General features: G+C 39.7%; 1 protein-coding gene across 2 annotated transcripts; it reads right to left on the bottom strand.

Moving 5' to 3' along the window:
* Positions 1-28,290: 28,290 nt before the first annotated feature.
* pcdh17 (protocadherin 17) lies at positions 28,291-97,394 on the bottom strand. 2 transcript variants are annotated; one of them, XM_028402521.1, is made up of 5 exons: positions 96,685-97,394; positions 93,122-95,919; positions 75,948-76,006; positions 75,381-75,553; positions 28,291-28,334 (listed from the first exon to the last, which is right to left on the bottom strand). In XM_028402521.1, the coding sequence occupies exons 2-5, from the start codon at positions 95,615-95,617 to the stop codon at positions 28,306-28,308; spliced, it is 2,757 nt and encodes a 918-aa protein (XP_028258322.1). In that variant the 5' UTR covers positions 95,618-95,919; positions 96,685-97,394; the 3' UTR covers positions 28,291-28,305. The 2 variants fall into 2 exon arrangements, with proteins under 2 accessions (XP_028258322.1, XP_028258321.1); XM_028402520.1 differs by lacking the exon at positions 28,291-28,334 and adding an exon at positions 45,131-47,126.
* Between the last annotated feature and the right edge of the window lie 46,785 nt (positions 97,395-144,179).

Below are 144,179 nucleotides of genomic sequence, written 5' to 3' on the forward strand. Positions count from 1 at the left end.
GGGGAAAAAAGTGTCAGCTTTTTGCAGGAATGGCTGATAATATGAATGTTACTGTCATGGATTTAAGCAAGAGCAATGGACTCCTTTACTGCTGGTGCTACTGGGGAGTCTAGACAGTTGTCACACAGAAACACACACACACACACACACACACACAAGCCTGTATCTGCAAAATCTGTCACACCTTTAGTGAGAAACACAATGTTTTCACAATTCCAGCTCCTCACCTTATTATTTGGAAAAAACAAACACATGTGTTTTTGCATGATTGGTAAATTAGCACCACAGAGATTTGTACCAAAATAAACATACAAAACACAAGTGCTATTTAATGACACATATATAGTTATACCACAAGAAAAGGTGTGAACAGTCTTCCCATCAGTCTCCAGACACTTGAGTTTACTTCCTCATTCTTTTTTGTTTACATGAAAAATCCACTAAGGATAACTCAGCATAGTCTCCACCCGAGTCATTAAACATTTAGGCTATTGTTATTGTGACTCCTTTTTTTCTTATATTGCTATACTAACTATATAAAATGTATATTTTAGCAAAAAAAGAGTATCATTTCTAAAATGAGATCAAACAATAAAATGTTTTTAAATTTCTAGTATAAACTAAAATCTCTGCTAAGTAACAACACTGGATTACAAAGTGTTCTCATAATGAGGACCTGAGCACCCCCGAAGGGACAATTAGGTGCAATGAGAGAGTTGTGCTGACATTGCTGATCTGTAGAATAATTAACACCTCTGCCCTTTGTGGTATCCCTACGGAGAGACCTTCTCAACCACAGTGGTGCGTAAGTCTGATGGAAACTTTTACACACATGTGCAGGCACATGCACATGATTAGTCTTCGGTAACATTGAACAACACTAAAGATAGGCAAGTTGTAAAAGTTAGTACTGTAGAGTGATGCTGGTGCTGGTGTTGTTTGGTCAATTTGAAACCTTTGTTCACAGAAACTCTTCTCCATTTGCCCAATTAGTGTGGTCAATTTAGACAAGTGTGAAATCTCCAAGTATAGCCCTAGCAACAGTAAACACCCAGACTGAACCAACACATTGTCACACATAAAAACACAACAGGCTGACTACTAATGACTCCTGAAACAACATGAATAATAATTATGCAGGTGAGGCGTTTTAGTTTTATTTCCATCCAAGATTTCATTTTTTTATATGAAAAATTAAACTGATTTAAAATAGAGTTTTTGGTAGTCTGGAGTGAAATGAAACAAACACGTAATGTATCATTAATTCAGCTATAATTTCACTATAGCTTTATCCTGCAGGAAACTGTATCTGTAGAAAGTAGCATAAATCAATTCTAATGGTAACATGCATGTAAGTCATGTGACTGCAGGGATTTTATCCTGATGAGTTCAAATCTGATCATCAGTTTAAATGCAGTCTGTTGTGTTTGTATCTTCTGTTTGGATAGAGCATCCTTCAGATAGACACAGAGATCCTCATCCCTGATTTTTTTTGCTTTTTTTAATTGATTTCATTTATTTGAATTTATTCATAACACATAACTGAGTTACAGTGTACAAGTTTTTGTGAATATATACACACACACACACACACACACAGGAAGTATTAAAGCTTTGACTAAATAATTGCATCATTAAAACTGTCCAAGGTTCTACATTACAGTGCTTCTTATGCTGGTTGATATTGATTGTTTTATATATTTCAGTTACTTTACCAGTGACTCTCTCCTGTCTGCTGTTGTCTGTCGCCGCAGCAGACATAAGCAAACCATATTTTTTTATTATTGATCCACATGTAGTCAAAATTAGGTGTTTCTTTTGTGATCAATAAGACAAATGTTTGAGAGAGGTCCAAGTTCAGACTCCATCTCTGCCTGGAGACTCTCTGCCTCCAGTCAATGCTGACTCCATTCCCCAGGCACTGTTAGTCACCTCTCAGTAGACAAGCAGTTTTCAAAGACTCTGCAATGAAAAATACATCCATGACCATTAAATTAAACCTGACTGTTTGAAGGCATAAAAGCTATTTGGACACGTTATTGGATAATTTAAAAGTCACAAGCATGGTTTGCCTTTAGCAAAGTTAGTCACTTAAATAAGTCACTGCACAACTGGAACCCCCTAAAATCTTTAAAAATTAACTCTCAGTGCATTTATAGACCTACTGTATATCATTCAGTCTTATCCGATTAGACAACATGTTAGATTCAATATTAAAGTGCTGTTGACTCATTATTATTCCAAATGAAATTGAGATTTAAATTACATTTCCACATTATGAAGGCAATTGCGACCCCTCACTGTTGTGCTGTTTCTCACAGCTATTGAAAGATGCATGTGGGCAAAACACAAAGTACCCCTGATGTAGCAAACAAACATTACTGTCAGAAATATTCATAAAATGTGTCACAAGGCTCAGTGCGTCCATTTATTTATTGTTAAAATAATGTAATTTTAAAAAAAGCATATTTTTTTGAGGTTACTTATAAAAAGTGTGATGAATAGAAGAACTTTAAAATATAGGAAATGTGCTGTTTGAGTATTACGTTGAAGAATAGGCCAAAATGGAATAATAATATGCATAACAGAAAAGAACAGCCTCTGTTCCCCAGGTACCCAATGACTCCTTGTCAATTTAGCAAATTATATTTTCATTATTTTCTTTTCATTCCACTTATTAGAATGGTTGGAAAATTAATAAGTGATGTATACCCCCCTCTCTCTCTGTACTAATCACATTCCTCTTGAAGGGTATACAGGGGGGAATAGAGTGAAAAAAGGGTGTGTGTGTGTGTGTGTTTGGCAGGGGGCTGCAAAGGGAAAAGTTGTGGGATGAGTTAAGAGGACCCTTGGCAGCAGCTTTAAGAGTCATAGATAAAAGTGAGGAGGTAATGTGACGAGGCTGAGCAGGTGAGGAGCACTGAGATCAGCCTAGAGGGGAGATAATTACACAGAAGCGCAGGGATTACCATGATTCTAGATGGAGTGGAAAAGCCATGCAAAGCATATTATTATGATGAGAGGAAGTAGAACTAGATCTGTATATAATTTATCCTCTGTGGCAGCATGAGAGGGGGGGATTGAGGAACTTATTTATCCCTTAAGGAGTTCAAGGTATTTAGGACTAAATAACATCAAAGGATGTCAGCCCACAGAAAGAGCTCCAACCTTGCCAAATGCTATGATTGCCAGAAGAAAATAGATCAACTAGAAAAGGTGAGATCAATAATTCTATATGTTTTTTGTATTATAAAAACATACATAGCTTTTATTTTTCTGTTTGTGTATGTACTAATCATCACAGACTACATTGCATGCAGAGAGATCAAACGTGTGTACGACATAAAATATGCACACAGGACTACACAAGCCTACAGTACGTAATGTGTGATAAAATATTAAAAGGATTCGATCAATGATTCCCACACTTGTGGTTTCTCGCATTGAAAAAAATAAATAAAAAAATAAAACCCACAAAGTTTTGGTGGTATAAAATACTCCAAGAAAGTGTGCAGTCATAATTCTTGTGTCGCAGTACTAACGTGCGGATTAATTTACACGTCATGTCATGCCATTTTTATCTACAGATGCCTGGCTCTACAGTTGAGCGTTAATGTCCCTTAACGCCTTTCTGCCAGCTGTGTTTTTGTGAACGTGTAATTACTCATAGTAGGTTATCAAATTAGTCTCAGTGGAGTGTGAGGCATTCATGCCCTGGCATGATGTAACACAGACCTGAAGCACAGAGTGTACAGATTTCCACATATCTACATTTTTTTTGTTTGGATTATATACCCTTAATTATGATAATTGTGCAGTTATTTGATATTGTCTCATCTCTTGGGGCCCTTGCTTAAATCTTAATTTGTATCTCTAATAAGATCTTTATGATACTTTTAGTACTGTACTGCTTGACAGAAGGGTGAGTCAATCCCCATAGACTTTCATGTGAAAAATGGCTCATGCAGAAGTAAACAAAACAGTTTAGTTTGTAGTATGTTTCCATTTTATGACAACAGTACAGGGTTGTGAAATTCTGTAATTTAATGTGATAAAAAAAAATATATTAAATTATAGACTTGAATGACAGGTAGGCGCCACATCTTAGAGCAAGCTGCTCAAAATGGGCCTGCAGAAACTTAAATGGGTGACGTCATCCATAGTTACATGTAGTTGTTGTCACTTCATTTCAGTCTTAAGCATTTTGTTGCTGTGAACCTTAGATAAGCTCAGTTCACGTTTGTCTTACGCTGTGGTGCCGATACCAGTTCAAACAAACAGCTAAATGTAAGATTTGGTTTGGGTTGTTGTGCAGCAGATTGTGGATGAGTCACTGTCACTCTTGAAGGCCAGCAGGCAGGAGGGACACCTCGGCGGTGTCAGGGTACCGGGGTAGCACTTTGAAGTTAAAACTAATTGGACTCACCATGAGGCCTGTGAAGTCTGCCGGATGAAACTGCTGATTCACTACGAAGCCAACTCACGACATAGGTGACTTTGCGGAGCTACATAAAGTAAAGTGAATGATTGATGGATGTTTAAAGGGGGTAATTCTCCTTTAACTGTGATACTCTCAGTGGCAGCCTGAGGAGTACAGTAGTGTAGTGCCAGCTTTAATAATATTTCACACAAGCAAAAACATCAAAGCTTGGTGACCAGGGCGCACATGACGCGGTCAAATGTGGGTCAGCTTTTTCTCTTTGGCCTCACAGAAGGAATGTACTATAAAACCAATTATCCACAGCTGGGCCTGTCAGACTACAGACTACTTCCAGTTCTAGCAGTTGCTCATTCTCCCTCCTCCGATCACATTAGGAGATCCTCAGCTTCCACCCATAATCCGCTGAGTGAGTCTCCATCACTTCGCACATTCAGCTGTTGTTAGAGAAACATGAGAATGAGACGCAGGCAGGTGTAGACATTTATTCTTCTTATTGATGCAACCAACCACCCTGACCACAGTCCCTGCATCAAATCTGTTATGTTCCTATAGTTCGATCATCCCTCTTTAAAGTTCAAGCAATCAACAGGTTTTTGCCAGACTGTGACTGCCAGTGTATTTTGATGGGGTGGATGTCTTTATCTCCTGTGTTGCTCTAACACTTTTTCTGTTATGTTCTCTGAGTTTCACGCGGAAACATCACCCTGTCCTGCCAACAGAAGTGTGGAGAGAATGTTTTCGCAGTAAGCACAGCTGATTTCATTCACAGCAGTAGATCTGACACCAGGAGAATCTTTTTTTTTCTTCTGATCACTGTGTTAGAGTTTAATGCAATGTTAAAGCCAGCAATAGTAATATGTTTTAAAGGCTGAGCAAGGAATTGAAAATACAAAAATAGCACAAAGTACAGCTTATGTATGACTAGGAAAGTGTTGTTTAAATTAGAATATAGCAGTCAAGTACTCACAACAAGCACACACAGACTTGTCCAAATAGAGTTCAAGCAACTCTTGTGTTTAGTTAAAAATGTGTTTTCCAAAAGCAGACATGCACACAGTGTGTAAAATGTTACACAATCAGTAACAATTCATACTGCAGCTCTGTGTAATATTCAGAAATATTCAGCACTCAGAGCCAGCACTTTTGGCATGTAGCCTGCAGTGTTCTACCTCCTCATACTGCTGCATTGTGCTGGATATTATTTCTATTAATACATAAGTAATGTATGAATATAGAACTACAGTGCTCTTCAGCATGAGGACATGGTGAGATACTTAGGATGGCTATCAGATGGGCTTAACAGACCATTGTTATGATCACAGTAAAATGCACAGCGGAAACTGACAAATTTATAAATAAATACAATGAATAATACCAACATTTTTGGTATAAGATCACCCCCCGAGGCAACTGGAGCAAAAGGTACTCACAAAAAGTTCTACTTCAGATAGAGAGTTTCTGTCTTAATAAAAGCTCCATGACACTAAAGTTTGTGAAATATTCTGATTTGCTGTATATGTCACCAAAGTCCTGTGCTCTCCATCCTGATCGGAGGTTGTAAGGTGGATAAATATGCTTTCATTTTTCATCCTGTCTTGCTAAGGCGAGCAAACTATCTTCCATTTGCTAAGGTCTTTGCCAATAAAGACAGAAATTTGATATCTTAAGATAACAGAAATGATATTACCCAGAAGCCATAACTGAGTCCTGTCAGAGAGGAGACGGAGTGAGTGATTGCCCCCCAGTTATGCAAGAGCTGATTTATCCCATTAGGCTTTGGTGTAGGCGCAAGCCCAGAGCTTGTGCCACTGAGTCTCACTAGCAGTTATTGCATGACATGAAAATTCTTCTTCAAGCGTAAAGTGTCAGAAAGTAGGATTGATGCTTCTGCTCATTATTGCCTCTGCATTTTGGGATGAGAAAGGTGATATTAAATTGGAAAAAAAAATATGAATCTCAAAGCCGTGTGATTGATATTCCTGAGGACTTAGTGGCAGTTGAGGCAGTTCAACTGATAGAAATGAAAGGATATAATAACTGAACCTTATTGAAGAGCATGGCATGTAATGTAATATGAAAAGTGTGTATGGACACACACAACAACAACACAACACAGAGACCTATGTATAGTGGCACAGTAATATACTGTAAGTGGCAGCAAGCTTTTGGGAGCTCACAGGAGTGTTATGGCCGATTTATCCACTTGATTTGGTCCACTCTCTGTTGCCACAAATGGGGTCGTATTTTACAGGATCTAATATCAACACCACGTGAAGTGTGTTGTGTTTTGGAGACTAGTTTCTGTTGCAGAATGTGTTACAGAAAGGTGACAGACAGGACTTTCAGGAGAGTACTTATTTACACTAACCAAAGCAATAATACTAAAAACAACAACATCAGTCATGTTTTATGGTTATATATAGTAGCTTGACTCAGAGTTATTGTTACTGTTTCTTGAGGAACATCATGATATAGAGCATATACTGGCCTTAGAGCCCTTCTTGGACAAAGTAATCAAGCTGGACCTCTGCAATATCTAAGGTAACAACAGACTGTCGTGTCATGAAATCTGGATTGCAGCGAAGGTTTTTTTTTCATATGAGTCATTGTATTATAGTGACAGCAGACATCTACTGCAGACATTTGCTAATTCAGAGTGGCTGAGAGAGATCACATTTCCAGTACAAGAACAAGTTCAGAAAAAATGTCTAAGAGCTCTAAGTGTTCCCAGAACAAAATCCACCAACATCTCTTTATTTTGTCTGTTAATGACCCAAAGAGCTGCATCCTGTATGTGTAATTGGTGGCTGTGTTTTTTTTAAACCATAACACTTCTTAGCAGTCTTGACATTGTTCTGACACCGTTGGAGCCACATGCCGACTACCAATCAAAGACAACAAAGACAGATGGGAGGTGGAAAGGAAGCCCCAGGGGAAAGGCCTTATGTCTCAGTTTCACTGCCACAATGGAGCACGTGCCCTTTGCATTGTCGCTATTGTTCACTCACTCAGTGTGCATCAGCTGACCGGAGAACTACATCACATCCTGTCTCAAGGCTATTGATTCTGAGTTTACAGGGCCCCACTGTGTTTTAACGGATGACGAACTTTCTTTGGCAGTGTGTGAGGGGCCCCAGCAAGTCTGGCATCTGGCAGTTGCATCATTCAAACAGGAACAAGGAAAGTGATGTCTACCAATCAGATCGTGCCATTTCACAATGTTTTGCTGTTCCTGGCCAATCATATTGCAGTGCATAAATTCATTTTGTTCCAATGACATAGGCTTAAAGAGGAAAAAACAGAAGGTATGGGTATCATTTGATTAAATAACAAGAAATATGCATTTATGTCTGTACATTAGATCCTTATGATCTTAAAATCTCTGCAACAAAGACACACATTAAAAATGTAATTTGACCGAGGCTACCCTTTTACATTTGAAAATTTTCATTTTAAATACACCCTCACTTCTCTTTGTCAAGCTCAACGATGGTCAAAGTTGATATTTTTGAATTCCTCAATACAAATTGTATCAGCAGTTTCAAAAGCCTGGCAGCTGGGCTAAAGAGCAATAAAGTAGCTTGGGTATTGAGGAAGCTAATGAAAGCAATCTCTGAAAGGGAGGGTTTGGACTGCTGGAGTGTGCTTCATACAAACAGGCACGAGCCAGAGGGTGGTGTCAATAGGCTTATTGGGGAGGGGGTTGGGTAGTTTCTGCCGTTACATCTTCAACTGCAAATATTTTCTAAAGAGATTTCACATGGTTCTTTTTCTTTTCTTTGTTTAAAAGGAGGGGGTTGGGTGTTAAAAAGGTAATTTAAGGAAATTGATTTCCAATGGTCAAAGGGAAGTTTAGCTGTTGTGGGCGGACAACAAGAAGAATAATAATGGAATCTATATGTGAATTTATACACTACATGTGGGAGAAATATTCAATATGCATTAATTATAATAAAAATTCAAATGAAGAAAGCTGCTATTTAGTAGGTAAATCACCCAAAGCTTGGTGTGTGTATTTTATTTTATTTTATTTTATTACCTGTATGAACTGCCATACAAATGCTTGTATTTATACTGCAAAATTAGGACAAAGAATTACTTTAATAATCCCTGTAGGGAAATTAGGTAATGGATAAGAGGTGTATAGCATTTCTCTATAACGGTCATTTTGGCGTTCAAACAAACACACATGCATTATTCAATAAACAGATTGGGAACACAAGCAACAGACTGCCATAGCACGTCACTTTAATTTAAATAATGCTAAATTCTGATTGGATCACAGATTGACTGAGGACCACCCACTTCAAATGACCGTTTTGCCTGAAGTGCATTTGGAACAACCCACTGGAACCTCAATGGCCTCAGACAATACAGTAATTCAGTGAGTGTATATTTGTCTAGGACCCTGCAAGCTGCTTGAGTCCATTCTTCATCCTTTTGTTTAGAAGCTACACATCCAAGTAAAATAGCTTCCAAGTGTGCAACAGTGAGCCAGTCACCTGCTTGCAGTTGGTCCAGCAGTTCTTTAAGAATGAAACATGTTAACGTATTCAGAAGCTAGAAATAGAGCCTTTTTCTTCTTGCATCCGTTAGAAACTGCTAAATGCGCCTGTTACAATGGATTGTTTTAAATATAACAGCACAGGATGTAGCTATGTTTCCAGTGTAATACCGGGCTGACCTTAGATGACGCAGAGGAATCCACAGCTGGCTTTCCTGTTGGTATTTGCAGTATGAAAGGAAAGTGACCGTCTGGAGATCAGGGGACCGCTCTCATTTAATCTCGCCCAAAAGTGTTGGTGTTCGGAAGGCCTTTGTGAGATTGTGTCCTTGTCTCTGAAGTATTTGCCTATATTGAACGCAGAAATGGATGAATGTCTTAAGTGTGTTAATGCCCTCCAAGTGAAGGTTTTCACAGTTGGCAAGCGCAGTGCATAATAAGGCACATCAGTGCAGTACAGGAGAAAGGAACATTTCAACAGTAGAAAGAAAACTGGGGAAAATCAACAGACTATGTATTAATATTTTAAACAGAACATTTTCCACTGCTTTTATGTGGTTATTTGTCTCTAAATTGGAAGAGATATCTCAAACTGTGGAGTAAGTCACCTTTAAGATTTCATTTCTGAATTAAACAATTGTTCCTTAGGGAAGTTGCCAGCAAGTTTGAGAATATCTGAATAACTGAGAGCTGGTTTTTAAATGGTAACTAAACCCTCACATTCAGCTGGAAATGTAATTCTCATCATATTTAAAGAACTCCTTTAGTGAATGAGCAGTGTTGCCCGAGGGTCGTGAGACATGATGGGAAAACTGAGAGGTGTTTTCTCTTTTTAGCACATTTTTTTGGGATTTTTTTTTTTTAGACTTTTCCTTTTGAACTGTGTTCAGAGTGTGGGGGTGGGGGGGCATCCTGTTCAGTCGGTTGGCAGGCAGAAGCATGAGTAAGCAGGGTCTAACTGCAAACAATCCAGACAATATCATTTCAAGATGATACAAACAAAAATACATGTGATTGTGTGAACAGTGCAAAAACTAAACAGTGATATTTAATTTTAGTTTCTTTTCAAAGCCAGTTTTCTAACAAAGCCATCAAGAGGAGAACAATTTGAACTGAATTGTGTATTATCTGCCTAAACACATCCTTTTTCCTGTAAACACACACACACAGGAAATGACAGCAGACATGCACACAGTATCTGGGTACCATCTGATGTGTTTAAAAAATGCAATCCAGCTAACCGTCTGTACTTAACTTTAGACAAAGACAGGCCCATTAAAACGGGTCAGGCCTGGCTTTAACTGCAGCTATGATAATGGAGTTTATCAGTTATCACTCACAGTGATGAGCTGTGGCTCATCAAAGACAGAACACTGCAGCTGCACTGCTCTCTGTAAGCATGTTCCACTTCAGGCCACACCCAAACCCATGATGTCAAAGCCATTAAAAGCTGATTGAAAACACCTGCATGCATTATCCACCATTATGTTAGCATGCTTGCAAACTAAATGGGATGCATCTGAGGCTATTTCAGTACCTGTTATTATACACTTTTTTCTGCAAAATTTCGGATGGCCAAGTAAACCAGGAGCAACCCAGTAGATTGCAATGCCATTAGCCACCCTGCTCAATAATCAGCTTCATTTGCTAAGAAAACAAACTGGGGCCAGATGGCGCGGCTGATGAGCGCTCATCGATCTGGGGTCCCTCTTGCATACTTGCTTAATTTTGGAAATGGACGGGATGGACCTCTGCAGGGTGAGGAGGGAAACTCTGGGGCAGATGTGACTTCCCTCTTCAATGCTGAGCACAGCACTCAAAATGTGAGTGCTGTAAGAGCTTTGGAGCAGCCCTTGAAGTTTGAAAAGCCCCACTGGTGAGCCTATGTTCACTTTAAACTATCTTTTTTTTCCTACCTGCTGCCACTTGGATGGCTAAGCCTGTGTGAAATAGAACTTCTCATCCAGATATGAACATTTTCTGAATAACCTTCCATTTATTGCACTTTGGTCTATTAAAACATGCAAATAACCTTTTTTTTTGAAAGATACATTTGATAAGTCACATCTACTAATTAAAGTCATATTTGATGAGTGCAGGTAGAAGAGACTGATCCTTCATCTAATCTGATTCAAGATTTAAGTAACATGGAGACTATGCGACTTCTGGGGCTCTCTGGTTTGCATTGGTCCTCTATTCATCTTCATTGTTTTTTTTTAAATAAAATAAACATTTGCACAACCTATTACATATAGGGTTAAATGCAATTATTTAAACCTAATGTAAGTTTTGATTTAAACAAAAAGTGCTTCTCATATATATAATCATTACCTTTGCACCATGATACCACAGAGTAAGTCTTAATATTTAAATCATTTTTTTTCTCTTCATGTCTCAATAGATACTGAAGATTTTAGAATTAAAAGTGAGCAGCAATTTCATCTGGATTTGACCTGAGTGACCCTTCTACTTAGGCTGAGATATTAGTCCCACATCCCTATGAGAGAGGCAGCTTATTAAAAACAACCCTTCATTACCATAAGACATAGCAAAGCAGTTGGCTCCCTAATCTTTGGAAGCTCCAGATGAATATCATTTCATGACCCAAAAGCTGTTATGTATGGTGCAGCAGAATGCAGCATTTGCCTCACAGGAAAAGGAAAAAAAAATGATGGTTGCTGTTGATTCCTAGCTGGTGTTGTGGCCAAATAACTATTGTCTCTGTGAAATCTTGTTTAGTCATGCTATGATTGTTCTTTATTGGCAGGGACATGGTTGTTACATATTTGTGGCTGTGAGTGAGAAAAGGCAAAGCAGCGAGAGGAGACAAACAGATGGTGTCAGGATCAGGGCAGCACACATTAGGTTAAAGTTAACCAAAACAACAGCTTTAGAGCATGTAGGGCATTTTAACTTGTGCATTGCGCTAATTTTCAAGAATGAAGCAGATATTAAATATGTGATTATGATGACCAGATGACCAGGAGCATAAAATGGGAGAATCCATGCCAGGGTGTGACAAACACAATGAGAGGCAATGAGAGTTGCTGGGTGAATACCAATTGATCAAGGATAGAATGTGAAGGCGAATGCCATCTAGAAAAGCTGGCAAGCATGGCTTCAACTCTACTGGTAGCAAAGCACCATGAAACAGATTGAGCTGATTATGCAGCTGATTATGTGAGCAAAAAGGGAGACAGGCAGCATTGGTAACAACAGAGGAAGACATAGGAAGACTTATTTTTTGGACTAGTGTTTGTTTGTTTCTTTTGCCTTTATCACAAATGGTGGAATTTTGTCATATTTGGAGGGGCACATACTGAATTACTCAAAATATATGTTGAATAAAATTGAATCTCAAATTTTATTGGATTACATCTTGGATTAGTTTTTAAACAAACATTCAATTGCACAAAATTAACAAAAAGCCGAGTAGGTTGGGGTACATGCAATGTGACAGATTCAGGAGTCTGGTGTTCGAGCCCACTTCATACCTTGAACTGTTTTGTTTCTTTTATTTAATGCAAATAGACAAAACAACCTAAGGCATTAAAAACAGGTTAGATTCATTCATAACATTAAACACATTTGACAAGGAAAACCACTCCTCTTGCACGGTCGCCATTTTCGCCACTTCACGAGTCCCTGCCAACATCGACCTCATGTTATGTTTTGCACGGGGAGGAAGAGCTAGACTGAAATCCATCGTGAAACACTTTGTTAACATGAAGCAGCTAACTCCAGAGCTGAAAACAATGGCAATGTGAAAGCGTACGTTTCAAGAATGTCCACTAGGGGCTGACTCAAGAATCAATCCCCATAGACCTCCATGTTACAAATGTACAGCTTTACAGCAGACACAACCACTGTTTGGTTGTTATTTTGAGTAGGTCTGATTACTTTTGTAACACCATTTAATGCTACACAAAGATTTCCAGACATAAAAAATTTGACAAGGTCAGCATATGTTTACATCATTTATATCAACTAGTCTATTGTGTAAGTGTTTTCAGTGCTGCAGGCAGGAAGCACTCTTTTGTTTTTTTTTCCTGTGGAGAATACAGACTACCAGCCTTATCTCCTCATCACTTACATTACCATTTGACAGTAGATTAAGCTAACTAGCAAATCTGCTAAATATATTTTTCATCATAAAATGCACACACACCTGCTTCAGCCCACCAGTGAGTGTGGTTCTGAGATTTAAAAAAAAAAGAAAAAAAAAGAAACCCGTGCAAATTGCTTAGTTTCCCTTACAGAGCTGTTACAGAGAACAGAAAAGGGGTTATTTTGCCAAGGCTTCCTGAATGTAAATGATCTGGAAATTTAGCTTTATGAAATTGTTTGGTGGTAATGCCTTTGAGGAAAATACTTTTGAAAAAGCTCACACTGTAATGAGATTCTGTGTTGCTTTAAAACTCCTCAACAATGTCAACGTGAATGTATTTCCTTCATTATCATAGATAATGCAAAATATGCCTCTTTATTTGTAGTTCCAGCTTAATCTATTAGCATTCAAAACAATTGATATGCAGAACACTGGGTAAACAGAGTACCATGTCTGCAATTGTAATTGAAAAGTGGGGGGAAAAAAAGCGCTTCCCATTTTCAGTCTTATTTTCTTGTGTTCATTCCCTTTCCCACCGAGCACTGTATGAATACCCTACAAGTTGTGAACTTCTTTTAATTCATTTCTTTTTTTGGTGTGCTGTGTGTGGATAGCTGCAGAGTTTGAGGTGGGCAATAGAAAGGCTAAGGCTTCAACAGAGAACACAGGGTTTTCCTGTTCTTCTTCTCCCAGCATTAATGGCTGGAGCATTCCTATTACCTGTTCTGAGCCCTGAAGATGGGATTCCTGTGGTGCAGGCCGGGAGCTGCTCTGCTGTGCTGCATTGTGATGAGTTCTCCACTGATGTTTTCTCGCTCTTGCTCCTCTCAACTCTGCCAGTTCTACTTTTCTCCCCCGCCTGTCTTCAACCATGGTGTAGTTTCTCAATACCCCTGGTACTTTTCTGCTCCTTTTTTTCTATCCTATTGCAGAATCCATGTGTACTCCTTTCCTTATTATGCTGCTATCTGTTCTCACAGTTTAGATTATTGGTGTAAGTGCAGTCAAAATTTAGGTTATGAAAACAAAATAGATTTATAAGTAGAAAATATAGATAGAATGTATTGTGAATGATTAAGAAACCCATCTGTTTTTATAAAAGGCTTCTTTATCTGGATCTTGGATAATTGGATTCATTTGCGTGTAAGCTACAAAAACATGCAGTTCTCATTTTAAGATGCACACAGCTTTCTGGTTATCTATGATCCTAGATTTAAACTAGCAGGTTAATCTCACATGATGTATTGAGAGTCAATGCAACCAATAATGTACTGGTAAGACCCTGCAGCAGGTTCTGTCTGACAAAGGTCATTCTTAAACATGAAAAATGGGTCTTTTTTTCAAGGATTTAATGGTTGAAAGATAAGTAAGATTGTTTTTTTAATGAAAGAGGTATTTATAATGATGGATTATATCTTAAATTAGCAGAATACCATTAAAAGGCTAAAAGCAGCACAATAGACAAATGCCATACATTATACAGCATTTCCTACGTGCATTGACAGAGCTGTTTTTTTTTCTTTTACTCTCAGAGACAGAGACAGGAATGGCAGTCTCTTTATTGTCAGTTTCTCGCCTTATTTTCAACTTCTGTCCTCTTTCCCATTCTCTCTTTCTACTAATGCTTCTCTGTGTTGTCACTCCACGTCCTGCTATCAGACACCATCGTTGTCTCATCTGTTCATACTCTCTTGGGAACCCTGTTTGTCTCTTTATTCCCTCTACATCTTCCTCTCCTACCATCCCCTCCTACTTTTTCTTTCTTTCCCAGGAGTCTCTTGTCACTTCTTGTGCTCCCAGTGGTACATCTTGGAACAAACAATCCAGAGACAGAAATATAATATGGACAGAGTTAAAACGAATATAAGACACAGGAGGATCAAGAATGTTGCACTGACAACAAAATGCTTCACTAGCATGTGCAGGGATGCATCTTCAGTCCTCTACTACTCTAATTAAAAGCTAGTGAAGTAGCCAATGAGGAATGTGCCTGAATGCATTTAAAGTATGTGTTCCACAGATGGACTTGATAAATCTAAGCTGAAGTCCACAATCCCCAGGCAGCCCCTCCTACCTTCACACCCATCTTCAGGGGGAGTTCTAACATGGGACCCTCTTTTGCTGTGGGGTTGACAGGAACCAATATCTTCCCCATCTGAGCCTGCACGAAGTCTGGGTCTCTCATCACAGAACTGGCTCCCTGACAGCTCATCCATTCAGCCTGGCCCCACTAGGCTTTGCCCCAGTGCTCACTGCACTGCTTTAACTGGGCCTCCATAACAAACCTCTCTGCTGTGTTGACTGTAAAAAGCTAAAGGGCTTGCAGCTGAAACCAGCCAGCCTGTATGGGGCTCAGGTCTCGGGGGTTGTGAGTTGGTAGGAATGGAAGGGGCGGAGGAGAAGGGGCTCAAGGAGCGAGACAAGGAAAATGAAGTAAGGCAGAATGAAGAGAGATGTTATAGTCAATAAGTAACCTAATACAGCAGTGGTGGGCAGACCAGGCATTTCTCTTCTTGGTCCCATGTGGTTAGCGTAGCAAGCAATTTTTCAAGTTAAAAGAAGGATTTGGGTTAGATGTGGAGGCCCATGAGAGTCAATGTGGCATTTGCATCATGCATGAGTACCATACCTGCTGGAAAAAGCATAAAAAAACAATGTGTAGGAAATAATAATTTGTCGGTGTAACAGACAGAGCAGGGGGAAAAAAGAACACCATAAATGAGTGAAAGCAGTTTTCGTAGTTCTGACAAAGATAGTAAGAGAGCATGTCAAGGAAATTAAAAACACCTTTATTGAAAGGCAAGCCACTGTTTTAATCACTTAGACCTAGATATTGAGGAGCTCAACCAAAATAGCTCTGTGTTCCGCCCCGCTTATTCCCTCACGTCTGAGTGGGTGCACCACTGCTGAATAACCTCCTCCACACTCTGATGGTGGCCAGCCCCTACTACAGATGGAGGCAAATTGGATGGATAGAAAAAGAAATAGAAATAGGACAAGCTGGGCCTGAAGCAAATAAAACAGAAGTGAGAATCAATTTTATCATCCAATTATCATTTTGACCTGACCCCTGTGCACTCAATAATACAAGTTTCAGTAATAGATTTAAAGTGCTTACTCTACATCCTAATTCAGAGTTAGTTTGGAGAGACAGCGATGGACAATTATAAGTCACAAAACATTCGGCTAGATTTCCATGTGTTTAGCATGTAGGTTACTGTTTAGTGATATGCAATATTAACTACAGTGCACCTCTGAATCAGCAGAAGTAATCATGCTGAGAAATTGTTCAACCGCCCTTGGCCAGGTTTGAGAAACGATTAATTTTTGTCTGAATGTGCAGACAGTATTGTACCAAAAGAATCGATCTCCATGCAGCAATTTACATAAAGTGTTGGTTTAAATGCTACCTAACATTATTTAGCATCACCAGCAAAAAATATTTCCATTTGACTTATTTTAATCTCTAGATGCAAGAAATGATGAAGGGGAGAAATGTGAGCTAGTATTCATCAAACTGTCAGAGCATCACACTTCTGCAAACAAACAACAACAACAACAAAAAAATCGTTCGGAGAAGTGCTGGCACAGCTTACGAGTCCTGCAGGGATTAATTGTACAGATATAACTAATGTGCTGTGTCATTGGTGGTAAATTATGTGGAATGATAACACATTTTAGTGTTGAGTATACTGTAACTGATGTGGATGATATAGATGAAGCTGTGTAGTTTGGGCAATTAACTCAACACCTACCCCTGAATGACAAAGAAAACGAAGTAAGACAAAATGAACAGATATACAGTCATCCAATCAAAATGTTTTCTAATTTGATATGCAATATGTTTTTTTTACATGGTTAGTACAGTGTTTTATGGCTTTTATTGTTGGGTGTATGCAAAAGCCCCCCAAAGAGGGGGCTGTGGGGTTAAAAGGGTTAAGACATTAATGTTATGTGTTCCTGATATAACTGCAGTCCTGTCCTGATGATGGGTCAGCCCCTTCTGCTTGTTTTATGTGAGGGCAGGTAGACTACACTGCTAGAGCTGTAGTCCTTGCATTTTGCTTTAAATCACTTACTTTAATTTATTATATTTACCTACTGTTTTTTCTATTCTAAATATAATGCTGCAGGCAATGTTTCTAATGGTGACAGCATGGGTTTTACCAATTGAAATGTTTGTATTTTTGCAACAGGTTAGCAATTGCATTGAAAAATGCATGTTTAATATATATTAACTGTCAGTTGAATCTCTTTACAACATCATCATTGTAAATAATGCAAAACAATGTACCTATGTAATCAAATTATTGTTTGACATTACATTTACTATGCAGGTGTAATAGACCTAACATCAAGGTATGTAAAAGTGACGCTGGTGTAAAGATACAGATCGATTTGGAAGTAATATTTCACTTCAGTGCTACAGATGCTAGGCATATTTGTTGAATATCAGGGGTCATTGACCCGTGAACTATGTGAACCACGATGCCTGTATATGTGCCCTCACTTACTCCTGGACACTCTGGTGGCAGCCAACAATAACCTCCATCAGCATGTCACAGACCTACATGGGGGTTAATGGACAAATAATGCAAGCAAAAAACAACCAGAAGGTGCCCGCTCCTTTTTAGCTTTCTCCTGTCTCTTGTAATGCATGTATGATTATAGTATGTATGTATGATTTATATCTCTATTTTTTTATACAAAGTCTAAACCGGAAAGCTGCCCTTCAATTCAATAGATATGAGGACCTTTCTTGCTAAATTTAAGCAGTGCAATAACAGCAATGAGAACAAATAAATGACTCTTATCATTCCAATAGTGTGACCCACTCTATCAGAAGAAGTAGAAGAACACTTTTCCTTTGGAAGATATGAATCAAAAATCTAACCACAAGTGAATCAGCCTTAACATGCTGATAAGTTAAAGTAACAACTTGGTTCTGCTTTACTTTCCACATTTGAATTGTTTATATTGGAGGCCATGCTGCTTGCTTACATGTGAATTGCATAAACTTAAAGGATCGTCTGCCATTGCCTTTGCTCTTAAGGGGTAGGATAGGTTATGTCTGCTGTGTTAGATGGTGACACTTCCACTACTAAAATTGATGTAATTATTTTACGAGTGCCAGGGGACACACTGTGCACAGATGCAAGCCAACATAATGTGGCTGGGGTTAGTAATAAAACTCAAAGTAATTGTAAGTTTCCATAGAGACTGATAGTGACCCAGAGATAAAGATATTAAAGTTTTTGACCTGAAGGCCAGCAAAGTTTCATTTGGCAGGATAAATAACACTGAAAAGAAACTAATTCAACTAAAAGTTATGAATTTTTCTTTCTGCTCCCATTTAAATGTAAATAGGTTTTATTGCATATTTTAAGACTGCGCTCTTCTTTCTTTGCAATACAATTTATTTCAGAAATCCTATAAACATTCTATATAATAGTTTAAATAAGTCATGTGATGCACAACAAGTGTCATACTGTATCATGGAGCAGAAGGTGACTAACAGAAAAAAATGAATTCAAGTCAAATAGTAGAAAACTATTGCTTTTGACTGGGTTTTCTGCCTCTGGCCCTGCCTTCAGCCATGTTCTTATTGCAGCTTTCTGCCCTGTGGATACACTCTAGATGGGTGCAAGGCATCTTTCAGGGCATTTTTAAAAAGTAAAATGCACCAGCAGGACAATCATTATTGAGTTACCAGAAGAAATAGACTTGGTCTTTCTGAATAGAATCCATTAAGGTGATTTTTGTTTTTTTTGGTGGTAGCTTTTTATAGTCAACATTAAAGTATGTGGCTTAATAGTTGACATCATCCGCTTGTTGTTTAAGAGGCTAAAACAGAAAAATTTAACAATTATAAAACAGTACTGTGCTTACACATGTGATGTTAAGTCTCATGACACAATACATTTTAAGTAAGAACATTAGCATCTGTATGTAAAGAGTAATTATTCTTTTCCAGAGGCTGGTAACAAGACATTTTTACCAGTGTTTTCTAACATTTACCTTTCTTATCCTGCTGTCAAATATTTTATTTTTGCTAATTTTTGGTATTCTTTGGGAATACTTTTAGTATTTGTATGTGCCTAAATGTTTTAGTGCAGTAATAGGAAATTAAAACAGTGCCTGAGAACATGAGGAAATCCTGTTTGAAGATGTGTACTCATGTATTACACAGTGATCTTAACACATATTTAGAAAGTGATCCACTGGAAATCCATATTCATAATTTAAATTAAATGACTGCTTTTTGTGCGTCACAGGCTGACCCGAGGCTACTCAAATCCATGTGAGTCGTAACTAAATATAACTTTATTCCAATTGATTAAAATAGAACTTAACATCTTCTTGATGATCCAAATTCGGCTGGGAAAGGGTTAACCAGAGATGGCCTTCATCTTGTCTATTGGTGAATAAAAACAAAACAAAACAACAGATTAAACTGATTAATTTACAAGTGTCTGTGGGTGAAGACGGGCTTTGAAATGTTAGTGCAACTGTGGCTCAACATGGCACAGCCAGAGCACTGACAGAACCAGAATAAATAAAGCCTTAGGGTTGGAATACATTAACAGCTCCCAGAGTTGAAAAAGTTCAGTAATGGCCCATCACATCGGCTCCTTTTATTCGCTTTAAAAGCAGTAGACAATTATCTAATGGGCAGGAATAAGAGTCTAGGCCAGCTTCTTGTGAAAGAAAAGTAAGCAAATAAGGCACAGAGACACACACAGACTCCTCAGAGCTGCCAGAGGCAGATGAGGCCACCTTTTATGGTAAAATGATTCTTAAAACCCACTAACTTATTTTTACTCTGAGCTTTTTGTTTTATAAATGGAAATATTAAGGTGTGGCTGTGTTGTAGTGGTTAAATATGTAACACTGGTTAGGGGTTTTTTTGAAGCAAGCAAAGCTGAATATTTTCTCTGGGTTAGACAAACATATGTTCGGTAACACTTTCTACTCCCCCCCCCCCCCCCCTTTTTTCTACACTTAATACCAAAGAGTGAGCATTATATCACTTTCCTCTTGGTCAATTCCGGGCATTGACGGAAGATCAATAAGACATGCTGTTCTCCTCTCATGGTGTTTGGAGATCATGTCAGGGTGGAGTGATGAATGGCAGAAGAACAGGCTCAGCAGTGGAGAAAAATGAGCTGGACGGGGAACAGGGGGTCAACCAGGTTAATGATGTTGGCCGTGATTATTTGCAGGTGTGAATGATCTGAGATTAATCATTTAGGAGCAAAGCTTGAATGACAGGAGAAGAGAAATGGAGGTGATCAAACTGGAAACGCTCATGAGCTCTACAGAACCTTTACTCAGGTAGAACAACAAGAAGGGCAAATAATGCAGCTGTCCACTTTCGGCTGTGTTTTGTCATGACAAATGCTGAATTTTTTGGGATGTACTCTAGGGAGAAACCTTCCCTATTGCAGACATTTTGACTTTTCACAGTAGTGAAAGCAGAGATGAATTGATGACGGCTGTATACCACTTAGGATAGGTCCTGCTATTGTGCATGGTGGTTCACTGTCATGACATACTGGAGGCTGAGCCATCATTACCTGTGTTTCTTTACTGTAGCACGTCAAAATGTCTGCTGAGGAAAAGGACCGTTGTCTGTCATTGCCTAAATTAGTACCGCCAAATCGTACTGCAATATGTCAGAAATAATGTCATAATATAAATGATTTGTAGAGTGTGTTCGGAAAGTGTTAGAAGAGAAAGAAAAGGTTAGATAAGGGTCAAGTTGAGTGATTTTATTGTGGAAATACTTGAACCATTTTAAACCGTCTTGCAAAAATTACACTTTAACACAAATGTTTGATTTTCCCCTTAGCCAGTTTCATCCAGAAAGCATGTAAACATCCAGTTCACTTTGTATTTTTACCTTACAACAAGTGTGATTAGAGAATCCAGACACATCAACGTACTTTCTTTTTCTCCCCTATTTAAGCACACACATATACATGGCTCCCTCTCTGTAATACGTGCTCACTTGCACAACTGGACCAAAGCAGATTACCCAGGGCTCTGACAAGAGGAGATACATATATGTTTTAAAGACACACTTGAGAGCCTCAGAAAGCAGTTGATATGGATTTATTGGTTCTGTTTAAAATGCATCTGCACGTACATCCAGACCTAGCTGTCTGGGTGGTGAAATCAGTGGTGTAGTTCTGGGAATACTGTTGCAATAAGGAGAATGTGTGGGTACAGTTCCAGAAGGAAAGACTCTGATATTACAAACTATATCATATGTAAATGTATCTATACGACGGGAGTTCTCTTTTTGTATTTCTATGTTTGACAGGACAAAAGTTGAATTTAGGGCATGGAGACAAAAGGAAAGTAAGAGGCTTACATGGAATAAATATAAACACAGGTTAAATGTTAGTATGGAAATGGGAATATCATGGTTTATCACAAGCTTTTGCATTTCAGCATTACATTCTTATAATTTAATAAATATAACATGGTCTGCTTTAATAAGCTATGTGTTTAATCACCAATAGAGAAGCATGTTTTTTTTCTACCAGCAGTAGTAGTCTGTCACTGCAGTAAAAGCACACAGCACGAGTCTTAAGCCAATCAATAAAATGACCTCCCACCAAGCTGTTTACGTCTTACGCATCTGACACATAATCGATTGATAAAAGTCGGATTATGAAGTTGAACCAATCAAATGTTTCATTCAGAGTCTCTAGCAATGCGTGCACGAGCTGCATGAGTGAGCAGCAAAGTGATGGATCTGAAACTGAATCAGAGGAATGACATGACGGCCGAGTCCCAGCCAGCAGCTATGGTAACAATGCATGCGGATGTGTGTCGCCGATAATGATCCGGTCAATATAACAGAATCTATAGACCCATTGTTTTATTCTCAATGGCCAATTGATTGACTGGTTGTTGATCTTGTATATATTTTTTCAGTTTAACAGTACAAATGAATGTAGGTATAATAGAGTGGACATGGAACTTCAGTGAGAAACTGCGAGAATTGATTGAGGAGCTGTGGTTTAATACTGTGTATGGTTGCATTCTCAGCTGGGCTGAGACAACCTCTGACAGTGCTCACTACCAGAACATGATTCAGCAGTCGACCATAAGGACAGTTTCTGTACTAAAATGTTGTTTGATGAATCACTCTTGTTTCAAAACAATACAGTTTTTTTTCTGGTTGATATGTGTGGCTAAACCAAGATTGAAATGAGAGGCATTTTATTACATTAAATATATGTATTTAGGTATGTGTGGCATGCTACAATGTGTTTTTGTTGATTTATAAAGCTTAGAATAAATGATCTGGGCACCATATTTTCCTTTTGTCTCTTACAAAAACTGTTGCAATTATGCACTGCATGTGTCACTAAATCACCAAAAATCTCTTGTCATGACAAAGTGAGCACAAGAGAGCAAAGAGAGAGCTCTCCTAGTTTTAAAATAGATCCAGGTCTGAAAGCTTCAACTCCCAAAACAAAAAGACATCATCACCCACACATCCAGGTAGTCTCATTAATTTCACTGCAGGTTGCAAGTGCTTTGAAACAGTAGCTACATCCTTCAAAGGACCTGAGATATTTCAGAACTGTACTCACACAAGGTCAAAGAGTGATCTTGTAAAATGAGGGATGGCTTGTTTGAATGTGAACCTGTCCTGAGAATCCAACATCTCAGTGCTCCGTTGCTCGGAATAGCTACGTACGAGCCAACAGACAGGCAGGCACACAAAGAATGTGTTAGTACCAGAGGCACAGTTTGACACTGGGTGAGATTAGGAGGAATACATAATCACTGGGCGTGGTAGGGATTGACATCTGCCTTGACCTATTAATTCACCTGTTTTCATTCCCAATAAAAGCTGTGCACTCACTAGAGTGATTCCATTACAGACGTTTCTCTCAATACATGCAGACAAGCCCTGACTGAATATACTGCATCTTAATTAATGAGCTTGAAAGGGTGATAACGCATTTGCTTCATCTGTTTATATAGTCCAAGGTAAAGCCTTTTGTGGGAAACAAAGTGGTCTGATGTAAAGTGGCACTACAGTTACTGCTGACACTATTCCACTACACATGTGCCTCATCATAGAACACAGCAAGAAGGGAATAGGGAAGAAGGGAATAGGGGGCTGATATGCACACATTTTGAAGTAACAACACCACAGGGTACATTTTTCAAGAAATACTGTTCTATGAAGGATCATATATTGGCCTACATAGAACACATAGGTGACACCTTATGTTGGTAAATGAGATCAGCCGGCCTTCAGACTTCTTCCTATTTGCATCATGACGCACTGCCCCTGTCGCTTAGCAACACTGACAACGGTACTTCTAGAGTCAGCTTTATTGTCTCAAAAAGAATTCCAACCATCAATAGCATGCAATAAATCTTGGGATAGGTCAGGTGGCGAATAATCAGTTGCATCCTTCACTACTGTGAAAAAGGCTGCATTCCTCAGCTGTGGGGTTTTTTAAAAATGGGACAGCCTTGTATGTGATGCTAACACAATTGGTCTTTGCAGCCTTGTGTGGCATTCAGGTGAGACATATGGTATTTGTCCCCAGGGAGAAAAAAAAATGTGATTCACTCAGTCGGTGAGGTCAAGGCCACGACCTCTGCATCAATATTTCAAAAAGCAAGGAATATACTGCAGGAGCATATAATGTATGTGGCAGACAACAATCTATGCCGTCTCTGCATAATCTAATGTAAAACTGGTGGGTGCAAAACCCAACAGCTTGCAAATTTTACTACTCTTGTCAACCATATATCATTGACAAAAAGCTCCTGACTAAAAGACTTTGTAAATCTTAAGCAAAGACCATAAAATCTTTTGCAGCATAAATATTCTCAAGATGTCTTTCCTCTTGAGTGGTTTTGAATGTTTAAACATCTGACTGATGTTCTGTTTTCAACACAGATATTTAACAAATCATGACAAAGCTAAAATTACCTGTACATTATTTATGGTGAGTGCTCATATCTAACGTATAGAGATAAACAATTTCCTAAAGTGTTCTTTTGAAGGTTGTCCGATGTATAAAAGGGAAAGTGGACAGCAACAGAATAGAAGTTTGCCCAGCTGGCCTTAAAAGATGCAGATTTAAAAAGAGACGAGTCACAAGGACATTTGTCAAAGGACACGCAATTGAATGTTCTTCAATAATGAATAACAATGAAGTTGATTGATGGACATCTTAAAAAAAATCAGTCTGAATAACACTGCATCTGTCCATGAAAATCTGGAGGTCAACGGAGTCCTCCATAATAAAATATTACCTTAAACACAACACAATATAAAACACACTAATTCACTCCAGTGGGAGTGCCAGGGTTACGGGCAGGCTCGCACTCCTTCCCCTCCTCCTCCCCACTCTAACTAATGAGAAGCTGTAAATGAGGAGGTTTGGATAGTGTTTATCTATGTGGCTCTGAGGGGGCCAAGGTGCCCTCACACGCAGCAGCATGTAGAGAGGGCGACTGCTGGGCATAATACTTCACACATCAGCTGCCTCTCACATATGGCTGTCCTCGACTGGCCCTGGCTGCTGCCCCATCTGCCTTCCCACCTCAGTCCCCAAAGTTTGTTTTTTCCAACCAGTGATTGGCTGCCTCCAAGTCCTTATTGTGTTGCCACATCGCCCCAAACGCCAGACGTTTTCATGCCCTCCTCTTGACTATCATGTGCACATAACAACTCTGCCCTTCTACACTCAACACAAGCCCACTCACCCTCCTACCTCCATAACCTTCTTCTCAGTCCCTCCCCTCTGAATCAGAGCCCCCATCCTGCCAAGCTTGGCGCAGGGTCACATCTGGAATGGAGAATTATTGCTGCCCCATTCTGGCCCTCCCTTCGATCTATTCACAGATGGCTTGTTGATTTTAAGTTCTCTACTGTACAGTGAATGCAGCCTGTTGGCATATAGAGGACAGTTAAATGTGGGAGGAAAACCTGTCGAGGGTTAAAATAGCCTTTTTGGAAAACAGATGCAAAGCTTAGTACTAAAATTTTCACTTTTACAATTTAAACCAAACTAATGATCTCCTCAGATGGCCATGGGAACTGAAGTGCTGCTTTGCAGGGCCAGTAGCTAATAACTCAAATGGGTTTGCACTAATGAAACATTAGCTGTTACATATTACAATGCCTTTTTTAAACCAGTTTGTAAGTGCAGTTTTGATTACTTAACAAAAGCTCTGTTACCTGGCACTGTATACTGCATAATGTGCACTTAATATTGATTGCATGTTATTAAAGAAGTCTGTAAATAAATACAGCAAGTGTAGGCTACTGTATTTATAGAAACCCTCTGCACTAAAAAGTGTTAATAATAATTACTTTAGCCACATATTTTTGTGATCCTGTAAATATTATATTGTTTTATATGTAATATCTGTGTTTAATAAATGTAAACAAAGCACTCTATCATTTTAACTACTACTGTTTTTTATGTTTAAACAGCCTAGGGCCAATATTTTTCAGCCAATTATTTACACAGGAATCAATGAACAGCTGTGGGATGCTCTCAGTTCAGCAAGGTGTTGGTTTCAACATTGGTGTGATATTTAATTAAAAACACGGGGTCACAAGATATTAGGAGCATGTTATTTTTGTCTCATGTGTCTTTACAGTGGAATGCTGTAAGGATTTTGGGGAATTTAAAATGTTTGTGTCTCAGCTGCAGTTAATTTAAATGTTGGTTTAATGTTATGTGCAATAAAATCTAGTTGTTTAATATACAGTATGGAGCACTAGGTTCAGGCATAGCAACATTTGTCATATGTTTACTTAAAAATTTAAGTTCTTAAATTATTTTTTTAGGAAACATGAAGATTGGCCTAGATGGAGTCAATTGTGAGTTGTCTTGAAGAGAGGAAACCACACAACCATCATTACATATAACACACATAACATATCAAGTTCCAGATATAAATAACTTAACTTTTAAGGGCAATAAAAATACAGTGGTACCCCAGGAAAACCATGTGCAACAGATGAAAGACCAAGATTAACTTCCCCTAAAAGATGGAGAGTGTCCTGCAGTGCCATCCGCTCACAACTTGTGGAAAGCAGCAGGACTTTACACATTTCTGAATCAGAAATCTTTTTGCGTTTCTGCAAAAGAAGACAGGACTGTGATCATAATTAATGGTGTCCGCAATGCTGAGAATAGATTCACATCCATATGGCAGTACTATCAAGGAGGCATTTGATTGGTCATAAATCCATTCTGTTGTTGGACAGCGACCCAAACCATGCAGCCAGAATAATACAGAAGTATCTTCAGTGACAATAAGAACAAGGAGCCGTGCAGCAGATGGTCTGGACTCCCACAAAGCCCCTATTTCAACACCGTGAAGTCGGTCTGGGATTACATGATGAGACAGCAGTGGCATTTTGTCCAAAATTCTTTGAACATCCTACCTGCCACCTATCTTTAATTGAGCCTTCAGACATGTGTTCACACCAAATTTATTATTTATTTACTGAACGTATTCAAGTAGACTACTATGTCTTTGAGCTATATTGGTCCAAGTAGTCAGTGTGGAGTATCATTACTGTGGAGTATAAAAATGAGGACTTCAGGTTATTGCTCTGTTCTGTTTTATTATCAGCTCTTGGAGTTACTTGTATTATCAATCTGCTTTTGGTACATTGACAGTCATGATTTGGCATTGTTGTGCTGCTGAGTATTTCATTTGAAAATGTACCTGCACCATATGCTCCTTTACACATCTGTAGCCAAAAACCTTTTTACTTTGAAAGTGCTTACAGCTGTTTTCACTCAGGAGCTTGGCAGATGCACCATATCAACATCAACACACCATCTAAAGCCAGAGGGGTGATAGTGAAGCCAAGGGTTGACTTCACAAATGTGGGCAGTCTTTTTAGCAGCCGCTTATCTGCTTGGCCAACAGAATAAATGGAGATTTCTTGATCTGAAAGATGAACGAAACCAAATTAAAATTATTAGAAGTTAGTGCTTTGACATAAATTATCTGGCAGTTGAATCCAATGAACACAATTATGTTTAATTATGTTTATGTTTAATTATGTTTATTTGCATAATTAAAGTACAGTTTAAGTGCATTCCACAACACATCTCCCTAATAATGCTATGTATACAGTGTGTGTCATTATGATTGTATAGTATTCTGTTGTTTCCTGTCAGTGTAACAAGCCCTGTTTGGTTTTGCTTAACATACAGTATCTATGTCACTTGTAGTGTTCTCTCTTGCAATAAAAACACAGTATTGCATTCCAAGACGACTGTACATTCATATTTAAAGTAGAGCAAGAACACAGGGAATATGCAAAAGAAAACAGTCTTACAGGGCAGAAAGAAAAAAGAACACATTCACCATAACTGAAACAGAAGCCATGTTAGGTAAGATGGTCTTAAAGGTTTTTCATTGCTTTAACAGAATGTAACCTCTTTGAGCTGTGTTTTCCATTGTGTTTTGGTAACTCAACATGTTTTCTTCTGTCACCAGATGATTGCATCTGTATGCATCCTTTTCAGTAATTCTGTCCATGGTGACATGGCCAGTTTGTTTTGCTTTCCCTTATTTCATGCATGGCAGCAGGGAGACAATCAATTCCCTTACTTCTCCTTCTAACAGAGCCAATATGGCTCACAGGAGGTGCAGTACATTAATAACAGATTTAAAAACACAAGATGTCAAGACAAGGAAAATATCGCAAATTTGAGGGCAGCTCAGTGTTTCCATTAAACCACTGCGACTTGATTCATCGGCTGCAGCCTTTAGTGCACTTTAAATCCTAACAGTTGGCCTGGTCTGAAATCACATTTGGCAAGCTTCCCTTAAACACCTCTTTCCCCTGATAGCTCTCTGCTGGTGGAAACTGGCAGCACAGGTCTATCTATATATAGCAAAAGTGATTATCTTTGTATCACTGGCAGATGTTTTATGATGCAACATGTGTAATATATTCAGTAGACACAAAAATAGAGGATAATCTTTTAACACTGACTTTGCCCTCCAAACAGACATAGTTAACAGATGGTGAAAAGTGATGAAAATGGTGTTCGTGTGTGTTCATCCTGACTACCACACTCGCAGACAGTAATGTTACTGACTAAACTCTGACTCAAGACAGGAATGTTTATTCAATCTTCATCTATTATCATATCATTTTTTGCAATATTTTACTGATATCTTAGACAGATGTAAGTTTACCTGCATCATGGGAACAGCTCCTCCTTAGCCGGTGTGGTTTTTACTGCATGAACCTGAAAGACATTGAAACAAGTTGGCTTTGTGTGGCTTCACAGTCACAGAGTCTCAGAGGCCTGAAAGTATAGACCCTCCAGTTGAAGGGTGGTGTCCCTGCTTACGCCAGCCTGCTGCATTTTTAATGCGATCTACTGACAAGAAAGGCAGCGGCGTGCTGACATGTTTGTGGGCCCGTTCCTGACCAGCCACAGCCTTGTGGAATGTGACATTATCATGCTATAAAAATGAGAGATGGATTCATTACTGCAGTTAAGGAATGCACCAGCATGGCAGTGATTGCAGTATAACCCTGCATACTCATGCAGACACTTTGGTGAGTCATGGCCCATCATTGGCTGGGAAACAATAGTCTAATTTTAGGATGTCCACCTTTTTTTTTCTCCACTAAACAAATGAGCAAATACAGAAAATCAACTAATACAAGGCAGTGATTAATTGTATCCACTAAAATAAATAGGATGATGCAAGTAAAAAATATAATTATTATTGCAAGATAATTTAATTGTAAAGTACAATCCACCATTGTCACCGTCTGTTACAGGATGTAATTGCCATCCTTGCCTCATTTGACCCCACTTCCTCTAAACAGCCAGGGTAATTGTTTTCTTGTAGCAGGAAATTGAAAAATGTTTGGAGTGATAACATGCAATTGTGGTAGAAATCAAATAAGAAAATATGATATTTTAATAATTTTATAACATGAGATTGAAAGAAAATACATTGAAGGTACCGTGGACGTTTCATTTTCTGTTGGCTAATAGTTGTCTTATTATGCATTATATGTGAATCCAAATAGCAGTTGTAATGGCAAGTGCTGCTCAAATATTAGATCCCACAATGGGCCTGTTGTGGCTCAACATTAAAAGGAGCGCGTGGGCTGTTGGTAGTCACCACTGATAAAATAATCTAATGTTAGACCCTGGGCAGGATCTGTCTAGCATATGCTCATATGCTGTTTTTAGAATGATAAGGAATCCATTAGAAAAACTAACTTCAATGATTTAAACTGCCCTTCATGGCAAACTGGAGTCTGAAAGGATGTTGCAGTTGTAAAAATGAGACAGAGTTCAACTACAAGAGAGAGAAAAATCTAATTAGATCAAATGAAACAACAGTGCAGTGCCAGCGAACAGATCCGTATTCCAGGACTATACTTTACAGCAGCAGTGGCTGACCTAATCGGGCACTACTCGGCCTGCCTCTAAACAAAGTGAAACATTTTCAAAACAAGCTTTGATGGTTCTCTAGGATTGCATGCACTTGACTCCAACAGTAGCCTGGAGGTTAGACAAACAGCATTCTGATAGAAGATTTGCCAGATCTGGACTAACTACAAAAACCTGACTGAATACCACCCTTACCCTTAACAGCTACCATCAAAGTGCAGTTGAGCAAGGCACTGAACCATCGGTTGTTTTTAGGGTACTGCATGGTTGCCAACAGAGAAAAAGTCATAATGGTACTGGGCAAGTGCAAATGTAAAACCCTGAGTGGGTGTCAGACTCTCCAGCTTTTAGCTGCCTGCTGTTACATCCACTTGTATTAAGTCAACATTTAAAAAAAAAGCAGTTAAAAAAACATTGAGCTCTCCTTGGATAATATACTGTAACCAGGAAAGTACATTTTATTATTCATAACACCACCTTGCCTGTTTTTTGTATCATTGTGAGAATGGCAGAAGATGTGAGTGGACTACTGATTTGCCTTCATTTTGCATTCGAAAGTCACAGCGATTTGTGTTATTACAGCTCTGTCAGGCTGATGGAGGCGGGATTGATGGGGCCGCTGAGCTGCCGGCGAATGTTCATATGAGAATAGAGGTTACAGTCTTTTTCTCATCAGCACCTGTGACACTGTGATGAGTGGAGGCTTGTAGTTTTGACTGACAACTAAATGCGGAGCCCTGCCACATACTTATATTTGGATAAGAGCCACCATGTGACTCTAATTTCAGGAAAACACTGCATTTCAAGAAGCATAGCAAGTCGTGGCTGTAGAGTTGAAGAGGAGAGATATAGAGGATGAGGGAGGGTGGTGGTGAGAGTTTAGTATAGGAGTCAAGAGAAAGAAATAGGGGGTCTAGCAAAACTAGGAAGTGTGGTGCATCAGCCTTATTTTGCACAACAGCAGCCTGAGGTCCAGACAGTATAGCAAACAAAAACATGTCCAGTAAAAGCAGGGTCAGAAAATCCTCAATTGACCCCTATGAAAAGATGGGGTGAACAAACCCAGGTGCAGGAAAAGGTTTTGTCTGTAAGAACAGAGAAGTGATGACTGGCACAGCGGTGAGTACCGGGGTGGGGAAAATTGGACTTTACCAGCACAAAGGGGAGCTTGATTTGGTCTAAGTACAGACCCAAAGATTTTTTTTTCATCCTGTTCTTCCTACAGACAAGAAAGAGAACAATTCAGTCTACCCATGTACAGTATAATAACTAGAATGGTAGCTGTCATTTGCTCAAAAGTGATCACCACTTGAGCAATGGGACCAACATATTTTGACCCTTTCAATGTCATGTTGTTCTAGCATCTGTTCATAAACAAAACACCAAAGAGAATAACAAGAATCAGTGCTTGTGAAGCAGACTGGTTGACTATTTGCCCTCGCTCTCCCTTCATTTTGTTTACATGGTGGATTTTATGATGACCTCTATGATTTTGGCACAATGAAAGAATGTAGCCAGCTCATCAAAAGAGAGAGGCAGAGGTTACTTCAAAAGGTGAGAGGACATATGGTCAACATGATCCTGCCATACATCACTTCCCTTTAATCCCTCTGCTTATCTCTCAGTCTTTTTTGCATGAGTGCCTCTATCACTGATCCCTGTGCCTTCTAACACAGACATCAGTGGGTAGTTTATCTAACTCCACAGCCTTCCTTCATCACAACAGACTTCCAGCTGTCATAGTAGTCATCCTTCCAGCCACCACACTGAGGGGAGAAGAGGTTCAGTCCAACAGAGCTAGTCGGGTACCTCTCTATCACATCAAGGTCTCCTAGGAAGCAGGAAGCAACAGCAAAGGGAGCTTTTCCTCTCTCCTGTGGTTCACAGTGTGCAAAGATAGTTACTATCAGTAGGAGGAGGTGAGGGAGCACCTTATGAGGCAATGAGGTGCCGAATGAATGCATCTCTTTCTTCCCTTCTTTCTTTTTGCTTGTACTTACGCTGCAGTGTTTCTCTCTCGCTGTGTATCTCTTTCACCTTTCCACTCCCCATGACTCCTGTGCTGTGTCTGTTCCACACAGATGACACCAACACAGGTAATTCTGACTAATGTGACAAATAAACTCTTCTAATCTCAACAAAGCGGCTGCCGCTTTCTCCTGTGCATTCATCTGTGTTAAATCAAAGGTTTTATGCAAATAAAGGTTTTTATGGGGTACTTTTCATCCAAATAAGCAGCTATATCACGTTGTAAGCTGGACAGGTTTGAATTTACTATGTAAACAAGTGTCAAGCGTCGCGCTGAAACGAAAACCTCCCCGACATTCGCTTGTCAAAAGTAGATTTTTTTTTCCCCTAAATTACACCTTTTCTAACGAAGAAACATCTCCTGTAGAGACGTTTGAGTTTTTAATCAGGTTTGTCTGGTGTATGATTCACCTTCACTGCTATTTGAAACTGCTTTGACCTTAAAGAGCTTAGCACAACATCACCACATACACCACAGAGCCTTCCTGCATGCAAAGCTTTATGCTGTCAGCTGTGCAAACCAGATAAATAATGTCTGTAACTTCTGTTGCAATTCTGCAAGTGAAGATGTCGGGTTTGTAGGTTTGTGCAGTCTGATCACTCATATTTCAACTCCAAAAGCTTCATACATGCTATTTTTCTTTATCTACATCTCATGCTTGCAGGAAAGTACATTACTGTGTTTTTTTATTGGCATGGCAGTAAAAGCATTTAAACATTAACAACAATACATCAGAATATATGGGGAGCTGTCAAACTGTATGCTGTGTATGACTGGGAAGCACATTGCCAAGGCACAGCTGTCTTGTAAGCGAGGGTAAGTTCAGTGCAGCAGAAAGACAAAGCGTCACCCTGCAGTATTTATGAACAGGTTTTAGGGGGAGGTGCTGAGTGCTCTCCTTTGTACTCGCCAGTCTACATATCCTGGCCTACATAACCTATGTGTGACAACAAGCAGTCGTCTGTTGAGTGCTGTCTGCTCTCCACGGGAAAGTCTTGTGTTCCTCGCACATTGGCAGCACCCTGTATTCTGTTTAATGTGCCAAGCAGCCAATTCATTGGAATACAGGTGCCCAGTGAAAACTGCAACTAATGTCAGCTCACCCGCATCACAAATAAACAGGCTACCTTGTCCAAGTCCTATCTAGCCATGCAGATAGTTTGGGTTGTACTTGCCAAGGTTTTGAGATCTCTGCCAGTAATAATTATGCTGCCACCCCAATACAGTGGAGGTCGGTGGAATTTTGTTGTAATTTAGAGAACTGAGAATTCATATTTATTAAAAATAAACAACATGGCTTTTGTGATAACTTTCTGATATGTAGGAAGTTATTACCACACTGTGATATATTATGTTGGTTATTACACACATGCAATCGTCCAATATTTTACATTAATTAAACAATATCCTCACTGTTTTACTTTCATCACTTTGCCCCGTCTGTCGTCACATGGCGCATGGGTCTGTGGCCCCTGTGGTCCTGAATGATGCCATCAGGAATCGATGTGGTCTAGATACCACACAGGCCTTTCAGTGCCATGCCAGATGCAGCTTTGCCACCCGTGGCACCATCTCAACCTTTCGAAATTTAACGGTTCATGTACGTCAGGGCTGAACCATCTGGCCCTCTAAAGAGTTTTTGCATGTCAAAGTGACTGTGGAAGTGATATATGGGCAACTCATGAGTGAGACACATTTTTGTCACTTATGTTATGATTAAATAGTTTCAATTTCTGTTATAATATAGACTTAGATTTAATTGTGCTGTATTGTTGATTTTTTTTATTTATTTATTTATATATTTTGCAAAGACCATATAGTATTCTAAATTGTTCCTACTAGAAAAGATGTCACCTGTTGTCACTTTCTCTTTCATCTCACTGAGAATAAAAATGATACTTAGGCTAGGGCTGTTTTACTTGTCTTGCACAACAACGACATCCCAGATTTGCTGCCAATAAAACACTTCCTGTGACCCCAGCAGCAGTACTGATTAATATTGGTGAGCAGCACCTGCTCAGGCCATTGGAGGATGACCAATCCCTATAGCTCCCTGTTTTTACCAAAAACACATAATTAGCACTTTGCTTGCTGTTTCTGTAAAACTGGCTACTTTCATAGACAAAATATAGACATTAGTATCTATGTAAATAGATTTTTCTACATTAATGTGCTTTAAAGTGCTACACACACACAGGAAAACCTAATAGTATAAAGAACAGCAAAGTGGTGCATTCCTTTTTAACGCTACTGTTCTCTCCCTTTTAACAAATGAACATGCCTGTTTTTAGCAATATCTACATGTATTGACATGAAGCATTGATGCAATTCATTAGCAAATGTGGGATAAAATAAATTGATGCATTACGGTGGTGTGAAAGTAATCAATAATACTATCATTTGAGTAATCTGTGAAGGAGGGAATTGATCAATATATTGATCAATTTATCAGTTAAGATCTACATATGACATCTAGAAACAAAGTGCATCACATGACCTGACTTGTGTGTTTATGTGTAGCTCATTTCCTTTTGATCCAAACCTGACACCGTATTGTAAACTGGTGTCAGGCACATTGTGTCACACAGACAGTGGATCTGAGACAGCACTGTCACTGTACCAATGCCACTCGGCTGACACTTGAAAACAGGGTGTTCAGATGCGCACTGGGCTGTGATCTGAGTTGTAATACTAGCCCGGTTGCGCAACACATGCACAGTTACACACTCACGTCACTTGCAGTGATGGTCTGGGTGGTCCGGACAAAGAGAGAGAGCGAGAGAAATGGAGAGAGAGAGAGCAGTATATCTGAAGGGTGAAACATTAGAAGGGCATCTCTAATGTTTTCCATTAAGGTAACAGAGATGTGATGGCAGGGATGTTTGATCTGATAAGAACAGAAAGAGACATAAATGGAAATGGAACGCTGGATAACCCAAGGCTAGCATGATTTAACTGTTACTCCAGATGCTTGTGTTTCAGTGTTAGGTTTGCTTTCAATATACAGCTGCATTATTGCCCCCAATACTGACCGTGTATAATGCATTATGTGCAGTACATTCTGGCTTAATATGCAGTACAAATTTGTACTGAAATAGACAGGCAGATGGAGGTTATACCGCAAATGTAGAGCCTAATTGAGAATCTTTAAAGATAATTTCCCCACAGTTGGTTAAGTAAATGTCAGATAGCATTCATACAAATCAAACCAGGGACTCTTTGTGTTATGTGGCACACATCTCTGGGGAGGGCCTGTTATTTACACCCTCTCATCCTGTCTAGGTTGGTGCTGTGTGGATGCATCACATTCTCACTTTGTTGTAGATCAGCTTTAGACTGCTTTAACTGTCAGCCGCAGCCCTTTAAATCCCCAAAGGCCCATTCTGTTTGCACTAGCCATTAGCTGAGGAAAAGGCCTCTGTCTGTCGCCCCGCTTATTTAGCAACTCTTTGTTTGTTTTTCCCTTGCTGATTCGTATTTGATCGTTCCATTTCTCGCTCCTCATTGGTGTGGACTGCGTAATCATATTTTGTTTCAGTGCGTATGAGTTCGGAGGATAGTTATGGGTGGAGGTCGGGGAGAGGGGGGGTTCAAAGCACCAAAGGATGGTCTAATCATATGCAGGCATGCTGTCAGAGACTTTAATCGCCATTGTCAGCCATGTCTCTGAGTTCAGAGAGGGGCCGACTTCCCTGCATGATGCCCATATTGGAGATACATAAACTTTGAAAACAAAGGGAGGAAGGCAGAGGCACAGGGCTTTGATCCGACTAAAATTTACCAGCTGCCATTGTTTTACATGCTACATCATACTAAAGCCTGTAGTCTGACCAAAATGAAGCCTTTGAAAATGTGCCAAACAGACAAATGTCTCAGATTTTCACTACTCAATTGACTCTCAATGCCAAAGTCTTCAGCCATCAAAGTGAAGTATTATCCTAGTAGAATCCATTGGTCATACAAGAAGGCTTTCACTGAACTGTCATTACTCTTCCTGCTGTTTTTGGAAGTAGCAAACACATTTTTAGTTTGAAAATTACTTGCATGATATAAAGAAAATCTACAAATTTATATCCCTGAAAGAATCTTTAACTTGTTTGAGAACAGTGGCATTGCTGATAGGAAATATTAACAGACAGTATTCCTAGCAGTGCCTCACATAATTGCTTAGAAATATGGAAGCAAACCTGTCTCATCAGATTCTGAATTTTAAAAGAATTTAGAGCACTGAGTTAGTTTAACACTAAAATTAATTATTTCAATTTTTGCCACTAAATTTAAGGCCATTAAAATTTCAGTATCTCATTTTCACTTTTTTATTTTTCAATGTTAAAAATTTCAGAATAAAAAAATGTTAAAAAGTTAAAAGGTATTGGCTGCTTATATTTTAATGTTCTCATTTTCAGTGTCCAAAATTTGCAGTCAAAAATTCAGACGAAGCATCCGAGTAACCAAAGGTCAGAATGAACTCGAACCAACCTCCAGGCAATCGGGTTACTTTCATTGGTCACGTGAAAAGACTGGCAAAATTATCGGAAACAGTGGTGCTATGGCGGCCAACACACATGCTAGGACTTCGGTAAGTGACTTTACCCCTCTGTTATTTTGGTCTTTCTTAGATTAGTGTGATACCTGACACACAAAGAATTATTTGGAGAACTTTTGATGAGATGGCAGCAGTCATTACAAGATTGTGAGTGTAACGAAAGTTATTTGTGTGGTTTACGGTCACAGATGGCAACTAACGACAACAATGTAAAGATAATAAAACTGTCACTGAACAAACTGTTTTGTTGTTTTTATGTGTAGTTTACAGTTAATCACCATATCACCCTACCTTAAACCGTGTGTAGCCAAACTATTGGGGACCGGTGTGTGAGGCAGATCATATCCAGTCAGCCTCACTCTGGATACAGAATGGTGAAGGCATTGCTGCAAGCCAGAGGACTGAGAGTGCAATACACCCGCATCAAAGCCCGTGTTGACACCAGTGGCATCATACCTCAGTTTTAGACCTACTCAGTTTTAGATGCATAACTCAACAGACCTACTCAGTTCCAGGTCCTCACTCCCTGATGCACATTGATAAAAACCATAAACTGATCAGATAAATTCATCTTTGAATCCTTGTTTTTATTTGTGCTTTAACCTTACTGTATATGTACCATTGCTGCTAAGACACACCATTATTCAACAACTATCACCACCTCTTTTAGATTTCTTAGTCCGGAGCTAAGGACACACTACATGATTTTTTTTTTTTTTTGCCTGATGTTATCCACTATTCCCTGTCGGGCAAAATCTGCACTAGTTGGGAACAGTTGTCATGTGTAGTCGGCAGCAAAATCCTCCATCGCAGTCATTTAAACATGTTTGAATTTCTCAGGCTGAGTCTGGACACAGTTGGGTCATGTGAACTGATCACACGCGCAGACAATGGCAGCAGTGAGCCAAAAAAACTTCTTCTTCCTCATTCACTTCCTTCGTCTTCTTCTTTGAATTTGTTTGCAGTTAGCAAACAACAAATTGCTGTATCACTGCCACCAGCTGGTATGTTTGTAAACTGTTGCCGTCGCAAGAGTTTGCTGTGTTAAGTTGCCTTTAGTTGGTTTGACAAATCCTGTAGTCTGTGATCCCTCATCAGGAGCAGTTGTTAAATTTTAATACATTCGGCTCACTGAGACCATTACGGAAATATCTCACTTGAGGCTCTATGTCTCACGACGTCCGAGATGCTAACCCTAGATATGCATTAGGGTAAGGGTTACAGCTAGGGTTAGGGTTCAGGGTTGGGGTTAGCGTTAGGTTTACAGCTAGGGTTAGGGTTAGAGTTAGGAAGGTCACGTAGTTGTGGTTCAATGTGTAATACATTCAGGTCACTAAGACCATTATGCAAATGTCTCACTGGAGGCTGTACTCCCCACAACAGCTGAGATGCTAACCCTACTGCTTTGAATTTAGTTGCAAACCCAAAATCACATATCTTACATAATTTCAATTTTAAAAAAAGGAAAAAAATTCTTAATTTTGGTATTAAAAAATTCAGTGCTTGAACTTCACAGACTTTTAACATTCTGAATCTGATGGGAGATGTGTTTCCATATAGAATTGTCATTTATGTTTATATATTTGCAAAGTGAACCAATATGACAGATAAAGGGCCAAGCTATTAAGATAAATGTAAGTATCCTTGTAGCAAAAGTGTGAGTGTGTTTGAATGTTTCCTTGCTTTTGTATGATTTACAGCACAAAGTTCCCCTATCAAAGAATGTTTAAATATAAAGTAGATAAAATGGGTAGCTCCAGATATATCCAAAGGAGCATTGTCGAAATAACATTGTGGTAAAGCTCAGTTAAGGATGGCATGGCTAAATAATATTAGAGCTAAGGATCAATGGTACAGCTCTGCCAAAAGAGAACAGCTTCAGTTGTAAGACGTTTGTCCCTAAGGGCATATTCAATTACTGTAATATTGACCATCCTGTTCCCTCCTGACATTCTGTCCAAATCACATCCTGTTGTTATCGTCCAGCCATTTAGGTACCTGTCTTTTCTACCACCAAATACATTCTTCCAGTGATGGTAGTAACAAACCTAGTTGAGTTGATTAAGTAAAACCTATTGTACCTGGCAAACACGAACTCTGATCAGTAGTTTTAACTCTTCTGGCTGCCTACGTGGAAAAATGTATAAAAATGCAGCCTGTTGTCAAGAAAAACATGACATGAGGGCGGCATATCAGACCACAAAAGTCTGTGTTTTTTCTCCAGCCGCATCGCTACATGTTCATTGGGTTGGGGCTATATGGTGATCGCAGAAGGGAATGATTTTCCCTGTAAAATTTGTTTAATAAAATGAAATTGTGTGTTTTAAGACAAACTATAATCTTTACTTTACTTTAGTGTCAGATTGACTCAAACCCTGGACTCTTGAATCAAGGTTGTCCCTAACCCTAAACTACCTCCCAACGTGGATTTCCTTGGTCCCATGATTGTATGACATTGAGCAATACAATCATATGCTCTGTTAACATTAGCATAACCATGTGATGTACCTGGCTGTATCATCAACCATATGTGGTGTTTCTTTGTGTGAGAATGTGTTGTAAAATAGACACAGGTCTAAGGAAACTTTTGCTGGTGAAAATGTAAGACATGGTGTGACTCATGATATAGCAAGTATAAAGCCTGGAAACACTGAGAGTTTTTTTTAGTAGAAACTTCAAAAGAAATATAAAAAATGTGAAACAAAATAGATGAATAGAAATGCTTTAAAAGTCCAGGTGGCATTTAGTGAAAGGTCCTCTTAGCACTCGAGTGTCTTACACACCAGACGTTGGATATTTATGAATTGATTCAGTAGTGTCAGTCAGTCCTGCACTTTGCCAGGGGCGCTAATCCATGTGATGGAATTCATATGTCTACTTCATATTAAGTTTCCCGTGTTGCTTATTGACCTTTTCATCTAGCATTTTCACTCACTGATGTGAGCTGGCCCCTTCACAAAAGCTGTCTAGAGCCATTATTTTGCTGCTTTCGATTCTGCTTCGGGTGAGAAACACTTGAACACTTACCACATGGGGGGGGGGGGTGAGGGTGAGGGTGGGGGGAGTTTGAATGTGAGCGAACAGGCAGTCTGAGGTGTTGGGTGCAGTCACAAGTTTTTGAAATACAAGTCAAAAAAAATATGCGTTAATTGCTGTTTTTGTGGCTTTGTTCTGTTTTTTCTTCTTGATCTATATAAAGTCATTTCCTATAAGCTCCTCTGTCAGTGTTTGACCTGGGGGCCAGAATATTATTACAACTTTTAAATTAAACAGCATCAGCATGAAGTTATAGGATGCCCAGCAGGTGTTCTCATTCTCATCAGTACAGTACCCGTAAACAATGTTAGCACCTCATGTTTCTGTTTATATCACCTGCCTAAAGATTGTCCTGCATATAAAGCAATTGGTTCAAGGAAATATCAGTTGATCAGTAAATGCGTGATCCTCAATAGGTCTCTTAAAAATTGACACATGATGCTCCAGACCAAAACCAGCTTCTCTTATGATATTAATGATATTCTTTATAGATCGATTTCTTATATTGTGTGACATTTGTTGAGTTAATACAGTTAATTCTATCTAATGAAAGGTGATTTGTTTACACACCCACTGAGGTTCTATTACAATTGAGTTATACTGTTTTTATGTTATCAAATAAAAATAAACAGAAATCATTCTTTCTGTGGTCCAACCCTGCCTCTCAGGGATTCAAAGTTAATTGGGGACTATAAATTGGCCATAGGTGTGAGGAGCACTGGTTGCTATATTGTACCCTGACTCACACATTAACAGCTGGGATAGACCCCATGACCCTGTAATACAGGACAAAGCTAGTTCAGCAAATGGCTAGCTGGATGAATGCACTGATATCAAATACAGAAATTGCAGAAAGACCAAAAACCTGCAGTTCCTTGAATAACCACTTGAGACTGGCTCCAAAAGTGAGTCAGTTCCTCTTGAGTGACATTTTAAATTGCCATTTACAGCACAAATTTTTGACTCTTTTTGAGGAAATATATACAAATGTGTCTATCCACAGACAACGTCTGGATGTGAACATGTCTGCCATCCGCCCCCACCACCTCTGGGGAATTTAGGGAAGCAGTATTGTATTGAACCATAATTTAGTCAGAGACAGGGTTGTGTTGTGAGACATTTGCAGTGTCTCTTCCTGACATAACCAGACACACACATATACACTACCTCTCTCACAGTCACACACACACACATTTCAATTTGCTGTACCTTCCTGAACACTACTACAAATGAAAGAAGGACCCTTGTCCTTTAACAATGGAATGTGATGAATACCTTTTCTTCTTCATGTTGAAAAGATCTTCTCTCCATTTGCCCTTTTAGCCAGCTCAATACAGAACAGTACTTGATTAAATCCCTTCACCACTGCTATCTGGATCAAAGACCTTGATTAAAATGCAGAAGTATGATTTACCCATCTCGTGTTAGACTTAAATCTTGAACTCAAATTGCTTTGGACTAAATAACTAAAGTTGTTTATTCACCAAAAACTTATGCAAATGTCCCTGTCTTTATGAATTAAGACAACGTACTGTACAGATGTTGTCATCATAATTATTGCATCTGTTCCAGTTGTGTGCATCTGTTTTTGACAAGAGGCACACTGTGAAATGTAACTCGCTGTCAGACATGTAAGAATCTACCTCAGGTTGTGTTTTAGATCGGACGGTCACCGAGCATGCTGTTAGCGGGCGCAGTTCACCACATTATTGATATTTATTGAAGTTGTGTAATCTGTAGAGTTCAGAGAAATTATGCATGGATGTGACTGACATGTATAAAGAAGACAGCTTAAAGAAAACTTCTACCACTGGGCCAAAGAAGACAGCCCTGCGTGTAGCCGCTGCAGTCCTTTTTTTTTTTGAGTGCCTCAACTTTCTTTTTAATTAATATCTGCCTTGAGGCAACTAGTTGGATGCAAACAGAAAAAGCCCTCGGTGCATACCAATGGTCTGTAAATCCAGGATGGGATGAAGCGTGTCTCACCGTGGTCAAAATTAAAATTAACTTGATCGAGTTGTCTCGAAATAATAAATAATTCATTGATTCATTTATCATTTGGCACTGAATTTTTTGAACACATAAAGATACAGCTCATTTTTTTTGACCCTCAAAAGATCAGTGAAATATTTAAATAACACAAAACAAGAGTTATCCATCAAAAAGAATCTACATCGACAAAAAGTTTCTCAATATTTAATCTAAAAAAAAAACATTTAGTTGCAGGTTGTAAGAAGTCTTTGAAATTATTACAGACTGATTATGCGTGGAGTCACAAAAGGAAGCAACCATATGTACTCCTGTAATTAAACAGTAATGATGGAATCTTCAAATATCATTAACTTCTACGGTCTGTCAGCTTGTATTGGAAACTACTACAAAGACATTAAAAGCCCATTTCAAAGCACTAATAATACTTGAAGCACTAGTCAGAGCTAAAATGTTTTGTCTACTGTTCTTCTTGGGAAACTAAACACTACGAGGAAGGTCACATTGCCAGTTTGTTCCACTCTGAGCATCTGCCACCCAACAGCCAAGAATTTAAGAAAAAAAAAACCCAGCAAACCAGATTTGAGTGAGCAAATGGGAAGTATATCTCTCTCACCACAGGCCGGTGTTGAAGAGACTTCAAATTGGCCTCTGAATGCAAATGTAGCTGAAGGGTGGGAAAGGCAATATCTTATCTGAAAAGCATTAGTACACATAATTTCAAGCGCCAATTTATTTGCCTGTGAGCAATTAGATGAAAAAAGAAAAACAGTGTGAGCAGTAATCTTTTGTGTGGTGAAAGTGTGAACTAATGTGATGAATGTGGAGATTAATTTGCTCAAAGCGAGTCAGCGTGTGTGTGCATTTTAGTCCGAGATGCCTCCACATCGTGTGCCTTAAACTATAGAAAGAGAATATATGTTTGGAATTATTTTACCTTTTTTTTTTTTAAAAGCAATCTGGCACACGGCAAAGTAAACAATGCAATCCTATTTCACAAAGAAAAATTGGCCGTGTAGATGCTTGAGAGAACAAAACTATTGGGTGTGTGAGGAGGTTATCTCTGGGGAGAGGAGAAATTAAATCAAAGGCATGACTAACCATTCCTCTACCAACTCATACAAGGACAAGGGCAAACATTATTAGTAATTGCTTTTTTATTTGATCTTTTCATCATTTTTTTTTCAGATAGATCACAATGAACACAGCCTTTAGACAATAGCAGTTGAAATAATCCATACAAATGAATGTCTGGTGTTTCCACCAGCTGCCCGTTGTTGTTGTTGCGCGTGGAGCCCTATGCTATCAGTGTGGGCCTGGGGGTGAAGGGACAACACTGACAAACATCGGGTGCCTGTTTTAACCAACCAAAAACACATGTTGTCTCTATATGTGTGTGTGTGTGTGTGTGAGAAGCAGTGGCTGTCTTGAGTCTGTGTGCACCTGCATCAAGTGTGAGTCAGAGACCAGAGGCGGTTAGCCACATTCAACGAGGCCCTGTCCTAATCACTTAACAAAACCAACAGTCTCAAGTGGGCAAAAATAACCCACTCTAGATTTGAGTAATGCACTGCCAACAGTATATGATGCCAACAGTGTGTAATTAGACAATAATGAGAGGCCTTACATTAAGAATTAATGCTCAATCTCTGACTATGTGTTAACCTCAACAGCAGTCTATGCTCTATTAAACAGCAAATAGCCTGAGAGAGGGGGCAATGGCTTTAAAGAATACCTTCTATCCACTGGACCGAGCTCATTCTCTTACCCTCAGTTTGTGAGGGTACCAAACAGCGGCCAGGCCTGGGGAACACCATTAGAGGGGACAGCACTTTAAACGTGCCTCAATTGTGACAGTGACTGTTTGCGGCAGCTGGCTCTGAGTAAAAGGAAAAAAAGGGGGGGGGGGTCCCAGGATGACCTCTGCACTCTGTTTTAATTAATGCCAAAATAAAGGGGGAGCACAGCAAGAGAGGTTGAACAAAAATCTATAGAACAGAGGTAACACAAATGGGAGAAGAAAAGAACTGTTTTTGTCAAACAATGAGAGCATGAAAGCGAATCCGGCACATGCACTTACACATACAGAGTGTAGAGACTGCTTGTTGTAGCATGAAGACTGAGCAAAATGAGATAAACAGAAAATAAACCATGAAGACAAGTGTGGAAGTGTCACATTTGTCTGGGTGGTGTTTTGCCCTCTCTTTCAGCCTTTACCTTTACCTTTAAGGGGCTATTTAAATAAAAAAAGTACTCTCCTTTTGAAGTGCTTTGCTGTTTTGTTGTGTTTGCGCGTGTATGTATGCGGCACAGCATTTTTTTGCTAGGATCACAGTTGTAGTGCGCACTTGGAACAGCACAGTTTAGCTGTTTGTATGATGTGAATGTCAAGCCTGCTTGATTTATCCAGATATTTGAAAGTAATAACTTGAAGAAAAAAAAAATCTCATTTAAAAAAGAACCATAAATATTTTTCCACCTCCGACAAATCCTCTCCGAGCCCTCTCTAAAAACAGCCTCTGCCATCTCCCAGAAAAAGAGCAAGGGTAAACTGAAACCAAATACTTTACAGACGAAAGAGAGGAGAAAAGGCAACAGTTACTTTGCTCCTTAGAGGCGAGAAAGCAAATGGCTGAGGAGAGAAGAAAAGTAAGCAAATAAATAGTAAAAAAAAAAAAAAAAAAAAAAAAAAAATGGCAACTGATAGAGCAGGATGGCAGACTGACGGGAAAATGTCTAAACATGCAACTCAATTAAGAAAAAAAAAAGCAAGAACAGAAGTAACCAAAAAACACTCAGATGTGATATGCCTACAGGACAGAATGTGTTATATCTGCTGTTGATTTTCCAGTTCAGCTCAGATTACACTTTCTACTACCAGGAGCCATATGGATGTAAGTCACTGTTCCCTCTCATGGCTGCATCTTACGAACATTTGGTGATTGTGGTCACGTTTTCCAAAACACATCTAGTCTAGTAGCCTACTGTTCTGCGTATTTTTACTGTCAGAGGATATTAGAAAAAGCCCCTCCTACTACTATTTCAGAGAGTGGCCGAAATGTGCCAAAATTTTCAAAAATAAATGTCTGTATCATTTTTTTTTCTTCTTCTTCTTTAAGAAAGCCTGAATGTGAAGACACCTGGTTTATATAAACCATGTACCTAAACAGCTAAGACATCAAATCCAAAAAAGTAACTTCAGATAGAATTTCAGATGTCAAGTTTCTCTGCAAAGTATGAGAATTCTAACATGTATTGATAAGGAGTACATACATAAACAACACAGACCGCTGAAAAAGAACCTCTTTTTGGTCCTTTTATAGAAAATGCACATTCTGGTGGACCAGGGCTTTTATATAAGCAGTCACAAGCTCCACAGATACAACAAGCTCTCTGCAGAGACAGTAAGGCAGTTTTATGATCACCAAGGAAACCACTCCACTTTCCATATGGCAGGTTTCTTTTTTGGAAAGAAAGTAAATACAGAATGAACACAAAAAAAAGAATCCGCATACTAGTTATTGTTAAAGAAAATAGCTGCCCTGTAAAAATCTGCTCAGTAAAAATAGTCAAAACTGTTATCTTGTGGTTGTTGCTTTTTGTTGTTGGTTTGAATTGTATTCTATGATCAGCTGGCTCATTAAGCTTTTAACAGTTATTGTATTTGATCCAGCTGGATCTCAGGGTAAAAAGAGGCGACATCTCAAAAGCACTGAAGCCAGCCTGCAAAGATGCAGAATAGAGATGAAAAAAAAACACCAAAAAAAAAGAAAACCCCAAACTAAAGCAAACTCACAGAGTTCGACAGCTACTAAGGCAACTTTTGCCAAATACAATATAAGCCCATGTATATTGCAACACAACTATATATTAATTTAATAAAATACACAATATAGCTTTTGTACACATAACAATTTGGCTCAAATGCACAGAAATTGCAGTAAAATCAATAAAAAATATGTCAATTTTTTGATGTAAACACATCTAAATCGGATACATTTACACATATAATGATATTATGTAGAGTGATAATGTGAAGGGACATTTTCTTGTTTATTCATATTTTTGGATATTCGTCTTCGAAACGATGGCAGTGTCCTCTGCAGTTCTTTGAGTTAATACTCCGTCTTGACCTTTACTCCCGGACACTTTTGTTGAGATTTCTCATTTCACTTTTTTTCTTTTTTTTTCTTAAAAAATGTATAAATATTTGTGTTAATATTTGGACACTATACATGGATTCATACATACAGTCATCTATATAATCATATAGATATAATCTTTTCACAGTTGAGGAAAAATGTCCCTTTTTATACAACTTGTGATTGCCTTAAGGCATCGTCACACACATGATAATTCACTTTACACAAGGGACAGAAAGCTGATGATGTACATGTATAAGACAATTCCACAGATGGACAATTGTGTTTAAGCTTTCTTGTAATTAGTGTATTTGTGTGTGTGTGTGTGTGTATGTGTGTGTATGCGCAAAGGTGTAGTGCACATGTGTAAAATTGGTGCGTGCAGCCACACCGGTCAGCAACATGAACATTTAAATAGAGGTGTGAGACAGACACAGCTTACACATGTAGCTACAAATGACAGGTGAAACATGGTTACACTGTTAATAAATTCTCCTTCAGTGGAGCGCCAAAGCCAAAGTCCATGACAAACTCCTGCGAACACACCCCCCTGATTAACCAATCTCTTCTTATACCAGGACCATCACATGTTACACACCTATATTAAATTCAAAAAAAGGATAAGGTTGTTTTGTGTATTTCGGTCTTTTCACTGTCCCAGAAAGATTAGAATTTGTTTCTGTTTCCTCATCGATTGTCATGTCTGACCATAAAGAGTCCTTTTTTTCATTCAGTTTCTATGTCCATCACAGATAACAGAAATCCACCTACACACGATTTGATATGTAGGATTTCACGAGAGACCATGAACAACACACTTATGAGCTGGTGGGCACTTAGATAATAGCTTTCGAGGTGCCAGAGGCACAAACCTCTGCAGTTTGTTTAAGAATCCAAAAGAAACAGTTTAGAAATTCAGCAGACATTTGTTACGCAGGTTCCTTTTTGTTGGTTGTTGATCTCAGCGCCAAAACTGGTGCCAGATAACTGACATAATAAATGTTTGTCTGTCCAGTGTTGGTACTTTCTACAACAAATACAGTGAAAAGAGCTCCAATCATAAGAGCCATTAAATGTTTTGAATTTGTTTTGGTGACAGTTTTGGCATGAGAGTTTTTTGGAATAGAATCCTACTCCTCGCTCTCTCTACCTTTCTGCTTATTTTCAGTGCAGTCCGTTGTGTCACTTCCTGAGCGTGCCAGTGGCCTCACTTCCTCTGCAGTCCTGCAATAGTTTGTCGATGTCTCTCACCACCTGGTCAGCATCCATTCCGTCACGGTTCACGTCCGGCTCCACCTGCTCCAGGACACACTCCATTTCACCTGTTGCCTCTTGGCTGATCCTGGAGCGGGCCTCTGCGAGCACTTTGGCCACTGGGTCTGAAGGAGGCAAGGATGGGTAGACCCCCTGGTCTCTGGTTTGTTTGGTAGGTGACAGGTACTGACCATCAGGAGGCCCGTAGTGACCGGAGCAGGTGGCAGGAGGAGGTTTGCCTTCAGCCCCATCAGCTGGGCTTTTGACTGAGGAGCAGGGAGACATGGTGGAACATCCCTTGGTGGGACTGCCAGAGGCTGAGGGGACCTCTTGGAGAAGCGGGCTGAGTGCACGTTTCGCTTTTAAGTAGGGCTTGACATTGGCTACCAGGATGGTGTGGTCACGTCTTTCTTTCCCAAAAGTACAGAACGTTTTCTTGCCATTGGGGTTTACAGTCTCATAGGTCTCTGTCTCAGACACAGTCTCCATCCCTGCTGGCACAAACATATTGTTGCGGTAGTCTACGCCCTCTGCCTGGTTTCCTCCAACTGGGAACTGGGGCATCCAGCAGCGGTCAGAATGACCCAGTACTCGGCACTCCTCTGTACAATTCACACAATCCTCATCTGCAGACAGAAATGAAGGGAAGGGGATGGATGGAGAAGAGAGTGAAATTCACATCAGTACAGTGCATAAGAAGAGTAAAACCACACAGAGAGAGGGTAATAGAATCACAGTGCTATTATGAAACAAGTAGTTGAAGCCTTAAGTTAGAGAAGTTGAGCCAAGTCTAATGAAATGATGTAAAAAAAAGTAAGAGCCTGCTAAGGATGTCCCAGTCTAAGTACACATATAAATACATGCATATGTGCACACATGCACACAGCTTTCCAAGGGGACCAGGGGACACCTGCTAGCATTTTCCAAAGCTCTGATCAAGGGGATGGCAGAGCATACAGAGCGGATGGGGAGGGAGTGAGAGAAAAACAACAACAGTTGAGGTTTGGCAAAGGCATAGTGCCGTTATCATAAATTCATGTCAGTGGGCTTTGAAGCCCTCCCTAGACAGAGAGGCTGTGCCAAATGGCTTGTGCTTCTTCCCTGTGTGTTTGTGCCTGTTTATTTGTGTGCTCCTTGTTGCTGCTGTGTGTGTACGCATGTGTGTATTAGTGTGAGTGTGTGTTCCCCTCTTTCATCTCTATTCAGAAAGATGCACACTCTGGCTGATTATGGGAGTGTTCATGCCTGTGTCAAACAGATCCAAAACTTGGTTTAAAAAAAAAAAAAAAAAAAAAAAAAATTCCCCCCGCTCCTCTTGGGCGTGAAGTGAAAAATAGTGGGGGGAAAAAAATGGAGCATCTGTTGTCCCACAAATGGAATTTTTCCATTGGCTGGGTGGGATGAAATCAAGAGAAAACACACAGAATGAGAAGATCTACCACTTGTGACAATGCAAAGTAAATTAGTACATCCAGTACCTTGTTTGTCTCAACATGCTTACATTTGACTGTGAAATGTACAGCAAATGGTCCAAAAAAAAAACAATACAGCACCAATTCTACGTTCAATCATTGTTAGTTAAAGACGTGTAAACTTGACATTCTGTGGGTTAGGCAAACAGCGCAATGCTTTAACCTCTGGCCACATTTAACAATGCTCCCCAGTATAATCCAAAGGTTGCTTTCGCAGACGTCTAAACAGTGGCTCAGGCTGATTTGCATACTGCATGAGATTCGTGATGCATCTCTGTGTGTTTGTGGAACCAAATGGTTCAAAATTTTCTTCACAGACGCTTTCTTTGTTGAGAGGAATAAGGCTGTTGTTTGATTTTGGTTTGTAAAACCCAGTAAAAGTGACAGGCAGCATCATTTGAACATTTGAGTCACATTTGCACATCTTGCTCATTATGGCTTTTTGTCACCTCCGTCACCCCTCCTGCTGAATAACAATAACAATCTTACTTTGTTGTGATGCATTTTTATTCTTTTTGTTACTCAGTGTTTGACCAAATCACATTTTAAATGAATATATTTTATTTTCTTAACAATCTTAGCTGTAGTTTGAACCCAGAAACTAAAATTAATAGGTGAAATTTTGAGGAATTTAAGGCAGAGATTAAAACTGTCTTGTCAGGCTTCTTTTTTTAGGCAGCTTTTAAAGGCATTCAGGGCTACACTTTCCATTATTATTCAGAGCTAAATGTGAGAAGACAACAACATTACTGTTAGTAGCTCTAAAGCTACCCCATCAATTCCATTACGCAATGCATGAACCTCTACAGCATGGTGAGAGTGCCGCTTTAAAGACCACAAACTTGGGACTAATACAATCTTTCTTTGATGCGAATGAGCAAGCAGAGTGGATGTGCTTGAGTGCTCTTGGCTAGGCTGTCTTTGCTGTGTTGCGGGTCAGCAGCCTAGATTCCTGAGAGACTGCCCTCCTAAGCTGTAGAGATGAACTTAACACTTCACAAATGTTTGAAGAAGCCAAACAGCGCTGGCGTGAAGAACCTGACATTTCCCATGTCAAGGCAGTCATCTGAAGAGGAAATAAGGTGAGCTGGAAAGCAGAGGGCAGACCAGTATAAGATGGACTACATTTAAATGGCGAGGGAGCGAGTGGATGCAAGTGGACACACAGACGTATCTGTATGAGTGTGTGTTCGCCTGTCAAAGCACAAAGATCGATGATTGGATGGAAAGCTTGTACATATAAAAATACAAACCTGAGTACACTCTTCAACCACAACATACAGGTACTGTAATCCATCACTATAATATGTAAAACCTACACTTACTAGTTGACAACCACCACTGCCTTTCACACACCAAGCTTGCATGGATTCCAGACACAAACAATTAACAATGTCTTTATGCTCTCAGAGGTGATTGTCCATTCACCATGTGCATATTAAAGCATAAATAATCCATGCAGACACATTTCCCTTATTTAGTTGGAGGAAACCTCTGATAGATTATTCATGTCTCAGCTGCACGTTCAACCTTGAGGCATTCTCCTCATATCTATGGCTAACAATATGACATATGAGAGCAGGGGTGACATTCATCTCCCCCGCCCCTCCTCTCTGTCTCTCTCTCTCTCTCTCTCTCATCCCCTCTCCACCATGGCTACACCAGCTCTCTGGGATGGGCAAGAGATGCCTCCACCAAGGACACATTTGCCTGTGATGATTTGGCTATGAGGGGCGAGCTTAGTCTTTCCAGTTTCTCTCTCAGCACGCTGTATGGGCCAAGATAAACGACACTGATAGATACACTGAAACATGCAATCATTTGTCTCAGTTTGATTCACTCCTCTGCTCATGAACTGATATAGTACAGTGATAAAACTGATTATAATCAGCATAATTTACTACCTTTTATGTAGCAAAAACAATCACATACTTTGATCACTTCACTACTCTCTGTGTTTGTAGAAATTTTAAGACAAACATGCTAATATGTTTTTATGTTTTTTGAAAAAGCTCAAGATATCAATCTATGTTGGCGCAGAGATTTTTTTCTTATCTTCGTGGTGTTAATGCATTTATTCAAGTGTTTAATCCTGGGCACTGATGTGTCCTAAGAAAAATGTGGTCTTAAACTTGCTTTCAAGCACTTATAAACACTGAGGTAACACATAAAATAGAAAGGGGATAATGCAATGCAAAAAAAAAAATAAAAAATAAAACCTAACTCAGTGTGATCCGAAACAAAAACAGAGAGAAAGACAGCATTCGAAGGAAAGTGTCACTGAAGCTCAGATGAAATTGTCTGGTCAGGAGTCAAGCCCAGTCAATGTTTGTATCTTTCCAGCCCTATTGTAGACACTTGACCTGAATCCCAGATTTAAATCAGATATTTATTACACCTCAAAAAAAGGCTTCAAAAAAAGGTTTAATTAACTCCACACACTCTTTTGTACTTGTGGATGCTTTCTTAACTGCAAGCAGCCAGAGCTCCCGTACTACCTCTGGCAGGGTTAATTGACTTGCTTTAGGGCAGAATTATAAGACTGCGTGTGACTTAGATAGGACAGCTCTGTAGCTGCCAGTTATCTTTAATACATGAAACAGATATAAAAAGTAGCAAAGCTTCTCTGAGAAAATCTTTGAGCGATAACAAAAGACACACAGTGTCAAAGAACCCTTTACCAATTCAGTTACACCCATAAATCTGCAACGCTGCAATAAAAAGAAGAAGAAAAATAAGTAAATGATCTTGGTTCGCGATGCTATTTGTCAGCAGCAGATATTGATGTTCCTTGTATTGCTGGGCCACTGAAAAGATAGATGGGTGAAGGATTTGTTAATTACTTTCTGAACCAATGAAGTGCAAATGCAAATAGGTCCCTGCATGCATCTCTTCAAATTGACATTTTAGAGGAAGATCTTGCAGAATACATTTCCAATAATCTAAATGAATAATTTTACTTCCACTTAAAAGCAGAGTACTACTGTGCATTGAAATTTCACATAGTGAACACATATGCACAAGTAAAGCTGTAACGATGGTATGACCTTTTTTCTTATGGCGATGGAATGAAGCAATTGAATAAATGACTTCATTTGTCACTATCAAAGGTAACCGAACAATTCATTTCCAGATGCAACAAGTATACTCTCGAGTATTTTAATTATCTGACTATCTGAACAAAAACTTTGATTTACATTATTGCCCACTCAGCTTTCAGTAAGTTGAGTGCAATCAATCTCAAGGATCTCGAGCACAGTCTTGATGGGTAGTTACAGCATGGTGGGTTCAAAGAAATAGAGAGCTATTATTGGTATCACATTTTTCAATGTATACTATTTTCTAATACTCCAATGACAGGCGCAGTTCCAGACGCTATTGAATATACAATGAATGCACGGGGAAGTGTATACACCCCCGCTATCACAACTCCACTTCATGTGATTCACAAACAAAGTGTCCAATGTAAAATGTCAGCATGGAATGAGGCTATCTATATATATATATATATATATATATATATATATATATATATATATATATATATATATATATATATATATATATATATATATATATATACAGTGGGGAAAAAAAGTATTTAGTCAGCCACCAATTGTGCAAGTTCTCCCACTTAAAAAGATGAGAGAGGCCTGTAATTTTCATCATATGTATACCTGAACTATGAGAGACAAAATAAGAAAAGAAAATGTAGAAAATCACATTGTAGGATTTTTAATGAATTAATTGGTAAATTCCTCAGTAAAAGAAGTATTTGGTCACCTACAAACAAGCAAGATTTCTGGCTCTCACAGACCTGTAACTTTTTCTTTAAGAGGCTCCTCTGTCCTCCACTCGTTACCTGTATTAATGGCATCTGTTTGGAGTCGTTATCAGTATAAAAGACACCTGTCCACAACCTCAAACAGTCACACTCCAAACTCCACTATGGCCAAGACCAAAGAGCTGTCAAAGGACACTAGAAACAAAATTGTAGACCTGCACCAGGCTGGGAAGACTGAATCTGCAATTGGTAAGCAGCTTGGTGTGAAGAAATCAACTGTGGGAGCAATTATTAGAAAATGGAAGACATACAAGACCACTGATAATCTCCCTCGATCTGGGGCTCCACGCAAGATCTCACCCCGTGGGGTCAAAATGATCACCAGAACTGTGAGCAAAAATCCCAGAACCACACGGGGGGACCTAGTGAATGACCTCCGGAGAGCTGGGACCAAAGTAACAAAAGCTACCATCAGTAACACACGGCGCCGCCAGGGACTCAAATCCTGCAGTGCCAGACGTGTCCCCCTGCTTAAACCAGTACATATCCAGGCCCGTTTGAAGTTTGCTAGAGAGCATTTGGATGATCCAGAAGAGGATTGGGAGAATGTCATATGGTCAGATGAAACCAAAATAGAACTTTTTGGTAAAAACTCAACTTGTCGTGTTTGGAGGAGAAAGAATGCTGAGTTGCATCCGAAGAACACCATACCTACTGTGAAGCATGGGGGTGGAAACATCATGCTTTGGGTCTGTTTTTCTGCAAAGGGACCTGGACGACTGATCCGTGTAAATGAAAGAATGAATGGGGCCATGTATCGTGAGATTTTGAGTGAAAACCTCCTTCCATCAGCAAGGGCATTGAAGATGAAACGTGGCTGGGTCTTTCAACATGACAATGATCCCAAACACACCGCCCGGGCAACAAAGGAGTGGCTTCGTAAGAAGCATTTCAAGGTCCTGGAGTGGCCTAGCCAGTCTCCAGATCTCAACCCCATAGAAAATCTTTGGAGGGAGTTGAAAGTCCGTGTTACCCAGCGTCAGCCCCAAAACATTACTGCTCTAGAAGAGATCTGCATGGAGGAATGGGCCAAAATACCAGCAAAAGTGTGTGAAAACCTTGTGAAGACTTACAGAAAACGTTTGACCTCTGTCATTGCCAACAAAGGGTATATAACAAAGTATTGAGATGACATTTTGTTATTGACCAAATACTTATTTTCCACCATAATTTGCAAATAAATTCTTTAAAAATCCTACAATGTGATTTTCTGGATTTTTGTTTCTCATTTTGTCTCTCATAGTTGAGGTATACCTGTGATGAAAATTACAGGGCTCTCTCATCTTTTTAAATAGGAGAACTTGCACAATTGGTGGCTGACTAAATACTTTTTTTCCCCACTGTATATATATATGTATATACACATCAGCCCAAAGAGGTCAGAAAGCTTGAAAAGTTAGTGGAGTACTAAATTGTGTGCCAAGCTGTCATTTAGCAACTAACTATATACAACCAGCCACATTTTATCACTACCTCACATACTGAGTATCATGAAAACCTCCTGCAGCCATCTCAGCATCACAGCAACAGTGAAGGTTCTTTCACTACTGAGCCATAAAAAGCTTTTCATCTCTCTCCAAATTACATTAAAAAGCCACTTTTTCTCTCTCTCTCTCTCTCTCTTCCAGAAAAAGTCTTTCTAAATTAACACTTCATTAACAAGGGCCAGGCCACATGACATCGCACATAAACGGGCACAGCAACCAGTCACCAGCAATACTTGGAATCGTGAGTTGTTTTTCCGCCCCTCTCCTTGATGTAATTTTTCAAACTTTCAGGGTGGAAGCTTTCAGCATGAAGGGTGTGCACCTAAACCTGTGAGTGTAAAAGTGTGTTTGTGTATCAGTGTGTGTCATAAAGCATGGTGTGATTTCCCTAAACAGCCTTTTCTCCCTCCAGACACCTGCCCTCCTGGCCCTACATGCCCATCCCTCCTCGCTTTATTACCCAGCCCTGTGATTAATGTCCCTCTGTCGCACACTGTGGTTCCACGGGAGGAAGAAGGAAGGGAGGGAGGAAGGGATTCAGAGAGAGCAGTACTCACAAGCTACAACTAGCAAAGCAGTGGCTAACTAAACATGTGACAGAGCCGTACTGGGTTCCCAAAGTTCAAAAACAAGATAAAAAGCTACAAACACGAGACAGTGGTGGTCTTTTTCATGCACACCTGGGTAGTAAATGAAGAGTTCTATGAGCTTCTCAAATGGGCTGTGAGACTGGAGAATGATCTGAGATAATGTGTTTATTTGTGCGTTGTTGAGGTTGTGTTGCGATGAATATACCCCAACCCACCCAAGGTGGACAGGAGGAATGGCAGCTGACGAATTTGCGGCGAGCATCTGTGACAGACCATGACTGCACCTGTTCACCTGAGGGAGCTCGCAGTGTGTGTTTGTGTGTGCATGTGTGTGTGTGTGTTATTTTGTTTTTAATCTCTTCGCCTACTGCTATCTAGCCCAGCTGATCCATCCAACACCCTCCACACCCCCCCCCCCCCTCCCCTCATCCTCAGCCAATCAGGGTAACTAAATATTTGAACTGCACAGATGAGAGAGTCTCCACTCTGACTGAGCCTAATGTTTGGTAAATATCTCTTGACTTCTCAGGTCGCCAGTCTACTAAAAGGCTGCAGTTAAAAAGAGAGGTTTTAAAGCTCCGGTCTCAGTGAACAGTCATATTTTATTTTATTTTTGTATTTTTTTTGTTTGTTTTTGTTTTGTCCTACCAATCTGTTTTGCCAACATTATTTCAAGAGGTTTCAGTGCAGTTGTAGTTCCACGAAGCTGCCGTTTCGGTGTATTCATCACAGTTTGCTGTGGGACCTGCATTTTATGCTGGTCTACCGCTCTGCTTGAAACCTATAAACAGGAGCAAATTAGGCCTGTGATGTGATTTAAAATGCTAATTCAGAGCAAACTGGTGTTTTAAATTCACTTTATTCCTTTTTTTTTCCTCGGTGAAGCTCTTATCCACAATCAATGTAATGTAAAACATTCATGACAAATTGTTGGTTGTTGCACAATTATAAAATTCAAAGTTCAGGTGTGAGTAAAGCTGCGTGTTGGTCTGGATTCTGTTGCGCAGTCAGTAGCTTTAGCACAATGAGAAGGATACTTCTTTCCATTGTAATAGATTTTATCTCAGTGGGAGGCAAGAGAATACCGATGCGTAGCAGGAAATGCTAGGCGGCAGCAGCAGTGGGGAGCACCGGTGGCTGGCAATGCAGAGTCTGAATCAAGGACACATATCCTAGGATCAAACACGTCCTCTCTTCAGGCGTTCCCTCACAAACTGGAGGCCCCTCCGTCAGCTAATGCCTGGCTAAGTTGTTCAAAGAACACCCTGAGGAGAGAGTATTTATGCATAGGAGAGAGAGGGATAAAAAACCCAAGAGAAGGAGAAGGAGGAGGAGGAGGAGGAGGAGGAAGAGGAGCATAAGCTCATATTCAAACAAAAACAAACACACAAAGCCTAATCAATGATGAGCAAGCAGAGCTGTGTGCTGTGGGTGGCTAGAGGGGTTCTGTGGGTTGTAGAGATGAGGGGCATCTGGCCAGCCAGGTTGATGTTCTCAAACAGCACTTTCTCTTTGACACAAAGCAGCTGTGAGAGCCCTAAAATGCAGAATGCGGTCCTTATAAATACAAATTTGTTTGCAAATAACCCACCTGGTTATATAACGGCTGCTGCATGTGAGCGCACATTTGTGTGTCAGCCTGTTAATGTCTGGGTGGAATATGCTCTCAGACTTTTTCCAGAGTCAGTGTGTGTCTACAAGTAGAAGCCAGGCTGATTGTTTCTATAATCAACATCATAAAAACATACTCTATTCGAATATATATGTGTTTTCTATCTGTACTATAATTGTTGGTATTGCTGTTGGCCTTGGAATACCTGTGTGAAAAAAGGGGAAAAAATATGACTGCATTTTTCTGCTATCTGTTGACAAATCCTCAACAAACCGGTTCAACGGCTATGAACGGCCATGGGAATCTAAGGCCAAAAAGTGCTGAAAACAGGCAAACTGATGTTTATCTGTGACCACATCTGTGACATGTGACAGCATTCTTTACCAAGTTCCCACTGCTTTGAGCAGCCTATTCATTCAGGTATCATCAGTGCATGAGATAGAAGAAGAAAAGAGAGTAAGAAAAGTAACCACAGAATAAACACAGGATGTTTTATTTTCTTGGTGTATGCAGCAGCGTTGAGGCTTCACTGTTCACAGCAGCAATAAATATTGCAAGGTCAGTCAAGGAAGATTCTTGTTTCAGCCAATCAAAAAACCTGAGTCTCTATTCCAACCTGTGACTTAAGACCTTGTATAATTCACATTTCCTCTGGCTATAAAACCCTCTTCTTTTTTTCAACCTTCAACTGTTTTAATAGTGGAGCAATTGCAGGGGAGCAGCCACAGGCGAGCTATTAGACAAAGATGTCTGAGGGGAACGGCCCTTACATCATCCCCATCCCCACTGCCATCAAGCTATTTATACCCAGCAAACAATTAACACGGACCACCTATGTAACATGCATGCAGGGGTAATGTAATCTAATGCATGTACCACAACTGAGTGTTTGTTACTATCAGTGATTTTCATGTTTCATTTGAAATGTCTAGCATGATCAAGAACTTTGAGTTTATATGATTGTGTTTTTTGGCAAATATTTCTCAAAAAGGAAGTCACCACCAATCAGGATCAAGCCATTGTCCAGCGTTTCAGCCCTTCTTGGCCTCTCAATCAACACATTTTTACAAATAAAGGGCACTGTAGGTTGAGTGAACAGACTCCTATACATCCATTAGATGGACAGGAGACTGGGGTCTATATGTGAAAATTCAACTGTAGTGGTTGTGAACAAAGCAGAACATGAACAGTTCTGACATGCAGCTCAAACACTGTTCAGGTAATTCCAATTTAATAATTTTCCATCCAAATAGTAATGTTCAAATACAGAAACTCATTCAAATAGAACAAATTATCTCACAATTAGAGGATTAGAAACGACCCCTCCAAAAGAGTCATAGAAATAAACCTTAATCGCTACTCTGTGCTAGTAAAAACATACATACATCTTTAAAGGGACGGTTTTTTATTATTATAAATTATAAAACCGTCCCAGAAGTAATTGTTTATTTAATTTCCATGTACAGCAAATCAACTCTTTGCATGCAAGATCTATTGAGATTTCATTTCCCTCAAGCGTCTTGGAGAACTTGTTCTGTAGATTTAATCTATTCATGACTGATGATAGAGATCAGGGTTCTGTGGAGGCTGTATCATCTGTATCACATGTTCTTCCCATTGGTTCTTGAGCATGACTCAAAATATATGCAAGGGCTCATTGTCATGCTGCAGATTAAATCTGAGATACCAAAAGACATCCCAGCTGAATGTATTCCTCAATGAGTTACCTTAGAAATATGAATATTTGGGTAAATATGTTGCACAAAAATAAAGAATATAGACAGTGAAAAAAATTGTGCTCGTATGCCTGATGAAAACTGTCCAAATGCTGAACATGAGCAAGGCTGCTGCACACCCTGCTTGTAAAATGGGATTAGGTAGTGTTGTCAGAGGCACACACGTTACCAAGAAGGAACAAAGGGAGGCAGGAAGTCACAGGTCAATAGTATCTTGCTACGTTTACCTGGAGAGAGACATGGAGGGTGGCACAAAGGGTGCCAAGGAGACAAGAAGGGGACTTATTAGAAGATGAGGCGAGAAGCGTGGTGAATCAGTGGCTAATCCTCCGTTTCCTCTAAGCCTGTGTAATTAGGACATGGGGGATTGCACCGTGACAGGGGATGCTTCTGGACCGCCTTGCTTTTTTCCCCTTCTCCTTTGTTTATTTCAAACCCCCTTTAGCCTGGCTTTATGGCAGTTTGTCATCTAAATATAGTGTGCGCTGTGTGGGCCTTGTCTTTTTTTGTGTGTGTGGTATCACAGTATGTTCACTCATAAGCAACACAAACAGACACAGCATGGCTGCTCTGCGTTTCATTTCTACTCGCCTTTACTTAGTGTTTCCAGATGTAAAGTGAGTGCGTTGCCACTTTGGTCACTGCCTGAGACTTAGATTGTATTTGAGTATATTTATGTGGATCAAATGGGCTTTTTCACAGGAGCACTTCCTTCAACACAAAATACACAAATAAACAAGCATACTGTGTCTGAAGGGTGTCTAAAGCTACAGAATCTTAGGAGAAACGGAGCGCAGTATGGACGAGACATTACACCAAAGACAAGAAAAGATCAGCATCCTTCTGACTGTTAATAGCCTTAATCTACTTCCTTCCCCCAGTAGACAGCAAAGAAAGTTGCCTTGGCCCATTTAGAGAGACAGCAAGCAGAAGAAATAAAGTGAGAAAGCGAGAGAGAGAGAGAGGAGGAAGGGGGCAGGGAATTAAAAAAAAATTAAGCTGAAAGAATCTATGACTCACCAGCTCATTACAGAAATCCTGTTTCTATCCAAGGAGAAAACAGGTTTAAAACACCCTATTAAAGAAAGAATGAAGGGAAACCTTTTGTTGCTAATTCACTGAGGGTCGTCTTTTGAAGTGCTTCAATCCAGCACATTTTTAAATTTTTACTGTGCTACTTTAATGATGCTATTTCCAACCTTATTTTTAGCTTCTGAAATCAGTTAATCTGACTACAGAGTGTAAAAATAAGGTGCTGTAGCCCTGCGTCAAGAGCTGGCCTCAAAACAAGAAGGATATAGAAGAACAAGGAGCTCCCAAATCAGACAGCCCATACAATAACAAGATCCACCAGTCGTACAGCACAATACTGTCACATTTGCAGAATTAAATCACTTTCTTTTATTGTGTAGCTTTCTCTGTCTGCCTCTCTGTTTGTCACTCTCTTTTGAACAAAGGGATTTGAGCAACTCAGGGTTTCATTGCTTTGTGCAAGTATTCCCATGTGCACTGCTTTAGCAGGATTAGGGAAAGTGCTTCTGATTCTCTGTCTCCACAGAACCATCACTGTAATACAACATATGCTGTATACAGTATAAAAACAAATACAGGAATCTTTGACGAAAATGACCTTGATCATTTTTCACATTGAGGTTTTGTATGCTAACTAAAGCTCAGCCCATGGCAATGGCAAAATCCATCATACCAATATCTTCACTGTAGTGGATGAAACCGAATAAAACTCGATAAAAACGTACTGGTTAGCCGATAAATGTTGAAAATAGGACATCCCCACCATGAAAAACTGCAGTACCAGATTATTGAAACTGGTGTTCACAAAGCTACAGTCGAACATGTAAAATCTGCTGGCGTGGGGTGGGACATATCACCATGGTAACTGAGAAAATGGCAGGGACAAATATTGGAAACGCACAGTTCCGTATAATAGAACAAAATAAATACATCAAACAATTTGAACGCATAATGCAAACAAACAACAATAAAAAAGATAAACGTCCTAATCCTATTTCATGCTATAAACCTTGCTTAAATATTGTTGGATAATAAGCTGGAAACCAGTGATGTTTATTGAGATTTATAATACCAACAGCAGAAAGTTTGGTATTTCTCAGTGACACTTGTAAAGATAAGCTGCATCAATTCAGCCAAACTAACAGCATGTATAGCTGTGAAAAAAAAATATTGTGAATTTAAGCACACGCCTGACATGACACCAGTCAGATGTTTTCAAACAGTTTAATCTGACAGATGAAGCCTGCTTACTAGTGTGTGTCTAATATTTTCATTTTTCAGTCAGTCAGGCATTTTCACTGTATACATTATGTTTGTGTCACAGCTGCTGCCAATCCTAAAACATCTTCAACACATAACAGGAAAGTTGAAATGAGCTGTTTCTCACAGTCATGTATGGAAATACAAAATAAAAGTGTTGTGACCTATTAATAAAAGGTCTCTTCATCAGCTTGGCTGCCTGTTAAACAGCGTGATGTGGCTGCCAAAAGAGGGACCAAAAGTGTGAAAGCACACCACCTGTACAGCTATACTGCCATGCTGCATACCAGCACACTACTCTAAATTTATCCACCAGCACATGTACTCATGAGACTAATATGTGCAATAAGAACACTGTACACTTTAGCATGTAGGCATTTGATCAATTGTGCCAATGAACAGCAGTGTAACTCCCCTAAGGATATTGGCGGGTGTTGAACAGAGGCTAAGTGGAAAGGTGGAGAGAGGCAGGTTGAGTCGATGGTGTTGGCTTTCTCAGCCCCCGGGCCTAACACATTTAGAGAGCTAACTGACACACTTTGGACGTATTAGCCACAGTGAGCTCTGCCAACCTCTCCTCTATTTCTGCTGCACCGCCTCCTCCTCCTATCGCCGTCTGTCTGTCATTGCAATCTCCTCTCCACGCAAGACTGAGGAGCATGCCTAGTGTTTCAGCAGCATTGCTTTAGCATTGATGTTCCTCTGCGCTCCAGCCAAATTGGTGTTTGCAGTCTAGACACTGGTTGCTTGCGTCTCTGTGTGGATGAATACGCGTGCACACAAACACTCTCACTCATCTGTTTATAAGTATGATTAGATTAAAAGAAACTGACGGAAATGCAATAACAGTCTATTAGTATACCCGTCAGGGGGGATAATCATTTCAAATAGAAATGCGCTTTCCATCTCACTATCTAATTTATACTTTCTTTGCCTCTCCATCTGTTTCACTCCTGAGACTGGTGGGTTATGAGCATGAGTCTTTAAAATAGTATGGGTTCAAATCCAGGCCACTGCAATAAAACACAAATAAAAAAGGAATATAAAGAAATAAATACCTTTCAGACTCAGCCCATGAAAAAGAAAACCCAAAGGCTAGAGGACGACAGATTTTTCTGACAAATATATGCATTGAATTTGGAGGTGAGAAAAACAACTCTCCTCAACCTGCACTGCCCCATTCTATGTGGCGGTTTAAGATTAGGGTCAAAGATTAGAAGGCTTACACAAGATAAGAATGGGATTAAAAGAGCTCAGAGATGTAAAATTACAGATCAGAGAACTGTTGAAAACACACCTGACTTGTAAACAAACTCATAACGCGGTAGCAACCTGTGCTGGACAATAATGACAGCATGGGAGGAAAAAACAAAACCGTGTATTCCTGACGAGAAAAAAGAAAAGTGAATGTTATGGAAGCAGCATCCAATATTCCAGAGAGGGATTCAGCACACATCAAAGGCTGCCTCTGCAGTAAGTCTGTTAGATTTGGGATTAATGGACTCCAGAGGGGCCTGGACACACACACGCAGGCACACACACAAACACACACACACAAACACGCACACACACAAAATCCACTACCACAACTCCTGCCTGATAAGATTCACAACCCAGGATAGCAAAGCACTGCAGTGCAGAGTGAGTATCTACCCCAGTAGCTCTCCACAGAAGGCTCTCCACTGCAGTATGATACAGTGTTACCACACGTTATAAGTCAGTGAAGGCAGTTTGTGTAATTTCTTATCATTCCAGTAAATCTTGAACTACAAATGCTTCAACAGTCCAGGTGATTCGAGTGCAAGATTTCCATGAATGCTGTGTCGATTATGCCAGCCATGTTTGTTTCATTGTTTGTACATGTTCTTTATTTTGCTTGTCAAATTACACAGCACATGCCCAGACACACACACACACACACACACATGCATGCATGCTTGTGTACATGCACGCACAACCGTAAGTTGCCTCCAAGCTCCAATGAGTTCATGCAAATTACAAAAATGCAAATACGGGTGGTAAGGCTCAGCTGTCCTCTGAAGCATTTTGAGGAAAACACAACAAAATGGGGGGGAAACTCACAATGAATCTATTTCGTTTAATCTCGACAGACAGAAAGACAGCCTAATCCCAACTCTGACTGCCTTTCCACCCCAGTGCCTAGCCTCTCCACATTCTGCTGAACCCCCTCCTCTCTCCTGCATCCCGTGCCCTCTGGGCTAAAACCACAGGTGCAGGCAAATGCAAACCACTGGGTGGAAAATGCTCGTTGACAGCATTCTGGTGTGTTCGCGATTGGTCAGTGAACAATGAGGGAGTTTCCTGAACCACTTGTCGTGCTGATGGAACAGCTGGACACCAACACCAGACACGGATCAGGGTGGGAAGAGACCATGCAGAACAACAGGAAACTTAAGACTAAAATGAGATTCAGTGGAGCTTAAGCTCAGTGTCATTTCATAAACTGTTTGTGAGTCCCAGAAAAAAAACATCAACAACAAAGATCACAAACAAGGCACAGTCACACAGTTATTTACAAGAATTTCTAGGTTTTGATCTTGTTTCACACTGCAAATGTTTTGTACTAAATTAAGTTAAGGTTGAAAAGGTGAAAAAAAATAATTATAGAACCTGATTTTAAACCTCTGGCATCTAGGGTGTGCAGTTTTCTCTCTACTTTGCTGTTAAAGGCATTTGGTGTCTTCGTGCTGAGGCTGTGGATGCCTGTACTTCTCAAATGGCTGCTATCATGTCCAGGACTAGCTGCCCCAAAATAGATCATCAGGTGCAAAAGAACTCTAAAATCTTATCGAAGGTCATTCTTTGGATTCCAAATGCTCACATCTACAGACATAAAAAGATAGAAATACATAGGATGCGCCAGGGGAAAATGCATACGCTGTCCTAAAGGAGCATTAGAGTAACATTTAACAATTTGGACGAATGTGATCCAGAGAGATGAATCAAATATAGAGTTGTTTAGCCAGACATTTTTTGGATAATAACTTGATACAAGCTGTGAAGTATGATTGTGGAAATGTCTGGGGTTATTCTGCTGCCTCAGGGACTAAGCAGCTTGCAGTCATTGATTCAACTATGAATTCAGTGCCGTATCAAACAGTCCTTGAAGATAATGCAAGGCCATCTGTCTGAAAGTTGAAGTCAAACTGCAAGTGGACCTTTCAACAGGATGATGGTCCAAAGCACAGAGTAAATCCACCAAGGGAAGACTCAAAAATAAGATGTGGAGGGTGATGGAGAATGGCCTCATGGTCAAATCCCACATATGAATCCTATTAAAAAGCTGTAGGAAGAATTTGAAATGGACAGTGTATGCAAGAAAACCTTCAATCATCTTGCAGCTGAGGGGATTTTTTTTTGCAAGGGAGAGTGGTCAAAATAGTCAGCAAGCCAGGAGTCAGAAACTGGTGAAAAGAAACAATCAGTTCAATGAAGTTATTTCTGATAAATCAGGGGAATGCAAACTTTCATTTATTTCTGCCAATAAATAATTGAAAAAAGTACATTTGTGCCTCAAATAATCCAGGGTCAGGTGTTTTTTCACACGTCTGGAAACAATTTTCTATGCTTTGTGTACTGTAAACTTGAAAAAAAAAGAACATGGTGGCAATCACCTGTTGTTTGATATGTCTTGAATTCACAAGTGGTTGCCTGGATACAGCAACAGCAAGAGTGTGTATTTTCCATCAGCCTATATGTCTACTAATTCACTGGCTCGCTCTGCTATTGTCTGCCGCTTCTCTTTTGAGCACTGACACACAGGCACACAAGTGCATGCAAGCACACACCCACAGCTACGAGAACACCCAAACCCGCACTCATCCTCATGATCATCCTGAGCAGCATTATCACAATCTAGGGAACTAGATTATCCCTAGGCTCAAAACTTCATCCTCTTTGAGCCCCACTTGGGAGGGGATGAAATGCAGCACAGGGGACCATTACCCAGATTTACCACTTGTTAATCAAGGCAGATTTTGATCACCTTCAAGGACAGATGGACAACTGTTTTCAAAACACCAGCACAGAATGGACATTATGCTATCAAGGAAACATCCTCTAGCAATAACAACCCCATGCTACTTCTAAGATCCTGCAATAATCTCAGTAGTGTTTTTTTTTTTTTTTATACAATATAATATCAGATACAAGTTCAGAAATTTCAATTATAAAAATGCTCTTGGGTATTTAAGTGAGTATTTTTAACTTGCTACAATTAATTCCAATAAAAGATACAGACAACATCAGCAAATCTGGTGCGTACCACAGGGCGTCACATGTGCAGGATTTCTTTAAATGAATGCTATTATCCTTAAAACCTGCTAAAGAAAAGCCTCCATTTCTGCAACACATCCACCTGTACCTCACCATGATTGGAATTTAAATGAAGTGTGTGCGTGTGTCTGTTAACTAAAAGACGAGGTGCAAACACCCATAAGCACTGTAGGAGGATCCATCACACTTAGTTGTTTACACTGCAAGCCTTCTAAATCTCCATAATAGATCTTTGTTGTGGTTTGAGGTGGGATGGTGAGGTCAGCTGTTAATTGGCTGGTGGTAATTACAGATGCATCTTAAGCTTGCTGACATTGTCCATTGGGCTTTGGGGACCCTTGCAAGTAATGCACCGCAGAGACAACTGTAATTTACGGAAAAAATTACACAACTCTCATTCATGCATACTGAAGCAGCAATTAAAATCCCTCATGTTAAGTCTAATCTTGTGTTTACCCTGTGATGGAGCAGCTGTATGTATTACATATTTAATACATTTAGTGGCTTAAATGAAATGCAGGCTTATAGGGGTACAGGTTTTTTTTTGCACACTTGAGATCAGACCACCCCATCTTTGCCCCACCCTTCTACATTAAAATGCTCATGCGTGTCATTCTTCAGCTCTTCCATCGTTTGCCAGTAGCCATGAGGGTGTTCCTCCTCTCCTCCTCCCTCCTTCCGTGGGGCTGCTTCCCGCAGAAGAGAGGCAATGCAGGGACAATAGCAGCCACCCAATTAAAGCTGTGTTGGCCTCGCAATTCCTCAAGGTATTGCCATGTGACAGTTTAATTAACCAAGCCCCTTATCTTAATTTAGCAGGATCAAAAAGTAACAAACTGAGGTTATCGGAGAAAAACACTCTCAGTCGCCATACTCACATATAAGCATGCTCTCAATCTCTGCCAGTATAGAAGGTCTGCAGTGTCACACGTGTAACAGAGATATGTGATGAAATTCATACAGCTAGCTTGTATTGCCATCCACACAGACACTGAACCACAAAGCACTATTTATGGTAGCTATGCTTCAGCACATATTTATTACATCTGTAGGGGTTGGCCCAATGACAGTCTTTTTATGCCACTCCTGTCCCTGAGTGTGTGTGTACATGTGACCGGGCGGGGAGTGTGTGTTTACTTTGACAGGTTTTTCTTCTGAATTTGAACTGGTGGCTCCGTCACAGCGGGGAGTCCGGCACCATACTACTTAAGCCAATATCCCGTAGAGCCTGCCTGCTGTCCCGCCCCTCTTCATCCATCCATCCATCCACCCGCCCGTGAGCTCTTCCTTCACATCATCTGGTCACTCATCAGCTCTTTACTACATTTTCCTTCCTTTTTTACTGCAGTTGTTTTTTTCTGAAAATGTAACATTTCTAAGCCACCTTTGAGGTTGTATGTATTTCACTACATTCGGCTACTGTATACACGATCAAATATCCCTTTTTTTATTTTTTACTTCCTTTGACATTTCTGATCATCCTATGCAATGTCATCGCATAAACCACATCCTCTCCTCTTTGTTTCGACATTTCCTCTTCTTCAAATACTCCATTATCTATAGCACTGCAGGCAGTGGATGAAAGGACATTACTAGTTATGGTTGAACAGAGAAGAAGTCCTGATGCCTTGGACAGGCCAGGCCCATTTATCTCTCTGGTTCCTGATGCAGTGTAACATGGGGAAACAATGCCCCAGGGTACCGCAAATATTCATTCACATCAGCCAAGAAAACAGCCTAGACAGAGAGGCCTCTCTGCTTGTATCTCAGCAATTCAGGGGAAGTTATGCTGAATTTACTGTCTACAGGAATTTCTTCTTCCCGGGCATTTTATTTTCACATAATCAAACCTGAACAATTGCCCCACTTTGTAACTCACTGCTCGGAATTGATCAAACAATTTGTCATCCATGTTTTCGTAATTAATAACGTCCCGCTGAATATAGCACAATGGAACACAATACAAGTCAAACAAGAGCAAAGCGTGATTCAAATCTCAAAAATTAGTCAGATGTGCATAAATCCATAAAATCACCATGTAAACATGTTTACAGATGTTTTCCTGTTACAAGCAAAGAGTTTGTGTCTGGATGATACTTAACAGCTGTGGGTTACACAATATATGAAACATTTGCCAACCAGTGGAGCTATCCAAGTACTGGAAATGAGTAATTCACTATTCAGCCCCACTGTTCTCAGTAAAAGGCGTAATTGGTAACACATAGAAACTGCAGCAATGCCTGAAGTCCCTGCATTCTTACACTCTTACTGATAAACATCAGAATAAACCAATTGGAATGACTCCCACAACATAAAATATGAAAATGTGATAGTTTCCCATAACCTCTCCAAAAACAAAGAAAAGTACCCATTCTGTACATTTTGTATTGTAGCACTCATTTGCATTCACAGTATCTAATCACCAGACGACTTAATCATGAACTACATGTCAGTATCTGTAACCTTCATTAATTATTTGCCTTGCACTCTTGGGAGATTAGTTACTAGTGGTTTCAAAGTCAAGTGGTGAAGTGGCTCAGTACCATTTTTATCAAACCCTTTTTAGGCAGTTTGATTGTTGTGAAATTAAGATAAAAACATGTGCAGTTTGTACTTCACAGAGATTCTACTAGGCTGAAGTGGAGTTTCACTTCAGCACAGATTATATCACTGCTCTGTGACATTATCATGAACTCTGTCCGGACTAATTTCTTCTTTCTTTCTTGTTGTTTGTTTGTAGGGCTGTGCTGCAGCTGCAGTTGTACTCTGAGCCAAAAGAAATATTATGTTTTGTTATTCAGTGCAGGTACAATGGATTTAATATTACCTGCAGGTGCTAGCACGGGTCACAGAGTCAGAGGGGTCACAGTGTGTGGTCTAACTGAGCTGGAGTATTCATCCTTCTGAAGTTACAGGAAGGTCTTTCATGTTGGGTAAGAATGCCACCATTCTCTTATTTGTTGAATTTCGGTGAAGTGTGTCCACATTTTGGATTTTAAATTAAGGTAGTCTCCTGTCTTCAATCAATCCGTGTCGTTATGAGAGGCAACACATGTCTGTGTACAGATACCACCTTTTACTTCTTTCTTTTGCAGACCAACATGAAAGCAAATTCAAAATGGATGCAGTCATCAAAACCCACACTCAACCTCAACCTTCAAAACCCAGCTGATCACAGCAATGCTTTTAGTGTGGCTACAACACTGGCAGAAATCTACAAGGACAGTGATGCGGCAACTTTATCAGATTTTTTTTTATCTATAAAACATTGCAAATAATGTCAAACACAAGCGTATAATGATTAGAAGAGGAGAGAAACAAGCAACATTTGCTCAAAAGCAGCAACCTTTTGCTCTTTTTACCGAATTAATTGGTAACTTACATCAAATTTGAAACCAAGACTGACAAGTGAGTGCTGAAAGAGATGAGATGGGTCATGTATATGACTGAAAATGATAGGGAGGAAGTAGGAGAGGGTATCAAAGCATATGTAAAAGAGTGTGGTTAATGTCTAGAATTACATCCGAAACACGCACATATATACACACATATACAAATGCACAAAACGCCCGGCTGTCCATGAACAGTGGACAGATGGCCACGGAGTGGCTCTGGTCCAGGGAGTGACGATGTTCTGTATCATTATAATCTGCTCCGTAGTATCCTCCCTACTGCTGTGCTGGACAACATGTTTCACCCACTGAGAGCAGATACTGGAACAATTCGGCTGCTGCTCTGCAACACACACTCCTAGAGAGGTGCTGTGACAACAATCTAACTTGTATTGTGGCTGCTGAATTCCACAGCGCACCACTCAAAGTTTCACAATGATCCAGTGTTTGCTGAACACGGCAACACAATCACATTGTGATCATCATTAAAAAAAAGACACACACACACATGCAAGTAGAGGGCTGCAAAGTACTGTTTGTGGTTGACCATTCAGCCTTTTGTTTGTAAAGGTTCAGAAAAACTGCAGCTACAGCATCGGAGATAATATCTAAATAAAAATCTTAGCATCAAAAAGTTGTGATAACATGCTAATTGTGTACTGTAATCACAAATTTTAACTAAGCTTTGCAATAAGAGGTTAATGCCTGGGAAAAAAAAAAGAAAAAGAAACGTAGGCTGCTTTGCCGTGGGGCTCAGGCACACAATGTTAATTAATTTCATTTATACCACAGACACCACATCTACAAGGTTGTTGTTCATGTGATTACAAAGAGAACAACTGGGAGCAGAAACATGTCTATCATGATGATGATGGAGCAGATAAATACAGTGGATTGTCTCTCCTGCTGCAGCGTTGAAGGAATGTGTGTGTTTGTGTGTGTGTGTGTGTGTGTGTGTGTGCGTGTGTGTGTCTTTTAGAAACAAGTTTTGCAGAGGCTTGTTTTTGTCAGTTAACTCTCAGCAGGGTGAAAGCATATATTCTGGATACCACTGTAGGTTTCTACTACTGTGTTTACAGCAAGCAAGCCATGTGTGCATGTATAAACCGTACACATGAAATATGCAAACTAATCAAACCACCTGGCCTCACTGAGTTTTATTACACACAAATGAGCTATTAGAAACAAACACAGTCAAATCTATCCAAAGGGTGAGGCCTCTGACAGCAGGAATAACAAAAAGGAATTCAGTAGCATTCAATAGAGCATGTAATACCATGAAAAAACATGTTGCACTTACATGAACCGGGATAGATGTATGCTTGTCGAATTCAACTGTTTTTTTAAGTTACAGTGACCTGACAACTAAATTCCTTTGACTCAAGTGAACATTTTAACCAGATTAAGATTAATTTAAGATGTTCTTACTATATTGTGTTGACCTAAACATGATGGTACAGATGTACATGTTTGGATTGATGGATGGAATGGCCCCAGCTATGGTTATCGCCACGCAACAAAAACACAATAATAATATCACTGAGGTTTTACAGGAGCTGACAGTGGATGAAGCTTTAACAATATGGTGGAAGAGTGATTACCTTTAAATCTCTATGAATCTCTGGACTAATCCTAATACTCAGTGCACCTAGATTTTTAATGGGCTTTGAATAACATTTCCCACAGTGTTTAATGGCTTTGTGCGTGTGTGTGTGTTTTTTCAGTGTAATATGAGTGAGCACACATTTGGATTAGTACTCTGTCATGTTCTTATTACAAAGTGGTTTGAGGAGACAGGGCTTGGCATCTGTAAGCACGGAGGGGTCACCAGCCCTTGGCCCATACTGCACGTGCATAAGACAAGCATTCTCAATAGGAACAGGGTTTTTATGATGAGAGGTCCAATCGAGATACGCTGAGAGGTTATAATGGTGCTTAGAATGAAATAAGACATATTTTTTGCTCACTGCTTCCATAAACATGCCATAATAATTATTCATTGTGGCTACCAGGGTGAGGGGATAATGTCAGAGATTTACGGCCCAAGTGCTAAGAGTCTGTGATATTCATCAATCCTACCCAACACTGTGGTGCCACAGTGCTTGAGAGTGAATGAGGATCAGGGGGTGAGCTGCCATGTAGGCGGGCTGAGATTTAGAGGTAGAAATCGCACCCCACAGCCAGCCCAGCACCCAAATCACACACTCAGCACTGGGGGAAGGACACGAGAATGGACATTCCCTTTCATGAACTGCCTTCATAACAATAGAATTTAATAAAACTTTGTGTATTAAAGAAAATAGACTAATCCCTTTAAATCTTCCATAATGAGAGAGAAGAAATCCTAAGACTGTGATATTTCCCCTCCCTTCACCCCACAAGATTTTAGGCTTTCCGCAGGATTCCACTAGCTTAGCCGCAAATCGCCTCACTGCTGTGCGATACTGCCACATCCTCTAAGAATGGGGTGAACACACGCTCTGGCACATGTGTATGGGTGCACAAACACTCACAAATCTTATTTGACTTTGAGTGATGCATCCTGGAGAAGTCCAGATTGCTGATGGTTCTTATTTTCCCCACCAGGAAAGTAGCTGGTGATGTTGCTATGAATCAGGCTATCAGGCGAGCCAGGGACAGGCCATAGAAAGCTGAGGAGATGAGGAGCGTGAAAAGATGAAAGTCTCAGAGACAAATCCTCTCTGCCCAATGGCTCGCACAAACAGTAAGAAGAAACATGAGCATCTGGCTGCCGTTTTCAGATGATGCTTGTTTTTCTAATCTACTTCCCTGGGCCACACTGCATACTTTTAGATTATTCAGTGGTTTGATATTAAAACAACAGATACTTCATAAGGGAGGGAACAAACCTATTTTTGCTGATGAAAAGCGCTAACAGGTAAAGAAGAGCTCGATAACGTCCTGCTCGTGCTGCTACAAGAGTTCTCACACATCTCCATTTGAACAACGGGTGTAAACATACCCTGATGGCCTCAATTAATCATGTTTAAACAGACAGCTGTGATAGCATCACATGAAACCATGACTCCTCCATATGCTACCTGTGTAGAGGAATGCTAGTAAACTGACTAATTATACTGTCAGATGAAGCTTCTCCCTCAGCAGATGCTTATCCATTAACCTGCAGAACAATTACTTCAACATTATGTGAAGAATCACACATCCAGACTACAACTTAATGGAGGACTCAAATGACTTTTTATTATGCTACCTTGCTAATAAAAAAAATCATTAACGTTGTACTTTTAGCTTTGAAAATCTTGCTGACCAATTAACACTGTTTAGTGTTAATCACAGGAGGGCAATAACCCCAACCTTCATCATCCTGCAGGTTTCACCTCAGCAGAGAGAGTTTGCACCCTGTGTTGTTAAAGCTAAGTCATAACAGAACTGTCGGTTAACACTGAATTTAAACATACAATAAACAATGTTAAAGATGAATTTGACTGGGAAAAAAGGGAACCGTCTTTATGAATGTAATTGAGCCATTAATTTTCAGACCCTCCTCACAGCACCAATGACTGGTTCTAATTTTCATCTGATGAATAAATGTATAAAAGTCAGCTTCCCTGTCCTCGTGATTGAGTCACATTCTGACTGTGTCGTGTTGGATTCAATGCCCGCTGGAAATGTTTCAGGAGAAGTGCCTCTTCAGGCAGCCTGTCCTTCAGCAGCCAGATTTTGTGCTGCTTTGTTCATTTTTTACATTTTTTATTTATTTATTTATTTATTTGGGAGGAGGATTCATGTGCACTGTCTCAGACTCTTTGTCTTTTCTTTCAATTGAAAACTATGATTTAATCCTAAAAAGGAAAACACATTATATAATATTACATAAAATATTACATTAAACACTCACACCCCCCTCAAACACACACATACACTCTTAAAAACATGTTTAAGTGTGTGTGTTTCTTATGTGTCAAACCATTATTGGCATATTCCCGATGATTTGCACTGACATCGGACTATTGTTTATGCAAATGGTGAGCACTTGTGATAATTGATACTAAACGAGTGTGTGCCTATACTGGTGCCATTCATCAGCTTTAATGAATGTACTTTGTATTATGTACATAAATAAAATTTATATACATTGATTAGTGATTGCAAACAGTATTGAGAATTATACTAGCCTAAGTGCTTAATTTGTATATCAAAAATGAAGTATGCTCATTACATTGATGCTCAGTGTGACAACTAATCATTCAAATTATGCCTACCACCCCATGAAAAACATGTCTACATTTATCTCTCCATGAAATATGAATGATGCTGAATAGAATGCCCTTTTCCAAGAGTCAGATAAAGGTTTATTGAAGGCCACAGTGAGCAGGATAGAGGTTGCCATGGCTACAAGTGTGAAAAGGGCATCTGATCTGACTTCTGACCAGTCAATTAATCTAGAAATTGCATTTTTTTCTCTAATCAAAGGTTCACTCGTGATTCAAAATTAATTGCCCTGAATAAAAAGAAAATAAATAAATAAAACATTGTGGGGGCTCAAGATGCTTTGGAAAAGTGCAGTAATGCTGGAGACTTAAGATTAAGTCTGAAGAAGGGAAAGATGGGTGAATATTTAAGATGGATTAAAGTCTGAATATTTAGTTTGTTTGGTCTCTGTGTGGACCACAAGCAAAAACCCATTATCTCACAACTTGTAAAAATGTAATTGTCTTACTGTTTTACAGCTAAATCAATGTAAAGTTTGACCCTTTTTTGCAGGGATTTGTCCAAATGACATAATGAGGATACACAAAATCAAGCCCAGTGTGCTTTATTTAACTGAACATGCTAATGATAAAAATACTAAGTGATGTGTGAATGGAATTTTATCTACAGCACCAGTAAACAGGAAGCTTTTAGTGTGAATACTTTTAAGTTAGTGCCAAAACACCATCTATGGTAGGAATATAGGGTTTGGTGACTAAGAACTCAATGTAACCCCACACCATTATTCATTGATGTACTATACCTGTCTGTGTATGCATTTACGTCATTGTTTAAAGGTGTTAGTGTCATGACTGTGTGTGTGTGTGCGAGAACAAGTGACAAAATATGACATTTCCATTATTTAAGCTGTTTAGAAGCAGAGGGGTGGCGCGGGGGTGGGGATTTCTAGCATCCTGCCACATAATAACAGAGGAAAGTCGATTTCATCACCATCTACCTTGCTGTCATAGGAACACATCTTGCTGTCTCTCATCCACATTGTCCTTGTAGTGTCACATCAACTACCCCCTCTTCTGTCCCACTCATGCCTTTTCTTTTTTTTTAAGACATGGCAGGATGCTTTTTTATTCTGATAATCCAGTCGCAGCTAATTAGGCTGGGTCAGCTGGTACAGTCAAACAGTATCCGTCCCTCTCTGTGGCTCTCTTCCTCCATCCGCTCTCTCTCTCTCTCTCTCTCTCTCCCTCTCCATTTGCTCGGACGGCCCTATCAGTGGGTAACATCTCCCTACACCACTGCCGCCTGTCTGTTCGTGATAGCGACTGTGGCAGTCATCTCCACAGAGGCGAGCGATGTGCTGCCAGCGACTCCGCCGGAGCCAGACAAGCCTGTATTAATGTCTGCTGCAGGCGCGTTGGAGCATCAATTAATCGCTGTTTAAAACTGGCAAAAATGCATTTGATATACTTAAGCTTAATTAATACATTGCTAGTAATTTTGCAGGGCTAATTAATCAATTTGAGACTGATATGTGGTGTGAAGATGTCCAGATTATGTTGAGTGGAAGGAGACCATACTGAAAGTCAGTGAAGAAGATAATTTACGAGCGCAGTGTAAGGGAGTTGTGTGTTTGTTCAACTCAAATATCTTTAACTGGAAGAGAGTGCATAAAGAGAAATGAGAGGAAAAGTCGTGTTATGAGAGAAAGAAAATGGAAAAAAGAAACTGTGTATACAGTGTAGGATACAACCTAGTGGCTATAGAGGCTAAGAACTGAAACAGGGTTGGGGATTGATTGGGACTTGAACTACATGCTTTGTGCACTTGTAGTGCTGTTTATACTGAGCCAGTGAATGAGGCCGCAGTGTTCTGGCAGGAAAGCAGAGAGAGCTACAGAGAGTAATTGGGAGGGCTATGCTTAGAGGGAAACAGAGGACTTAAGATGGGATGAAGGAGGAAAGGAGGGGGGGTAGTGAGAGAGACCTATGAAGTAGACACTAAGTGCTGAGATGTGAGGAAAATAAGCCTGCAGGAAGTCGACCCCAGGGACAGTGACCAATGACAAGCTCCCTTTTCTTTTTTTTTAACCATCTGATAATAGATACACCTATGTGCTTCGGTATGTACACTGCATGTGTGTGCTTACAGGCAGCTTTATTTAAAGCACGGATAGTGAAATAGAGCAGCACATTTGAATAGCTAGTGTCTCTGTTTCTTCAAATTTGCTTTAATATGTTTAGTAAGCCTCATTAATTAGCAATAAAATCACAACATCCTGTACATGAGTGGGTCAGCTGCAGACAGCACAGCACATGGAGCAACTGTAGAGTTTACAGCTTCATCTTATCCAAATGAAGATATGAACATACTTTTCCAAACAGAGTTGTTTGTGATCTCATGTTATCCTATCTCAGGCCTGGTGAGCATTCAACTGGTATATTAGCAAATTAATAAAGATGTATTGGAACACTGCCAGAAGGATGTTCTCCACCCCTTCACTCCTCATCACAGCTCTTGCACTGTGCCTTGGCCTCCTGCCCCTGCCCTCCCCCACAGCTTAGCTAAACCCACATGTTATTGGCTAAACACAGCCAGCTGCAGCCAGTTAACTGTCTAATCTCACATCAATCGATTCCCCCAAACAAGGAGAGGTAGAGAAGGGGAACAGAAGTCATGGAGTATAGCTGAAAACACAGCAGAGATGAGTAAGACACAGGTAAAGGCAGGTGACAGTCTTTCAGGACTTTGTGTGTGTGGGTGAAGGTGTGTACGTGAGTGTCTTTTGTTAAAAAGAAAAACCAATAGAGATCGAGGACAACACACAGGAAGCTGGGTGGACAGGTTGTAGTGGGCAGTCCACACATCCGCCAATACCCAGCACACTCTTAGCTCCCTTTGCCATGTGTCTTCTGTGAATAAATGTGATCCTTTCTATTCCTCATGGACAATTAAATGAGAACATTTTCAAAATGAGAAACATATGGAGCTTTTTAATTGGCCAATTTTTCTTGCCAACGTGTGTGGCGTTTTTTTCATCCTAAAAACCAATGAAAAGGAAAAAAAATGCTATCTAGTCAGACATGCATATTGCAGCACAGAGTGTTGCACAAATTGTCATTGTCCTTCCGCAAGGAGTAAAACAGCCCTTCTGTTCCCTGGATTAATAGCACCATTAAGGAAAATCCATGTTCAGTATACAGAACTGTACTTCTGGATCCTGTCAGTGAGATACATACTTCTTGGTGTAGTGGATTTGTATTTCTGTGGGAATATCTGTTTTACCGAGCAGGTAATGGCGCGCATCGAGGTACATGACTAGTTGAAACTGCAATGAGAAATGTATCATACATCTGATACCATTACTTCTTCTTATACCTTATACCTTGTCTTTTTTGCCTCTTGTGACCCTGCACTAATCATGTGAGGTGGCAGGGGTGAGGAGGGGACTGAAACAACTCATATCTGGGGAGTTATTGTTCAACACATGTCATGTGTAATCTGCCCGACCCACAGCGCTTAGAATAATTATTCATATTTAATCACCACACTATGAAGCTACATCGCCTGCCGCTCACTAAGTCATTTTCCATGTTCCATTATCAAAGTTTCAGAGACGGGTGCTCAGGGAAGGGGGACTAAATGGAGAGGCTGAAGTAGTTGGGCTTATAAAAACATAATGGGCTTGTCTGCTTTGATAAACTGAGGACGTGTACAGAATACACACTCGCTCACACCCTCCAATACACACACACACACACGCACACACTTAAAATGAGAAAAGTGCAAAGAACAAAATAGGGGGGAAAATAAAGTAGGCAAGTATAAGTTCAGATTGTGAGTGTTCAGGCAAGTCAAAAAGCTCGATTAAATAACTGCAGCACAGAAAAACTTTTTCATAGTCAGCCAGTTCGGCTTGCATCTTTTTGATTCTTGTGAAGTCAAAAATGTTGCCCGCAATGGCTCACCTTGCTCCAGAGGTGGTGGTTTCACACCCGAAGCCTTCAGCTTAAGCGCTTCTTTTGCAGACATATCACAGCAAGAGCCTTTGTTGGTGTCCTGGTCACTGTCAGCCTGGTCACTGTCACCATGACCACTGTCTCTGAGGCTTGCTCGCTCTGGGTCTTTGAATGTTGAACTACTACACAGTAGTAGGAAAAAAAGGCAGAAAAGGAAGTGAGAATTAGTGAGAATTTGGTCATTTCTTAAGGTGCAGAATGAATGATAAGCAGTGCTGAACGTTATAAAACAATGATTATATAATAATAGGATTTAGAATGTACTAAAATAATAATGTGCTAGCTTACCAGTACAGCTTAACAGTTAAAACCAGAGAATCTTATGTGATCTTGTTATATCATAGAATACTGTTAGTGATTTTCAAACTTAATTAAATGTGCATGCTCTTCCTCTCCCTGTTATTACAAAGTAACATTAATTGTCAGCACATTTACTTTTGAAGTGCAGGAACCATCGGAGGAGGAAAAAAAACAAAGGTGTGAAATGTAACAACAGTTATGGATCCCAACTCTTACCTTTGAACAAACTGTTGTCTGCTACCCATGTAATTAGGCTCAGTGGGGAAATTGTCCGTCTGTGGAGAGGAAAGAGAGAAGAAAGTATGTAGTGAGCTCTACAGAAATTATTCCTGCTGTGAAACAAGAATTCCCTGCGACATATGATTAATTATGCAGAAAAAAATGAGGCAGAAGACAGAGTGGGAGTAACAGAGAATAGTGGAAATGTGAACTTTATAGTGCCAAGGTTTGAGCTTTTCATTAACCACACGAAGCCGGCTAATTAGCCTTTCAAGACTAAACCACAAAGCTGAACATCAAATGTGGCAGACACAATCAATAAATTCTAGTGAAAACTTTTCATTCAGTTGCTGTGATGAAGTGTTTGACTTGATATCTAGTAACCAGATTACGGCACTATTTGTACAGAAAATTAAAATGCAATTTGCTTCTTGTTCCATTAAACCGCCAACTCTCTGAGACACTTTTCTCTGATTTTCACTCAGAGAGATAATTGTGTATGAGGGACCTTATGTTGAACCAAGCTTTTTACTCAATGTGGGCTATCTGATCATACACAGGGGGCTTCATGCTATGGAGATCAATAAGGAAAAGCAAAGCATGCTTGTGCACACATGCACACATAAAGATGCAGTACCACAGTATAGTCGTTCAGATACAGTTACACAAAGGCGCAGCAATGGCATGCATGACAAAGTACAGCAGCAAAATGGAATATGTGACAAATCCTACCAGTACTGATGATAACTGTGATAATAAATTTGACTAAAATACAGTTCAAAATACACACAATGATGCTGTTTATATACATATACAGTATCTTTCGTATATAGTATTTTTCTTTTCTGTTCTCACTTTGTCAGAGCAGGTGGCAGTAATGGATCTTAACGCTGCCACCAGCCAGAAAATGAACATGAAAAAGTAATTATCTAGCTTCTAACACAATGTGTGCCTACGACTACCAAATCATGTTGGACATATTTTTTTTTTTTTTGGGCCTGACATTTAGGTTGTTGTTGTGTTGTTGTGTCATTAGACAGTATTCTTTCCATCCTTGTTATGTTAGGTAGAGTAAAAAAAACAGAGGAAGAAGGACAAATAATATGTTCATAGAATTTTTTTATAAAAAAATCCTGATTCAGAAATGTAACATCACGACAGTCCTAGTACAACTCCACACTGCGTAATCACTGCATAGTCCTTCGCACGGAAAAAAGCACCGCCTTACCGGACTGGATCAATCACGTTGGCACTTGAAAGCACTCTGTCTCCCTACAAGTCTGCCTCACTCTCTTAGTAATTGTATTAATGCGGAGTATATTAGTGTGTTTAATCATGTCACATAAGGTAAAACATCACAGAAACCTCCACATGTTTTCAGTAAAACTCATGTTAGGACTTCACTGATGGTAAAAAAACAATCGATGCATTTGTAAGAACACAGGCTTATATCCGGTTAAAACATTTACAGGAATATAAACCATGTTCAATGACCCAGTGATGTGGAGGTAGAGAAGAGAAATAGCTTTCACACTGTATTCATCACAGTAACACAAATAATTACCCTATGTTGTGTTGTCTCGGACTTGAATTCATAGCGGTAAAATGTCATGTTTAGTGAGTAATGTCTCCTTGTGCCAGGGTTTTTCACATGCACAGCTTGACTCGCAGTCGATAGAGTATTTCACTGTCATCTGTGCTCTGCGGTGGCTCGGTATGAAAAAAGGGTGTGTGAAGGTCAGACAGGCCACCTCAGTACTTTGACCTTCCATGCTATTGCCAGCACCTTTATCCCTACCTAAACATTTTATTCCATCTCAGCCTTCACCAGTACTAAAAGAAACACCCACTGAATACATCAAAGGCTGAAATCTGACCACAAAATAAGGAAAGAATGAACGTTTAAAATCGTTTGGCATTGAAATGATAACAGCCTGAGGTTTTTCAAAAGCAGGAGATGGAAGTCTTTATATTGATGTGCCCCTTCTGTACTTTTATGACCAGAGAAATCAACCTTGGACATACTTTTCAATCAACTCGGCTCTATTAGCACTGTCTCGGTCTGATCACGAGGAAAGGACATTAACAGAAAAGGGTTTTCCTGATTGTTATATGGTTTAATATACCTTCCACACCTGTGCTCACAGAACAAATGACATCCTTGTACACATTTGTTACAATAGCAAAAGTTCATTTTTCATCATCCACTGTGTTTACCATTGATGAAGTAACCTGAAAGTAGCAATGGTCTATGGCAAAAACTGCTTTGATCGTGTGTTAAAAGGGAATACACAATCCAAAAGCACAGTATTAATGACTGGAGCTTTTTTTTCTTATCAAAGAGAAGGAAAGATGCATGTCACACTTAAAGCAGTGCATGCTCCACCCCTCATAAGCCAATAAAAAGCACATTACGCCACTTCATAGAAACCTCTTTCCTGCCAATTAGAGTCCAGGCTGATCTTAAGCCTTTATCTCTTCCTGTCTGTCTATACTGGCCGGCCCTTTTACTACAATGGGCCACTTTCCAATTAATGGGTCGATAACGGTCTGTATGTGCAGCTTTGTAGTGAGCCATGCAGACCCCACAATGAATGCAGGATAATCAGAGGAAGAGTTATAAATAGTGCATAGGTGTCAGGCATAATGTTAATATTATTATTATCATTATTATTATTATTATATATGCTGCATTGCGTGGTACATAAAGTTGTCTAGCATTGCATGGATTCTGTGCTTTTTTCAGTCTGAACTGACCAAAACTGCAGCATTTGTACATTCGACCGTTTAAGAGTTTAAAGATCCGACTCACTTATTGACCTAAACTATGAGCCCTTACCCATTAAGGTTTAAAGAGGCCACTGATCATACTCAGTGCAGCATACATCTAGTGGCTCTGAGGTCAATCTACTTTGTGTCCATATCAAGCGGAGGTTAGTTTGTTGGTAGCACAGATGTGAATTGCAAAAGCATGTTGTTGAAGTGCAGTGTTGTATCTCGTCCATGTAGCAAGGCCGCAAAGGTCAGAGGGATACTGACTACAGTGAGGCTGAATAAGTGTAAAAAGCTGCACTCTATTCTGTATTCCCATTGAGGCCCTAAGACTGACCGCTCAGACAGCAGGCCGATTGAGACAAATGGGACAAGCATATTGGAGTGCTATTCTACTCTCAGGGCATGTTGGTGCATTTTTGGGGCGCTGTTCTTCTGTATGTCTTAGGTAGCAATGGTGAACGAGGACAAATTGCAGCTTCTCTTTCACACATCATTGGACAGCACTCTTTTATTCACAGGAACAGGAGAACACCCCCCCCCCCCACCTCTCCTGCTAGGTATGATACATGCATTTGTCCTTTACTGTCTTCCAGAAAACACACATAATTCCCCTTCTGCGAGTATGTGCATGAATACATGCATCAGATCAGGCTGTGTGACCAGAAAGAAAAAAAATAGATCTAGATGGCAGTTTTTAATTGGATTTGACAATATCTCTAAGTACGTTGTGTGTTTGTATGAGGGTGACCTCCTCTGGAGCTGTGCTTTATTCCTCTTGGTAAACTTTCAAAGTAGATCAGCAAAATCCAAAAAAATAAGAGACTGGAGAGAAAAAGCAAAACAACAAAGAGAGGATGAAAAAGTAAGTAAGGGAAAAAAGTGGGTGGAGAAACAAGACAATAATTAGACTGCATTGATTATCTAGTGGCTGAGGAGCAATTGTAAGTGATCAGATCTAATTAGCATCGAAACATGTTCCTTGAGATTACAGACCAATCAATCAAGTGAACTTCACAGTCTACTTCCTGCTAAGTATCTTCTACTATCTTCAGAAGCTTAGGAGAGGTCCGGTCCAAAGGAATTTCAGACAAGTAAGACAGTGCTGCTGCCAGTAAACAGAGAGTAGACAGACTTCAACTGCACTTAAAGTCTTACTAATCCATATGGACCCCTATAGGATTTCTGGACAGTGCTTAGTCATAACATGTCCCTATTTTTTAAATGTTGATCTTCAGTTAAATTGTAATTTACTTAGAGGATAAACATATGTGGATAATTTCTATTTGGGTTACATCAGGTTCAATACTGCAGAACATCCACCTAAAAATAAAGTTCTGTTGTAATATTTTACTTCATATTGCAAGTCAACCACATGTCAGTGTGACACAATGAAAAAAAAACACTATAATTCCAAGGTGCCAGGGTGGGTAGTGTTGTTGATAAAGCTTCAAAATAGTAGTTAAAGTGGTATCTCCCGAGTGTAAGCAAGTGCAGCTGGAGAAATGACATGAGGGACTGCTGTTGATTTCAACAGCTTGCACGCTCAGCAGTAAACCTTTGGAGAAAAGACTAAATAAAGCATTCTTTTAGTAGCAACGGAAACTAGTAAGGTTGCAAATTATGTATTATAAGTTTGGTTATTCTTAACCACAGTATCTTCTACCTCGAAATTGTTTTTATAATTCCACAGCACAATTTCTGACCCACATGTGAATGTGTAGTATTCTACAATGTCTAGAAAATTCACAGGAATAATTAGAAGTGTTGCGATGCCAGTAAACATCTATACAACTGTGAATACAGCCCCAGGTATTTGTGTATATGAGGTGTGACATCCAGTCTTGACTGATTTCTGCTCTGACTGTTTGTTGGTCGGGCCACAGCATACAGTAAACGTGCCCTTGCAGCGGGGTTCTGTGCAGAATTGATTTGTGAGTCACCTGCATAAAGCAGGCTGATTTTCCTGTATACCACCATGTTTGTCATTGGATGGCAGGTTACCATATGAACAAGTGAGCTGTCACATCACGCCATGTGTGCGTTTAAAGTCACTTTTTCTGTATGAACGTGTTTCGGTTTTTATGGACAGCTGACACAGGCCATTATGTGCCAAGTAATATTTCAGAAATGTCCGCAGGGAAGGAAGGCAGGAAATACCTCAGTAAAGCATGAGAGCATCAGTGCCAGTGTAATAATAACATATCACTAGAGACTGTATCAGAATATATTGATTATTTGTCCCACCCCTAGCGATTAGTCATTTAAAGTATCTCTCTTACTGACAATCTCTCCTCTCCTTCCCGTCTCTAATTGTAGTGAACTCGGCTTCAGTACCACAAATCTAATACTCAAGCTAAATAAAGTCGCCCACATCTGCATGTCTTAGAGTTGCCACTGCCTTGAAATATTGTGACTGTGTTTTTTTATAGAACTACTATAGGGCTTTTTGGAAAATTGCTGGTTTATAATGGAGCTGGTGACTCAGTCTGCTCTAATCCAACTCAATAGTCTCATCTTGTTAATCATGGTTTGCTATAATTCATAACAGAACTGCATTTCTTTTTGTGTGTGTGTGTGTGTTCAAGTACATTTAGTGGGGAATGGTGCTTTTTCCTTCATTAAATAGAGCTAAATAGCACTTTGGAGGCTTTTATATATGGTCACATAAACAGCATGACCTCCCCCATTGCATATTCTTTGCTCACCAGCAAAAATGCAATATTCATAATTAATATGCAACCACTCACAATGATTGTCTATTATTTTGGTTGACCATACGCTGTCATTAGAGATGCCCATTAGGAGACCGGTGGAAAGCATCAAGTCATCGTAGTGGCACTTTTTATTCATCCACAGTCTCAAATAGGCTCTCTCTTGTTATTCCAACCACACACTCAGCAGAGGACTCACATCTATGATAGGTGAAAAGCAAAAAGGAAAGACAGCCTGTGCAGTTACTGATCATCTATTATTCCCTTTGAAGAACAGCCTGAGCAAGCATGGTATAATTTTATTTTCTGTCTACAAATGACTACTAAGGTAGCTTCCTTATGTTGAACTGCGATAGCTACATTTGCCTTTAATAGCAACAACTAGTGTATAAAAGAGTCCATCAGGTAGAAGTGCTTCTTTTGCAAAGCGCATTCATCCATTTGTAATAATGTCTGTCATTTAATTTTAGAGGCCTAATTACTTTTAAAGTGCATGACAAGAACACTTGTGAGGATAAACAGACCCTGAGTCTGAGAAATGGTCAACAAAGCATTGTTAAATTTATTCTTAAGCCTGTCATTATCATGTTGAGAATCAACTCACGTAGAAAAAAAAATGAAAACCTTGTGAGAGAGTGCATGTGTGCAGGAGATCTTACAGCCTAGCCTATTTTATAATGCATGAAGAATCAAATGATGGAGTAAACCAAATCCCGCACAAACAAAATAGCTCAGAAGACTCGTCCTAATAAGCATGTAGTAATACAGAATAATCTGTTTACCACCAATTACCAAAAAAATATATTATAATCTGTTTTTAACTCCTCTGCATGTAATTGATTCATTAATGGGATGATTAAGCTATTATTGAATGAATCAGCCTTATCTAACTCAAAAGAACATTATCCATATAATGTTGACCAACATCCCCTCGGGTGCAGATTACAATAAGCTGCCACATTGAAAAAAAAAAAAAAAAAAACACAGCCGAGGCTATATACTATGGCGACCTATCAGAAAGTAAATGAACACAATTAGACTTTTACCCAAGCCCATCCGTAGTCTGATATCAAATAAATATGCTTCCAAAGGAGTGCAGGCAAAAATCTATACCTGTCTGAAAGGTTCAAACCTCTGTCAGAGAAGTTTTAGAACAACAGATTGATTCATCCAAATCGAGAGGAATAAAAATGAATTTTTGGATCGACACAGCCTCTGGATGACTACAATCATTTATAACATGTTCTAAAAATGCTATATTGTGAATTTACACTGCCTGCTCACCAGCGTCATTGTCTCTAGGTGCACTGAGTGTGGGGTCACTGAAATACAAAGAGAAAAAAAAATAATTCCAATTATATAAGGGAGGTATTGGTGCAATTCACAGCTGCAAACTAAATTCAAATTGAGTGAATTCATATGACTGACCCTGAGGTTTTGGAACTCTGTGAGGAGTCTGCTATAATCCTCTTCTGCCAGACCAGGGGATTGCTGTCTACATGTGTTAGTGTGTGTGTGTGTGTGTGTGTGTGTGTGTGTGTGTGTGTGTGTGTGTGTGTGTGTGTGTGTGTGTGTGTGTGTGTGCAGATGCGAGTGTGTGTACACTTGTATTATTCATGTACACACATCTGTTTACAGTCACATTGTACGCATCCATCTCTCTTTGGAGGACAAAAGGAAATGAACATAAGATAAATGATTAAGTTTCAGGGTGAAGACTAGGATAAGGTCAGCCTGGGGTGAAAGGTCATGTTTGGGTCAGGGTTTCCAGGAAATATCTAGGTCAATGAAATGCCTCCTTAAGTGAAATATGATTGTGTGTGTGCTTCCAGTGCAGGGATATATTAACACTTTAAGCGCACACACACACACACACACACATATATATATATATATATTACATCGCATTTTTGAATGAACTGCCTGAATGAGTGTGCAGCTATATATGTTATTGCTGAGGCAGTGTTATAAAATGTAGTCACACCTGTGCAGTGCTATGCAGTCTGTTCAGTAACACTAAACCAGAAACATAATTATTATAATTATAATTATTGGGTCAATTAAAGAATTGCTGACATTGTTACATATATCGCTGTCTGCAGCTCCTACCAGCCTGACAACAACAGCAGTTGCCATCTATGAGGCCAGCTCAGAGGAAACTTTCCTGCTCAGAAAAGGAGGGGCGAGACGCGTGTTTGTACTCCTATCAACACAATCCACATCTGTGGCAGTTTTGCCCCAGGAGTAAATGATAAATGTAGCTTTTGGCGTAGATATTTATTCCGACACACAAAAACCCCTAACGCAGCAGTTTGCCAGCTCTCTAAAATAGCTGTGTTGTTTTCTCTCACTACTTGAGACATTTAGTGTAGACACATTTAACCAGCTGGTATGAATATGTTACAGCTGGGCCCAGTCTTATGATTATTGATAAAGTATAAAGTATATAGCCTTTTGGGGAAATATGAGTAAAGATGATTTTATTTTAATGTTAAATTATTTGTACACATTTAAAGCTAGGAGGAAAGCAAAGAAAGATGGGGACAGTGAGTGATGTTGATGCATACTCCACTAATCATTGAGTACTCATCAGTAGATACAGTAGCGGTGCTGCTAACCTGAGACTTGAGTCAGCACTGACCTTGCTTCATCCTCATTAATCTAAAGCCAACTCAGCCCAAAAATCCAAAGCTGTTACAGGTTAACACACTGTACACGTATGATCACAAAAGAAGCCTTGAAAAAACAATGGGCACTTTGCAGTACAACTCTTCAAGCCCTCTAGGCTTTATGTTAAGATAACTGGATGCTGGCTGCAGCTTCACATTAACCATGCAGGCTCAAGCAATCTTCTGTCAGTAAATACAATAGATAAACTGAAATGCCTGTTGTGTTAACGTTCTTCCAGTGAAAACTTTGGTGTTAATGAGAAACTCCTTGTCACACTGTTCATTTTGCTGTTTAAGTATGTTTCTTAATACTTGCAATTTGCCATCTGTGAAAACAGCAATTAGTATTTTGCAAAATTATACTTATAATGTTATATCAGCTTTTGTTCGGCAGATGATGGGGATTTATAGAAATAATTAGAAATTACCACTGAATGGAATAACTTCATTAAACAATCTACAATAATAATTAAGAAATACAGGGATTCAGTGAGTAAACTCTCTAAAAGTCTGCAATCTGCAGTGTTTAGAGTAAATGCTATGTAAGCCAGCTAGTCAACGTGTATTTTCAAGCTGATATATTAAAACCACTGACTGACAACACAAACCATATTACAACAAATCCTGGAAAACATGTGGTCTGGAGTGTGCAGGTTAACAAGAAAGGTTGTGAACAAAAACATTAAAGAACAAAAATTATTCCATTTGAATTGGTGGAAGCCAAAGAGCCGTTCCACAGATGAAAGTGTTTTAGAGATTTCCCCAAAGCCCAGAACCAAAAGCAGACGCAGATATATATAAATACACAAACACAGACTGCACGCATGTGTCTAATATCAATACATGCACAAGTGCACGTACACACACCTGGGTTCTCTCTCCACACACAAATGAGCGCACTCACACACACACACACACACACAGTGGAGCAGATGGGCTATGTTTCATTTCAAGGTGACCTATTCACTGTATATATATCAGAAGGGTGAGGTATCTTAGCAAAGGATGAGCCAGAAGAAAGAAGTAATGGAAGACAGGAAGTGTGCTGTCCACACAAGTGAAAGCTGATGGAAAAGGCTTTAGGATAATGCTCCGTTGTCAAAGTGTTGGACGGCAGCTCCTCTCAGTCTCTTTTAAGTGCGTCTATGGTGCATTAGGAATCTGTAAGACCAGCTTTAGCATTAATCAGCTAGCCCACAGAAGAAACAATCACACATAATCTCAGCCTCTAAACCCTGCTGACCTTCTCTTCAAATGCATAGATAAACTCCCCTTCAAACCTCGCTCTTTTAAACACAGACACACACACACACACACAAAGGGCCTGGCTATGGAGCTGGTAATTTGCCCCCCCCCCCCCCCCCCCCCCCCCCCCCCCCTTGCATTCTATCTGATTGGTTACTCCCACAGCAGCGCACATGTCTCTCCACCTGGGAGTACAGCGACTCAGCATGTCAACGTGACCTCAAAAAGGACGCATTTTAGACAGTATGAGTGTGGGGAGAGGAGATGGTTTACCCCATCAATCTAGAGAGGAGAGGAGAGTTAAGGAGAGGAGAGGAGGGAGGAGAGAGGAGAGATGAAGGAAAAGAGACAGGAAAAAAAAAGGAGGAAAAGGAAAAAGTTCCATTCATCATCTCAGCAGTGTTGAGAGTGTATAAATAGCGAGATGTGTTCAGAGTTATCATTGAGCCAACGCTTCCATCGCAGTACTTCATTTATTAGGGCTGCGCGCAGATCAATACACCAGACATATACACCCTGTACTGTTGACAAGATAATCTCATCATTATGAATTTGGCTTGGGTCGTCAGGAACATGAGCAATTGCAATGCTTATCTGAGATGACAAGAGCAGAGAGAAAGAAAGGGAATCCGAAAAGAGTCGGAGCAAGAGCGGAGGAAGGCTGGGAAGAAAGAGGGAGCACTAGTTCTTTTTTACTAAACAATGCTCAGAGCCATAGATAATGAAAAACTGTATTTCAGTACCATACACAGCAAAAATCAATAAGAAAACAGAGCAAACCAGCAATTGATCTGAATTCTAGAGGGCCCAAAAAGATTTCTCTCTAAGACATAAACCCAGTGAGGGGCAAATTGAGTACATCTGTGTAGTACAATAGAAAAAGATGAGACCAGGCCAAATGTACTATTTTCAATACACCATTAGCACTCGCCATTGCCCCTGTGATCCCGGAAAGCAGACGGAGTCAACGTTTGACGACAAATCTTGTGTGCCCACCACTTAGCGGGCCCTTTGTTTAGGCAATAACATCTCAGAGTGCCGACTCATTCGTCTCTGTTGTTACAAACACACAACAGCCACTGCAAAACACAGTGGCTGTCAATTCCGTGGAGACACACACTGGGTTTTAGACGCGGGAGTCAGATTTCAAACTGCGCTGCAGATATAAGCAGGAACAGAAGAAGAGTTAGTGGGAACTCTCCTATTAGACCGTCAGACTTTCTCATTCCACGCACACATAAATGTACACTGGCAGGATTACACCGTGTAGAAAAATGCTCCTCAAATTGCTGCCTCCTGATTGGGTGACTGTAATGTACTCCGGCGATTGTATGAGGCAGAGGGAGTTGTTTTATAACAGCTTGTTTTGACATGTGGTTAGGTGAAATTAAAGCAATGAGATGGTATTCACGGTATATCCCCCCTAATCAATTAATCACATTACTGATGTAGCTGAAGAAGTGCTGAACTGTAAAAGGCAAGGACAAGGAGAGAGAGATTCAGCCAGAGAGGGATAAATCATTTCTCTTATACTAATGAGATAGAAGGTGAGAACAGATTCACATAACTCATTCTCTTAGCTGCATGTTGTTTCTACAGCACATGCCTGCGGGGCACGGTGAAGGAAGATGTGGCAGAAATAAAAGCTCTCTCTCCAAAAGGTTGGACCAGTGCCAACACACAGCAGAGCAAGTTCTACTTTGTTTGACTTTGAAAGTATTTGATTTACAGCAAGGAGACCCAGCTGCTGGGAGTTCAGAGAATACATTGCCACGCCGTACCGTACACACCGATGCAGCCTTCTGTGTGTTGCACGATTTCATGCACATTACTGTGCGGTCACTGCTATCTCACACCATCTATTGCCAGAGCTAAGGCGCCCTGCTGCTTAAAACGTTAAGTCTGAAGACCCCAGGAGGGCTCTGAGAGCCTGCAGGGGGCAGCCGGCCCCTACAGGGAGACCCATTCCAATCTGAGGGAACCAGCAAGACTGGTACTTCAGAGCACAGCTGGTGGTATAGCGCAGGTGCGTGTGTGTGTGTCTACACATGGCTGCTGAATCTTAGATTCCTCCACAGTGAAGGTTTTGCTCTCTTGTTTGTGAGAACACTGATGATGCTACATTGGCTCCTTTGACTGACTTGTTTGAGCACAATGCCAGCAGCACCAAGGTAACCAGGGGCAAACACACAGATCTTTTATTTTTTCCTGTCTCCTTCTTTTTCCTCAAGGAAATATCACTTATTGAAGGGGTTGATATTAAAAATAAAATGCAATACTGCGAAAGGATTGTCAGGTACCAAAATGCACAGATCCATCCGGTGTGGGCGTGCACCTGCAGTGCAATAGAAATATGGGCAACTGGTGATGTTCACAGGGTCAGGAGAACAAGACACACCATCACACAGTCAATAAAAGCAACAGCAGCCGTGGTCTCGCTAGCCTTGTAATAACAGAATAGAAAAGTGCTTAATAAGTCACGCAGGACTTGCCAGCCTGCCTATAAAAACTGAAGCACACAAATCAACAGCGCTTGCTACACAACAGAATGACACAAAAGTATGAAGCTTCCAGTGTCAGTGAATTAAGCTGAAGATTCATTCTGATCATTCACTTCCCCTCTGTTTGTCTCACACACAAACACACACTCAATAACTTCAGAGGCATACACAAATGCACAATAACTCCAGAGTGGATGTCTACTGACAAGCCACAGTCTTATTATCATGCCCATGTCATCTCCAATAGCCGGCTTCCTACTGAACCAGGCAAATTGGTTTAATGTGTCCGGCCAATCTGGCTATCATGGGGGGGTCAACATGTGTCCTCATATCCTGTCTCTTTCTTTTCACTTGCAAAAAAAAACCAGATAAACTATAAATAAAAATCCTTTGCTGCCATACATTGCCATAAAGAGAAGTCCATTTGAATGCACAATAGCTGGCTGAAAGGATATCTGGTGGTTAACCAATAGGACCAATAGACCGTACATCGTCTTCTCTCTCTGCCTACGTTTTTATTGTATTACAAACAGGAAACTGTGTGTGCTGGTGAGCGTAGTCTGGGGCTTACATTTCAATTATTTAGCAGTATTGCTCGGATTTTTGGAAAACGTAAAATAAATAAAACATCTACTTCCACAGCTGCCTGAAATCTTAAACAATGTTTCTGGGTACTCGATATCTGCTGTATGCATGTAATGAACTATTAATTTAGTGTATCTTTGAACAACTGCAAGTTTTTTAGCCTCAGTGTGATGTTTTTCTTAGAAAGTTGGCCTAAAAAAAACTTCAAAAATTGAGTGGGAGGATGAAGACATCGGCAGTGTGCATAAGTACAGCAGCACAATACGTTTCCTTAGTTTTTTTTTTTATCTTCGCTAAAACTTGAAAATGTCATTTCCACACAAGAGAGTGGAAAAAGAAAAGGCAATTTGAGAGGTTACTCCAGTCATCTCTACTTTCTACGCTGCTTCACATTGCAAACAGACCCAGGCGGGAAAAAGTAAATGAATGCTCAAATTCTGCTTATATCAGACAGTACGCAGCTTCTATTTCCCACTTACCCTGTTCTGCCCTCCTCTTCCGCTCATGTTCACAAATATGTAGCCAGAGACCTGCAATGTTTATCGTGACATCTTCCGCTTTCCTCTGATTTGTTAAACATTATGATTTATTAATGAAAGAGGATGCAAATATAGCTTCTGTTGTGTGCTGTGCTTTACACAGCTGCCACAGCTTCAAGACACTGTGCTGTCTCTGTGTTTAAACAAGTCCTCTCTCCACGAACACCACACTTAGAAGCCACCAATGGCGGCTAATAAACCAAACATTCAATGACAAAATTTCAATGTCTTGGTTAAAGAGAGATAACACAATTTACTGCCGCTCCCTCGAGCAACACTCTGACTGCACTTCCTCTCAGTTGTATCATAATAGGAGCTTTGGGGGAGATGTAGAAAAATAAAACTCCCTATTAATAATTCAGAATTTCAGCATGTCGTGTTATGTACAGTAGCAGCAGGTTTATTTGAGGAAATACAAAGATATACCCTAAGGCGAGCTTTTTTATGTACTCGCAAGCTCAAATAAAACAAATCTGGCCTAGTGACTCTGGAGCCCAACTGGGGGGACAAATGTACACAAATTACAAATGGTCTCTCGAACTGTCTCTCATTCCTGTAAATGAGCATCCAGCTGCTGAGCTGCTCAATCCTGTCTCCAAGCAGGTTTCGGTATATACAGGTTTACCAAACTTGTTCCATAGAAAGCTCCTGAGGAAAGCAGTTATCTAAAGATGAAGGAAGAGAAATGAAATAAAGAGTGCTTTTCTATTCATTGCCTCAGTGGCCACTGAAGTGTGGGAGCAATTTCAATACAATATACAGCGGAAGCTTTGATAAGACTTTTCAGTGGAATTCTCAGCAACAGCCCAAGCACGGTTACATGTGCATCTGTGTGTTTGTGTGCACAAGTATGTGTGTGTGTGTGTATGTGTGTGCTTCTCTGAGGAAGGGTGTTTCAAGGTTCGGACAAATGCAAGATTGTCACGCTCATAAAAGAGAGGGGCTCTGTCACGGAGCCTGCCAGCTAAAGGCTTAAATCACATGCCTGGAATACACAATGACATTACACCCACACACACACACACAATCTTCTCTAAATTATGCAGAGTAAGACCATTCCTCGAAGCATCCATTTTCAACATCTGCTCCAGCTACATTGTTGGCATGCATATGCCCAACCTAAACAGATCAAAGGAGAGGAAATTTTATCTCTGTATAGGATACACGCTGCGTAAATGATCGCAGTCACACCTCTTTACATTTTTTTTTTGGAAATCTTCAAATTCACTGAAATGGATTAAGGCTTAGACTCATTTTGTCAAATTAAACAGAAACTGTGGTTTATTAAAAGCTCTTCCAATGTTGTTGTTTTCATGAGAGAACCTTAAATATTAGAATTCAGTCTTGATAAATGCAGTGATTGTCACTTACAGCAAAGTGCAGTAAAATACTAAACAGACAGGCAATTCCAGAAAATACGCTGCACCATATTTCACGTATGCATGCCTGGCATTTTTCATTAGCGCCTGCTTACCAAGTGACAATGTCAAGTCAGCAGAGACTAGAGCCCCCTTTTTTTTCCTCCCTGACAGTCTCGTCTCAATGCCACCCCACTGAAGGCAGAATGCCGCCACCTAAAGGCAGCTTTTATAGCCTTTCAGATACCACTTACACCTTTTTAGCATGTTTAATTACATTTAAATGCTGAATCAAACTACTGCTCCTCAAAAATCCCTATGATAAACACTGACCTAGTTAAAAGTAACAGCAAACAAGTCATGTGTTTGGTTAAAGAAAGAAAAGCAGCAGTTCAATTTCTCAATCAGTCAGTGATGCAGCTGCGCAGCTTCAGAAGCTAACCGTAATGTGCCACAAAATCCTAAAAGGCATTGAAAGCAGAGTGGGTGCAGGCTAACTCTGCCGAGCGACTTACTGCAATCCCTTCTTCCTGAGCAGTGAGGAATTTGGCTGCAGATTGGTTTTAACCTTGATTCCACACTAAGTAATTCCCTTCAACGCCTTAAGCAGAATTAGGCATCATTACGTATCATCCATCTCCTTATCCCAGGAATTCTCTTTACAAATGAAATGAAGCTCTCCACTGGGCTGGGTGCTGGCACGGTGGCGACAATGATAAGGCCAGCAGAGCTCTGCTGATATGTTCGTATTATTCCCCTCTCCCTGCTTGAGACCAAACCCAGCCTGTCTGCCAGTGCACCACTATAAAACATCATTAGAAGCCAGCAGCAGTATGGAAAAAGCCTGGGAGTTGTAGACAGCTACAGTGGCTCTACTAGGTGCAGATGAAGACAGCAGCACTGAGGTGCCCTTGTGAAACTGACTGAGTGGGTGATATGCTCTCCCTCTTTATCCATCTCTTTATTTATTTTTTTCTATTTAGCCTTTCCACTGTGGCAACTGTAGTGACAGATGGGCTGAGAGGCCTTGGGATCGATGGAGAGGGAATTCTGTCTTTGTTTCCTGACATTTTTCCACTCTCCTGACTCAGGTTACTTACTGTCCACACCAACGAGAGAGGAGGATGGAACAGGGAGGAGGGAGGAAAGTGATACGCTTCTGTACAGCTTCTGAAGAAACTTAATGCTTCAGGCCATCTCCCTCTACACAGGTTTCTGTTGAATAATACAATAGAGCACCCTGCACGCCTCATGCGTTGAGGGGACCCTGTGTAAACAAGACACTAAGGGATGCGTTGTTGCTGCTTCAGCTTGTGGTCCATTTGACAGTCATAGGAGAGAGAGAGAGAGAGAAGGAAGTTCACAAAATGGGTGTGCAGCAGCCGCAGACAGTCCAATTCATCATCCCAACATTAGCAGAGACAGAGCCCACAGAATGGACCAGCAATTATTCTGTCCCTCTGATGAGGAAAGCTTAACGGTCTTTGTGCTGACCCTTGCCCTATGCAGCTGGTTCACAATAGAAGCAGAGCTGAGACAGAGTGAGAACAACAGGCAGTGGCCTTCCTCCCCGGTGGGAACACATCACATTTGATCAGTCTTCGTCACATCTACGTCCATTAAATATAGGGATACAAAAGATAGCAGTGAGCATAATGAGGACGCTTATAGTTGAAGTCCATCAGGACATAATTGAAAGGACTGTTTTCTAATTGTGACAAATGGGCACAACAATAAAAAAAGTTACGTAAGACTTTGTGTTATCACAAAACATATGTCACCTTAAGGTATTTTACAGAGTAAGGTCACAAATCCAAGTGATTAGCCCATGAGCTAGCACGTGGAGGGGAGTAAGTCCAGGGAAAAACATCCGACAGCAACAGACCGGGTGGCCGTCTGCTTTGGCCACAAAACAATAGCTCAACATCAGGACAAGGGTTAACCTCAACTGCCCATTATCCCTTCTGCATACCACTGTTTTAAGAAGGATTTAATCCTCGTCTGACACGACAGACTTTTAATGGGCTTAAGGTCAAAGACACAGAGAAGTTATCACATTAGAGGCTTATACACTCAAGTACTCCACGCAAAGACGTACAAAGTAGCCGTAAAACCAAGTACAATCTCCTAATCTCTAGGAATTAAAATCACCAAAATCAACAACAAAGAGCGACAGAATGTTCATTCATACCAAAAACAAGTATAGGTTAGAACAGATATTGGCTTGGAGTAACTTTACACTCATTATAAGAAATCACTTATACTATTGCTAATATATTGTTAATGTATATTTAAATAATACATATTAAAATAAGGTGCCAAAACATCTAGTCACAGAATTAAGATAAGAAAATTGTATTTAACATGGCTTAAAGAACAACAGGCACCTGCTTATACCTCTGCCACAGGCTAAACCTTTTACTCCACAGGACAGAAATGACAGTGATTGAATGATTAATGAAAAATTCCTACATGAAAACTAATTTCAAAAGCCTGCCGTGACATATTTCAAGCACAACTGATTTGTGTTGATGTCACTGGCTCTGTTCTATGAGAGCACCAGAATGAGTGTTTAATCCTTCTAATGCTCACCCCCCTCCCTTTCTTCTCTTTCTCTCAGTGCTCCTGGGCCTCACTGCCACTGCCTGTCCTTGTCTTTTTTCTTTCTTTTTTTTTTCATTTTATAAAACACAAGCCAAACACTGACATAGGAACTAGGAGCTCTCTGAGGTTTGTGACGTGAAAGTTGTGGCACAACAGTGAAGGAGAAGAGTGCAATTTCTCTTACCTGTATGATGGACATGCGGTTAGTAGGTGTGTCTGTAGTGCTGGTGACTGGGCCTGTGAAGCTGGTGTGGCATCCCACGTGGCCTTGGGGCACGCTGAGGTTATTGGCAGTGGGCTTGAGGTACATAACCTCTGACCTTGGTGAGCTGAGTGGCAGGCGTGTCTGGTAGTCAAAGTACATGGGAGAGGTGGCCAAGGAAGGGCTGCTTACCACATTCATCACATTCATGGCATCCCGCTCCTCCACCTCGCTCTGCACCAGCATGATGTCGTTCTTGTTAATCTTCTTCTTCTTGCCTTTCCCCAGCTGAGGGTGCGAGTACTCTGCAATGCGACAATTATAGGTACGAATCTCCTTGTTTTCCCGCTTGCATTTAATAGCTATGGTCACCATGGCAGCCAGAAGCATGATAGATATTATGCTTAGTGTTACAATAAGAGGCAGAGACATGTCCCAGTTCTGATTGTCCTTCATGTGTGGCAGGCCATCAGGAGGACGTCCGTTAGAGGCCTTGATGATGAGTCTGGCGGCAGCAGTCAGAGTTGGCTTGCCGTGGTCGGACACTCGAATGATCAGCTCCACAATGGGGCTCACATCGTCCCAGAATGGGTGGGCTGTCCGCACCTCCCCGGTCACTGGATCAATCTCAAAAAGGTGCTCCTCATTGCCATCAGAGATCTCATAAGTGAGCCTCCCACTTTCGCCATAGTCATTATCCACCGCTCTTACTGTGGTGACAATGTAGCCAACACCAACATTACGTGGAACGTGGATTTCAGCTGTGTCATTTTGGAGAAGCGGCAAAACGATGACAGGAATGTTGTCATTGACATCCAGAACACTGATACGCACTGTAGCATTGCTCTCTAGATGTGGAGATCCTGCGTCTTTAGCAAGAACTTTAAAGTCAAAGTACTTAATTTGCTCGTAGTTAAATGATCTCACAGCATATATGGCTCCATTAGCAGCATTCACATTGACATAGGTGTTTACATCACCTCCACTCACATTGGAGTTGATGATGCTGTAGTACACTGTGCCATTCTGGCCAAGGTCTGGGTCATGTGCCAGAACGGAACCTAGGTATTCTCCGGGGATGTTGTTCTCAGGGATCTGAAGAAGGTAAACTGACTTGGTAAAGCGAGGGACATTGTCATTCTCATCCAGAATTTTTACAGTGAAGGATTTTGTGGAGTTTAGAGGTGGAATACCATTGTCCTTAGCCACGATGGTAACATTGTACTCATCCTGCATCTCTCTGTCCAAGGGCCGGTCTGTCACCACTGTGTAGAAGTTGTCATAGTTTTCTTCAAGTTTAAAAGGGACATTTCCCAGCACTCTGCACTGAAGCTGCCCATTCCTGCCTGAGTCCTTGTCTGTAACACGGACCAGAGCAATGACAGTGCCCGGAGGTGCTGCCTCACTGATGGCTCCCTGTCTCACAGAAACAAATCCTATAGATGGCCAGTTATCATTCCTGTCAAGCACTTTAACAGTGACTTTACAATGGCCTGGGATTGGATTGGGACCTAGATCCTTTGCCTGGACGTCAATCTCAATAACTGGGCTCTCTTCATAGTCAATTTCACCCTGAATCTTTATGACCCCTGTTCTGGAATCTATGGAAAACAGCTCCCGGATTCTCTCTGGGGCATAGCCGCTGAAAGAATAGACTACTTGTCCATTGTTACCCTCATCGGGATCAGTGGCGTTCAAATCAATCAAGACTTTGCCAGGAGGTGAATTTTCAGGAATTTCCACAACATAGGAGGGCTGATCGAAAACCGGGCTGTTATCATTGGAATCGATAACCTTAACATTTATCTGCATGGTACCTGACCGAGGGTATTCCCCCCCATCAGTGGCTGATAAAATGAGGGTGTGATGGCTTCGCTCTTCTCGGTCCAGTGGCCGCTGAATAACCAATTCTGGGAACTTGGTTCCGTCCCCACGGGATTTGACCTCCAAGGAAAAGAGATTGTAGTCATCGCGTGTTATTTGATAGGTTTTCAGGCCGTTTTCCCCTGCATCTGGGTCATGTGCACTGGTCAACGGAAAGCGTGTCCCTGGGACTGCATTTTCAGAAATGTCAATATCAATCTGATCAGACGGGAAAGTAGGTGAGTTATCGTTAATGTCCTGAATGTCTATTTTGATCATACATATCTCCTTGTCATTGGCAAACACTTCCATAGAGAGCTGGCACTTGGGGTTTCTCTTACACAATGTTTCCCTGTCAATGCGCTGCTTTGTGTACAGCAGTCCGCTTTGGGGGTCCACGTCGATGAGATGCGGGGCTGAGTTCTCCAGCACCCTGAAGTTGGCTTTCTTACCCTGTCCTCCCTGCCCAGTCTGTTCGAGTCCAAGTCTGGCATCTTTGGCAATGTTCCCAATCACTGTCCCTGGACCCTGTTCCTCCGGGACAGAGTAATTCAAGTTTTTCAATGTCAGGGCTTGAGCCCACAAGAGGAGGAAAAAGAAAATAGAAAGATACATCTCCACTGAGTAGAAGCCGCTATAATCTGTGTTGTCTTTACGCTTCCTTTGACCTGTTGATATTTTGTTGGAATTTGGTATTTCTGTTATTCGGGATCAAATAAAGAGTCCTGTTCATCATGTGAGGCCTTGACATTTGTCAATCTGTAGATTGTCTTTGCTCTGTCGCTCTCTTCCTCTGTGAGCAATCTGTGGTGCTGAACACCTAATTTATATTCAGCTGAGCACCCAGACTCATCTGAACAATAATCGCGATCCAGTCTCCAAACAGAATAGTCATTGTAAGTGTTCACTTACACAACCTGAGAGGAAGAGGAAAAACAGAAAAAAATATTATCATACACATGTGTGAATTAGCCTCTCTTTAAAACAAACAAAAAAAAAGCTGAAGAACATTAGCCATTCTGCCAGTAAGAAATCAGATCCACTGCCGAGCCAAAAACGAAACAAGGCTCATGTGTAATTCATCTCCACAATTATGGGGGGAAGCTTGTCAATTAGTTAACCTTGGGAAGGCACTCAGCACAGCTCAGATACAAAGACAAATAATGATTCCCCTTATTTACTGCATGCATTAGTACAGATACAAGATTCTGAATGCAGTTTTTTTTTAATCTGTCTCCACTATGCAGTGCACTACCTGACCCTGGCGTGATAATGGAACATTCACACATTATGACAACGCTGACTGAAACTGTAATAGGGCAACTTTAATAATGTGGTAACACTGCGGGCATACAACTGAAGATGGCCTATTGTGGCGGCTATTTGAATAAGTGAGTATAAAATGAGCCTCTTACACGCATTAACAAATCCGCATAATCCGGATATTTAAAATGAGCCTTATAAAAATTCAGAAATGAGCTGCCAACATCTCAGCACAGCCGTGTAATTCTCCCCACTGATGCTCTCTGTGTCTCTCCCTTTCTCTCTCTCACTCACTGTGAGATTCAGCGGTCCCTGCCTGGAAGAAGAAGCTGTTGCATCCGCATGCACATGCACAGGGAAGAACTGTTTTAAAATAGGTGAACAGAAGAGAAACAAAGAATATGAAATCTTAAACTTACCCTACAGATATTGTTTCAATAGTCCCAAAAAAAATAAAACAAAAAAAAACATTTAAAAAAAGAGAGTCAGTTCCAGCAGGATCAGTCAGAGTTTCGTCCTCTAACCACTTCTACTACCCGTATCCTCCTTCTCCTCTCCGTGCAGAGGGAAAAAAGCCACAAACCTCTGATGCACACGCAGGCTACAGTGAAGCGCAGTGGAAATAAAAAAAAGTGCTCCAGAAAAGTATGACTGTAATGTCAATGAGCTGAAGTCCTCTCCGCTGTCTGATTAGGATGCAGCGGCTCGCCTTGTGCCTGCAGTGAGTCACCGTTCTTCAGGAAGGAAACTGTTCTATGAAGGGAGAAAAAATCCAGATGTGTAGTAAGGTAGATCCGAAATGATATTTTAACAAGCGACCAGTGTTTTTTTCCCTCGTCCGACACAGCGCAGAGTTACTGATTCCCGTAGTGGCATTTTGTCCTTGTCGGTCGTCCCCGTCAAAGTCCACACACACACACACACACACACACACACACACACACACAGGAGAGAGGGGGAAAAAGAAAAAAAAGAGACAGCTACTGTGAAGGTGATGGTCAGCAACAACGCCGCAATCTGGCACAAGTCTCCCTGTAGCTGTCAGGAAAAAATGGTGATTTTTCTTGAATATACACGCACAGTCGTTATTTACTATTTTCAGCACGTAACACAGCCCCAGCACACAGTGCGCTTCCTCTCACTGACTGAACTCCGGACACCGCATGGTGCATTAAACATTGTCGCTACTCCTCTGGCAGCCAATGAATTTGAAGAGGTGGGAAGAAGGAGGGATTCAAAAGCCGCTTCGGGTACAGACTACAAATGATTGGTGGCTCCTATTTCACCGGTGTTTTTTTCCAAATATCACACTTCATTGTTGTTTACAATAAAGGAAACGGTGCGTTGAACATGCTTGGCAGCAGATGTGTTGGAGGGGGGGGGGCAAACTGAAGAGGCTTGAAATTTCAGTTAGGACATCAAGAGCAGAAAGCAGATTTAAATTCGGTCTGATCAACTAACTGAATTCAGGGATATTCACTCTTTATACTGGAAATCAGAGCAGAGCCAAAATGTTGATTTGCATTTAAAAGCCCACACATTAAATTCACACATAAGTCAGAGTATGGTTTTATGTTAATCACTTTTAATCCTTTTCAGTTCTTATTTTTAGGTTTGTCATTTTTAATGTGTTTGAACTCAAATAAAGGAAAATAATACATGTGCCGCCGCCCAAACAAAGAATCATGAAACATGGATTCCATTATGGTGTATTTTACAGTACATTAAATGTGCTAAATATCTTTAACATTGTGAGATTTGGAATAGATTATTGCAGCAGAACTGAAGTTTTAGATTGCTTTTTGTTCAATAAAAGTTATTTTGCAAACTTTACACTGCCAATGGCAGCTTCCTTCCTGCAATAGAACAGAACAAAGTGGAGCGAACATGTTCAGATGAGTAATAATCTGCTCTTTTGGTCATTTGGATGCAAAAATTTCAGCTCGCCCACACTAGTAAAAAGAAACAGCAGTTTAAAGAGGCTAAAATGACAAATTGTATTTGTGCAGCTATGCACCCCCCTTTGGTTATGTGACTCAATGCATGTACAAATCTCCCTGTTGAGGCTGAAGTTGTCACTATGGTAGCCTAGAAAATGGAGGAGCAGCTTGTTACAGTTGGGAGAATTTGTCATGTAACGTGTGTTTAATATTGGAAAAAGTGCATCTCTTTAGCCTAAACTGTGCCAATCTACAACAAAAACAAAAAGAAGCAGATAGACACAAACATACATTTTCACAACTTTTGCAAAGACCATACTGTATAAGTAAATGGGGGATTTATGTGCAAACAGCCATGTTGCGTATGAGTTGGAAATACAGACAAAAACAAGGGATTTGATCATCTTTAGACAATAATGATGGCATTTCTGTTTTTCCTGACATTTTTCACAGCCAACAGTAAGATCATTCAATAGTGGAAAATAACCTTTAATTGCAGGCCTAATTGTGTGAGCATGATAATAGACTGCAGTGGTTGCCGGTTCATCAGGGTGAGTGCAAAAAAAAAACACAAAGACTCAAAAAGTAATCAAAAGTTTTTAACAAATCCATGACACCACCTCTAATCATGATGCCAACCATTTGTATACTCGTGTAGTCCATCCATGAATAAACATGGGTCTCAACCTCTCTGACTTTCCCGCTGACCTTTCACACAGACAGGAGGGAATGACAAGAGTGTCAGATTTGTTCAGTCAGATGGCGACCGAGCCTCATTATTAAACGGCAGGTTTGATGTACTAATGTCAAGATGTTGATAACTGATGAAGGTAAATGTCACATCACTGTCTCTGTCTCTACAGTGTGTTTGTGTGTGCCTATTCCAATGTGTGCATATTTTGTTCACTCAGTGTACCTCCCTCTAAACTCACGGTCATGTGGGCATTCTAATAATTACAGCCCAAGATGAACTGCTTCATAGTGCCAAGCAAAAAAAAGTGGGAGATTTTCCAAGTATGATTAGCAGCATGTGTGGAAAATAATTTGAAAATTATTCATTCTGCTCTTGAATGAAGTTAAATTACTCATTTTCATCAAGATCACATTATTCTTCCTGCCACTTTTTTTGTTACAAATAACACATTTTCTTATTTTTTTCCCCTTTTCAACTATGAAATGCTACACACTGGGCTTAAACAATGCCTGGAAAATCACCTGCCTTGATGAAATGTCACCAGTACTGCCAGAGATAAACCCAGCCATTAGCAGCTTTCTTCATTAGCCCAATTAAATGGCCCTCAGGAAATGCACTGACAGAAAGCGTATTTGGAATGGGCTGCTGGTGAACAGCTGCATTAAAACCCTATTTTGTAAATTAAATTTCAATCTAATGGCAATGGCCTTTCTTCAGGTGGTAATAAGAGAGAGAAGGCCTCTTCCTGCCTCAACTATTTAACCCATTTCTGAATTCTCCTTTTCTCCCTTTCCACTCTGATTGCCCATCTTCTTCCCCCCTAGCGATAAAAAGTGTTACACTCTTCAACTAGATAGAAAATTTAAGCCATGAAGATGGAACATGTGGAGCCTGTGTGTTCTTTTTCTCTACTACCTTCACTGTCAGGAAAAAAAGAATGAAAAATCAGACTTTTACACAGTGATTTTTTTTTTGTCACCAGCACACTGTCACCCCCTTCACTGCTACTTTCTTCTTGCCTGTTGTTTGTCTCCTATATACATCTTTCCATGATGCCACCACCTGAATCTCTTCCTTTTTTTTTCTCAATGTTCAACATGTTGGCTTATTATTTTACTTCACATTGCTGTGATTCAGTGGGAGAGAACAGCCAGCTTCCATTGGATGTTATCAGCCTATTAAATAGCTGTCAGGTGATCACATGGTGACTACTTCTGTCTAAACGAAGACCTTCACATGATTTGAAGGAAATGTGTCTTTTCATTGCTTTAAAAGAATTAAACCTTCTGCACTGTGTATTTTATATAACACCCACACATAATGCAGTCTGCTTTTACTATTCATACTGGGGTTACCTTCAACCCGTTTGACCTCACACACTGTGTATTATACTCATCTTTGTGTGTGTCTAAAAGAGGCCTGCCATGGCCTCAAGTAAACATGACATTACACAAAGAGGGGACACAAATAAAGATTTTCCATTCTTCACACACTTGTTTTCTATTACATTCATGTCACTTGATATCATCTTTTAACACAACACATCATGCTGAAGCTGTAGTGTGTAGCGTTGTTAGACCAATGAACAATGTGAAGTCCATGTTACATGGATATTTATGAAGGATTGTTTAAAAAACAGGAACAGTTAAAACGATTCAGTTTTAACACCAAAGCTGAACTGTGGCCAACCCAGTCAGGAGGACTGCTGGCCCAAGCCAAGTTAGATATCAATACATTAATCTGTTTGGGGAAGCCAGCGCAGGTTGAACCCACTTTACTGCAGACTGAGCCATGGGAGTCTATCTATCTATAAGTTAGCCAGAAAATCTCTTTTTTATTTCTGCCACCCAGCAGTTTTTTGCAGCAAAGCAGATCCCTGACCTGCTGCAGTGGTGTCATCAAGCCTCAAGAAAAACTATGATTTATTAAAAGAGGTTGATAGACGAAGTGCTTCCTCAACACCACACTGTGCAGTATGTGTGTGCATGTGTCTGTAATTTCATGTGCTGCAGGTAATGAAAGCTTCTTCCACTGAGTTTTCTGAACAGGATGTGTTTAATGGTCAAACACAATCTGCATCTGTTTGACTGCCTGTTTCTCTTCCCTTTCCTGTGTGTCTGTCTGCCTGTGTGTGTGTCAACCAAATGCTCATTGTTTGCACATTCCAAGAAATATTTCCTGATCAATGCTCACTGTGTAACTGATTGTGCCTCATCACTGAAAAAAGGCTGTTGTATTGTGAGATATTGAGAAGTTGGTGTGTTTGATCACAGGAATGAAAATAAGCATAATTAGTCAGGTGTGTGAGCCTGTATAAGTCTACATGGATGCATGATGCATTGCAAAATTGTAAAAGATTACTTCTTCTTAGTATCACTCACAAAGATCCCCATCCTGATTGGGCAGTTGAGATTAGACACAGAACATTGTTGCAGTAATGAGGCATGCTTGGTTATACCTACAGAATGAATTTAATTCACCCTGAGGTGCTAATAATTATTCCCCATCTCACCTACAGAGCCAGGTTCCATGCTGAGACAAGGAGATGAGACCAACCGTGCCCTTTGGCAAGGCTTTTAAATGTTACCTAACAGCCAATGATACATCAACATGCAACGCTAGCTTTGATCATCACTCACCGCATCAGAATGGTCAATTCTCTTTAGGTTTCCTTCTCTCTTTATCTTTATCTCTTAATTCGCTTAAACCGGATGACAACAAAAGTTCCAGTCATTTTATGTTTCAGTTTCAACACCTGCACAGTAAAGAAATTAACCTGGGCAGTCATTGGTATTGACATAAACACTTCCGCCTTCCCCTCACACGGCTTTTGTTTGCTTAATAATATTACAGAGATTAATTAAAGCAACAAACAGGTATTTATTAGACAGCATAAAGGGCTTAACAAAGTGACAAAGGGGCCCCTCTGAGGAACAATAGACACACAATAGCTTTTCATCAACACCTATTAACAGAATATAATGTCTTTTTTTCCCCTATTAGACTGACAATGTTAAACAACTCAGTCTAATAAAAGTTTACTTTGCATATTTTGACTGATGCACACCAAGGTATTCCATGTCATATGATAATGAAGATAGTGATAGAATGCATGATTCAAATGTTTGCCCTAATGGTTCACTGAATAAAAAAGCATTTGACAAATAATGTATGAAATGGGCTCAAACTTACAAACTCACACGCTGAACTCATTTTGAGAAAAGACCAGACCATATATTTCCCATCTCCCTCCCAGAATTTACTATATTTGTTAATAATGATTATAATTTGATGTCATGCCCTGGGCTATAAAAATATGTGTTTTTTTCACCCTATGAATTGGATGATGAGCAGGTTATAGGAACAAAGACAACCTAAAGCTGAAACTCACAGCCTCTCAGATTTCATCCTCCTCTAGACAAACATTATATCGTCTCAATCTGAAACCATCTGCTCTATTCTGAATGCGGGTGAGCTCAACAAGTTCAAACATTAAAAAAAAAAGTTTATCTGAGGCATCCTTAAGATTGGTGACATCTACTATATTTAACTATGCGCATCATTTATGGAGATCAGTTAAGTTTTTCCACCACTTTAAGGGATGCAATGAAACACACCGGATGATCTACTATCACTGAAACAAGTGTGTCCTCTAACATTTGTGTGATTTCACCAATACGTTTTTCCGAGGCTATTACTGTAATAAACCTGTCAATGATGATGAAGTGTGGGACTAAAGGAGCTCTTTTACATTTGTAGATGCATAACCCCAAAGCTAACCTGCTAATAATTAAAAGTGAAAGGGGCATTTTTTTTTCGTGTGTCCAGATTTGTTCCTCTTAATTCCTTTATGTGATAAAGGACAGAAATAAGAACATGGACTACTTTACATCGAAATAGGTCAAAGTGATTTTCTACAGAGGAGGTAGAATCATATGGGTCACTGCATTATTTCTGGAAATTCAGAAAGAACAAGTGTTGTAGGATTGTTGAAAATTACCAATTTTATATAGGTGACCTAGTAGAGAGTCTATATTTGTCTGGAGCTGGGTTTACCATATGTAAAGAGAGTGGATCTCTCTCTCTCTCTCTCTCTCTCTCTCTCTATTTCACTCCTCATTTCACATTATCTGGACTTTATCATCTTTGTTCTCTCACTGATGGCAGCCTATCTGTGTGGCTGCCCCTGCCTGTCAAAGCACAACTGCTACAGAATCATTGCAAATTCACAAGGCACTCTTGTAACTATCCCAAACATGTTCATTGTTCTCTAATACAGCACTGACATTGTGATTTTGTGATAATATAGACAAGAAAACAGTATATTTGGGACTTCCTCTGTGGTGTTTGGCTTGACTTGGCCCCAACTAGGCCGGCTCATTTGGTCTTGTCGAAGGTGATTTTGACTCCTGGGATGGTCACAGTCTCATCCTCTGTAGCTAAGCATGTCTGTCTCTTCCTCTTTATCTCTCTCTCTCTCTCTGTGCTATCTCCTTCCTGTCTGTGCACGATACCAACTGCTCCTCCTTCCTTCCCTGCGACCTCTGTCTCAGTCACCCTGTAGTGAACAGGTGTATCTGTCTCTCTCCTGATGAGTTTATTACTCTGAAGTGTCTCTATAGTCCCCACGGACCCCCTGCCTCCTAATACGCTTAGCCCTCACAGCTTATGTCAGCCAGAGTGGGTGGTCTGATAACGCTCCACTTGATCAAGCCATCCGCATCAGGGTCCATCTGGTCCGCAGTCACTTTGGTCAGGTTTGTATGTCAGGGAGCTGACACACAGACAGACAAACACCCGTACAGAGTAAACTTCGCCACCCATTAAAGGTGATGAGAGTGACACTGCGGTGAGGCATCACGGCGACCAGCTTTTCCCGACTTTGGGAACATTTCTAGACATCTTCTTTTTGTGAGTGAGCAGCTATGGAGATTAATGCAGAGTGACTCAGCTTGGTTCCTTCAACACATCAAGCTGCTGTGCTCTCGAGAGGAATCAGGTTCATTACATATACTACAGCTATAAGGAATGAATTCTCAGTGCTCTCTATGAAACTATTCACCACTGTAGCCCAAAAAATGGGAAATGGTTTTACGCTCTAATGGTTTAATATTCATAATATTCTTGTGTGCAGATGATTTTTGTATTATTATTTTCATCAAATCAGCTTAGTTTAGCTTTAGCTTCTTGTGGCACCAGTAAAGTTGCATTTAACGGGCACAAAATGTTGGTGAAGATAAAGAATATGCTCAGTGTGTATTTTAACGTGTGTGCTGGATGATTTTAACAGCATTCTGCAACAGAATTCCTGTATTTACAGTTGTCTGTAGCTTTAATGAGCCTGGTGATCTTCTCTATACTGAACTATAAGCAGCCTTTCATAGAATGACCTAATCAATATTTTGCATTCTTTAATCATTAAATAGGATATCTCACAACAGAATGCACTCTCTTATCTTTCACTGGTTTTATGATATGTTCTTTATTCCTAGATGGAGTGTTGATGCTGCAACCTGAGGCTTAAAGCTACCTGATGTGACTGAGACTGGATGAAGAATACACAAGCCTGAACAAAGCCAGAATGTTTCTTCCTATTTACCACATCATAATGGGCAGTGGCACGGAGCTGTCTGGAACTACAGTGTTGGACGTCATTTTTGCTTCACTGCTATTAGTAAGCTCTTTATATTACAAATAGACATATGAGTCAATGGTAATATCAACATGATTGATTAGAACTGCTATGAAAAAACTGGTATTGCAGAAACAATGTGACACACCTGTGAGCAGGAGAAAGCAGGATTACATGTCACAGGAAGCTGCTGCTTTAAAGTTCATGATGTGTTTTCACTGACAGAGATAAATGTTCTATATTTACAGTAACAGGGAGATATGAGACTGTTTCTTTCTCTGTATCCATGACGTCACCCACCTCTCACTGTTTTTTTTATTCACAGCACAGTATATAAATACCAGCAAGTAAACACATGTATTGAGTAATCCATAGTGGCTCCATGCTATGATCCTGGACGGCGAAGGCAAAACAGGGGGGGGGACTTTTTTGTTTCCTATCAACCAAGAAATGATCCCACCCTCACCTTGTTTCTCTTGCACTCTCACTTCTGTAGTTTTTTTTCCATCCTCCGTCTTCTACTCCCCCCACCCTTACCCTCCCACCAGGAGATATCAAAGGGGTTGAAAGCAAAACAAAGACTCCAACCCATCCCCATAGAGCAGTGCGGCGCCTGCGCTTAGATGTGTATCACGGTGAAGTGAAAGTGCTGCACCTGATTCTCTCAGAACAGCTGAAAGTCTTTGTAGACTCTCGAGGCCTTGAAGTATGCATATGAGCTGTGTTCATCATCACTGGATGTACACAACAGCGGGAGACAACCTTCTGACTCTATAAAGAGCCTACAGGTGCTGCTCACATGTGACGTGTCACAAAACTGCATGTGACCCTGGTGTGCGTTTCTCATAAGCATCGGAGTTATTTACTCGGTGTGATTTGTTGTTAAAACGCTACTCTGTAGTCCCATAAGATGAATGGACTGAATGGTAATAGCTTATTTACAGCAATATGCTGTATTCAATTTATGCTGTTCTCATTATCCATTTCCAATATTCCCCACATCTACACAAACCTCATCCGTTAAAAAAAAAAGTAAATCCTATAGATTTCACCTTTAATGCCTGGTTGTCCTTGGCAACCACACACTCCTTTTGCCCCCCTCCTGTGGTTGTAGACAATGCAAGAAACAAGTCTTTGAAATATCTTTTATAGGAAAGTGATCTGAGACATTTAAAAATGATTACGTTTAATTTATGTGATTAACTTAAATGACTCAGGTGTTCAAGTCAAGCATCCATCTACTGTTTTTGCTGAGACAAACAGGCAAGCACCTTAGCACCATCTAGTGGTAAGTTTAGAAGAGCCTTTCTGTCCCATTGCACAAATGAATCTATCTATGTATGTCTATCTGCCTGTTTTATTTGTTTACATCGCATAAAATTAATTATTCTGACTCTGTGCCTTTCAGATCAAGTGTTCTGATTAACAGAAATTTCAAACTAAGGCTAATTAGCCTGATAATAAACCATCCTAAATGTCAAGTAAATTATGAATTCACTCCCAGGGTGTTCACGCAGTTATCTTTTAATTCTCCACCTTTACCTGTGAAAGTACCAGTGCTGCATGTTCATATATCAGAGATTAAAAATTCAAGATAGAAGAGGGGTTTTTTTGCCATTTGTACACAAGGTGTGCACAGGAAATTGTTGTGCAAAGCTCTTAGAGGCAGCTATAAAAAAAGAGGGCAACAAAACATAACTAACATGTAACTAACAGCAACACATTTGCCTGGAAATTTAAAGACTGCTAATACCCCTCACTGCTGAAAGTCACGAGCCCATCTCGAAAGCATCAATGCACATAACCAGCTTTTCTGCACACATGCCACGATATCCTTCCCTCTGTGATTTGTAGGGATTTTCTGATTTGTGCCACTCATGATAATATGGATGTTTATTTCCACAGAGTCTAATACCATTTGAGATGTCCAAGTTATAATTTGGCTGTGTATCAGTGAGATCAGTGGTAAACACTGACAGTCTGGGGTAATGTTAAATCACTACCTTCCTCTCTGTTTTTGTTTAATTGCATGTTCACTGAAGAATAAGTACACCCTTTAATTAATGTAGCAATAACAATTAAATCCAAATGTTTAGAAGTCTCTATTGTGAGAAGTATTTGCCATTTGACTTCATGTGTGCTAATTATTTTGGTGAAAGTGTTGATACTGTGATGGCACACAATGTGTTTACATTCTTTACATTTCTAATATGTTGATTTTTATTATCTTGATGATGGGTAAGCCATCATATTGCAAATATGACACATTTAGGTACTGAATATCAAACCATTAACTGTGATAGTTTGTGAAAAATAAACTTAAATATAAAGATGGAGTAGATGTTTTTTACCTGCATGCCTGTACCTTTATAGTAACATCTCTAAGTTGGTATTGTTTTCTAAAAAAAAATAAGAGTACACAACATTCAAACTCTACAAGGACACAATAAAAATGGAGAGCTCATTTCTGGCCAATTTGTTACATCATTAAAACAACTTTTTGTTTTATTACACAGTAATATTATGAAAAAATAAGACAACTAAAAATATTTGACAAAATGTGACATTTTTATCAATGTGTTTTAATCTGGTCTTTCTCTTATTTTATCATGTCGTTTTTATACTCACTGCTCCAAGACCTGCAATGAAGGCCGTGCTAGAAGCATGAGTAAACATAGCAATTTACAGACACTGCGTGTAATTGCAGTGTTCTTCTTGGCCACAAGGAAGAAGGAGGCATGAAATCACAGCGTGACTTTTTTGGGGTCTTATTATGGACACACGTGGAGACAGAAGGAGACAAAGAAAGAAAACAGAAAGAAGGGGAAAACACACGTTCTGCTGTCAAAAAAAAAACTTTACATAATTAATGAGCAAAATGACCAGAACTGACCAGTGTGTGTTTTGATTTCTAAATTTAGTTCATATAATAAATGCAACCTTACATAAAAAAAAACGAAACTCTATGTTTCAGAAATGTTTGTTATTAAAATCCTCTACTTTTGTTATTTAATTGCTGGTGGTGCATTTTAAGTCCACATTGTTAAGTACTGTCATATTGAATCATAGGAGACTTGGATAATTAACTGACAAAACTACACGACTACAATCTTGGCACACACGCACACGTGAAGAAAATGCATGATTCACTGTGGTGATATCCTACTTTTTTGTGCCATTGCCTTTATTTGCTGTGCAGCATGATAGTGGGGGTTTTGAGGGACTGAAGCACTGCAGCTCTCTCCATGGTGCTGCTTTTGCAGGGGCTGCAAGAAGGCTTTTCTGGCAGCTCTCTCTCTTCCCTGCCCACACTTGTGTGGTAAGATTGCTGCCATCTGGAAGTTCCAGCCAATAAGCTATCAAGTCTAATCATTTGCCTGTTTTGATTTGATTTGATGATTTCACCTGTTGCCTGTTGGTGATTTTATTTTTGCTGAGTCCTGAGTTTACCTTGTAAACCTGATTCTGCTTGAGAAAATCTTTTCATGCATAGTCCTGTTGTTGTCAGTGGAGCCTGGTTAGTTGTTGTGTTTTTGGTTTGTCTTCGGTCTTTATCTATACCCAAGTCTTTGCTGCATTCCTGTCTGACAGAGCTGTTTTTTAATCAGGGACATTTACATATCAGGAGGAGACCCCGGGGAAGACCCAGGATGCGGTGGAGAGACTATGTCTCTCGGCTGGCCTGGGAACGCCTCAGGATCCCCCCGGAAGAGCTGGAAGAAGTGTCCAGTGAGAGGGAAGTCTGGATGTCCCTGCTTAGACTGCTGCCCCCGCGACCTGGCCCCAGATAAGTGGTAGAAAATGGATGGATGGATGGATGGAGGACTAACACCAAGGTCGCTATCAAATAGTTTTATGTCCCATAACCTATTTTTGTCTTTTTTTCCTATTATGTTGACCGTCCCTTTAAATACAGCCCTTCTTTTCTGTGGAAGCAAAGGATGCAACAGGTAGATCCTCCATCACCCAACTGATCTCAAGATTCACTGCAAACTTGTTGTGGTCTTTCTTTTTTAACGTAAAGGCTGAGTTGACACTTTTAAAGTGACAACTACAGCTTTCAGGGTTGCCAGGCAACACATTGTGACAGCTGGTGATGTAAATAGTAAATCCTCTGTAGGCCAGACTGTCTCTTTGAACACTGGGGGCGACCTTCGCAATCTGCCATGCCTCTGTAGAACGCGTCCTTTGGAATTTCCAGACACTGAATTGAGACACAGCTCTTGTCATATCCTATCAGCAAGCAAGTTAACTCAAAAACCTGTTAACTGAGTGTAAACTGCCCCCAGAGGCTAAGTCATCAGACAATAGCCGATCATTTCCCATACTGGACTTCTGTGGAATCACTTGTTTACATGTGGCCATGCTATTGTTTGCCAAAGTTTTTCTCCTGCCAGCAGATTTAAACAATGGAGGTTTTACCAATGTTTTTAATGAGAAATGGTAACATGAACATGAACAAGTTTTGTTCATAAGACTCCACAGGGTGTCCATAAACTGTGGTTCAAACTTTACATCAAACTTTATATATAATGGCTGCTTTACATTTAATTTGCACCCACTTTACTGTAAACTCAAGGGTCAGTGACGACCTGAGAATCAAAAACCAATAACTGAATCTTCAAATTTAGCCCCACAATTCGAATATTTATTACTCACCACATTGAACTAAATAGACATTTATGGACAATGTGTGTATTGTTTTGTCTTTGTTCAGTCTGAAAATACAGCACAGCAATTACAGAGAAAGTCATTGTTCACAGTTTTTTTTCTCTCGATCTCTGCCTCTCTCTTATGTTGTTTACCAAAATTTGCTATATTGGCATGCATTCACCGTGTTCAGTGTGTCTTAGATAAACACTGGAACAGTCTTCAAAGGTATCCAGAGAAAAAAAACTTAAAAAAAAGCTTCAAAAACATTGAACAGTTAAAAAAACAAATCCTTTGAGACAAAGCAAATGAGAAAACATCTGTAACACATAGAATGTCTAATCAATAATGTATAATTCTCCGGTCTATTCAAACTGAATAGTATAGTATTGTCATCTTAATACTGCTTTTTGCAAAAATGATGAAAATAGCCTCAAATAAAAAAAAAAACATACAACAACAACAACACATTGCATGTGCTTTCTTTCATGCTCAGCTTGATTGTTTTGTAAAGTGTTTTCAAGACTCCGTTTTGACTTACAAAAATCCTAAAAAGGTTTTTTTTTTTATGTTGATCTTTCTCCTCGCTTCTGTTTATTCTGACGGTCTGCCAGACAGTTCCTTAGCAACCAAAAACACACATTATCCCTGGACAGCATCATCCCTTCACACTCCCATCCCGGTCCTCATATAAAAAAAAAAAACAAGCACACACACCTCTTCAGCTTCTGTTTCTCCGGGTCTTCTGCTAAAGAGGCAGAAAATGAGACTCCCCTTTGATGTTGGAGCACAATGCAAACAGCGCTGTGAACACTGTATTCCACAGTGATAATGGAGAACAAAGCCAGAGGAGGTGAGCGGGCATGACCCTTAACTTTTGAATCCTTCTTTGCCTTTCTTAATACTACCACCTACAATCACTACCACTTCTCATTAAAGGGCACTTCCCATTAGAGTGAGTCAGTCCTTCAGAGTTTCTCGCTCGGGTTATTTGAGACCCACGCTGTATTCATTAACTCTTCTCTTCTCATTTCTTACCTCTATTCAGATTAATATTTGTGACTACCAAGCCTGAATCAAACTGGTTTTATACCGTATGTCAAAACAGCACCAACGTGTTGAAAAGAATTTGGGACATGTCCTGAAACATAATGATATAAGTCTAGTTATACAATGCCAGCATTAATTAAAAAATCTAAGGAATATAAGGCATCTTTTGTGTGTGAAAGTTTCCTGCTGGTTGAGTCAGAGATGTCACAGATGATTTTTGAAAAAAACAAAAACAAAACAAAAAACAGGAATATGCTGCACAGATGGTCTCAAAAGCAATCACAGGAAACCTTCAGGTAGCTGTCGAATACAGTATTATTATTATCATGGAACAAAGCATATACACATGCATTTGACTGCCCTAACCCAAGATTACAGCCATGTAACCCAACATTATTTATAAATGACATTCTGATGCACAAATGTGCAACATGTAAAGTAGACCAATTCATTACATTGGTCACTGGTGGTGAATGAGTTAATGTGTATGGCCACTACAGTTTGTTTCTCAGCCTCATACCAATGATGATCCACACTCTGTTCATTTGTCATTTTTGCTTTGTTGTTTGTGTTTATGATTAGGCTGTGTAAAATCCTTATTATCCATGTGAACATTAGAGCATGTCAGCCCACAACAGGAAAAAAAACTGAGCACACAAACTCCTCAGTTCTAGTCTATACTTAGCAGGTTCAATACAAGCGCAAACTCAATACACCAATCTGAAGTCAATGGGTGTATATGACAGGGATGAAAACAAGAGAGCAGGGTAAATGGGGACCTCAGCTGATTTATAGCTTCTCTTCCCACAATGAGAGGCCAGGTGTTTGGATTGCAGTAATCCTTGTCTCTCTGTCAAAAGCAGAGTCACTCTGCTGCAAAGATGGCCTCTTAGCCCGCTGAGGTCCATATTGGATTACTTTTGCTTTTAAAAAGAATTACTGGAGCTATCAGGTTTGGTGCACATGTTGTTTTGTGATTCATTTTCCTGTACCTGTGACTTGTGAACTTAAGTTTATCCTTTGTCTTACCAAGAACTCTCAACTGAGATTGGCCAGCTTTGTAGAATTCTTCAAAGATCTTCAGAGAAAAGAAAAAAAATCAATAAAAGGACTTATTGAGAATTTCAATATACGTTATCCATCACTGTAACAATAACAGTGCTTGAGCCTGGCATTTGGACGTTGTTAAGAGCATGGAATTGATACAAGGAAATACCAGTTTCACCTGAAATGATCCCTACACTTTATAAGGATTGGGCAGACCTGCATCTGTGTGTTTGCATCAGAAAAGATTGACAGTAAAGAGGTCTATCTGTAACTGTGTCATCATGCAATTAGAAGTCATAGAAAATATTTTATTTTTCTAATTATTCATTTCCAGAGTAGGTGGCCCAGCGTCTCCACATGAAAACCGCACCACAGTGATATTTGTAGAATTACTTTAGGAATATGCTACCGGGTCTCCTGTGTGTGCAGTGTCACGGGCCATAGGTGTATTAAGAAGTGTGCATCATCATCCAAATAGTTAATCTAGTTTTATAGAAAATATCTTATGTCTAACTTTGTCATCATTGTTCATCATTTTTCCAGATGCCAGAATATAATTGCTATGTGTTGTTTTCTTTGGCATCTTACAATTATAGTGTCTAATGAACTTAAAAATATGTTTTGCAACGAGGACCAACATATTCACGCTTCTCTGGTTTCCATTCCAAGTTCTATTGGAACTTCAAATTTGCCGTAGATATGAGCGTGAGTGCTCTTTGTGATAGACTGCAAACCTGTCCAGGGTGTACCACGCCTCTCGCCCATTGACTGCTCTGATAAGCTCTAGCTCAGAAAATGGATGAATAGATGATATTGATGTGAGGCTGGGTTATTGTCCTAGAGACGTGGTTCACTTTCTTAAGTGCAGGAACATGCTTATGATCTGTGGTGAGGTATGAAATCATCTTTACCTCTGCAGAGACTGATGCACCAGAGAACATGCATTAAATAGATAAAAGCTGTGGTAACACTTTCATAAGCGCAGGTAGACCTCTCTTGCATGTCAATTTTCCTTTCAGGTTGCTGAACTCGTGAATGACAGACCAGAACATGGCAGCCATTGATCTGAACCCACAAATTCCACATTATTCCCTTAACCAAACAAACTGAGAATTTGTATCTGTGATGGTCTAATTAAAGCTTTTCTGAAACACTTTTTTATCATCAACATTTATTTAGACTTCTGTAATTGTCAAGTGTTAATTATATTCAATCACCAATAAACAGCTTGGTTGGTTTTTACTCCAACATAAAAGCAGGAGAAACAGAAAAAAGCCATGTCTGCTAACAGCCAACATTACTGCTACACAGTCTATGTAATGTGACTCCCTGTTGGTGGAGCACTTCTTCATTTAAAGAACATTTTATTGGAAAAAAAGAATACTGAAAACCGGAGTGCATCAAATAGAAACTAGCACAGCACCCAGGCTGGGTTAACTATGGCTGTGTGTCATGTACTAACATGTTCTGGGAGTATTTTAAGAATCTAAAAACTAGTCAGTTAAATGTTAAATGTTAAATGAGGTTTAAAATATGGAAATCAAAAATATACATATATAACCATAATTTAAATTGTTATTCCATCTACTGATCCAAATAGAACAATACTGGACTCCCAGACTCTGGAACGCCATGCCCCTCTCTATCCGTGTGGCTGACTGTTGATTCTTTTAAACGGCAGCTAAAAACACTTTTATTCAGACAAGCTTTTAGTTGACTGGGTTTTATTGTGTTGTTTTTATTTCATTTTAATATGTTACTTTGGTTTTAACTGCACTTTGTGATCCTATCTTTGAAAGGTGCTATATAAATAAAGTTGACTTACTTACTTACTTACATTATTATTCAAACCATTTCTTTGCTTTAGACTTGGCATATAATATAATGTTAGGCTGCAATAAGGTGAAACTACTTTTACACAAACTTATAATAAATGCACATGAGCTACTTTTTCTGGTGACAAGTGAGCTGTTGTGTTTTGCTAAGGCTACCTTATTGACTCCACAAGGGCAAAGTCAGTAATCCTGACACATGCTGATTGGTTAGGATTCATTTGAATGACAGCGCTCACCTCATCAGGTATAAGTTCATGTTTGTATGCACTCCACCCTAGTCTGTGCTGCATTCTAAAGAAACCTTGATGCCCACATTAGCATACACCGTGGAGCCCCGGCAGAGACATCGCCATGCATTTGCATGCAGCACTTTGACTTGCTTCCGCATGCTCAAATTGACTGACAAATATAACCAGGATGTAATTTTCCATCGGCTGCACTGTATGCAGGTTTCATTCAGTGGCTCTGTTATTAGCCTGCTGCTCTTGGAGTCATTAGCTAGAGCAGTTTAATAAACTACAGTGTGTAGCACTTTAAACATTTCATAAAGTACAGTTTTGTTTGTGAAAATGGACAGTAAGGCAGTGCTTTATACAGCACCACCACTGTCACACTGTGGCTCCACTTCCCTTTTACCCAATTTGACTAAAGTGCCCTTCAAGACCAAATACATAAATAACATACACATTAACAGCATGTTGTCAGCCCAGCTAAAGACAGATGAAGCTTTCATGATGTCACCATCAAGAGATTCTAAAGCACAGCATGGTGGTTCTGGCAGTCACCATCTTACAGCCTAAATCTTAAAAAAAACAGAGCTGAGATATTTACACTGGCTATTAGATTGACTCACTTTTGGAGCCATACTGAAGTGGTCATGCGAGGAACCTCTACTTCTTGGAACCTCCACATAAATGATGCACATGAATTCAACTAAAGGATGTTAGTGCACCAGATATGGCCCCTTGGTAGTGCAAATTGAGGCAGAGACATCTATTGGAGTTGAAAATGCTCTCCACACTTATCCTCACTGTGTAAGCAAGCATCTGTGCAGGCACTAACAGCTGGCAGTTCTCATTGGTCAAATTTGTTTTAGACATATCAGCGTCCTGTGTGGAACCACTGGTGAGGGTATGTTTTAGGTGTGGTGACAGCAAGACACAACCTGATTGGTTGAAAAACCAATTACATTATATACTTAGATATTGACTGACCAGATTACATTGCCCTGTACACATATTTAGTGATAACTCTACTCAGTTAACTCTGCGGTGCAGAGTGGTTTTAATTTAGTTGGTGATCAGTGTATTTTTAGTGTTACCACTATTAGATTGTGACTGTTAATGTACATCTCGACTAACAGAGCATCACTGAAGCGTGTTACTCATCTGATGAGGTTGCATTTGACCCCTTCGGGTTAATAGTTGGTCAGATAATCAAGCAAAAAAAGTTGCCTTTCAAGCTGAAATTGCACTCTTACATGTCTGTTAGGTTAATTCCAATGTTCATTAACACAAGAGCACACACATGGTTAATGGTCAAACAGCAGTGAAATGAGCATCCTCTTTAACCTGCTTCTTTGACTAGAAACACAGCCAAGCTACTGCTGATGTAAACCGGTTCTATTTCTAAAAGCCTTGTAGTCTTTAATATAATTTTCCACTGGAGCAAATTGACACTGCAGCAATAAAAATAGAGTATATATATATACAGTTTTTGTTACTTGACAATGTTAATTGTTGGTAGGTTATCACACAAATTAAAGTCATGTTTATACTGCATGGTTATGTCATATTATAGTCAACATTATGTTTTATATTAGAACTTTCTCTTCCTCTTTTGCTCCATAAACTACTCATTAGGATTTATTTCTTATCCAGCTATGAAGTTAAGTGCATCATCAGTATCACTAAATGTTGTGATAATTAAAAAAAACGAAGGAAAAGGTTTTTATCACTTTGAAAGTAATAAAGAACTTCTCTTCTCTTATTAGATACAGATGTGCTTATGCATAATGCATGCAATGTATTGTATTTGTGTGAAAATGGCAATCTTAAAAGTACAGTAGTGTTGAATGAACGAAACACTGTAACTCACCTTCAGTGTGTCTTCCAAAGTACACACGAAAAAATCATTAATTAAAAGTAATGACAGACACTTCTAAAGAAAATCTAACAAAATAGGACTGTAATTTAGAAACTTGGAATGTGTGATTTAATTAACATGAACAGAACACACATTGTCTGCGAGCCTGTGGGAGTTTGATCCTCTTACAATAATAGTACATGAATAACAACAACTTTCCTTATGGCTCGTATGTGTCATGGTGATGTACTTGCATGACACATAAGCCATCATTAGCATTTTTATAGAGCCATGTTAGAGAAAGACACTTGAAAATAATCAGAAGGTTTTTGTTACATCACAAATATGACCCCATTATCTTCTGCATCAAGAGGCTAAACAAAAGTACACGAAGTGTACCTCTCATCGTCAGGTCCTTAAACATGCCGGGTATAAAACAGTGATGTAATCATCACCATTAGATTATTCATCACTGTCACACTGTATTCTACATGCAGCTCTTGGTAAGTGAAAAGCAGGAAAACAGCAGAAAAAACAAAAGGTCGCTTAGGTTCTCACTTACATGTAAATTAACACTTGGGCTTATTATTATAAGCAATGTGTGTCTGTTCTAAGGCTAACATTCATTGTTTGTTCTCTGTAATGTATGATGTTTATTGCATGTCTCTCTCTGCCTCCTTCTGTCCTGTCTCCCTCTTCTTCTCCTCTACCCTAGCGGCTGTCAGCAGGAAGGTCCTCCCTTATGAGCCAGGTCCTGCTCAAGGTTTCTTCCTGTTAAAGGGGAGTTTTTTCTTGCCAGTGTTGCTCTTAAGGGGGTTCAGGTTTTGGGTTTCTATAAAGCACCTTGAGACAATTCTTGTAAAAAGTGCTATGAAAATAAAATTGAATTGAATTTAAAATATGCTGGATTAGATTAGTAAACTATAAACATAAAATATCAAAAAATATTCAAATTTCCAAACAATGTAGTGAGGTGCCTCTAACTAGCAGCTTTAATATGTATCTTCACAGTAAAGTCACAGCTTTTGCAGTGTTGTGAAACGTCAGTAGCTCCGAGGCCTAGAGAGTTCAACAACATCTAAATCTCTCTTTTGTCACTCCCAGTGGCTGAGAAGCCATGTTAAGTCCCACATACATGAAGTTCACCACCTCGCTGGTGTTGCTCACGACTGCTGCGTTGTTCTTGTATGGGGAAGATTCAAAGAAAAAAATGACACTTTTTAAAAAAAAAAAAAAAAAAAAAAAAGACACTGCCTGTAACAGCTCACCTGTCAGAGTCTGGTTTGGTGGTGTTGAACTAAAAAAAATGTGGTGGTGATTCTAATTCATCTTTTTTTAACAAGAAATTACACAGATGAGACAATGCCTTTAAACTATGTCAAGCCTCTCCATGTGTGACAGAGGCAGAGGTCGATGATGAAAAAAGGTGAGAGACACAGTGTGCTTGTATGTGAGATCGCTAATATAACGGATGTAGCTGTTTATGCATAACAGTTTTGAATGAAGAAGAACACAGACACCACCACAAGCCCTTCCGCCCCCCTCCCCAAATTAATCCACTGAGCTTGTGCATGACTTGAATCACAACGTTGTACAAGGTGCCTTTATTAAACAGCTTGTTACTCAGTCAAAACAATTAGGACCGTGCATTACAGAAGTGGTATCCTGGCAACTGGGTATGGCAATGCAGAAATAGAAAGAGACAGGAAGAAAGAGGCCCATACACGCTGCCATAACTGATTTGTTAAATTCAGCTTCATGACTGTTGATCTGCTTATTTATTTTTCATTCATGTTGCCTGACATGAGGTAAGGGTGAGGCAAGTTTACAGTGCGACTTGTTTGCCCAAGTTTCAAGCAGAGCTACAACTGTCCAACCCACTGGCTCTTATAGAGGCAAGCAGCACTACGGGGACTTGCTACAGAAGATAATTTTGACAGTGGCTCGAGGGCTTTTCGCTGCTGTTATTTAGTATTCCCGCCACATACACACACACACACTCACAGAGGCGCCTGTGCATGTGCAGTCCCTGCTCCTTTCTATCTCTCCCACACACGCACAAACACTCATAAACACGTAGGCTCCCACTGACACACCAAAAATCATCTCTCTGTCCTTTCCAGAAGAAGAGATTGGTTTCTATTTGATGTGGAGTGTGCTCCTGACAATGGAGCGCAATTAGACTTTACTATACAATTTGCTGTGCTGCTAGAAGTTTAGACAAGTACACATGGCTGGAGATTAATACACACACATACACAAACAAAGCTGTAGATGTTATTATTTCACCTTTTATGGAATAACAGACAAAGAGAATGAAGTGCACCTCTGTCATTAATAACTGCTAAGAAACATACACAACACTATTTATATTTATATGTAATATAATATAATATATAAATAGATGGCATGGTCATGAAATGGAAGAAGTAGTGCATGCTAAACAACATTATTTGGTCATTATTTAAATTATTCTTGTGTTCTGACCTTTACCAAAGGGTTAAAATAGATTAAATTTATATTAGGAGGTTAATGGACAATGTCTTTATTGCTAAACTAAATGAAAACACATTAAAAGCGACACCCACAGATGTAATGGTGCACAAGCACTCAACATGCGCACAGACGCACATACACACTCACACGAATACCACTTTTAGATACACATCATTAGCCACAGCAGGTTTTAAAGTGGCAGTTGAGGATGACTTGTCACTCAGTCTACTGCCTCCACCTTGCTACACTCAAGGCTGCCAGGGCAGTAACGACAAGAGCAGCGGCACCAGCACACTATGCTAACAGCTAAGCAGAACATAAGGTGACATTGACACAGTCATTGCACCAGCTCTGGTCCTGCCCATGACGTCAGTGTCCTTCCAGAGGGAGCGCGCAGGATGTGGGCTAGCTGAATCATGTGATCGGCCATCCCTATCTCTATTTGTCAGAGCCTCGGCTGCCTACCTGTATACTGAGAAGAGGGGTTGATACATGATGCACCGCATACTACAAGTATCATCCAGAACAAGAGAGAGAGAGCAAGAGAGAAAATGACAGGCCGGCGAAAAGAGAGGAAGAGAGAGAAGCAGAGAGACAGAGAGCTGCTGTCTTGTAGTAGCACCAGGAGTAGAGTACTGTGGCTTTATGCCATCAGTCATGAAGCATCCATAAAGCATGCAGAGATAAGGTTAAACAGCATTTAAAGCACATGGTTATAAATGGCTGACCATGACCTTAAAGTCTCAGGGGAGGCAAGACAAAACAAAAAAAAGAAGGAACTGTAGGGGGCGGGGGTGGGACACTCGAGTAAAAAGTTGGAGTGATGAATATAAAAAGATATAAAGGACAAGAAAAGGACGGAAATGAAGTAGTGCAATATAAAAAAGAAGTTAAAGACTTACTGTTGGAGAGCAGTGCAGTGATAAAGAGAGTGTCAAATCGATGTTAGTGTCTATAAAGAGGTTAATAGGAAGCATAAGCAAGGACAGGAAAAGGTAAATGAAACGACAGTTGACTGTGAATCTGTGATTTGTTGTTGGTTCTCTAGTGTCTTGCTCTATACAGGATAAATGTGAAATGAATATAACCACATTTTGACCCCTTGACACTAAAACTTGTATATACTGAATGAAAACATCCCTGAATAAATAAAACGGCATGCATATGAATATTTACACAAAACATGGCAGCGCTACTCTACCAAAACTTTGATCCTCACAAACTCCCTCCGCCTTGTCTTGTCTCGATAAAGTGAGGGCAGTTCTTTTTAATGTATGCTTTTGAAAAATGTTGTTTTCAAAATGCGTTAACATCATTTAACACCACCATCATGATTCTTTTTATACAGCTCAATTGAACAGCAACCCAGCACCCCTTCTGTTGCCTATTTTTTACCTGTGTTTGTTTGAGTCAAATACAATGTCAAATCTAATTGAGTTGCAAAGCTGTTTTCACAAGCAGTGGCGATTGGGGGTGGGGGTGTGCTGCTACCATGCTTGTCAATAAAACCACATTAAAATGAACACATCATAATTACTGCCTCTATTATCCTTCAAGATCTAGGACAGAGGCGCCCGCTTGTAATTGGCTGACTAACAACCCCATATGCGCATGGCCAATAGATGTAATTGTCCTTGTGTGTTGTGCTGACATGTTAACAGAGTCATATCACAGTTTGTGACTAAAACAATCACTTCCAAGGTGCTCCCAACACAACATATTCCTGCTGGCAATTATTTGTTCAGTGCACAGAATGGCAGCAGTGTTTTTAACAAGCTATTGTCTACCTTGTGTGGGAGAAAGTTTATCATTACAAACAGAAATCTTGCCAGGTTCACAGAGAAAATGTGTATAGATTTAAGCTCAAATATAAATATGTTTTGAATGTTACCGTAGAACGTCAAAGAGAACGTAGATCACACTGAGAGTTTCGTCTTTAATAGTCGCAATTCTATGCCATGTCTTGATTCTTGGTTGGGTATCTTGTATGTCCTGTTTGCCCTCTGGGATAAATAAAGGAATTCTTATTCTGATTCTATGCTTCATGCTGGTAATGATTTCCACCCTGACCAGCTGATGTGACACATATACTATCTTCACACCTCAGGAACATCTGTACTGCTGCTGCTGCTGCTGTTGTTTTTCAGGTGATGCTGGTCTGATAAAAGAAACATTAACAGTTGTTTAGATGAGTCAAAACCAACTAGATCCTTTCATACATTAGAAAAACAAGCACAAGTGGACTTTTTCAGATACGCCGTTCACCACAATCTTGCCACATCTATAAGCCGCTTGAGGGGATTTGATTTATTCACCATCTTAACTTTGCGAGTGGTTGCGGCTTAGTTTCAACACTCCTGTTGCCACAAACAAAAAAGAAGAGATTAGGTGACTAATGCTTTTAGAACAAAGTGAGGCTGCTGGTCTGTTGTGAGCTTTGACACTATGCTGTGTTTAAAGCTGCAGAAATGAAGAGCTTACAGAGGTAAGGATGTAGTAATTCTCTCATCTCCTAAAGGATTTAACAGTCTTCATGATGAAGGGGAAAATGAATCTTTGATTAATAGTTTGGATAGGGATATGCACAGATGTAGATAACATCTTTCTAATCTCTTCTTCTAATGTGTTATTCCCTCCACTTCTTTTCTTCACTTGTGTGTACAGAACAGTGTGAAAAAGACGAGATGGATTGTCCGATGTTTGAAGATGGATTGTTTTGGAAGCCAGCTATGAAACAGCGATGATGTCCTGAATAAGTTAAATACTTAGATCAGACCCCAAAATGTTGCCAGGAAGACACCGTCCAATCCCTGTTCTTCTGTCCGTCCAAAAAAAAAAAAAAAGATCAGATTAGGCCTTTTGTGATATGAAGTGCTCTTTCCTTTCTTTGCTTTAAACAGAATCTTACTTTAGAGTTTTATCTTCTGGCATTGACCTTTCAACCACAGATTTTTTTCTTGTTACATTTCTTTTCTGTAATTCATAATGCCCAGCGCTGACCTAAGCTCTGTCTTCATACATTGTTGGGACATAAATCTTTGCTGAATATTCCATCTGCTTATTGAAGCTTTAGATAATCTTTTGATGGAATCAAATAAAAAAAAGGGGGGAAACTGACATTTCTGAACATTACTTTCTTTCCAACAAGGCTTTTGAGGACACAGAAGTATTCCTAAGAAAATCACGTTGTGCCAAAGAATTATTATGATTGTGTCAGCCAGCAGAGCTCTCAGTCATCTGCTTTAAAACTTTAATTTTTCCCTAATTATGCATCTGTACTTTCCTGAAAATAGAACACACGAGGAAACTAAATATTTTCTTACTCCTTGCTGCTGTTTTTATAGTTGATTGGTCTGGTGGTTATGCTGGTCTGAAGTAAGGCCAGACTTAATACGATAACTCTTCAATCATCACACTCATTATTCGATAAGGTGCTTACCATGCTTCCTCCAGCCTATTTATGTACGTTACTGTACTCTCTGTATTTCTGATGTCACACTGCCCAGGCTTTGCTGAATTACGTCCTGGTTAATGATCAAATTAATTACAGAACACAAGGCTACAAATAAACATCTCAGTTACTTCCTCCAGCAGATCAAATGCAGCTAGTGGTGGTTGCTGTTGGTCTGTGAAGGTCATTCTGTCTCACGTGTTCCTGCTGTTATTTACTATTCATCATCTGAACATTGGCTCAAATTAAAATGTTTTCAACACTGTTTGCGCTGATTATAATTTGGGTGTGAAGAAAAAATACTGTCTGAGTGTGTGTGTGTGTGTGTCTCTCTCTCTCTCTCTTGTACGTACTGTAGTTCAGTAAATGGGTGGCTGTGTGATGGAAGCTCATCAACTGAATGATAATCTAATTACTGCTCCAGACTAAGATAGATGGAGTCTAGTAGCTAAACACACATCTTTGTGAGATTTAATTTGCGCTGTAAAAAGCTACACAAATAATTTAGGGCCTTGTAACAGATATGCATTTTGATGCATGTATATTAGTTATCGCTACACTGAAATGGGGATCTGTTACATAACTCACAGCATGCCAGCCTGTCAACAAACTGAGAGTCTGTCGAAACAAACTGAGAGACAAATTGTGTGGCGTTACTGCGGGATGTGATTAAATGTAAAGGAGAGCGGCGTATTGAGAGTTATTGGAAAGTGGTGACAGATGGAATGGCTGCTGGTGACGGATACCAGTCCCTTACCTCTGCTTCTGTATTCAGCCAAAGTACATTTTTTATCCACTCTCTGCTTAAAAGGGATTAATGAGATGCCTCACTGGGACTAAGAGAGATGGAGGTAAATTCGTATTTGTGTGGCACACATGGCAAGTGCATACCAGCAAATCAATGCAGGTTTTAGAGATGCATAGAAATGATGGCACTTTTGTTCGCGGGAGACAGTATTATTGTGACATCTGACCCCTGGAAAGAGATGGCGGTGTGTCTTCGTTCGCAGATAAGCATTGCAGAATCGCAATCTGTCAGCTGAAGGCCTCGGCGGTCTAATAATTGGATTTTTTTAAATAAATTGTAACCCAGTGAGGTCATTTTAATCAATGCTTGTAATTACAAATTACAAATGATTCTGTGCCAAGGGAGCTTTGTGACATGACTGGTGTAAAATGGTTCCAAGGCAGCAGATCAGGTCTCTCTACCCCCTTTCTCACTGCGGTGAAAAAGAAATGTTTTCAAATGGTTTTGATTCTAATTTATGGACTTCATGTCCCAGGTCTTTTGCTTTGATTAATGAAATTAGACATGGCGTAAATGAGAATGTTAATACGCTGTAATAGCTATCTGGTTGGAGAGAAGAAAAAGCCTTTTCTAAAGCAAACACTGAAGGTTAAACAGATTATTGTCCTTTTATTTCTGTCATCATTTATATGTGTTTTCAACCATGTATTACCAGACTATAAACTGTAAACACTTTTGTATTATGTACTAGATATAATTAGAGGTGCAATAGTCTTGACTTTTTCAGTGCTGATAACAGTAGCGATACCCGGGCTTTGCGTATCAGCGGCAGCTAATACCAGTCCAATACTATTTCAAACAAGAGTAAAAAACCTCCCCACAGAAGAGTCTTTGGTTTGCTCCATGTTGTGACTCCATGTGTTTGTTGTGAATAAGGTTTGGTGGCATGATGCAGCACACAGTAGATTTGCAATGCTTCCATCCACCCATTATCCATTAACCCGCTTCGGCCTGCAGTGCAGGGTCACTGGGGGCTGGAGCATATCCCAGCTGATTTGCAATGCTTGATTTAGCTATTTAGTCAACATCATGTTTCAATATACAGTATGTAATATTAATATGGGATCAGAACATCCCTAGATGTGACCAGATTTTCTGGAAATCAATTAAAAAAATAATAGGGCATGCAAATTTTCATCCAATGAAACACTGACTTTATGTCATGCCCTTCGAAGAGGCAAACATGGAGCAGACTGGGCTTTTCAGCGACAAGGTAGCCTTACTAACGCCATGTTTAAACTCACAGAAACCACACCTAGCAGCACACAGCATTTTGCAAGAACCCTAAAAGCAGCAAAGTAAACCGAATAAAAATAAAGCACTTAAATGAGCAGACACCACTTAAATGTTGTGTTTACACCTCTAACTAGGTGATAGTTATAATAGCTGCTTTTGCTAGTGCAAAAGCCTAATGTGCTGTATTGTAACGTAAAAAGCTTCAGAACACACTGAGGGCACTATCAAAGTTTAGTGACAGGTGCACTAAATGGAAGACTGCAAAGAAACAAGGAATTCTGCACACTATTGATCACTTGCAGTCCTATTCATTTCTGTCAGTAATGCACTGGATAAAAGGAGGCAGATAGTTGTTTCAGCTGAGTAAAAAAACTGAAAAACAGCAACAGTTTTTTGCCAGGGTGAGCTTAGAACTTACAATTACAGCCTGACCCAAACAAAATGTCACCGACAAAAACTTGTGAAAACATATGTGGTTCCTAGCAAGTGTAATACCACGAGAAAAACAGCGAAAAGCTTCCATCTTTACTTCTTTGTCCAGAAATTACAAAGCTGATGTTTCATCACAGTACAGTACTATACTTCTGTGTTTTTTATATATCTTATCACAGCTGTGTCTGATTTACTAACACAGGATTTATCAGAAATGAATAAAATATTTTCTGTTTTCATTGATGCTCTGAAGCAGACAACAAAATGTGCTACAAGAAAAAAGCTTAAATTGCTACTACAAATATAACAGGTAGGTAAAATGGTAAGACATGCAGGGGTCAGGTGAGTGTGGAATTGCCTGCAGAACTCAAGGCCAACAGAAATTCATCTTCCAACGGATTTTCAGTGCCCCTCTCTCTCTCTCTCTCTCTCTAGCTCAGTCTGCAGTAGAAGTTGCAATATCTCCTCCAATAACCCTTTTCTTCAAATTTTCCTCTTTTTTTTACACTTCAGTCTATCTCTCAGTTGTACAACTGCCTTTTCAATCCCTTCATTGGGCTCAACTGTTGTTTCCAAGTGTCTTGTTGACAGGCTCAGAGAATACGGCTCTGATTTGGAGACAACTGTTCATCTGTTGTCCTTCTCATATCCACAGCTCATCTCCTTCTCCTGCTGCTCCATCTACTCCATTTCAGCGCTGACAGAAGCCCATTTTAGATGGAGTGTCCTTTTTGCGTCACGTACCTTTCTCATCAGCAAGAAGAGCTTTTTTCACACACCCTACAAGGCCCTCTCACCCTCAGATTTATTGTCAGCGCAGAGGCTGAAGTTGACTGCTTCCTGTCTGTGATGTATTTTCATTGATGCTCTGACACTCTGCAGTGTAGAGATGAGCTTTTACCATCAATAAAACACACTTTTGTTGGTGTAGATATATGTACAAGGGTGGGTGAAACAACACGTGTCAAGAATTGAATGAAGAGGTGAAGTCGGGAAACATTATTAGTAGTTCTACAGTAGAAGTTCATCTGCCATTTTTTTATCACTGTGAAATGAAATGCCCCATTACACATTTCATATTTTGATATTCTCCATGTTTGTCAACCTCCGGCAGATCCTCTCCTTACTCCCTTTCACCTCTACCTGCTTCTGCACATTGCCCACTCTCTTCCTTCTCCTCTTCCTGCAACACTTCACCCCCATCTCTCATCTTCCTCTCCCTTTTTCTGCCGTCTTCCCCATATCCATTTGATGGCCGTGTCCTTCACCTTGCCCTCATCCAGGGAGCAGATCAATAGAGGCTGAGCGAGGCCAAGCACCACTCTTTCAATGATTTCCTCTTTCCCCTGGATTTGGTTGCATGAGATTCCAGCATGTTGATATATATTTCGTCTGGCAGTGTTCTGTCAGCTCATCAAGGCCCATGAATATCTTTGTTAATCATTTGTTTGTTTTGATGAAATGAATATTCTAAATCACTAACACATTGGCATGTCAGTCATGATGTCTCTAACATTATGCAGGTTTTCTTTTTCTATTTCTTTCCCATTATTCTCATGTACCAGTAAACTATTTTCATCTCTTGCTCTTAGAAAAACTTTTAATTGAAACTGAACTGAACTGAAACTACCAGCTCTGCCACCAATTTAAGCTCTGGTTTATAGTTAAATTCCTTAATTGTGCCAGTTTAAATTATGTCTTATTTGCAACGTCCTGACCCATGGCCCACAGTGTCAACATGACGTCCATCACTGTATTTCTAAGAATTCAAATTAAAATCCTACCTATAGTTCTCTTTTCACAGTTTTGACCAAGTGAACAATGTTTTTCGTCATATAGGATATTTTTGATGCAAGTCCTAATGAATTGGGTAGGTTGCTATCTTACCATGGTAACAGACATTTAAAGCTAGACCACATTTTTATAAATAGAGCTCTTTCACGAAATGATCAAGCCGAGAAAGACAATCCACATTTGGTCGATATTATATCTGTCAGGTATGAGACTTGGTTACAATTATGCAAACAGGACATATGGATGTATTGCCAGACATACATTGTGTTACTTCAATGTTAACAGACAACAGGATCATCTAATCATTGACCAATACAGCCACAAAAGTCTAAGCGTGATCATAGATGGGGGCGGTGGAGGCTGCTTCGGGGGCCTCAGCCTTTTAGCTTCTTTGCATGCATCAGGCAGTCTTTCGCTAAGGAGTCTGAGGTTCGAGTGCCCCTGACACTGTGAGCTGTTTTTTTTTTTTGTCTTGTGCTAAGTTTTGTTTTTATTTAAGCTAAAGCTAAAAATTAAATGCAGAGAAGCTTGCTGCGGGATTCTGTCTTTACACAACACATACATGTCCATACACATGTCTTAGGAATCTTTGGCAAATAACCTGTCCTGTTGTTTACCTGTAGGGACATGTCATTTAGATAATAAATTAGTGTCAATAGTAAAAGGAGAACTTTTGTCTGATGGCACCTACATGGTTAAATGGCCTCTAAAAGTTGCTGGTGTGTGTTGGTTCCTGTTCTCTTGTGTCTAATCAGTTTGATGTGTAATCAACTTCATAATGAGGCTATGCTAATTTACTTAACTCCAATATAAATAACATTCCCTGTGGCTAATGTTATGGTTTTAGTAGTATAAAAGTCAAGTGTTAAATATTCATGAACTTTAACCTCTCCTCTCCTCTCCTTGTTTTTGCTGTACACATCCAAGAATCGTCTTAAAGCAGAAATACAGAATATAAAGTGGTTAAACTGTTGTTAGTGTGTGTGTTGGGAGTAAAGCTTAGGAAGTGGGAGTTTCCCAGAGAAGATGTGTGTGAACATGAGCAGCAGGCCATGGCAGACATTCAGAGGTGTTGTTCCACCCCCACACTCTGCCAGAACATTCTTCATTTTCAGACCTAATTGAAAGTAAACAGATCTCACGGGACTGAAGTGTAAATCTGATGGGCTGGAAAAGTCCACTAGCAGTGGTAATGTTTAATCTCATTATGCTCTGGATTTGCAGTGAGATTAATTAACCTAATTAGACTTGAGCAAAACGCATACAAAAGCGAGAGTGGGCCTCACTTGAGAATATCAAAAAAGAGCAGCAACCTTTTTTTCTGATCCACAACATAATACTTATGTAAGTTTATATATATATTTTTTAGTAAATATTGGGTGTTCTGACTGCATATTTCAGCATTTATGCTGATACTGGATTTACATATAGAAATGTACATAACATGTAAATTTAATTGTGATATTAGAAGAATAAGCTTATGCATAATTTAAATAATTAATGAACTTTATTGAGATAACATTGTCTTAAGTGTTGCTATAGCAACTCCCAGCACAAAATTAATGTGGCTTGCAAAATAACCACTATGAGAATATTACTGCTTTAATCAATATTTTAAAAATTATGAAAAATGCAATGTAAACGCATGTAAACAGGTTCACTCACAGTGACAGAGCCACTTTTATAAGAGACCTTAGATCTCAAAATTCTCTTTCAGCTCATTTTGTATTAACCACTTGTATTATATTTAATTTTTGGAACACTGTCGCCATCAATATTATCAAAACTTCCAATTTATCAAAGCTCCTTAGTCCACAGCACGATGTGTTTTTGCCTGCTGGACTCTCACCCATGTGGTTTAACTTCAGCTCATATGTTGCAATACTATATTCAATTTCCTTTTTCAAGTTTGGTCTTGTTTTGTTGTGTGTGTTTTTTTTTCTTCTTCTATTGCTCTCAGTTGCAGCTGGGGTTATGTTTAAGAAAACATCATATCTTGGGTTAAAATATACTCTTCATGGTTTTTTTCAGGGTCATCCTCCTCAGCCACAACAACAACGGCTCCAACAAAGAACATGGTTCGTCTGCATTTTAACATTTCTGAGCCTTTCTCATGAAACTATTGTGCTTCTGCTCTGTTGGCTAGCATCGCTGTCGAACAATTTTCTGTGAAACTGGGATCCATCATACATCAGAAATATTCACGGTAACCCTCTCTGCCGGTATAAATACAATCACCTGGACACGGGTAAAAAAAAAATACCTTCAGACTACATATGTACATATTTTAGACACAAACCACACTCGCTAGTGTCAAAGACACCAACCTTATGCACCCTGACCTTAGCCTAACAATGTTATCTTGTGTTTAGAAGACATTATTCACAAGATCCACGGGTGGCTGCTTGTCATTTTGAGCATGTGGACAAACAAAGAGTGCTGTGATTTTTCTTATAGGGACTTATTATCACAGCCTAGCACCAGGCTTAAAAACTACTCATTATATGGTTATACATATTTGTGAAATAACATTTTTTAGGAAAGAAAACATTGTGATACCTATAGGAATTGAGATCTGAATGAATTTTAATGACCATAACTTTTTTTTTAATGATCCCTCAAGTAGAGTTTTTAAAAAGGAGTGACCTTGCAAATAAATTTTAATGAGACAATAAATTCTGAAGTTGTAGCCTAGATAGAACACGCTGTGTTTTTGGCATCAGGTTTGCTAGATCAACCATTTAAGGCTTCATAACGATAATGAGTACATAATGTAAAAACACACAGTCTCTACCGTTCATCTAAAGTTTATTACGTTACGATTTAAACATTCTTCTCTGCATCTTAGGGATGTTAGCTCTTTAAAGTCAACATCTGGTAATACATAGAGATAATTAGCAGTTTCAAAAAGGGGGCAGTATCCAGTTTTATTCCCAGTACCATTACAAATCAGATTTATGTTGATCCATAAGTAATGAGAATGGCAGCTGTCAATACATGTACTGCAGAAAAACAGAACTTTCCCCCTGCCCCCCCCCCCCCCCCCCCCCCCCATCATCACACAATGGATTTCAAGATTTAAAATTCAGGATTTGTCTTGACATCTACCAGATGATGGATTTGGCATGACAGCAACAGCCTGAAGGAATGTATAATCTTTATCATGTATTTGTATAATTACAGTTCTCTGATGTGTGCTTTTTTTTTTTAAAATGTGTGGGCTGCACTTTGCATTTTGATGTACTAATCTATAGTGTAACATTTCTGTCTCTCTTATATGAAATCTATGTAGGTCATGTATCATTCTGACACCAACAACAGCACAGGTATCACTAATAACATGAGCAGGGGTTGCTGTACATACAGTAAAAGAAAATAACCAATACACACTCTTTCCCCCTGGAGAGTTTCTTCCCTGTAGTAACACTAACACTTTTGTTTTCAGGTGGTTAATTTGACTGTTCTTTTACTGGTCAGGCTGTTTTATTAGTTTTTTTGTTGTTTTCTTTTCTTTATTTCTTCTCAGTTGCTAATTATTGCGAACAAGCTTCTCTTACAATTACCAGGCGTTTTCAGCATGTGCCTTCTAGCTATTCAGTAATGGCATGAAAATAAATTCTTTATCTACATTTTTTTGCAGCGCACAAGTAAACACAATGTGATTTATTCTGTATGCATTATCGTGATTTACTCAGGTATCGATGCTGTATGTTGCGATATTTAAGCGAAGCTGATATAATGTGATGTTTCTGTTATTATTTCCTGTTTACAAGTTAATTAAAAGTCATGGTGCAGAAGCTATATTCAGTTTTTTTTTTAAATGAGTGTCCCTCCTCATTTCTATTTTATGTTAGAGGCTATAAAATATGCAGACTAAAACTCAAGGGACGCTACAGACTCAACCACTGTGAAATGTATCCAAACACGATGTGTTAGCTCTTGAGAATGAGTCAGAAATGCTCCAGCATGCACCTGAAAATAGGATTTACAAAGGTTATCATGGTTATCATAGCTTCCTCCATGGTTATAATGGAAAATTATTGAAAAGCAGAACATCTGACAAGTAAAAGCAAGTACATGTAGCCAAAGTCTAAATTGTTTCCGACTGCTTGTTTCTGAACAGAATTGTTTTTCCCCCCCTATTCAAAAAACACTGAATTTTGCTTGCACTAAGTTTGACATAAAAAAGTCATATATATTTTTTTAATTTAATTTTTTTGTTAGAAAAATGACGCAACATAGGAACAACAAAGGAACACGGAACATCAAATATCAAAGATCCTGTCTATTTGGAGTGACTTCAGACAACATTTCTCTTAAAATCACAGCCCCCGGGCTTCTCTTTAACTCTTCCAGATGACTACTGATCCCATTCCAGTTGTCTCATGTTGCAGGATGTGAATCGAGTGGGCTGAGATCCTCTGCAAGTGTGTTTTCCTCCACAGTATTTTCCAACTCTTTCTCTTGCATCATCGTTATTGTGGTAAATAATTCACTGGTTTGTTTCATGCTATGACCTCACCGATCTCTCCCTCTCTCTTCTATTCTCCCACAAACAGTGTTGTGATAACAGAGGAACCTGTTAATCCTCACCTACAAAGACGCACCTCTTCTTTCCAGAACCTGCTCAGTGAATACATTGTGCATCTTTTTCTTTTCTTTTTTTTCACACATGCACACACACAGTCCCACACACATTAATGCAGCCCACATACTGTAGTAGTGGACTGATACTAGCAGCAGTCATGATAACAATGATTAATGTGTTCATTCTCTTACATCTACTCTCACTGAATGGACTGATAATTGCTTGTTGCTGATACTGCCCCTTCTCCAAATGTTTAGATGAACAATTCAAATGACAAACTGCCTTTGGCCTTTAAAAAAATATTTAAAATACATAATGGGATTCTTCTGAATGTTCTGAAACTATGAGATATTTCCATATCTGTCTCTTCAGTGGGACAGTCTTAAAAAAAACACACATCCACCTGTGAATCTGGCAAACCAGAATCTAGAAAACCAGAGCTGTACACATTGATATGATTATTTTAATATTGCTAGCACTTGTGTACCTTTTATTAAATATTGTATTGTGTATGCCCAAGTGTATTGAATATGTACTCAGGATGGGTAATCACTAGCACTTTCTTGTATATTACGTAAGTTGGAGAATGATTTTAACCATATAAACTATTTTCTAAAGTGCTGTGCCATTACATGGAAATATGTTTTTACAGCCCAGTATTTCCTAAACTGTATTTAACTCTTGGGATATGCGATTGCACTTAGTTGTTTTTTTATGCATAGGCTATACACAGATGTTTTTAGAGATGGAAATTAGCTTGTGAGCTAGAATCTGGTACAAGCATCTAATGTTATTGTACATTGTCCCAATAAATACATTTAATGGGAAAAGGAGTTTTAACATTTGATTTAAATAAAGAAGCGTTAGGAATATATCATAACTGTTGCTATTATAAATTCCATACAATACACCTGATAAGAATCATTGGATTTGCGTACGTTTTAGTTGACATATATACCAAAAAATTGTAACATTTATAAGCAACATCTTCACCATTACATTATAACACGAAGCTCTGATACAAAGTGTATTTTACCATTAACATAATTTATATGCACATTTCAAATGGTACCTAAAAAAATCCAGAATTTCAGAGTTAATTTACCACTTTCAACCACAGTGGCTGAAAATAAAAGCCAAAAAAATGCTAATTCCCTGATGGCCACCTGTATGTTCCACCTCTATGAGAGACCAGATATGTACTGTATTAAAATAATACTACCACTACATGCAAACTTTCTGATGGTAATTCATCATGAAATAAATATCACAAACTCAATCCATTCCTTTATTGCTGTTCAACTGTAACTGTGCCAGGAGCATATACATCAGTGCACCAATATGCTATTTGAATCATTTCTGCCTTTTCAATGCCACCTCCATCCAGCATGCAAGCTATGAATGGGAATGATAATGATACAATAAAATGCAAAAACGCTTTCCAGTATTTCTGTATTTTTCCGAATTCAGGAGCCTGAAGAATTTCCATACATTTACTGTATGTCGTTACGAGCTTTGGAACTGTGCAATTTTCCCCCTGTTATTTTCTTCTCTGTCCTACGCTGCTTTGTCTTCATCATCTTTTACTGTGTTTCCATGTGATTAAGTCCCCGGTGGTCATGCACTTTGTAATGCCTTCTAATCACAAGCTCCATTGTTGGAAATTCATCTTGAGCTGCCATCTTAATTCCTTTCTGTCCATTGACTTTCATATGACATTCATCCCTCCAGCTCTCCTCTAGCATTGCCTTGGCGGTGACAAACTGCATGGCTCGGGTAAGAGAGAGAGAGGAGGTTCAATGACTTGCCTCTAAGACAAAGAGTTCATCATTGCACTGCTCTATAATGAAGGTAAAGGATTACTGGCCTCTTCACCTCTAGAGAAAGAAAATTAGCACCTTTCAAGCATTCTGCCGTGTTAGGGAAAGCAACTCACACTGCAGTGTGATCCCTGCAGCCTTTTACATAATATTCCTATGATCTTATGAGGGAGAATATTAGTATTTGGTTATGAAATTCAAATAAGCTAATGCAGTATAACCTAGGTAGCAGATATTGATAAAGGTAAATAATTAACCAGATAGATGGATGAACAGCTCCAAGAAGGCAAACTCAAAGCATGTATTGTTGTCTGTATTAAGGTACAAAGACCCACAACTTGTGCTACTGACAAAGAAAGTTGGGTGTATTAGAATGATTAACGGTAGGAAAGACCACATCAGATCCTAACACATAGGTTAGAAGGCTTCTCACATCTGCAACTAATAGCAGCACCATTTTCTTGTTCATCATGGTGACAGGTCTCACCCAGGCCAGAAGAGTTTACATGCACTTATTATGCACAGCTGCAGGAGGACACGCAGCTGCATAAACATTCAGCTTCAATGCTGATGATTTGTCGTAACTCTAATAATAAGGATGAAATCGCAGCAGTATGTCAGTGTGCATTTCAAATATACCACTGCTTATTCTAGTCAACATGCTGAAGACCTCTGCTGTAATTGACTAAATGATGCCAATAAGGAACAGGGTGACATCATTATGAGAAAGTAATCATATTGGGTATCTATTTTGCCTTATGTACATTTTTTATAGCAATCTATCAATTCTGCCAGCTTCACTGTGCAAAGTACACTGCAAAAGCATTATTCAAGCACAGGTTAAAATGAACCGACTAAATGAGTATGCTATCAGATGTATCTATATGAAACATATGGCATTAGTAGTAAATTATTGGAGTTATGCAATGTGGTCATAAACACTGGTTGTGTCCCCAAACCAGCTATAAATCATAGTCAGCCACAACTCAGAGGCTCTGTGGCGTTTCACTGAGAGATCCTGTTATAAAACAGAACTCTCGAGGCTGACTGCAATAATGAAGTTCTATTTTATTTATTGCTAAGAAGATTTATCTGTATGCAGCAATTGTAGTTTTAAATTGCATATAGAGTATTCACTTCACTAGAGTATTCACTTCCTCACAAAGGTTTTTGTATCACACTTGTTTCAACATCTAAGTATACATCTATTACTTCATTACCACGCTTGCTCTTATGTGTGATGTGTGTACATCACCAGTTTTCCATTATGCCTCTTGTGTAAACCTTTTCTATCAAATCAGTAATCAGAATGTAATTTACCACTTCTAGAAGCAAAGGGGGGGCTGTATTAGCTATAGTGCTCCTTATTTAAGTGCAGCTGTGTCACAAGGCCACAGAAAACACAAGTGCAACCAGTGTTACATGGGTCTCATTACAAGAGTACACAGTGTTTGACAAGCTAATTTAATCATGTAGTGTAGATGTTACAGTGAAATGTACAAAATGTAAGCAAACACCGAACCAAGGAGAACGCATGGAGTTTATCATGTGTCAAAGTGCACCAATTTCAATCTATTCCGTTGGAAGGTGAAAGGTATGTTTTCCCAAAGTCCTCTGGGAGAAAGGCATCATTTATTTGCTTTGATTTGTTTGTTTACATTACAGCCAAAAGATATTTTTTAAGTGTATACCTGACTTTTTTAAGTGGCTGTGGCACCATTCAGGTGGTAGAGTGGTTGCCCACCAACTGGATAGGTGGCCCCAGCCAGGGTGGCCCAAACCAGGGTCGGGGATCGAACCACTGACCTTAATCTTAAATTGCTCTCAGTGGTTGCACCACTAGTGTGTGAATGTGTGAGTGCTTGTGTGTGCGAAAGGGGTAAATGTGAAGTAGTGCTGACCAGACCATTTACCAATTACCTTTATTTCAAAACAATAGAGGTCAGCTAGTATTCTGCCTGTTGCTATTACAGTACTGTTTGAGTAGTCAGAACTTTACTTATTCTTGGGGCTCCAGAATGCTACAGAGGGTCAAGACTTTCAGTCATTTAATGCCTACCCTGGTGCCGAATGACTTTTCATTGTTTTCTTTCCATCTTCTTGATACAATATACCCTGGAAACATTTTCACTTTATCTTGTGGTCATTTATTTCTGAAAAGAAGTGCTAAAGCAAGTGCAAAGCAGTAGGTCTTGGCTGCATGGACTGTGTGGGCATTCCCAAGTGCACCAGCTATTTTAGTTATTGTACTGTAGGTGCAGCAGCACAGAGTGCACAGGGGGCTTGCTAGTGTGGAATATAAATTTCAGTGAAAACAAAAAAAATAACAAAATTATCCCTTAGCCCTTCCCAGCACTGGTGATCTCACCTCTCTAAAACAGCTATTCCAATCAGTGATGAAAGCACCTCAACAAATGCAATGAGGAATTTGTCATTTTCTGAGGGTTCACAGTGGCATGATCTGAACACACAACACAGTCATATTGGCAGTCAGAGGTAGGAGTGTATGTTCTCCTCCCTGATATAATAACCAAAACATGCTGTGTAACCACAGCAATCTGAACTGTTTCAGATTTTTCTTGCTCTTCATATAAGTATACACAGCATGACGGCAACAACACACAGGATTGATGAGCCATTTACTACATAAGAGAGTCATAACTGAGCAGACTGATGCATGTAGTATGGTTGAGTAGGGTTACTTTGTTGCAGCCTGGTGTCATTTGCATGTGATTTACAAAAAAATGTAAACATTAGCACTGCACTCAAATCAGAGACTGAACACCAATAAACACATCTGTCCTGCAGCCTTTAAAAGGCCTCACACTGGTTGACTCTAAGGTTGGTTGCACGTCTTCATCTGCAAAAAGAAACCTAAAATCACGCCCAGTGTATGAAAATAGTTCAGCTCAATTTAGATCAATTTGACAGACTGACATAACTGCTTCAACAACAATAGATGCTAATTTGATGCTGATTTAAATGCATCTTCTGGCTTGGGAATGATTTAAATAGTTTATTTACTTTACTCCAACATCAGTCCATCATTGCTGCACTACATTTCCATGAGTACTTTGATAAAAAAAAAATTGCAGATTGACATTGCAGAAGATCTCTCATGTTTCTTAGACAACACCTGCATGCCGTGTACTGTACTTGGCACCAAAATACAACACAGATAAGAAAAGTGAATTTCAAGGTCAGGAAATTGCCAAAACGCTGCTTTCACAAGCCACCGCAAAGTAGTGTCTGAGATGTTTAACATGGAGTATCCACAAATTGGATATGTTTTAACAGTGCTGCAGCCAAGTAGGTAAAAAAAAATCACTGAAAAAAGGTTTGAGTGAATTTTAAAAATGCACCCTGTCTCATAACTCTGTAAACAAGGCTGGTGTTATTAGTGTGCATGTGTGAGCATTTCCAGCCTACAAATTAGGTTTATAAATAATTTATCCTGCATCCTAGCCTTGAGCTGTAAAATCAGTTACATGGAACCATCCATGTACACCTGAAGAAACTTAAGCACCTGTTACTTCTCATTGTGTTGTATTATTAAAAGGCAAGGTGACCACATGTGCCCGGGCTTCAAAAGACCCGAAAAAAGACTGCCATTCAAAAAAAAAAAAAAGATTAATTTAAATTGGTGATATCTCCGGGGGTAAAGCCAGATCCCTTCTCAACAAGTCAGTATAACAATAAGTGTTCCATTATAATTACTTGGAGAGGAAATCGCTGGAGAGTCAATTTATCAAGATGGATGCTTCATTTGTTATTCTTTAGTATTCCTAGATTTTTTTTTTCAATTGTGCACAGAATCATCTTCACAAGGGGCTTTTTTGAAGTATTGAAGGTGACTTCCAGAATTGATGTGTGAATGGGATCTTTGGCGGTAATAAACTGCTGTAGAATGGTACGTCCTATCTTGTTTGAACCTATGTCTTCTGAAGCTTTTGTTGGGAAACATCTAGGGAGAAGGAGAGGGAAGAGACACTGATTAGACTCAGCACAGAGAATGATACTGTTCCGCTATCTCCTAATGATGAGGCTAAATATTAAGTGACTTGGTACAAGCTAGTACAGCATGCTCCGTTATTAGGTGTGTGCCCAGAAGTGAAGTTAAGTAGTTTCCACTTATAATTAGCTTATCACAGGTTTGATTTATAATATATATATATATATATATATATATATATGGTAATGCTGTATTTATCAGCCGTTTGGACAGAAGGGGAAAGATTTGGGTGTCAACTGTTTGATAAATCGCCAATCTGTGCGAGCTTGTATACAAAATTTAACAGTTCATTAACATACATCAGCATAGCAACGTTAATAAAGCAGTTAATGTTTAGTGCGTTCTGTGACACGCTGGCAAGATATGCTGAACTGGAGTGCAGGCAGAGAGTTGCAACTGAGGAGGCTTTCACATAGTAAAAAAAAAACAGTTTGAATATAATTATGTGTGAACATTTTGACAGTCTCTTACTCGACATAACACACTTAGCTCTCTGGCATCATTCACTTCATTGGGTTACATATATGTATAGATATATATGGATATACTGTACATGCCAATTTACATCCACACATCATCTGAGCCAACTGCTTCCTTTGTGTTGTCCTCTTAAAATCCATCACATTTTCTGCATTGTACAGTTTTGTAAAAGCACGTTTGTTATATCTTAATAATAATTAAATACTTGCATCAACTTTATACACTATTTCTCCCCTTAAACCTTTTTTTTCATTAAAAACTTTAACTTGTGGCTGGTGTCCATGGTTGCTGGGTATTTTTGCTACAGGCTTAGCTTTTCTCTCATAAATCTCTCTTAGAAATGTGAGCCACGAGCAGTCAGTGGACGCCCACAGGCCTTGGACTGGATGTGCTTGCTGATGTTACTTACTGTGAACTCGAGCATCTATCACAATCACACTTGTTTTAAAGGGGTGTATTTTTTTTATTTATTTTTTTTTATTATTTTTTAGCTTTTACTGGTGCATCAATATTTGTGAAGCTCTGAAAAGAAGATTTGTGTGCAATCTATATTTTTTTTTTCATGAATGAACATATTTTCTGTGCTGTCTGTCTGGTTGTTTACAATAACAAAAGTTTTATTGTCAGACAAGAAGTGAGGAAACTCAAACTTTTTGTCTGAGTACTTAGGAACAAATCAATTTAGCATTTATAGGCCATGACCGCAGCGAGCTATGATGACACCGGCCTTCAATACCAGTTATGTTTGATCATAAATTTAGCGTGTTTGGACCATTTTTTTTTATTTACAGAGCACTGTGTTGTGATTTGGAGGATTTGTTTTGGATAAAAAAAAGTTGATGAAGCGTGATTGATTATCATTTCATAAAGGTTATATGCTTCATTATGAATGCTAGTCATAGTCTCACTGACAAATGTCACTCGGGGCTCTTCACACTGCGCCATGACAGCATTTTATGCCATGGCAGTGGGATGCTCACTGTACTCATTCACAGTCCCCTCACACGAAAAAAAACTTCAATAAAAGGTTGTCTCTTAGTATTTACATTATTTATCCATGGGCTGTCACCTCTGAGGTCCAGATTGTTTTTCAGGCCCTCGGGCAACAACTGAGGGATTTCATTCATTTCAGCTCAAGGTGCATTGGTGATAAAGTTCCACAATACCACCTATATCTTAGGCTGTCAATGTTTCATTCCCAATATAATGGGTGCAACGTGCTTTATTGCATAGCTTTATTTTGAACTTATAAAGAAGAAAATCTCCATCTATGAGTCTGTTCTGGTTGCTCTTTTCATTATTTTATGTATTTTTTTAGGGTTAGGTATACTGTAACAACAAAATTTGCAATTATAATTTTAGAACATATACATAAGGATAGAAACACTGAGATTGAAACACTGATCTGCAGGATAAATGTATAAATTATAAGGGTCTCTCAGAGGGATAGACACCTCACTGTTTTCTTTGCCTCAGTCTTGTCTTTCATCCAGCTGCTATAGATAGGGGCCTGTACATGTATCAGTATTTTCCGTCTGTCATTGTTCTGTCATTGTGGTTTTGGTCAGAGGACTTTGTTCAGTCATCTTCTCCTATAAATGATTCCTGCCTGTTCACCTGTCTGGTCTCCAGTGGGAGTTACCTGTGGCGTTCAGATCTCTGTGCTGTGAGCCACATCAGCCCACTGTTGAGCTTTCCCTTAGGTTGTTCTTCTTAAAAAAAGACAGCTTTAATGCTGGCTCTGACTCTGACAAAGCATGCAAGGGAGTGAGTGATCTGTGCTCTCTGCCAGTCCGCACATTCAGTCTAGGCAGTTAAAGGTGCTGTTAACCTGCCTGAGCTTTTTATTCGTAGCTTAGAACATCAACTCCGTTTTTTAGGTCCAGTCAAAGCTTTGAATTCTTCTAGGACCCACGTATAGCTCAGGTATTGCTGATTTCTTAAGGTCTGTTCCACCTCTGCCTTTGGTTGTTGGCCCCTTTGCCTTCTCTAAACGCTCAAGTGCTTTTTCACAGGCTGCACATGGCACCACAGTTCTTCCTGTTTAGATCCCTTCAGACATTTCAAGTCTTCCACTGCTTTGCCTCAGGTGTCATGAACATCTTTGTAGTGTATTTGTTTGGCCTCTGTTGTTGTTGTTCACTACTGTATATACCACCGAAGTGGTGAGTCAGACATGTCCAGAATTAAGATGAAGAAGTCTGACCTGATGGTTTTGTGAAAGAGTTTAGTTTGACATAACCCATAAACTTTTTCTTAACTCTTTGTTGCCCACATGTAGCCAAAGAGCACCTGAAAGAAGAAGCATGTCAAAATGAAATAAAACAGTGGCTATAAACATGACAGCAGTCCCACAGAGGATTGGAATTTTATTGTCTTGGGTAAGAGTCTCTATTTTATTCCCCCCTTTTTTGTCATTTTGACACTGGCTTTTGCAGAATAAGATAAATGTAAGTTAGGTAAATCTACAATGTAGAGCTTCCTGCTTGCTGCATATTATAGAAGATGCAACATGTGGACATGGAGAACAGAGGTTTCTGAGTTCAGCTCACTTATCCATCAGGGTGTGATGAGTATCCCCTATCAGAGTTTTTATGCATGGTGGTGACCTCGAAGATTAACAAGCTCTTGCATCATAGGTTTCATTCATGGCCACTTCTTACCATGCCAGTGTCACAACAGGGGATCACAGCAGGAGGGAAACAGTATGAAACTGAAGCTGTTACACATTAAAACACTGGTCCTATGAAACGAGGCAGATCTCTTTAACTTTATCTCTCTAACTGTTGCATACTTTCATAATATGGAGTTCATTAGGGACAGACATGAACATATCGGTTTCTTTTGATTTGCGAATAAGAAGCAAAGTCTAATGCACTAGCAAAGCTGACTTGGGAAAACGTGTCATCCCATTGGACAAAATCTGCATAAAGACTTAAACATATAGACAAAATTCTTTACCCACCATCCTTTAATTGCTTCCAAACCAGAAGAGACACTGTTTAAAATGTATCCCTGCATCTGTGAAACTCCCAGTGGCAAACAAACAGCACAGTGGCCATCACTTACTGCTTGGCAAAAGACAGGTTCCCCATCAATGCCACGTACAACAGGGGTTTAAAGAAAATGACTAATGCCCTTAACAAATAATCCCCTTTTGCATTTGTTTCCCAAAAGCCATGATCTTTGTTCTGAATACTGAATTTGAGGGAAGTATTCCAAAGAATATGAAAAAAAAGAGCCTTACAGTTCATTATGTCAGTGGCGACTTAATAAGAGCACGGCAAACTGCACATTTGCCCTAGAGTGTGGTGAAGAGACCACTGCTGCACAGGGCGTAGATTATACAGAAGGATGGTCTGAATAATGAAGTGAACGTTGGTATGTCTAACACTCTGAAAATGAATGAAAATTCCCCTATTGTTTAAGCAAGGAAAGTGCTTTGGCTATAGTAGATGTGCAATTAGTTGCCTATTACAATTCATATTTAATGGTTCTGTGAAAATGCATATATGTAAGGGATTGTATACATACATAGTTTTACTGTGCTTGTATTTTTACATTCACCTACCAACCTGCTCTCCACATGCTCATGAATATTGAATGGAAAGACTCCTGATACATAAACCTAGCTCACATGAGCACATGCCTGAGATGTCACAGAGCAGTTCTATGGGACACATGCACCGCATGCTTTCCATGAGCATTCTTCTGCTGCAGGTCAACTTAGAGAAACGATTTAAATGTGGTTGTAACCCATTCAAATGTCTTTAACAGTATGCTATAGAATACTTCACAACATTACTATAGCTCTGCATGGGAGGTAAACTGGTGAGGGTTAACTTAAATGACCCCTCTCTTCGGAATGTGACAGTGTGACCAGTTTCATTGTTTCTCATTTAAATATACAGTACACGACTCAGTGCTTTCAGAATATTGTTGTTCCTCTGGCATGCAGAGGCAAGTCCTAAGCAATTCTATAGAACCACTGTGTGTCTGCACAGCACTGTACGCATGTCTAGACATATATGAGGTGACAAAAGCATTGTTACACACACAAAGAGATGCTCGGCAAACTCGCAGGTGTATCATATACTCATAATTTATAAAGATAGTAAAATTTCTTTTATTTTATTGGTAGATGCCCACATGATTAGAACATAAACATAGCAAAAACATTAAGGAGCAATCATACAAAGAAACATAAAATAAGGCATTAGTCAGCAGAGCAGAGCAGACACATTCTGACAGAGCAATGTATGGAAATGTAAAAAAGACCTTGTTCAAATGATCCTCTTTTAAATGAACCAAAGTTTCAAGTGTTCATGAAGTCAAGTAAAAACTACCGTGGCCATCCTTGTCTTTCCCACCTAGTTTTGGTATAGAAATGTCTCCTACTTCCAACTTCCAATTCCTGGGTTTAAACAAGGAATAAATACACTGCATCGGGTGACTAATCAGATGCAGCTGTCACAGGTAAATGCAGAATTGCATGTGGAGAAATATACTCAGGAAAGCAATGGGAAGGACCCATAAAAACAAGTGTGGCTGCCAATCATGGCAGAAACCACAACAACCAAAACGAGAAAAAGCTAGCAGTATATCTGCAGCAAGGGTGGTTTAGTAGTACAGTTCCCAGAACATTCAGGACAATATCTATTGCCAGGTTAACACGGAAAAACAACACCTTTATCCACACGATGAAGGCCAAATTGGCATTAAGTAAATACACACACTCCAACCCGGGTTCTAATAGCAGAACGACAATAGGTGTTCCACAAACAGTGGCAGGCTTGTCCCTGTGTTAAACAGTCATGCAACAAATGTGGTACTACTGTCAAAACTAGGACAGAACTAGTTTCTTCCCTTTAGTCCAAAAAGTTGGAAAAGAAATGGTAAAAAAACTTTCATTGGCAGAGACACATTTTTAGACGGCTGTGTCCAAGCCAATTTTACTTTTACCAGACTTAGTAATATTGTCTAAGGATCATTTTCAAAGCATGTGTGTATATATACGGTATGTGTGTGTGTCTGCGTGCATTCGAGCACACTAATATTGGAAGCTGTTCTTTTTGGAAAACTGCCAGTTGAGAAAGGAGCCAACACAGCATGGGAAAGATAAAGAAAAGAACAAAGTAAACGGAGTACATACACTGGAGAGAGGCGTCACTTCACTCACAGTACCATTAGGACATACACTCACCTACTCAAACACACACATGTAATCACACACACATGCATGCCTACGCCCGCCACCCCCAGAGCAAACACATGTCCCCTTATCCAGTACATTTCCCTCTACTCTTCCTGCTCCTTTATTGTTCCTTTCAGAGGGGGGAGATATATTATTGCTGCACCGCTGTCTCAGAGCACAGCTTTTGATCCTTAGCTACTTCATCTTTTGAAGTACACAACTCAGCTGTCAGTCACAACATACAGTGGCGATTTAAGTGAAGGCAATGGGTCTGATTTGAGGAATGATCGGTGCAGCGAGCTACAAACACTAAAAAACCATCCATATGACTTGTACATGTGTAAATAACAGCAAACACAGAGTGCAATTATAAGCGCACCTGCCAACTATTAAACAAATGTATAATGGTTATACAAAAACTCAGCACAGACAGCAGCCAACAGATGGATGTGAGCAGTCAGCAGATGTACAGGGACTTCGTTTCAAAAGTAAGAAGGATAAATACTACACCATTTAACTCACTGATCAGAGGCAAAGTGTCACACAGGTATGTGTCAGTCTAGCAATGAGAGTGTCTGTGACCAAGCAATAAAGCAAGACCCGATCAGTCATTGAGCAGCAGATGTGAGGGCGAACAGTCAACACCATGTGGGAAAACAGACAGATCAATCTGCTGGCTGACAAAAACACATCAAAGACAAAAAAAAAACAGAGGCAGAGACAAAGCAAGGTAGACTCATACAGAACCTGTTGGCAACAGGCATCCCTGGTACACAACTCAAAAATAGAGGAGGAGGATATGGTGAAGGATTTAAAGTGAAATTTGTATTCTCCTTTCCAACTAGCCGCTGCCAAGGAGACAGCCCAGTTAATAATTCAACATATATTCTTCTTCCGTGGTCTCTCCACAGACATCATCTTTGACCAAGGTCTTTTCTGTATCTGTATAGGCATCCAGAGTTTTGAGAACAATTCCAACCTGGCTTGTCCTCATTCAGATGACAACTGGTTATGGTTTTCACAATAGCAACTCTGAAATATATTTTTAATAAAAGAAATAACATGCAGGAAGTCACAAATAACAGCTTTGAAAGAATGCTGTTGTACCCTGCTTTTGGTCAGTGGTACAGCTGGTGTGACATACGTAGCCTGTCAACACCAGAAAAGCATGAGGGGACGTTTTACTTTCCGTCTTCTTCAATTTTCAGAGTCAACATTGGTCGTATCCTTCCTTAGCAACACATCCTGCTCCTTTAAATGGTGCTTGAACATCCTCTTTCCTCTCTTCTCAGCACCTGATAATATTGCTATGACAGTTTGCTGTTTGATTTCTATGAATTGCTTCATAATGATTGACAGTTTGACGGGCCCTGTAATTGGCTGCCTGGTCTGTTCAGTCACCAAGTAAATAATAGGGATGGTGATGGGAGACTGAGGCTTTTCATGTCTGTTCATTATGGAAACACACGTTTTTATTACGAAGACATTCTCTTTATTAACCTTCATCCAGTTTCAAAGTTTTTTTTTTTAATATCTGTTGACTTTCAAAAATTGAAGTCACTGTGGAATGTGTGCGCAACAAGCTGTTTTACTGACCTAGAAAGAAAAAAAAAGATCTGTGACCCACAGGCACAATTAAAACCAACAAAGCAAATGTAAATAATCAACAAGGGAGTCATTGTTGCCCTGAGTTTGAGAGTTTAACTGTTACATTTAAATGTTTTGTTCTGTTTTAAAAACCCTTATTTTTTTATAGATCCCTGTTGCATTGTGGGCCACTTTTCAGAGGGCCAGGATGCCAGTCTTTACAAAAGAAGAAAGAATCTGTGTGCTCCAGGACTGCAAAGCTGAGCGTGTGGACTAAAAATACATGTACGTTTTTCTACCTCAGGCCATTAACCTATCAATTACTCCTACAGTGCAAGGCAGTATAGTAGCAAAGAAACCAGGCAGAAGGTAGCATCTCCCGAGAGAAACACCCAATACGAGTGTCCCAAATGTAGCGATTGAATTTTATGGTAACATTTATGCTTTCAAAGGGGGAATTCCTGCCTTTAAGACCTGCCTTTAAAACTGCCATTTTATTAGTACATTCTTTTTATTATAGGATAAAATGCACTTTAATTGCATGGTTAATCAAAAAGCCAAATGTTTCCTTCAAGGCCACTAACCAGTACGGGATGTTGCACAGGAAGTGTGTGGATGATATAGAATATTAATAATAGGATGGGATGAAAGTGTGAGAAGCGGATCCAATTTCATGGATGTATCACTCTAAAAATGCTGGGGCATGTCTGGCTGATCATTCTCTATTATTGGACTGCTTTTGAGCTGAAGGAAAAATGACTGTATTTCTAATAAACCCAAATGTGGATTAGATACACTAGAATGGATCATATTGTGTTGGGTTTGTATAAAATAATGAAAGTGTAATCATTCATAGAGAGGCAATGTAAACACAAAAACTGACTTTGAGCAGTATTTCTTAGTGACAAGCGGCATAACAAGATCATATTGTGCGTTGTGCAAATGTAACCCCTCTCTTGTTGATTTAGGAAACATTTTTGCATACAGTTCCACACGGATATAACCTGACCCCCCCCCCTCATTTCCAAGACACAGTTATCCATTTTACAAGTAAAGGAGACTGTAATAGCCATTATGTCAGGT

The sequence above is a fragment of the Parambassis ranga genome, chromosome 3 (genome assembly GCF_900634625.1).
Source record: "Parambassis ranga chromosome 3, fParRan2.1, whole genome shotgun sequence".
Lineage (NCBI taxonomy): Eukaryota > Metazoa > Chordata > Actinopteri > Ambassidae > Parambassis > Parambassis ranga.

Coding starts and splice junctions, on each gene's coding strand:
- pcdh17 (XM_028402520.1), bottom strand. CDS start 95,617: ATGTATCTTTCTATTTTCTTTTTCCTCCTCTTGTGGGCTCAAGCCCTG. Junction 75,554..75,947: donor AGACAACAGTTTGTTCAAAG/GTAAGAGTTGGG, acceptor ACTACTGTGTAG/TAGTTCAACATTCAAAGACC. Junction 47,127..75,380: donor ACCACCACCTCTGGAGCAAG/GTGAGCCATTGC, acceptor TTCTGTCTGCAG/ATGAGGATTGTGTGAATTGT.